General features: G+C 49.3%; 6 protein-coding genes and 1 long non-coding RNA gene across 19 annotated transcripts in view; 4 read left to right on the top strand and 3 right to left on the bottom strand.

The window, feature by feature from the left end:
• The window catches only part of Ttc4 (tetratricopeptide repeat domain 4), a 39,994-nt gene extending 12,074 nt beyond the window's left edge, over window positions 1–27,920 (top strand). For 2 of the 3 annotated variants that reach the window (XM_005398518.2, XM_005398519.2), the window contains exons 4-10: window positions 5,295–5,372; window positions 7,569–7,693; window positions 18,627–18,713; window positions 20,692–20,909; window positions 21,452–21,533; window positions 24,937–25,019; window positions 26,947–27,920. In XM_005398518.2, coding sequence (XP_005398575.1) covers window positions 5,295–5,372; window positions 7,569–7,693; window positions 18,627–18,713; window positions 20,692–20,909; window positions 21,452–21,533; window positions 24,937–25,019; window positions 26,947–27,049 — 776 coding nt within the window. In that variant the 3' untranslated portion in view covers window positions 27,050–27,920. Of the gene's footprint in view, window positions 1–5,294; window positions 5,373–7,568; window positions 7,694–18,626; window positions 18,714–20,691; window positions 20,910–21,451; window positions 21,534–23,298; window positions 23,365–24,936; window positions 25,022–26,946 lie in introns of those variants that run through there. The other variant, XR_001236700.1, reaches the window with a different exon arrangement.
• A 187-nt stretch (window positions 27,921–28,107) lies between these two features.
• Window positions 28,108–40,844, bottom strand: Pars2 (prolyl-tRNA synthetase 2, mitochondrial (putative)). Of its 7 annotated transcripts, XM_013521705.1 has the most exons (5): window positions 40,547–40,766; window positions 40,146–40,338; window positions 36,230–37,015; window positions 34,076–35,519; window positions 28,108–28,402 (listed from the first exon to the last, which is right to left on the bottom strand). In XM_013521705.1, exons 3-5 carry the CDS (start codon window positions 36,235–36,237, stop codon window positions 28,130–28,132), a joined length of 1,725 nt encoding a protein of 574 aa, XP_013377159.1. In that variant the 5' UTR covers window positions 36,238–37,015; window positions 40,146–40,338; window positions 40,547–40,766; the 3' UTR covers window positions 28,108–28,129. The 7 variants fall into 7 exon arrangements, with proteins under 7 accessions (XP_013377159.1, XP_013377160.1, XP_013377158.1 ...); XM_013521706.1 differs by lacking the exon at window positions 40,146–40,338; XM_013521704.1 differs by lacking the exon at window positions 40,547–40,766 and having other exon boundaries at window positions 36,230–36,266; window positions 40,146–40,513.
• A 6,988-nt stretch (window positions 40,845–47,832) lies between these two features.
• Window positions 47,833–64,314, bottom strand: Ttc22 (tetratricopeptide repeat domain 22). 2 transcript variants are annotated; one of them, XM_005398510.2, is made up of 7 exons: window positions 63,541–64,314; window positions 52,845–52,900; window positions 52,566–52,681; window positions 52,043–52,161; window positions 51,321–51,482; window positions 49,370–49,522; window positions 47,833–48,908 (listed from the first exon to the last, which is right to left on the bottom strand). In XM_005398510.2, exons 1-7 carry the CDS (start codon window positions 64,297–64,299, stop codon window positions 48,372–48,374), a joined length of 1,902 nt encoding a protein of 633 aa, XP_005398567.1. In that variant the 5' UTR covers window positions 64,300–64,314; the 3' UTR covers window positions 47,833–48,371. The 2 variants fall into 2 exon arrangements, with proteins under 2 accessions (XP_005398567.1, XP_013377120.1); XM_013521666.1 differs by lacking the exon at window positions 51,321–51,482.
• Window positions 56,582–61,785, top strand: LOC106150090. The gene is made up of 3 exons (XR_001236692.1): window positions 56,582–56,803; window positions 57,956–58,017; window positions 58,281–61,785. It is a non-coding gene; the product is annotated as an uncharacterized LOC106150090 (long non-coding RNA).
• Window positions 61,900–65,081, top strand: LOC106150089. 4 transcript variants are annotated; one of them, XM_013521669.1, is made up of 3 exons: window positions 61,900–63,171; window positions 64,498–64,624; window positions 64,734–64,967. In XM_013521669.1, the coding sequence occupies exons 1-3, from the start codon at window positions 62,995–62,997 to the stop codon at window positions 64,901–64,903; spliced, it is 474 nt and encodes a 157-aa protein (XP_013377123.1). In that variant the 5' UTR covers window positions 61,900–62,994; the 3' UTR covers window positions 64,904–64,967. The 4 variants fall into 4 exon arrangements, 3 of the variants coding, with proteins under 3 accessions (XP_013377123.1, XP_013377122.1, XP_013377124.1); XM_013521668.1 differs by having other exon boundaries at window positions 64,498–65,081; XM_013521670.1 differs by having other exon boundaries at window positions 61,904–63,171; window positions 64,311–64,967.
• A 2,020-nt stretch (window positions 65,082–67,101) lies between these two features.
• On the top strand, window positions 67,102–85,820 carry LOC102025445 (chromosome unknown open reading frame, human C1orf177). Its single transcript, XM_005398511.2, is given in 11 exon segments — window positions 67,102–67,280; window positions 68,008–68,095; window positions 68,320–68,484; window positions 68,609–68,731; window positions 71,505–71,642; window positions 71,764–71,907; window positions 73,792–73,953; window positions 74,681–74,806; window positions 77,313–77,364; window positions 77,367–77,445; window positions 85,079–85,820. Coding segments are annotated over 11 exon segments (1,206 nt in total). The 5' UTR covers window positions 67,102–67,224; the 3' UTR covers window positions 85,152–85,820.
• Window positions 85,821–99,087: 13,267 nt separating this feature from the next.
• Window positions 99,088–123,053, bottom strand: Dhcr24 (24-dehydrocholesterol reductase). Its single transcript, XM_005398508.2, has 9 exons — window positions 122,823–123,053; window positions 119,788–119,943; window positions 115,574–115,679; window positions 114,820–114,938; window positions 112,682–112,945; window positions 108,496–108,639; window positions 102,258–102,455; window positions 101,763–101,941; window positions 99,088–101,676 (listed from the first exon to the last, which is right to left on the bottom strand). The coding sequence occupies exons 1-9, from the start codon at window positions 123,051–123,053 to the stop codon at window positions 101,523–101,525; spliced, it is 1,551 nt and encodes a 516-aa protein (XP_005398565.1). The 3' UTR covers window positions 99,088–101,522.
• Between the last annotated feature and the right edge of the window lie 16,706 nt (window positions 123,054–139,759).

Raw genomic sequence — 139,759 nt, 5'->3', positions numbered from 1 at the left:
ACTACATTGTGAATAAGAGCTATGTAGTTCTTGTCTATGAGGAACTTAAAGGATGCAGTGTACAGGGCCAATAAGATCAAAAGCATCTTGGAAGAAAAAAAGTGTGCATAGTGCTAAAGGAGTAAGTACATAATACTAAGAACCATTTCTTAAATGATAAGCCACTGGTAAGCCTTACAAAGCACGTTCATGTTATCTCATGTGACCTCATAGCAGCCAATATAGGGTAGGTGAGGTTACCAGCTTTATCCTTACAGATGAAGAGATGGTAGTGAATGGACTGAGGATGTAGTTCAGTGATACAACATCTGCTTTGCATCCATTAGGCCCTGGGTTTGGTTCCTAGCACTGCAAAAAGCAAACAAACAAAATACCCAAACAACAAAAAACTAGTAAAAAGAAATAAGTGTGGCACAGAGCATTGTCTTAGGGTACTGGGGTTAGGGTGCGAAGTCAGGTTCGATGCCAAGTGCAGTAAGTAGAGAACAGTTACACTACAGAAAACACAATTTAGAACACACTCCTAGGGAGGCCCTGGAAGTACCAACTTAGACTTTGGAAGAACATGCTGCCTCAAATGCATAAGCAAGAGCAGGCATTAATAAAGTAGAAGCAGTTGGCAAGGGCATTCCAGGATCGAGAATTCAAGAGAAACACACAAGTGCAAGATGGGCTAAGGCGAAGGTCTGGAGAACCTGGGGCCAGGGCCCGGAGACTGGCTGTCATGCTGAGGGTTTTGAGCTTGTCCAGTTGTCAGTGAAGAGCACTGAAGGCTGAGGCAGGTCAGGGCTGCGCTTGCATTTCTGCAGCTCTGCAGGGGGCAAAGAGGAAGGGTTGGAAGGGAACACTTCAAGGAAGGCCATGGCAGTGAGGAGGAAGAACAGAACGTGGATTCAGGTGACACTGATTTGGTCAAAACAGTTTGACTTATGGACATAGGGAGCTCTTGGCTTCTGGGGAAGATATTAGTACACTTGAATTGGTTGTCTAAGGAAGAGGGAGCAGATGTTAAAAGTCAGGGGTGCTGATAAGGGATAATAAGTTCACTTGGGGCATCTCTCTTTGAAGCACACGTGAGACATTCAGGTAGAGAAATGTGGAAAGATCAGGATGAAACCTGGGGGAAAGGCTCGGGATGGAAATCTGTGCTCATGGTCATCAGCGTGAAGGTGAGGCAGGTTGTCTGCAGTGGACAGAGATCACCAGGGAGGGAGTACAGCAGAGCAAGTAGCTGGGAAGAGCCAGAGTCGGGTCTGGTCGATGAAGTGGCCTGGAAGAGGGAAGCTGACCCAGAGGAGAGCCCGGGAAAGGCTGTATCACGGATGGCTGAGGGATAAACTTCAAGGAAAAATGAGTAGAGCGGAATGGCTGAGTGAAAGAACAGTTTCCCAGCATCTTCCTGTTCCAGGTGGGGTCGCAGGCGTTTCTGTAAGCTGGCGGTGGCGTCTCCAGGCAGCGGGGCAGGACTGTGGCTTCACCAGGGGCAAATGTCTGCCTGTAGAATCTGTGATCATCACTAGCTGATGGACACATATGTGTGCTTGAGTAACTTTTATTATAAAACTAATTTATTTATTGTAACAGCTTTGAAAAATATAGGAAGGTTAAAAAAGAAAACTAACATTTTCCCATAGTCCTACAAGCAGTTTACTATTGTGAACATCTGGTATAGATATTTCTGGTCATGTTTCTTTATTTAAATTTAGGTTTTTTTGTGTGGGTGTTGGTGGTGGTGGTATTGGGGTTTGAAAGCAGGGGCATTCTGCCATGTGCTACATCTCTAGCCCTTTTTATTTTTAATTTAATTTAATTATTTCTTCTGGCTGTATGATACAGGGTGTTGTTATGTAGTTGAGGCTGGTCTTGAATTTACTATGTAGCCCACGCTGACCTCAAGCTCACAGTGATCCTCCTGCCTCAGCCTCTTGAATGCTAGGATTACAGGTGTGTGCCACCACACTCAGCCTTTTTTTTTTAAACTCTCAGCCTTTTTAAATTCTGAGATAGGGCTGGCCTCAAAATTGCAATCTTCCTGCTTCAGGCTCTTTGACTAGCTAGAATTATAGGGCTGCACCACGGTACTAGGCTTAAATTTACTCTTGACTTCCATCACAGTTCTGTCTACACATAATTTAAGTAGTCAAACAGTTCTGTAAGCCCTGTTTGAAAAGCATCAGTCCTGGCACTCCTACCATTTTCTGATTCTCAGTGGCAAATATTCACAACTATTTTAGCTATTTCTTTTCATATATATCTCATATTACTAAACTATTGTGCTGTTGCTTTAATTTTTCAATTTTGAGCATTGGCCATTGTTTCCCTCCCAAGGAAGTGAGTGCTATGCTCTCTCTTCCTGCTGCCACCAGAGCCACAGGTGTCCTGTCCTCCTGTCTGTACCTGTATGTGTTTGGGTTGTGTTGGTATTGAGTGTTTTCACGTATGGTCACATATGGCCACATATGGTCACACAGGGTCACGTAAAGGATGATCTCAGCTGAACCATGTTGAATATTCTAATCATTTCCCTTTTTCTAATAAAACTTAGTTTTCCCCCAATTCTTTAAGTAGTAACTGTCTTAATTACTGTGTTTGCTTATCACTATGTTTCACGGTACCTATGCCTTCATTGTGATTGGTGGTGTCTCTCTGGAGTCTCCTGACCTACTCCAGGGTGCCCTTCAGGCTGGGGGCATTTCTGTCATCCTGGAACACTCTTCACCGGCTGTCTTCTGGTGTTTGCCCCCAGTTCCCTTGGTCCCACAATTCTTTCTTTCTAGGTGTACTCCAGTGTTTTGGGAACACATTTTTCAGTTTCTCCCTGAGAAAAGAAGCATTAGAAGTAAAGTTCTTAAATCTTGGATGTCTGAAAGTACTTTTATTTTACTCTCACATTTAACTGATAATTTGGCTAAGTATAGAATTCTAGGTGGGGATCATTGTCCTTTAGAATTTACAGCATGTCTATATTTCTACCTTCCAGTATTACTCATGAGAAGTGTAGAACTGTTCTGATTCCTAATCCTACAAATGGCATTCTGGTGTTTTTGTTTTTTTTTTCTCTTTGGAAGCTTCTAGAATTTTGCTTTTCTCTTCAGTGTGCTGAAACATTGTGCCTTGGTATGCCGGTCCTGTGTGTTGGATATTCAGTGAATCTTTTTCAGTCTACGAACTCAACATTTCTTGTAAATTATTTCCTATTTTTCTTTCTTTATTTACTGTTTTCTCTTTTGGGAAATTCTGGTTGTTGATGCTTTGGGAGCCAAATAGGGGAATAGAGCTAATGACTCATATTTAGTATTCCCTCTGCTGAACTGTTGTGCAGAGGCCTTCTGTTTTATTCCTGCATAAGGTAAACCCCCAGTCTTCCACAGAATGTGGAAGGACTAGGTCCCAGCAGTAGCAGAGGTATAAGGAATACAGGAATCTGACTGCTTCTTGGGTTTTCAGCCTACCTTCACTCCCACTTCCAAGGTACATGGTACCATCAGTTCCTGAATTCTGAGTGTTTTGTCATTTCTGAATATAACTTGGTAGCCCTTGGGCTTTCCTTTGCTCATTTAGAATTAAGGTTTGTTTGTTTGTTCTTATTTTTTCTTGAGACAGTCTCACTGTGTAAGTCCAGGTTGGCCTTGAACTTACTATGTAGCGAAGGCTGACCTTGAACTCACAGTGATCCTCCCGTTTCAGCCTCCTGAGTGCTGAGATCACAGGTATGTGCCACCACACCTGGCTTAGAATTAAGTTTTTTCAAGGCTGAAGCATCAGTCCGTCCTTGTCTTTTTTCCACCTTTCAAAATGCGATCTGTGTTCTTCGCGTTATCTTTGTTTCTTGTGAATTTATGGCTTTGGGGAGGCAGGAGGGGTCCAGTTACACACGCACATGTTCAGTGTATTACCTTTAACCAGCGGTTCTTGGAATTCTTGTTTATGTAAGAGAGTGTAAAAGCACAAAGGAGCATGTGTGACAGACCACCTGGTACCTGGGAAACAAAGTGTATAATATTTGGCTATGTACAGAAAATTTTGGGGGGCTGGGGATTTAGCTCAGCGGCACAGCACCTGCCTGGTAAGCGCAAGGTCGTGAGTTCGATTCCTGGTACTGGGGAAAAAAAAAAAAAAAAGAGAAAATTTTTGCTGACCATTGAGAGAGTTTTAGAAGTGAAATTACTTATAGGTAAATACTAAGCCATTAAGTATTGTTTCAAATATATGCTGGAAGGTGTAAGTCGGCCTCACTTTCCTCCTTGTTTATATAACTGTCATGTGTAACTGCACTCCTTTTCTAGAATGCACTTGTAAAAACCCATGTGTGTGTATATATTTAGATACTTAGTTTGGTTTACCTTACAAAAATGGTATCTGCCATGATGAATGTAAATTATATATTGTAAACTGTATTAATAAAAATTTATTTATTTGGGTTTTTTTCTGGTACCAGGAATCGAACTCATGACATTGCACTTGCCAGGCAGGCGCTGTGCAGCTGAGCTAAATCCCCAGCCCCTTAATAAAAATTTAAAGACAAAAAAGTCTAAGAAAACTCCCAAAATGGTATCTGATCTGATTCTTCTTAATGACTGCTTAGTATTCAATAGCATTGATTCATTATAACTTATTTAATAAGATATTTGGGTTATCGTTAGTTTGGTACAATTAAAGTAGTGCTGTAGTTAATAGACTTTTACATTTATTCTTGCACATTTATACAAATTTTTTTTTATTTTCATCTTTTTGAGACAGGGTCTCACTATACAGTTCATGCTGGCCTTTTAGCTCACTTTGTAGCCTAGGCTGGTCTCGAACTCACAACGGATGCTCCTGCCTCAGCCTCAGAGTGCTGGGATTACAGGCAGGTGCCATCACGCCCAGCTATACAAATATTTTTGAAGATAATTTCCTAGAAGAAAATTGTTGGGTTAAAGTATATGCACAAAGTAACACTAATTTGCTCTTTAATTTATTTGGAAGTGCTTTTTTTCCCTGTATCTGTACCAGTAGTGGATGTTATCAGTTCTTAATTTTTGCCAACTTCATGGTGATTTTCATTTCCTAATCACAAGTGGATTTGAACATCTTTTCACATGCTTACTAGCTGTTGGAGTTCTTCTGTGGATTACCTGGTATTGTAAACATTTCCAAGGTTCAGGGAGCACAGCAATATTTTTACCAAAAACAGTTGCTATGGTTTACATTTCTCCAAGGTTGTACAAGAATGTATTTGTCAGTGCACACATGTGTTGGATAAATTTTGATTTCAAAACTTGTTCTTTCTTTTACTACATGGCTTTTGTTAGGCAATTTTCGTTCTGCTCTCAATGATGTGATGGCTGCCCGAAAGCTAAAGCCCCACCACCTCAAAGCCATAACGAGAGGTAAGGCTCGCAGTGCTGCGGTTGTGTAATTATCGCTGTGGAAAAGCTGGCACTCGCTGTACCAAAGACTGACATTTAAAGCTTTGAACTCACCTTATTTTTGTAATCTTGATATTAAGTTCCTGTTCCTTGTCAAGAGCAACATGCCATTTTAAAAGAATTCCTCCGAGAATAATCTAACCCTTTATCCTGTAAGAATCTATATAGAATTTGAGACTCATTTTAAATTAATAAGGAATAAAATTAATTAAAACAAAACAGTTCCAAAAGCCACATTCTGATTTTTTTCCAAGTTAGCTGATTGAAAGGCAAGATTTTCAAATGCCATGTTAATGTTAATTAAAAGATAAGTTACGGGACCTTTGCTGATAACGCTGATGCTGAGATGTTCCTGGATTTTTTTTCTCTTGTAGTCTGACCTTTCTGTGTAAGTGTAGTGCTTTTATTACATTTCTTCTTTACTTTTTCTCTGAGAAGCTCATAGGTGCTCTGCAAACTTTATTCATCTCATATTAATCTCCTCTGTATTCCCAAGGACCAGCTTAAAATACTTGACCACAGTTATGCCTCTTTAGATGTTCATGGCTAGAGGATGGTAAGCAGATCCATGTCCCTCCCCTAGCTGCAGAGAAAGGAGGTACTGAAGATTGGCATGTAGAGTTTAGTCCTAGGGAATTAGCCTCAGATGAGGTTTGTAATCCTTGATTCAGTTGTCAGCTTTACCTTTTATTTATTTATTTTTTTGAGACAGGGTCTCAAAATATGTAGATATGTACATATCTATCAAGATATGTAGTTCAGGTTGGCCTTAAACTCACTGTGTATCCCAGGCTAGTGTTGAACTCATGGTAATCCTCTTGCCTCAGCCTCCAGAGTGCTGGGGTTATAGGCATGAGCTACCACACCTGGTCAGTTTTACCTTTTAATGTGACCTTGGCATGAACCTACTCTGAGTGTTAGTTTGCTCATCTCTGGAAGATGGGATTAGATTCTTTTGACATCTGAACCTTTACAACTTTACAATTCTGATACTGACAATCTGTGGAAATCCTAAAGAGGCTAACTAGAGAAAAATGAATGTGGTTGAGTTAAAACTTTTTCCCCTTTGGTACTGGGGGTCAACCCAGGAGCACTTTTACCATAGATCTACATCCCCAGCCTTTTTTTTTTTCCCCAGTACTGGGAATCGAACTCCTGACCTCGTGCTTGCCAGGCAGGCGCTGTACCACTGAGCTAAATCCCCAGCCCCATCCCCAGCCTTTTTTATTTTTTATTTTTGAGACCAGGTCTTGCTAAGATCCCAATTAGCCTCAAGCTTACAATTCTGCTTTAGCCTTCTGAGTAGCTAGAACTACAGACATGCATCATTGCACCTTTTAAAACACTTTTTTTTGTCTTTTTGAGACGTTTTGATATGTAGTTCAGGCTTGCCTCAAACTTATTTTTAGCCTAGGCTGGTGTTGAACTCCCAGCAATCCTCCTGCCTCAGCCTCCCACAGGTGTGTGCCATCACACCTGGCAAAACATTTTTTTTTAATAGGAGAAGCAGTTTGAACTGCTAGCCTTGAACAATATTAGAAAAGGCAGAACATGTTTTTTGTTTTTATTTGTTTGTGTTTTTGGTTTTTTGAGACAGGGTTTTACCATATATTGCAGAGTGGCCTTGAACTCACTTTGTAGCCCAGGCTGGGCTGGAACTTGAAGTGATCTTCCTGCCTCAACATCCCAAGTACTGGGATTACAGGCATGCGTCACTACCCCTGACTAGGGACATAATATCTTTGGTCTTGCTGCTACCTTGATGAATGGCTGAGGCAAATTCTGTTTACTTTCTATGTTTTAAAAATCACCTGAGATAGACTTTATTTTTCCCATTTGTAGCTGAGGAACCAGAAGCTCTGAGTCTCAGTCTTATTTCCAGCCCATATCTCTCTGATTCCAAAGCCTTTGTTCTTTGCCACTCAGCCATATCCTTCCCTCCTTTTACAGTGCTTAATGCCAAGGAGACTTAGCAGAGTTTTGAGCTGAATGAGCACTGGGGATATTTCTGACTACAGTACAGAAAATGTTCTTGCTTGTCTGGGGACTGCAGTCCAGGGGCCCAGCCCCTGTCCTCCTTTCAGGAGATTGGCTGATAGATGGGGTGGGCTGGCCCATGTGTACCGTTCCTAGACCTAAGGGCTGTGGTTTCTCCAGGTGCCCTGTGCCATCTAGAACTGAAACACTTTGCCGAGGCTGTGAGCTGGTGTGACGAGGGGCTGCATATAGATGCCAAGGAGAAGAAGCTTCTGGAAGTGCGGGCTAAAGCAGACAAGCTGAAGGTTAGTGACAGTGGGCAGACGTGCTAATTAGCATTCACCAGATTGTCTCTCTCAGGTTATTGTAAAGTTTTTCTTCTTTAAAGACAAAACCTAGGCCCTAGGATTTGACTCAGTGATAGACCCTAGGTTGATCCCTTGCACTGGGGAAAAAAAAAGACCAACCCCAAACTAGTCCCTACTCTTGGAAACTCTGTGGAGGGCACAAACAAGTCAACAGAAGCAAGCAAAGAGTGGGAGGGTGAGTGGCAGTAGTTTACAGTAGTGGTGTCTAACCTTGTCCTGCCAGGCCCTGGTGCAGGTGGAGACAGTAGAGAAGTTTGGAGAGAGAAGGGGTGCCCACGCCTAATCTCAGAGATTGAGCAGAGGTTTCCTGAGCAGAGGTTTCCTGGGGGAGAAGAGCATTGCAGACAGGAGCCTCAGACAGTACTGAGCAGAACAGGCCTGCACACTGCTTCTGCCACTGATGAAATGTATAGTCTTGAAAAATTATGATGTTTCTGAAACTCAGCTCCATTTTTAAAAATTGGAACATTATATATACCTCAAAGACTTCGATAAGGACTAAGTGGGGGGAGTGTGTGTGTAATTTTCTTCTTAGTATATTTCCCAACATATAGTTAGGACTCTGTGAAAAGTGGCTATTAGGATTTGAATAAATAGGAACCAACAGAAGAGTACCCCTTCTGTTTAAAGCTGTTAAAGCTGTGCACTGTTTAAAGCTCTTAAAAGAGTGAAGGGGAGCCAGGTGTGGTTGTGCACACCTGTAATCCCAGCATTCGAGAGGCTGGGGCAGGAGGATTGCCAAAAGTTTGAGGACAGCCTGGGCTAGTGAGTTCAAGGCCAGCCTGAATTACAGTGTGAGACCTTGTCACAAAAAAAAATTTTAAAAAAGGTGAGAGAGAAAAGGGGAAAAGACAGCTAAACATTTAAACAAAACCTTCCATTTCTACAATGCTATGTACAACTCCCATCATTAGACACCTACAGAGTGCTGATGAAATGCCATATATCTGGCATATCTCAGCTAAAATGATAAAAAACAATAATCATGACTAAATAGCATTAATACCAAAAATCATACCCAACATTTAGAAAGTACTTACTCTGTATGTGTTCCAGGCACTCGTTTAACATTTTCATTTATGTTAAACCAATCTAAACCATAAATTAGCCCTTTAAAGTAGGAACTATTCTCATCCTCCTTTTATTAGTAAGGCAGCTAAAGTACAGGGAGGCTGGAAGCTGTTGTACTTATACAGCTGTGGTGAAGCAGGGCTTCAGGTTCAGGCCAGATACAGTCTTAGCATCTGTGCACCCTGCCTCTCGTGTCTGTTCAGTGCACAGCCAGAAGCACACTGCGCCTCCTAATGCCCAGTTTCCAGTTCTTCTCACTGCTGAGCCTATGGAATAGAAAGTTTCACTGCACCCCCTGGCTGCCTTCAGCTCGTCCTAAATAGGAAGTTAGAAGTCATTCTGGTCATACGAGATGGCAGAAAAGGTAGATTTCTATGGACCCTTGTGGCTTAGTAATAGAAACTGTAAGCCTAGGTAATTGAGTGTGAGTCAGAATTTTATAGGAGGAAAGTCAGGAGGGCTGCTGAGGAAGGCTGTGACCAAAACTTTCTATAGAAAAGCCCTCAATGGGCCTAAATGAAGGCTTCTTGGTCCTGTAACACAGGCACAATTAAAGGGCGATTTCAGGGCCCAAAAGCCTGGCAGTGCTTGTGAGTAGCAGGATTCTCCTATATCTAAGTACACACTGATGCTAGGCTCCTGTGTGCTTGGCATATGAAGCAGTAGACCTCATTTGGCTACAGTAATACCAAAGTAGACATGAAGGTGATGAACATTACCAGGGATAAAGTGAGTCATTTTTTAAATGATGAAGGAATCACTTTGTAAGACTATTTCATGATTCTTAATATACAGGCTTCTGGTAACAGCTTCAAAATAATGAAGAAAAATTGACAACTCAAGGAAGCACTAAGTCCACAAGTGGGTGGACATGACAGTATCTCTCCTGCAGAATGTGTCAAACAAGTAGATAAGAAACAGAAGGTGATATCAGTGAAAATGGTGTGCTCGACCTTGAAAACTCTCTTCTCCGTAAAACTCATGAGGAAACTTGCAAAAATTGTCAGTTAATTTTTCCAAAACTCAAGAAATGAACCAGAGACTTTCAGCAGTCTAGGGAATGTTTATTCAAGAAAAATGGCCAAGCTTCAGTAAGAACAGCAAGTTGGTGGCACTTTAATTTGACTTTCCCAGCTCCCCCTCCACAGTTCCACAGTACCCTGGAAAGACAGCAGCCCAGAGTGCTGGTGAAAACACAAGGTCTGGCGGCCCCTTAGAGGAAGCAAAATAGGGCTTGAAACCCCTTCAGAGCCCCATTGCCAGAGAACTGCCATTGACCCGTCCAGAGGATCCTGGAGGACCCATTTATGGGCTCTTTTACATGACCTGTCTGGGAGCTTGTTCAGTAAGGAAAGCCTTTTCACATAGAATATGGTGTGTGTGTAAAACGCCATTAGACGCAATTAAGATTCCAGCTACCTGAGGCAGTGGATAGCAGTGAGACAAACAATAGGCTTGTCATAAAGTTTATGTATTTATTTATTTTTGGTATTTTTGCGACAAGGTCTCTCCATGCAGTTCAGGCTGGCCTTGAGCTCACTTTGTAACCCAGGCTGGCCTTGAACTTGCAACGATCCTCCTGCCTCAGCTTCCCAAGTGCTGGGATTACAGGTGTGTGCCACCATGCCCGGCTTGTCATAAATTTTAAAAGGAAAAGCTGGGAATTTTCTCAGGAAAGAAGCAGACTGAGAGAACTGTGTAGTTACATGAATTGCACCAGCAAAGGTGTAGTGGGGTACCAGAAGTGGAGCAGAAAAGAGACAAAAGAATGATTTAAAGAGGCCAGGTGTGGTAGCACATGTCTGTAATCCCAGCATTTAGGAGACTGAGCCAGGAGAATCATTGGGAGTTCAAGGCCAGCCTGGGCTACATAGTGAACTCAAGGCCAGCCTGAACTAGAGACCCTGTTTCAAAAAGACAAAAAAAAAGAAAAACAAAAAAACTACAAGTAGGACTGGGTGTGGTAGCTGGGTGTGGTGTCCCAATCCTAACACTTGGGAAGCTGAGGCAGGAGGACTGCCATGGGTTCAAGCCCAGCCTGAACTACATAGCAAGAGCCTGTCTCAAAAAAAAGAAACCAAAAAGGAGAAAAAAGGATCTATCATCAGCATACAGAAATCAGTTGTATACTAGAGACTTAACAAACTCTCCAAAAATGAAGAAAATAATTTATAATAACATCAAACATAAAACCTCTAGGCATAAATTTAACAAAAGTAGTGTAAAAGCCAGACTGAAAATACAAAACATTGTTGAAAGAAAGACTGTTTTGGTTACTTTTCTTATTGCTGAAACAAAATACCTGACACTCAGAGTTAAAGGGGGAAAGGTTTATTTTGGCTCACAGTTTACAGAAGTTTCAGTCCATAGTTGGCTGGCTCCAAGGCAGGCTGTCATGGCAGAGGGGCATCACAGAGGAGAGCTAGTTCACAGCAGGCAGAAGATACTGAAGCAGCGAGCGACATGCAATGACAAGCCTCTTTCTGTCCCTTATGTCTTATGCAGGTTTAACTGCCCACAGTCTGGGTAGCATTCACACCCCTAATCCTAATATTGCACCACGAATTAATCCCAGTGTCACACGCTGTAGATCCCACCACCTCTGAAAAGCCCCACCTATGACTGCCTGAGGCTTTATGGGGGCAGCTAGACACAAGCCATAACAAAAACCTACACAGACGGGGAAGATACCACTTTCCTGGGTTGGATCTCGATATTGTTAAAATGGCAACACTTCCTAAATTGCTGTGCAAATTCAGTACAGTCAACAAAATTCTGACTGGATTCTTTGCAAAAACTGACGAGCTGATTAAAGTACTCATATAGAAATTCACAGGGCACAGGATAGCCAAAAGTCTTGCAAAACAAAGATGGAAGTTTTAAAACTTCACCTAGGTATGATGGTGCATACCTGTAGTCCCAGCTTTTAGGAGGCCAAGGCAAGAGGAGCACAGTGAGTTCAAAGCCAGCCTGGGCTACATAGTAAGTTCAAGACCAGCCTGAACTACACAGCGAGACAACACAAACAAAACAAAATGAAAACTTAACTACAAAGTTACAGTAACAAAGATATTGTGCCTGCTGTGCCAAAGACATTGGCATGATGCTGTATGCCTTCAATCTTAGCACTCTGGTAGACTGAGGCAGGAGGATTACAAATTGCTGGACCTGAGCAATTTGGTGAGAACCCATTTCAAAATAAAAAATAAAAAAGGTTTAGGGAGGTAGCTCAGTGTGAAGGCTCTGGCTTCAATCTCTAGTTCCACAAAACAATAGAGCAAAGCCCATTGTGGTATGGCCACCTGAATAGACATATAGATCCATGTAACAGAATCAAGAGCTCAGAACTAAGCACTCACATTTATAGAGAACTGGTTTTTGACAAGGGTGCCAAGATTATTTAATGAGGACAGAATATAACAGTCTTTTCAACAAATGATGCCTGGGACATCTGGATATCCACATGTAGAAGAATAAATTTGGACCTTCGCACTGTATAAAAAAGTTACTTCAAAATGGATCAAAACCTAATGTAAGAAAAAATACAGGCATTAGTCCTGTGACCTTAGATTGGACAGAGGCTTTTTAGATATGACCTAAAGCACAAGCAAGAGAAGAAGCAATTGATAAACTGTACTCCAGCAAAGCAAGGCTTTTTTGCTAGGGAACACCATTAGAAAGTGAAATGACAACCCACACAATGGGAGATTTTTGTGATTCATTCTCTGATGAGAACGTTTTTCTCGTGTGGTACTGGAGATTGAACCCAAGGGCTTTATAATGAACAATATTCTCGGCCTTTTAATTTTTTAACTTTTTTGGTAGGGTTTTACTTAAGTTACCCAGGTTATGCTCAAACTTGTAATACTCCTGCCTCAGCCTCCGAGATTGCTGGGATTACAAGCATGTGGTACCATACCTAGCAAGGGACTTTTGACATATAAATAATTCTTAACATCTCAATAATAATACAACTTGATTTATAAAATGACCAAAGGATCTAAATAAACATTTCCCCAAAGATGACACATAAATGGCCAACAAGCATGTAAAATGAGATTTAACATCATTAATATTTAGGAAATGCAAATAAAAATCACTGTGAGATACTATTTCAGTCAGCCATCAGGATGATTAATTTCTTTAAAAAGGATAATGACAAACCAGATGTGGTAGTGCATACTGTTACCGTTTGTGTCTGGATGTCCCCATGAAGCCTCATGCAGTCATGGGGGCAGGCATCTAGAGTTGGTGATTGATTCATTGTCCAGTGCTGGATGTGAGTACTATACCCACGCTAAGGAGGATAGCCTACATACAATATAAGGGACAGAAAGAGGCTTGCTTTCTTGTGCTCCTCCCTTTTTGCTCTTGTTGCTTTTGCTGTCTTCTGCCACCATGAATGGTTGCCCCTGTGCCATGTGCCACCCTGCCTTGGAGCCAACTGATTGTGGACTGAAACCTCCACAAACTGTGAGCTAAATAAACCTTTCCTTCCTTAATTTTGAGCACTGGGTATTTTGTCTCAGCAACAAGAGAAAGGTAACCAAGTCCCATACCCAGAATGTCAATATAGGAGGCTAAGGCAGGAGAATGGAAAGTTCAAGGCCAGTCTGGAAATGAGAAAGAAAAGGGCTAGGACTGTAGCTCAGTGGTAGGGTGCTTAGACCTAATCCCTAGCACCCCAAAAAGAAAGATAATAACACATGTTGGGAATGATGTTGAGAAATTGGGAACCTCTTAATTTACAGTGGAGCAACTGTTGTGGAAAATAATGTGGCAATCCTTCGAAAGCTTAAATATAAAACTACCGTATGATCTAGCCCTTCCATTCCTAGATATATGCCCTAAAGAAATGAAAAGAAAAAATGAAGACAAATGTTCAGATAAATACTTGTACATGAGTGTTCATAGCAAACACTAGTCATGGTGGCCAGAGTAGAACAGTCCAAGCACCCATCAGCTCATAAATGGATGAATAAATGTGGTCTGTCCATACAACAGACCATTATTCAGTCATAAAAAGGAAAGAAGGACTGATACATGCTGCCACATGGATGACCATGAAAAGCCAGGCACAAAAAAAGATCACATGCAGCTGTGTGTGGTGGTACTCACCTATATTTCCAGCTATGAGGGAGGCTGAGGCAGGAGGATTGCAAGTTCAGGGCCTGACGGGGCAATTTAGTAAGACCTTGTTTGTTTGGCACTGGCCAACAGTATTTTTTATGAGCCTTAGGCAGTCTCAGTCTTGGTTTACCAAGAAGAACAACTGATTAGAACAGTTACATCACCCTGACTAAAGTAGTAAATCAGCAATAACAGTAGCATCAAACACAGCCTAGAAAATGACAAAGTGTGCAAACTATTAATTTGCCACCTTTAACCATATGAACTAGATTTGTGGTCATGTAACAAAATCTAAAACAAACCAGAAAATTGTATGCAGTAAATAAGCCCTCAATATGGCAACTTTACCCTTAGGGGAGAAAATTTAGAAGGGAAAAAACAGAGAAATAGAAGAAGAAGAGATTAGAAGGAAGGCTGGAAGATAAAGGAAAACTTTACAGAAACTGGTGGAGAAGACAAGAAGGGAGAAGGAAGATACAAAAACAAGAACAGAATAACAATAAACTAGAGACCAAAACAGGAACAATTGGCTGGGCGTGGGGGCGCAGGCCTATAATCCCAGGCTAAGGAGGAGGATCTTGGTGAATTTGAGACCAGCCTGGACTGCATAGCAAGACCCTGTCTCAAAAAGATCAAAAAAAAAAGAAAAATCAAGAAAAATAAAACAAAAAACAAGAGAAAAAGAAAAAAAAGTAAAAAATGTCCACTTTAGGGTGTGTTTTTGCAGTCACTGGTAGACAGCGTGGGCAGACAGAGTCTAGATCCAAGTTGATTAATCCCAGTAAGCCAGCTGTGGATTTACGGTGGGGTAGCAGATAATCCCAACAAGCCTGCACCTTTAGTTCCACTTAAATTCAGGCTGGTTTCTGGCTGTGAGGCTGGAACTAGATTTGTTTAGCCCACAACAGTCCCTGTGCTGCCTGCTGGCTTGAGCTTGGCTCCCTGATTGGCCTGCAGTTGCTCTGAGTCCCGAGCTCAGTTGGCCCCTCTCCAAGATGGCTACTGGCTAATCGCCCTTTCCTAGGGGGGGCGTCCAAACCTGAATAACTCACCAGCCACTGCAGTCCGCTGTGTCCACTGCTCCGTCCCACTGGTGTGTTTCTCCATGGAGGCCTCAGGTCATTGCCAGGAGTCACCATGCATCTGCAGGTTTGAGCCTCCCCTCCCATATAGTGGGTCGGGGCTCAGGGAGGAAGCACCGTCTGCCACCTCCTTCTTTGTTGAAGTTTCTCTCTCGGCTCTCCCTGTGGGCTTCAGTTCTCACCTCCGATCATTCCTATTTCCCTGGGACCCACTTTCTTCCTTCTCTTCCTCATGTTGGTATATTCCAGTATCTGGACACCAAATCTCAGAGAGGCTCTTTCTCTGCTGATCACCATTCTGCCATCTTCCTGGAAATCTGGTTCACTTTAGAGAGACCTTGTCTCATTCATAAATAAATGAATAAATGAATAAATAAACAATTTTTTAAAAAGGGCTGGGGAGGTAGCTCAGCACACTCTATCTAGGTTCACTCCCTGATACAGCAAAAGATCATGTATAGTATGATTTTATTTTTCTGAAGCATCCAAAATAGTAAATCAGTTGAGCCAGAAAGCAGATAAGTGGTTGCCAGGGGTTGAAGGAAGAGTAGAGTGGAAAAGTGACTGTTTAATAAGTGTGGAATCACCTTTTAGAGTGTTGAAAATGTAGAACTAGATAGAGGTGTTACTGAGTGTCACTGGATTGTATATTTTAAAGTGATGTGGGTTTTTTTTTTTTATTTCTTGGGTTTTTTCTGGTCTTTTTGAGGCAAGGTCTCATTATGTAGTTCAGGCTGGCCTTGAACTCACTTTGTAGGTCAGGCTGGCCTCGAACTCATAGTGATCCTCTTGCCTCAGCCTCCCAAGTGCATGAACCACCACACCCAGCTTTTAAAATGATTTTTTAACATTATGTGAATTTCATCCCAGTTTTCTAAAATTAGAATACATACTAATCATAAAGAGATTACTAATAAGTGGGAACTTAATAAAATAATTCTGTTCTGCAAAAATTGTTACTAAGAAAACTAAAAGGTCAGTCATGGAATGGGAAAAATATTTATAATCCATTAACAAATTATTTATACCTAGACTACATAAAGGTATCAGCTAAAAAAAATAGAAGAAATGGGTTGGGTATGGTGGCACATGCCTCTAATCCAAGCACTCAGGAGGCTGAGGCAGGAGGATTGCCACAAGTTTGAGGCCAGTCTAAATTACAGAGTAAGATCCTGTGAAAGAAAGAAAGAGAGAGAGAAAGACCAAAAATTTAAACTGTGTAAAAGGGATAGATATTTCTCAAAAGATTTCCAATAAGCATATGAAAATCTGTGTAAAATAATTAATCACCAGGGAAATGCAAGTTAAACCTCAAGACGCAATTCATACCTACTGGAATGGTTAAACATTTTAAGAGACTGACTGTGCTGGTCAGCCTTGCATTGGTGGGACACACTGCCGGACGTGTGACTTGGAGGAGGAGATGCACACTTGGCTCATGGTCTCAGAGGTTTCAGTCCATGGTAAACTGGCTCCAGATCAGAAACATCATGGTAGAAGGGTGTGATGGAAGGAAGCTGCTCGCCTCGTGGTGGGGAAGTACAGCACAAGGGAAGACAGCCAAAGAAGGGGCCAGGCCCAGATACAGTCCCCAGAACTTTAGGGCTTTACTAATCAGGTTGACAAAATCAAGGTTAACCATCACATTGACAGTACCAGATAAAGATGTGGAACAGCTGGTCCTCTCACACACTGCCAGTGGGTTATAAGATGTACAGCCACTTTGGAGATTGGTGGGGAGTTCTGTATACCTATCCTGTGGCCCAGTAATTTAGGTGTTTACCTAAGAGAAGACATTTTATGGTCTATTGTTCATGGTCTGGAAACAGTTGTGTCCAACAGCTGGAAAGTGCATAAACAGATCGTATTCACAGAAAGAAGTACTACTAGGCAATAAAATGAAATACTTAGTAGTGACAGGATGGGAGGGCAGTTGACTGCAAAGAGGCAGAAGGAAGTTTCTGAGGATAGAAAAGTTCTCCAGTTGACTGGAGTGGTGGGCACTCAGGTGTATATATTTGACAAAATTCATTGAACCATGCCTTTAAAATAGATACAGGCTGGGCATGATGGAGCATGCCTGTAATTCCAGCACTCAGGAGGCTGAGGTAGGAGAATCACCATGAGTTTGAGGCCAGCCTGGGCAATATAGTGATTTCAAAGCCAGCCAGAACTGCATAGTGAAACCCTGTCTCAGAAAGGCAAACAAACAAACAAATAAATAAAAGGCAGTGTAAACCAGATGTGGTGGCATAGCCCTGTAGTCTCAGTGCTCAAGAAGCTAAGACAGGAAGATCATTTGAGCCAAGGAGTTTGAGACCAACCTGTGCAACAAAGTGAGACCCTGTTGAGAAGGAAGGAAGGAAGGCAGGAAGGAAGGAACGAAGGCAGGCAGGCAGGGAGGGGAGGGAGAGGGGGAGAGAAAGGAAAGAGGAAGAAATTACTAGCTTTTGTGGGGATGAGGGATGCTAAATGCTTTCTTGTAGAGTAGGAGTTAGCAAACTGCCACACAGGCCACACCCAGCTGGCTGTTTTTGTACATCCTGTGACCAAAGGATCTTTTTTTTTTTTTTGGTACTGGGAATTGAACACATGACCTCACGTTTGCCAGGCAGGCGCTGTGCCACTGAGCTATATCCCCAGCCCCAAAGGATCTTTTTCACATTCTTCAAAAAGTTATAATCAGGGCTGGGGATTTAGCTCAGTGGCACAGGGCCTGCCTGGCAAGCATGAGGTCGTGAGTTCGATTCTCGGTACTGGGAAAAAAACCCAAAACAAACAAACAAAAAAAAGTTATAATCTAACAAACAGAACCAGATAATATGCAACAGACAGCAGATGTGGTCTGCAAAGTCTAAAATATTTACTGTCTTGCCCTTTCCAGAAAATGTTTGCTCACTCCTGTTAACCCACAGTCCTGAGGGCAGAAGCAGGACAACCAGGGCTGGGTAGATTGGTAGGAAAAGGATGTTTGTTACATGTCCGGAGATCAAGTAGAAGGATGGTATTTTTTTCTTGTGGGTTATAATAGTGCAGTCTCTGATAACTTCCTTCTGAGCTTCTCCAGTGTATTTTCCTATGCTCCATCCACACCAGTGAAGTTGAAATTCTCCATGGTTACTTGTCTGCCCTGGCATAGTCCTTGTATGGAGAGCACCCATTCTCCTTTCCTAATGGCATCTCCCTTGTCTGTCTGAGCCAGTGGTATCGCAGCAGGCTGTTTGTATCTTTGATGGCTCTGAAAGGTTCACCATTGCTGGTCTAGGCGCACCTCCTCCATGGGCAGAATCCGCCCCTCCCTCTGTGTTCATAGCTCTATTCATGCTGCCAGAGTAACATAATGCGCCTGTTACACTTGGCTCTTCTCTTACCTGGGCCCCTGAGTGAGCTCGTCAGGTACAGGAAGTCGATTGTAAGCCTGCTGACCCTGGGCCTGACGCCTCAGTATGTGCTCTGTGCATGTTTAGTGACACAGGAGCGTGAACTGCGTGGAGAGCAGAGATTGTTGTTCAGAGAGGTTGAGAGAAGGTGAGGGCAGTAGAAGAGGCAGGTTCCCTGGAGCTCATCTGTCTGAATTTCATTTCTAGCGAACTGAACAGAGAGATGTGAGGAAAGCAAAGCTGAAAGAAAAGAAGGAGCAAAATCAGAACGAGGCTTTACTCCAGGCCATCAAGGTGAGTACTCCAACCCTGTGACATGCGCGAGTCTTGCGAGGCTGCTGGGAACCTTTCTTGGGGTGCCTTCCCTGAATTTTCTTTCTGCAGCAGCAGGGCGGTGTGTCCGCAGAGCCCGGGCTCCAGAGTCAGCCGTCCCACCGTCTGCGTGCTGTCTCAGGGACACATGCGCTGCTTCCTGGGCTCTGTTCTCATTCAGTCTTCACAGCACCATCAGAGATGGGCTTGCTGCTGTTTTCCTAGCTGACAAAGTCATCCCAGAGAGGTAAAGGAACCTCATTCCCTGGCTGTCAGAGCCAGGGCCTTGCTCTTCACACTGCGTCACGCTCATCTTAAGGGAATCAGAGCCTTTCAGGTGATGCTCCTCTTAACTAGCACAGCAGCAATGACAGAAGTCCTTCTTTCCCTTCCCTGTTTCTTGCATTCTGAAATAAGTACAGTCTGACCCAAATCTTGCTTTACTTTGAGCTTCTTCATCTTCACAGAATAGGTAATCCCCGCTGAGTGACTGTGGAGCAGGTTTTGGTTTCATTCTTTCTTCAGTTATGTTACGCACCAGTGAGGTCCTTGCTGACTTTGAGGACTTAGCACTACTAAAGTCCAACCTGCTTGCCATTCCAGCAAGCAGTATGTTACTAGGAATTAACAAATTGAATAGAATATTCCACATTTCCATTGAATCCTCAGTTACAGTGAGAGGTTTTCTTTTCTTAAATGCAGAATATTGGAGCCAGGCTTGGTGGTCCATGCCTGTAATCCCAGAACTTAGGGAGGCTGAGGCAGGAAGACTGTAAGGTTCAAGTCCTGCCTGGGCAATTTAGTCTCAAAAAAATAAATAAAAAGAGCTGGGGATGTAGCTCAGTGGTAGAGCTCTCCCCTGAATTCAATCCCCAGTATAAAAAAGAGAATATTGGAATGCCTAGACATTTGCTTGCAGACTTTTTATTGTTCTCTCCTTTAGTTCAATTCTGCATTTTGGGTTTCAGTTTTTGTAAGAAACTCAGCAGTACCCGAAGTCTATATATTTTTTTTTGAGACAGAGTCTCACTATGTGGTTTAGGCTGGCCTCCTCCTGCCTCAGCCTCCCAGGTGCTGGATTACAGGCATGCATAACCATGCTTGGCCTCGAAGCTCTATTTTACTGACGGTTTAAGGTAAAGGTCAGCAATTGCAGCCTTTAAAAGAGTCATCCTGTATGTATCTTATCTATGGCTGTTTTCACACTGAGCCCATCCAGGAAAACCTCACCTAGACCTTCTGAGGCGGTATCTTCATCCTCACCAGCAGCTTCGGATATGAGCCTGATACTCCTGACCTGGAGTTAATTAGTAAATAGGAGTTGATTAATTTCAACAGAGACTGTTTGGCTTACAGTATCTGATCCTTTAAGAAAAAGTTTGCCAGCTCCTATTAGGGGATGTTGTCTCCAGTAATCTTGATTGCCTGTGACTTCACTGGTGCTAACCTAGGAGCTTCAGCACATGGACATAAGATGTGACCCTCCTATTCATAGCCTTGACTGACTCTCATTTCTGTGAGATGGATCCTGTGTCTTGGCCAAACTGAAACATTTGTCGCTTGTATACAGGCTACACTCTTGATCTTTTCTGTGCCCTTGCCTGTGCTACCTTTCGAAGTCATTGTTCAAGGCCTACCATTTTCCAGTCGTTCTGCTCTCAGGCTGTATCGATCCTTGTGGACAGGTCCACAGCTCCATGTCGTACCTCCTGTGCTGTCTTCCTCTAGATCATAAACAGGCTTGAGGACAAGCCTAGCTAGCTCCTCTGGCACAGGAGACACCTAGCAAAGGCGAGTTAAACAGATGGTGCCTCCTCCACAGCACCCTCTGGTACTGAAGAGGAATCCTGTGGAGCTGGCCATCCGGGAGCTCACATCGTTAGGGTTTATTTCAGTGAAATGGGTTTGTAGCCCCCACACAGTAAAATTTTTGGTGTCTACATTTCTGTGTTTGACCCAGGTCAGGAACATCAGGCTCATATCCGAAGCTGCTGGTGAGGATGAAGATACCGCCTCAGAAGGTCTAGGCGAGATTTTCCTGGATGGGCTCAGCTCTGAGAACCCTTATGGTGCCAGGCTGAGTCTGGATGACCGGGGCAGGTTGAGCTGGCCTGTGCTGTTCCTGTACCCAGAATATGCCCAGTCGGACTTCATCTCTGCTTTTCATGAGGACTCCAGGTACTTCCTTGTCCAACAGCCTCTACTCTTCTTGTGTCTCTCCCTGCTGCCTTGACAATGGTGGGTAGGTAGATTTTGGTTGAAGAGGAAAGAGAATAGAGGGTTTCACACAGCCTGACCTCTCTGTGCTGTAGCTGATTGAACCTTTATTAACTAGATTTGCGATGACAGGTCCACGTTTCACCTTCATACCGCCTGGGCTAGTAGCAGTAGTGTGTCTACCAAAGAGTGGCCTACAGTACTGGTGAAGAATGAAATCATTTTAGGTAGTATACACATAGTCATTAAGTGTATATTAGAAAAAATGTAAATAGTACATTTAACGTATGGTTTCATAGAGTTAATGCTGAATGTAGCTAAATGTAAGAAATGCTTTTAACTCTGATAAAACTGTCTCAGAGGACAAATGATACACAGACACGTTTTGGGCGGTGCTGCCAAAATGGACTAAACCTTTCTATCTCTGGGTATGGGGTCCAGGGACTGGTGTAGGAAAGGAGATCATGAGTGACTGATGCCCATAGTACATGCTGTGTCCTTAGGTTTATTGATCATCTAATGGTGATGTTTGGTGAAACGCCCTCTTGGGACTCAGAGCAAAAATACTGCCCGGATAATCTGGAGGTAAGAGAAGTTCTATTTTGTTCAATTATGAAACTTTTTAAAGGGAGGGAACTGAGGCATAGACATCACATTTTTTAAAATTGTGGTAAAATACACCTAATTACAATTTCATGGTTTTGGAACCATCAGCGCCATACCTGTATAACTTTCCATCATGCCAACGTGAAGAGTAACTGCATGCCCCTCTCCTGTCAGTCCCTGGCAGCACGTTCTGTCTCTATGGATGTGGTTGCTGTAGGTACCATCTAGGAATGGAATCGTACAATATTTGTTCTTTTATGTCTGACTTATGTCACTTAGCATAGTGTCTCCAGGTTCGCCCGTGTTGTATATGTCACACTGTAGCATGTGTCAACCTTTATTATTCTTTTGTGGTACTGGGGGTTGATCCCAGTGCCTTTGCACTGAGCTACATGCTCAGCTCTTTTCTTACTTTTTTATTCTGAGACAAGTTCTTGCTAAGTCTCTTAAATTGCCCAGTCTGGGCTCACACATTCCATCTTCCTGCCTCAGCCTCCCAGAGTGCTAAGATTACAAGCAGGCACCAAACCCTCCTTTTTAAGGCTGAATAATATTTATTGGAGTATGGGGTTTTTTTCAAACATAATCACAGTGTACAGTATGAAGAATTTATCTTTAGCTGGGCATGTATTGCATGCCTGTAATCCTAACTACTTGAGAAGCTGAGGCAGCAGGATCATAAGTTTGATGCCAGCTTAGGGATACCCTGTCTTAAAATTTAAAAGAGATCAATCCTCAGTACTAAAAAAGAAAACAATCTTCTTCTAATCATTTGAGAGTAAGATGCCAACTGATGTCTCAGAAGCCTGAATACTTTAGTGTATGTTTCCTACAATGATATTTTTCTTCATAATCACAAAAGAGCCATCAAAATCAGGAAATTAACAATGGGACATTACTCTTCGGTAGTTCTCAAGTTTCATTCACGTTTTCCAGGTTGTGCTAGCAGTTTTTTTTTTTTTTTTTTTTAGGGAAGACAGGGTCTTGCTCTGCAGTCCAGGCTGTCCTTGAACTCGCAATCCTCCTGCTTTAGCCTCTTGAGTGCTGGGGTTGCAGATGTGCACTACCACACCTGGCTTTGTTTTTGTTTTGTCCCAGGAATGTTCTTCCCAGCCCTTGGCTCCTTTTCAGAAGCATATAGTGTGTTCAGTGATCACGTCCTGGAGCTTCCCCCAGCACAGCACAGTTCTGCACACTTTTTTCTGCCTGCTTGATCTTGATCTGTGGATTGCAGAACACAGAAGTGATGTAGTGTTCTGTGTCCCGTGGGTGCTGCCTGGTTCCCGTTCGGGCATTCGCTGAGATGTCCACTCCAATCACCTGAACGAGGCTGCTCCACTGGACAGTTACTCACTTGCCTTTATAATAATGAATATTTAGCTGGGCATGGTGGCGCACACCTGTAATCCTAGCACTCTGGAGGCTGAGGCAGGAGGATCGTTGGGAATTGGAGGCCAGCCTGGGCTCCAAAGTGAGCTCTAGGCCAGCCTGAACTGCATAATGAGATCCTGTCTCAAAAAGACAAAAAAAATATATATATATATTATATATATATATATGTATAAAATAATGAATATTTTATAGGGAGGTACTTTGAAATGATACAAACATTCCATTGTTCTTCAGACCTTCACCATTTTTGTTTTTATCAGAGGATTTATGATCTCCTCTTGTATTCAATGAGTTATAATCTGCTAGTAAGATTGTTCACTTTATGGGGTGGTTTTTTTTTTTTTTTTTGCAGTACTAGAGATGGTCCTTGTGGTGGGTTAACCACTGGTGGTCAACTTATAACCCCCAGCTGAACTGAGTAAGCGTGGTGCTGGGTGTGGGAGGCCCACCTGGGGATTGTTGCCAGCAACATAAGAGGTAGAACTGGAGAAGAAGTAGTAAGGCCATTGGGAACTGAGAAAGGCTGTTGGGAGCCTGTTGGAAGTAGAGAGAAGCTGTGAGGAGCTGTTGGTTTTCTTGGAGGAGCTTGTCATGCTGGCATTCCTGATGAACTTGGCTGTTTTCATCCTCCAAGGAGCTTGGGACCTTGTCACTAAGAATGGCTTTAGTTCACTCTGGGGGAGCTTTGGTCCTCACTCTGAGCATCGCTTCCTGGCTCTGGAGGGGAAGAAGGTGCACAGTTCAAGTCTCCTGAAGAAGCTTGTTGCATTAGCTTTCCTGATGGGAACTTAGCTTTCCTGATCATCAGAGGAGCTCGGGATCTCAGTGTTGCTGAGGATGGCTGTGGTACTTTAGGGGAGCTCTGGTTCTTACTTTGTGCGTTGCTTCCTGGCTCCAGTGCAGATCCCTCAGCCTGCTAGCACAGATCCTTCATCCTACTAGCACAGACTTACTAGATTCCACCACTGACCCTTGGGCCTTCCCTGTGTAGATCCATGAAACAGGCCTGCATGAGATATTATATGGGCTCTGGGCCTCCAGTTGGATTTGTGGGAGGCATTGTTATGAGCTCTAGGTCTTCAGCTGTACTCATGCAGGACATTATTGCAGGACCCAGGCTGGATTCCTGGTCTGTAGTGTGTGGACAGATTTCCTGTACTCTCTCGTATATCATTCTTTAGGTGACTATTATAAATAATCTTATAAAATATGTATCCTGTATTATGTTGTTTCCCCTTGCAAAAAACCCCAAACCAACACAGTCCCCATGGCCTTGCACATGCTAGGCAAGCATTCTACCATGAAGCTGTACCTCCAGTTCCCTATGATGGTTTATTCTGTGGTCAGATTATCCTGGAGTTGGCCAGTGGGAAACCCTTTAAATTTGTTTCTGTGTCCTTTTGATTTATCACCATTTTTAAAGCACTTGCTTTCTGGCACAAGATGTCCTAGGTTCAAGTTGTGCTTTCCTTGCCCTGATTCACCCATTTTTCCCCCAAGGAGCCCTTTCTAGTGGAGAATAGTATTGAGAAGCCAAGATCGCAGGGCAGTAGATGTGCTGTCAGTACTGGGTGAGGGCATCAGTGCTTTGGTCCTTCTCAGTGCCTCTAGTTAGGGAGTGTGTGTGTTACGTTACTCATCCTGTGCAGAATCTGCAACCTGTGCTGCTCAACCACCCATGTGAACATCCTCCTTGTCCTGCTCCTGCTCTAATCCCACACAACAGGGCATCTGTGGGTTATCTGTTTAGCTGTAATGCTGGCAAAAAAGTCCTTCTCTGCCCCTTGGTTCTGCCTCTGGAGAATGAGCTGACCATAACCTTTCCTGAAGTGTCATAGGGATGACTGAAGGCAAAGCACACAGCCCTCAGCTTTGTACAGCAGGTATTCGGCTAGTAGTAGGTGCCATCTCTTAACTCTTCTTCAATATGTTTGGTAAGCCATGAAGCACTTTATTTGCCTCTGACCTTTCCTTCTGATTAATCTTATAGGTCTACTTTGAGGATGAGGACAGGACAGAACTATACCAGGTGCCTCCCAAGAGCACCCTGCTGCAGGTGCTGCAGCATCCCAGGTGAGCAGTTCGTGGGGCTGAGCAGGCACCGTCCAGGAGTACAGCCAACTTCTCATTCCTCTGCCTGGTGCTTACCTGGCACTCCCCATCTGCACTGGGGCGGCGTGGGGTGTGTATGGGGTGGCAGCCGTAAGGGCTGGCACAGCCTGCTAGACAGGGCCAGTGGCCAGGTAGGTTTGTGAGGTGATGACAGCTTGTTGTGCTGCAGCCATGGCCCTCCCAGACACGCGGGGGTGACTGGGCTGGCCTCAGGAGGAAAGCGCTGTCTGGCTTTTGTACCTGAGATGGCCCTGCTTTTCCCAGCTGTACCTGTGTCCTGAGATACTATTAAGTGGAAAGGACACTGACTGTATTCACTGCTGTGTAGCTCTGAACATACTCTGCCTCTCTGAGGCTCTTCCTTCATCTCTAGCATGAGATAATGATGCCTGCCTACACACTTCTGAGCACTTGAGTATCAACGAATGCATAGCAGTTCGAGTGTCCTGTAAATTGTACCAAGCCGCCCCGCTGTAGGAGGGCATCAGCAGTCAACAGCACGTGAGATGTGGCAGTTGTCTCTCGCAGCAGCTGCTGTAAAAGCGTGCCCTCTATAGACAAACACATTGAGGCTGCTTTTCGGTGTACTGGAGGAAACGGTGGGTAGGTATGGGAGGAAAGGAGGCTGAAGAGCTAAGTTAGGACAGGGCATAAAGCATATACTTGAATGCCCTGCTGAGGAGCTTAAACGTTATCCTGGGGGTGGTATATGAGGTCACAGAGAACATTTATTAGGTCATATCTGAAGTGTCTGTTTGATGGCAAGCTGAAGTAGGAAGGGATAATTGGAGCGCCAGGATTAGACTGCATGGAGCTGGGGAAGTACTGACAGGCCTGGTGTCTCGCTGGTCGTGGGTGCTTCTGCTTTGGCTTGGGAGGCAGGTGGGGAAGGTTCTCCAGAACTGATTAGTACTTTTCTGAGTGGTATTTTTCTCTGGTCCCAAATCTCCCTTTTCCTAGTTTACGGACAGATTTTCCCCTTTTAATTTTCTCTGCTATCAGAAAATTACCAAGACTTCTTTAAAAGCCTGAGGTGTACCTACCCCATCTCCAAAAAATAAAGAACTCTAAACAGAAAACACATTGATCTTTGGAGAAAAACTAATTTTATACCCTCAGAAAATGTGAATACTACTGGCAGTGATTGCTTTCTAAATTACTACCATAGTAAGAGATGATCCAGGACTGGTTTTGGGCAACTCCATCTTGAGCCAAGCTACAGTTTCTGTCCAGAACCAGGCCACTGGGTGATGCCAGCACCCTAGACCTGGGAGACTAAGGCCCACCTTCAACCTGCCTCACTCCCTTTGCTTTTTGCCCTAGCAGCAGCCAGTGTTCTGGTTAGCTGCACCTCCTGGCTTTTGCTACCCGTCTGCCCCAAATTAAAGCCAAGTTCAGACATGGTATCTTCTAGGAAGTCTTCCCTGATTCTTCCTCAAGAGGGAACTGTGGCCCTTGGGCTAAAGCCACACTGCGCAGATGCTTCTACAGTTGTACCTCGCTGTCTCTGCTGGTTCCTTATCTCCTTCCTCAGCACTGAGCTTGAGAGCAAGATCATGATTCTGCATGTTTGCTTTTTAATCTCTGCAATTCCAGCACGAGACCTGGCTCACCCTGGCCACTCACTGACTCTCAAGTGGAAGCATGCTTCGTAGTTCCACGTCCTGTTAGTTACAGATGTGCGTGATGCTAGAGGACTGGCCTAAAGGTCCTGGCTAGGTTGGAAGGGGGAGAATGTCATGCTGATTTGCCACACAGTATGCTAGAGTTGCATTTTAATGTTCACCCATGTCCAGAGTTTCACCTTGAATGTTCTGGGGATAGTCTAGGGATGACTAAGACTATAATTCAGTTAACCCCATCTCTTTGTTTTTTGTGTCCACTGCAGGTACTTTGTAAAAGCCCTGACTCCAGCATTTCTGATCTGTGTAGGGGCCTCTCCTTTTTGCAAGAATTTTCTCCAAGGGAGAAAGGTGCACCGGGTAAAGTGACAGAGCCAGGCTATGCGAGCCAGGTCCCTGCCTCGTGTTCCTCACCATCTTGAACAGCTGGAGACACTCCTAGAACCCAGCACTTTTGTTCTGTCCCTGTGGGGACATTCTTTCCTAGCCTCAAGCAGGGGAAGGAGCTGCTGACTTCCCTACTCTGTGGCCTCTCTGGCCATTACTCTCTTCAGGGGAGGCACAGCTCTGTACCCGGCTGTGATGTCCCGGCAGTGTGTCTGTGAGGAAACCACCTGCCACGTTTACCACAGCAACTGACTGAGTGAGTTGCCAGCCTGTGGATACCACTCTGGACATTGTGACAGATGCCACAAGAAGCCTTCAAGAAGATGCCCCTCCAGCGCAGTAACCAACTCTGAGGAATTCTAAAGCCTGAAGGCTCAGCTGACCTGGTTCCCAGTTGTTTCACCACCATGGAAGGGAGCTGTGTGGGGAGCTGTATACTATGGGACAGCTGGAACCGTGGAAGGCCCTGCCTGTCTCTGTCTACTGCTCAGACGCTGCCAATTTCTTCATCTCTGCAGTATGAGAACTGTGAGGGACAGTGGCCTCCAACTTTCATTCCAGTTTTCACATGTGAGGATTGTGTGCCTGTTTGGGATGGGGCCTCACAATATTCCCCAGGCTGGTCTCAAACTCCTGGGCTCAAATGATTCTTCTGCCTCACCCTCCTAAGTGCTGCAACTGACTACAGGTGCACACCCCTGCACCTGGCTAGGATTTTAGGCCATTTAAACTAGAAAATCTTGCTGGGCGTGGAGGTGCACCTCTTTAATCCCAGCACTTGGGAGGGTGAAGCAGGAGAATCACTGAGTCAAGGCTGGCTTGCAACATATAGCAACACCCTGTCTCAAAAAAACAAAACACTGCTGGGCGTGGTGGCTCATACCTGTAATCCCAGCACTCTGGAGGCTGAGGCAGGAGGGTTGTCACTGTTTGAGACCAGCCTGGGCTACAAAGTGAGCTCAAGGCCAGTCTGAACTCCATAGCGAGACCCTGTCTCAAAAAGACCAAAAAAACAAAACAAAACACATTAAACTGGGAAATCTTTTTGCATGTCGGTCACTGTCATAGGATGTATTTGTGCCCCATTTCTGAGAGGATCTTGGATATTCTTACCTGTAGCTGTATGCCTTCCCTCTGTACCCACCCCATTTCCAGAAGAGCACATCCCTCCTGCGACCCGTGCAGAGAGACAGGAGCACTGCCACAAGTGTGAAGAGCGGTGCATCTTCTCCGTCGTGAGATCCCATCTTCCACGCAGGGCAGTCCCCTCAGCTTGGGTGCCAGTCTGGAGAACAGAGCCAAGCAGAGCTGGAGCCGCTGGCCTGCAGCTACACACTGTAACAGAATGGGAAATGGATGTTGTGGTGAGCACTGAGTTTTGGGAGTTGTGACTCAAGTGAAGCAGACCAGGACTCCATATGCTGAAACCTGCAGTGAGTGAGGCACTGCGCAGACCTGCAGTACTACATGCTCGTATCTAACCCTGACAGGTTAGGGGCTGTCTAACTCGGGGGGCTGTGATCCATTTTCTAAATTCAAATGGAGGCACACAGTCACAGCACTAGTGAGTGTCAGAGCTAGGCTCAGCCCTGCGCCCCACTCCAGACCCTGCCTTCGCCCTCCCTGCTTACCTGGTTTCCTCTGCAGGCATTTATCCTGTCCCTCGCCTGGCAGTCTGCCAGCAAGGTCGCGCTGCTGCCTGCATGTAATAAATCTGACCCCAGTGAAAAACACAGCCACAAGCAAGTCTGTCCTCATCCCTCCTCTGAGCGCTCAGTGGCTATCCTGGCCTCACTGGCATTCTTGGATACCCAGGCCACCTCTGCAGCTTCTTCTGCAGCCTCTGGAGCCCTGGACACAGTTCAGTCATGGGGCATGAGGTACAGCAGCTAAGGGTCTCAGCCCAGGAGCTGCACTGCCTACGTTCCAGTTCCAGCCCCACAGTACATTAGCTGCAAGTCATGGGCTCTTTGCTTAGGCTCCTTGTATCCTTATCTGCATCTGGAGCAAGACAGTAGTACCTGCTTACTGCAGGAACTGTGAGGGTTAAATGATTCATCTTTGTGAAGCACATGGACAGAGCTTGTCCCGTGGCAAATGCTTCATTTATGACTTCTCCAAGCTTGCCATGCATGCCTACCTTTGCGCCTCTGCCTGGGCCACTCTTTCTTCCACTTGCTCCCCTCCATCCACCCGTTTTCCTCCCACTACTAATGCCCAGCCTTCCACCATCCACCAGGTCCTGTTGTCTTCTCCAGGAAGCCTTTGACTCCTTACCTGTATGTCCCCAGGGACCTGCACCGCCCCAACTCTTACACACTGCACTCTCGCTGTTTACGTGATGGTTCCCCAGACTTCTTGTAAACTCAATCAAGGAACCTGAGCTATGTGTTCTTGTACCGTCAGGGCCTAGCATTGCCCCTCCTCAGCACCAGTGCAAATTGGTCTCTGGTCTTGCTAATGCAGTGACACAGAGATCTGTTTGTCACATGGCTGGAAGTGACCCTAACCGGAAAACATGGTAAATTCTTACAGGATACAAAGCCTAAAACAGGTTCAACAATAGCACAATGATGTGAACGTTTTTTCACTACTGGCTTGGTGCATAAACAACTCCTGAGTGAGGCCTAAAGAAAGGAGTGATTACTTCTGAACAGACTACCAGTGATGGCGAACCTTTCGGAGATGAGCGCCAAACTGCAACCCCAGACCCACTTATTTATCACAAAGTACCTGAGGTTTTAGTTTAGGAAAAACAGTTTAAACATGTACATCTTTTGTCTTAAAAGGAAAACACAGTAACACATATGCCATAGCTTTGCCACCATAGGACTAGAAAAAAAGGCCGCCCATCTCAGGCCATAAAATGGGAGGGTTGGGGGTGGGGTATGGTAGGAGGCCCCTGAAGGAAGTAGCCTTGGAAAGGCACCGTGCAGGGGCAGCACGGGCTGACCCAGCTCAGGAGCCACAGCGGCTGCCTCTGAGCAGCTTGCTAGGTTGGCTGCAGTGTAGGTGCTTTATGTGTTTGGGCTCACTTAGCCCTTCCACAGCTCTAGGAGGCAGGCAGTTGCATGGCCCCCTTTTACTGGTAGGAAAAGTAACAAGGAGAGGTTAAGCAACCAAGGTCAGCTAGCTAGTAAAAAGCAGAGCAGGACATGAGTTCAGGACTCAGTGCTTCAGGAGATAAGCAGATTACTAACTCGACGTTGCCTCCTGGGAGTTTGCAAAACACCCAGTTACCCTGCCTTGCTCACTTCAAACTTACCTTTGGGACTCACTGTGTCACGCAATGTCACCAACCTGCCTAGAAGAATCCACTGTAGGTAGAGATCCTGGCTAGATCCAGTAACCAAGTCCCCATACACCTGACATCAATAGGAGCTCATGAGCTTTCTGGGGGAGCCCCTGCCATTGCAGACTGCTGGTCCTCAGTTACTGTTACCCATAGCATGTCTCCTGCGCCCTGTCCTAGCCCTAAACAGTTTTAATTGGCCAAGGGCAATTAAGCACAACCATTAACAGCCCAGAGTGGCTGGCTTGACAGGAGTGGGTATGTCAGGATGCTGCCTGAACATGGCAGATGACATGCCAGCCCCTTGCGCAGGCCCACGGTGCACCACCCACCTGCCTACTACAAAATGCCAGTTAATAAAGGACAGCTGCCACTCACTAAATTCCTGCTGTGTGCCAGGCACCACTGTCCTGTTTATAGATCAGGAAGCTGAAGTCAGGGAGGAAGGGTCTGTCATAGTCATATAGATGTTACATGGCCCAGGCGGTCTGATTCTGACCTCAAGAATGGGGTCTTACGCTATAATGCACATGACTTTTACATTAAGGTAAGTATCTTGACTTTTTTTCAAATGTTAGTGAAGTTTGCAATAACATCAGAAAATTATTTTCCCATCCTTTTCCTAACTAAAATAAAACCTCTGATACTCTTGGATGCCTAACAACCCAAGGCATCTCAATACAGAAATGGATCTTGGGAACTCTTAAGTCGTGGCACTCAAGCAGTTAAAAGAGCTATTTCAACAGATTTCCACAAAGTTCCTTTACTGACTGCCCTGCATGTGTTTCTTCCATTAAAACAGAGTATTAATGGAGCCCTTGATTTACATTCTGAGCTTGGTTTACATGATGAGTTTAATCATGTAAAGTATTAATTTTGCTGTTTCCCAGTTGCCTAGATCTCCTCAGGGAATGAGCAGTGAAAATATAGCCTCTACCTGTTACTCTGCCAGCATCCCAGTTCATCAATTTATGGCAAGAGGTAAAAACCCGCAAGTTCAGAAATGAGAAAGTAAGGTACATTGAGTAATTCTCTTTCCTGTGAGATGAACCTAGTTCTTGTTTTCCCGGGAAGGCTATAAAGCATCCTATCAAGGAAACAAGATCCAGGTTTTGAGAAAAAGTTAACAGCAATGCCCAAGCTCCTGGGGAAGTGCAGGTGAAGGGTCAAGCATTTCACACAAGAGCTCTGTCAGACTGCCCTACAAGGCAGGCACCATTAGCACAAGCATTTACCAGGGAAGCATCTGAGATGAGCAAAGGGCAAGCAATCTGTCTCAGATCATGTCCCCAGTAAGTGGTGAATCTAGGATTACGCCTCTTCAAGGCTCTGTCGGAGCTTCCCACCAAATCATACTGCTCCAAGCTACTTGAAGAAACCCTGGCTTTGTGATCAGGATGCCTAGGTTTCATTCAGCTTGACCTCAGGTGAATCACTGTCCTGTGTTGTCTCATGTTACAAAATTAAGATGGACAGGTTCCAATTTCAGCAGCTTCTGAGGCACTGGCAGCTCAAAGGCTAAGCCAGGGTACATTCTCTTCTTGCAGCAGGACTGAGCAGAGGGGCCCCCTGGCCTTTGCTAATCAGATGGTGAGTGAGTGGCAGTGCCAGCCCTCTCCAGGCTGCCTCTCATCTGTGATCCAGGGCTGGAGACGCTGGCTTCAACTTCTCTGTTCTCAAGTTCCAGGACTCCAAGTCATCCTCAAATTAGCCCAGGGCATGCACATTTATGGAGTTTAAAATGAACCGGCTTTTTGTTTCTGGCATCTGGTTTTTAAAAGTGCCATTAGGCTAGCCTTCCATAAATAAGCAAGTTTATGGAGCACTCACTTGAAGTTTAAAAATGTTACATAAAGGAGCCATTTGCATGAATTCTAATTTCTTATGCATTTGAGGCTAATGATTTAGATAGACATAAATTCAGTTTTGCTTACTGAAATCACCTAGGCAGAGGCCAAGCCATGTAGTGGAAAGGGCAGGTTTGGCCCATGCCCAGATTCTAGCTGTTATCAGCAGCGTAACCTTCAGGCAGTTGCTTAAAAGAGCCTCAGGTTTCCTCATCTATAAAATAACAGCATCTGCCTTGCATGGTGTCAAGACCTGGAAATGGCACGGTGGCACATGGCAGGGCCCAACAACTGAACCATTAGGAGCAGAGAGCTGGCATGAATCTCTTAACACCCCACTGAAAGCAACCAAAAAATGCTCAACAAGGTGGCAGCTGTCACCCCAGGAACCCTCCCCACGGCCAGGCCATATTCCATGGGACCATCATCTGTGGAGAACGCAGGTGACTCCACCATGCAGTAAGGTCAAACCCCTCTCCCTGGTGATCTGCCCTTTCTGAGCTTGCTCTCAGAACCCTCTCCTGGCCTGAGAATCTGAAGGACTCAGTGGGATCCAGAGGTGCAAAGGGAGCCCGGGGAGTCCTGAGCTTGGTCGATCATGCGCTAAGAAACCAGGTGGGTGTGCTTGGGGGTGGGGTTACTTTAGCAGGATCAGCAGGGGCTGGAACAGCTGTCAGGCAGCTGTGTCACAAGTGGGGCAGTTGTCAGGACAGGCCTTGAGGTGCCCTAGAAATGTCACAATGATGGACAAGACCACCCAGACCCATACCTGCAGAAAAAGAAACTGATCTGGGCTGTGTGAGGTGGAGGGAAAAAAAATCAATTCCAGAAGCCACCAGGCAGGGTTTCAGGAGTGGCTTTAGCCTGGCCTGGACACTCTTGTTGGGTTTGGACATGTGGGGACCTGGTTATGTTCTTAATCTAGCAGGCAAAACTGAAGCAGCCAGCTTCAGTTGACGTGGTAGCTCAGGCCTGTTGCCAGCTTCCCACAGAATTCACATAGACAACTCTCAACAGTCACCCCCTGGTGTGGCTCTGGGATCCAATGCTGCACCCAGGACAAAGTTACTGTGGGGTTGAAGCCTGCTGCCCAACAGCTGTGAGAAGAAATGGTTTGAAACACCTTTCCAGCTGCCCGCTCCTTTTTTGACTGTGAACATAGCAGAAAAAGAATAAAAAGTAGTAAGTTATTGGATGCTGTTAAAATAGCCAATATTTCATGTTTCAAGTTAACATGAAAAGCTCATTCCAATGATTTTATTCAATCAACAGAACATGATCTCAGTGCTTCAGCCACCTCAGTAGGGCCAGGACTCTGGAGGCACTTTTTGGGCCACCAGGCCACTGTTAACTTTATGGGGAGCTGTAAGGACTTTACAGATCTGGTTACATTCTCTCATGTTACACATAGGGAAACTGAAACTGCAGCAGGCAGGGGATCTCCTGATTTTCAGCTTCTCAGTGGGGGAGGGCTGGCAGCCCTGCTCTCTGGGCTGAATGCAGTAAGAGGCCCGTAGTAGACTGGCGGGAGGGATGGAGTGTGGTGAGGGGACCTCTGCCCTTCAGCCATTCCTGTCCTACACATGAGAAAGTTGCTGAGAAGGGAAGGGACTTGCCTAAGGGCCAGGATGAGAACTTGGCCTTTCCTGCCTCTCAGACTCCTGCTTCCACAAAGGACTGGTACATGGTGCATAGCTAGCTTAATGAAAGTGATCAGGTTAAAGACTTCATATACAAATAATCTGAGCAAATGAGTAGATAAAACTGGTTCTCCTGCGATGGTATAACCCTCATGAGCTGCCCTGTTTCTGGACTAATGCCCAGGGAAGGGGTAGGAAACGCAGTGACAGCACGAGGCACTCAGACAACCTGCACTTGGGCCAGCAGCTCCATGACTCCTTCTTTAGTGAGGAAGACTGCCTCACCAGTGTTCTGGCACCAAACCTCAAAATGTGCAGGGTCCTCCAGGGCCCGCTTGCCAGCGACTATCACAAAGGGGTAGCCAAATTTGTTGGCATCTTTCAGTCTGTTTCCAATGGTCAGATGGGTCCGATCGTCCAGCAGGATCTCCCCTTGGAGCTGAGGCACACTTTCTATGATGTGGTCGTGCAGGTGCTCTACGAGCTCTGTGGCCGCTGTTTCCTTGCTGCCCTTCTTAGGAGGGATGAGGCAGACTTGGTAAGGGGCAAGAAGTCTGGGCCAGCGGATGCAGTCTTCTGTAGAGAGAACTTCAATGGCAGCGGCCAAGATCCGTGTCACACCGAGGCCATAGCACCCCATTTCAGCCAGGGATAGTTCGCCGTGGGAATTGACAAACTGGGCATTGAAAATGGAGGAGTACCTGGTACCCAGGTAGAATGTGTGCCCCACCTCAATGCCTTTGGTTTCAGTCAGAAGGCCCTGGCAGGCAGGGCAGTTTGTTTGCGACGAGTCTAGAGTCTCCTTGTTGGCCGAGAAACTGCAGCTGGGACAGATGACAAGCCGGTCCTCTCCAACATCCACTGGCAGCTGGAACTCATGAGACATGGTGCCCCCGATGCTGCCCACATCTGCCTGAGCCTTGATGAATCGCAGCCCTAACCTGTTAAAGAGGCTGCAGTAGGCATCGCATACCAGGCTGTAGGTCTGCCGGGCAGCCTCTGGGGAGGAGTCGAAGGTGTACATATCCTTCATGTAAAACTCGCGGCCACGGAGAAGACCAAAGCGGGGCCTGGGCTCATCCCGAAACTTCCTTGTCACCTGGTACAGCAGGAATGGAAGCTGCTTATAGGACAGATTCTTCTGGGAGGCGACCAGGGCCGTAACAGCTTCCTCGTGAGTTGGTCCTAAGCAGTATTCTTTGCCATGCCTGTCTCTAAGCCTCAGGAGCTCCTTGCCCATCAACTGCCAGCGGCTGGTGGCTTGCCAGAGCTCTGCTGGGCTGAGGTTGGGCATGTCGATTTTCTGGCCCCCAATGGCCTGCATCTCCTGGTCTATCACCCGTACCAGCTTCTCCATGGCGCGGACTGTGTAGGGCAGGAGGTGGTAACAGCCTGGGCTTGCCGGGAGGATCAGGCCTCCCAGCAACATCAACCGCTGGCTCTTACACGTCAGACTGCCAGGCCTGCCCTCCAGGGACAGCAACTGGTCTTCCCGCAGGTTCTGTGGCTGGAACATGCGGGACAATACCAGGCGCTGCCCTCTTGCCGGGGCACAGTGCTGACACCTATGGGGAAAGGACCTGGAGAGCTGGGGAGTACTGGTGGCCAGCCTGGACCCAACTCTGCATCTTGTCAGCAACCCTTCCATGGCACCCAGAACTGGATCACAGCACCTGGAGAGAAACGGGGCATGGGAGTGATGTTAACGGGGTCCTGATACCACAGCAGCCTCTTGGTCTGGCCTCCAGCAAACTTCCAAACAGCCATGGGAATGCTTCAGTTTCTAATATCCTAGCACATCAAAGCACTACTTCCCTTCCATTTTTTCAAAAAATTCATCAGCCCTCGGCCCTGTCATTCCTGCCCTTCACCAGCTCCATGGCCTGCAGCTTGGTACAGGCTGCCGTCACCTCCCCGCTGGGCTGCTGCAACAGCCTCCCCATGCACAGGCCTCAGGGCTGCATTCCTGCCCTCCCCAACCCATTCTCTACACCACAGCCACAGAGAGGCATCCAACACACTATGGGTAATAGCCTTTCTTGCTGGAAATAGCTTCCCGCTGCCCTGAGAATGAGGCGTAAGCTTCTGACCTTCTGGAGACACATGCATCCCCATCCTTTTTGTCAGCTGGGCCCCTCAGGCTCAGCTCCCTGCTTCAGCTACACTGTGCTCACTCTTAAACACAGCGCCTGTCCCTTCATTACTCATCTTCCAGGCCTTGGGACTGATACCCTTGTCCCATTGCCCAGATCTCAGAAGACTGGCCCCTGAGCAGCCCACTGGCCCCTGTCAAACACCAGCCACTGCCTGGAGCAGTGGCTCATCTGGCTGCCGGATTCTCTCCAGACACTGAGCCCTGCAAAGGAAGGACCAGTCCACTCACCATGACATCCTCAGCAGGTGGTAGGCTGTCCTAGATGCTGCTCAATGAATAAGAATGTTTCTTTGTGGTTTTACAAGACATTCACAAGTTTCTGATGCAAGTTCAACCTTCCACGAGGGACTACACAAAAAAATGATTCACCTACCACCTAGAGTGGTTGGCTTTATTATACATAAGCTACAATGGCTTTCTTCTCTTTTGTTATATATTTGGGATATACTTCAAGAATGGAATGAAGGAACTCAAAAGTATAAACGCTTTTAAGGCTGGTTTATATCACCAAAGTTAGCGAATACCTCTACTTTTCAGCACAGTCCAAGGAGCCAGACTCCCCAGCAGAATGCTGAAGTTACCGATGTTGCTCAGCTTCGAAGCTTTGAACACTAACATCTTCAGACCCACTAACTGCTCCTTTTCTACCACAGGCAGTCTCCTCATTTACCCCTGTGCACGGTACAAATATGAAAAGGCTGGGAGGCATGTGACTGAGTACAGTTCAGAGAACAGTGCAGTGAAGGAAGAAAGGATCCCCACTATAGTTTGTTCAGAATGGCATCAAAGCTTTTCATATTTTGAGACCAACATGTCTTTTCCCTACCGTTTCCCTAAAATGCTCCGAACTGTTCATCATTCCCAGAATAGGGCAACCTCCACCAACACCCAGTGACTCCAACTCACCCTTCAAGGTCCACTTACTCCTTCTCCAACACGTTCCAAAGAGGGCATTACTTCCTTCCCTGTGCTCCCTCTGCACACACCCCCTCAGAGAATACTGTACTGGAATCACTGCCAAGAAAACTTTTTTGAGACCAGCTCTTTGTAGTCCAGGCTGGCCTTGAACTTGCTATATAGCCCACACTGGCCTCACACTTCTGATCCTCCTCAATCTCCCAAATTGAGACACTGTATGTCAGGCACTGGGATTATATCCTGTTTCATGCTCTGTGAAACTGTGTTCATGAGGCTTCCTACTTCGTTAGATTTCAGGATCTTCTAGCACAATACCTATTATTTAGGTTATTCCTATTTCTTGGTCAAATTTATTATTAAATAAAGAGGAAAGAGACACAATGATATAACTACCTGGAAAACTTAGGTAAAAATTTTAAGACCCTCCCCCCACCAAATACACATAGGTCTCAGTTCAAACCCCTCTGCTTAAACAGAATGATTACTATTTTTGGTCTTTTGAGATAGGGTCTCACTATGTTGTTCAGGCTGGCCTCAAACTCAAGTGATACTCCTGCCTCAGCCTCCCCAGTGCTCTGATTACAGGCGTGTGCCACCATATGCAGCGATTAGTACACTGGACCCTCGAGTTATGACCAGTCCCACATGCAGACAACCTGGATTACAACCAGAATTTTAGGTTTCACTTATGACCAAAGACTTATGACCTGAATGCCAGCTGCCTGTATGGTTGCAAAGACTCACGATGCCAGAAAAGCATATGTAAGCATCAGTCTGAGCCCAGATGCATGTGTCTGTGGGTATGATTTCAGTCAGTGCTTTATATAACTGCTACAATTACTGGTATCAAAATGGCCCCAAAAAAAGCTAGAAAAGAAGCTAAGGAAGGAAGGAAAGGTAAAGAGAGCAATCAAAATTGGAAAGAAGGAAACTGTGGAGAAATATGAGTGGTATTTGAGTTACTGATATGTACAGCATGTTGAAATCCACCATCTCAACAATCTTACAGAGCAAAGACTTGTATAAAGAAGCCAGTGTTGCTAAAGGTGTTACTCAAATTAGTAAATCAGGATCAACAGTGTGAGACAAGGTAGAAAGTATGGATAAACAAAAGGCAGATGAAAACAAAACAAAACAAAAGGTAGATGGCAGGTTATAGACTACCTGAGTGTAATTTGTGAAAAAGCCAGGCATATTAATGCAGATCTTATAAAGGACAATCCATCAGTGAATGATGAGTGAAGCATTTTGTGCCAGTAAGGGATGGTTTCACAATTTTAAAGTGAGAACTGGAGTTCATAGCATAACTAGGCATGGTGAAGCAGCCAGTGCTGATAAAAAGGATGCTGAAAATTACATATACCACTTCAAAATGATGACAGACAAATGGCTTTTGCTCTCATCAGGTTTTCAACTCTGATGAAACTGGCCTTTTCTGGAAGAAAATGGCCCAGAGAACGTACATTACCCAGAAAGAAAAGAAAATGCAAGGCCACAAGCTTATGAAGGATAGGCTAACCTTACTGCTGTGCCAATAAGTGATAACCTTAAGATAAAACCACTCTTGGTTTATCACTCTAAGATCCCTAGAGTGTTCAGAAAACATAAACTCATGAAGAATACGCTGGGGGTTATGTGGAGAGCTAAAGCAAAAGTCTGGGTAACAGGAGTACCCTTTCTTGAGTGGCTCAGGGAGGCTTTCTGTCCTATGGTTAAGAAATATCTAGAGGACAAAGGTTTACCACTCAAGGCAATGGACAATGCTCCTGTTCACCCATGAGATTTGGAAGAACTAGCTGAAGAACTCCCATGGCTCCCAGTTGGGTTCCTCCCACCTAATACAACTCTTCTACTGCAGCCTGTGGACCAGTAGGTTATAGCTAACTCTAAGAAGCTATACACCAAGGAACCGTTTCTGAACTGTTTTCAGATGGTCACAGATACAGGTTTAACCCTTAAAGAGTTCTGGAAGGAACATTACAACATTTTTTCTTATGTGGGGTTAAATGATGACCATCTGGACCAATGTCTCTCTAAGGACACTAAGACCTGCCTGGAAGAAAGTGTGGACTAAAGTTATACAGGAGAGAGACTTTGAAGGCTGTGTAGAGGAGCCTGAGCCTTCATTTGACCCTGTGGTTGATGACACTCTCCCTATAGCAGAGTCCTTAGACTTGCAGGTAGACAGTGGTGATGCTGAGGAACTAGTGGAGGAACACTCAGAGGAATTGTCTACAAAGGAACTTCAATAACTTCTGGCTGAGCAATAGAGAAAGGCAGTTGAGGCGTTTTCTGAAGAGGACAGGGAGTATCAAGAATCAGTGCAGCAAAATTTTCTGAAATAAAGGAAATCCTGAAAAAATGGACAGAGCTACAAACATTTGTAGAGAAGACTCACCCAGAGAGAAAGCCAATCATTGCATTCACTTGCTTAATGACAATGTCATGTCATAATACAGAACAGAGTTAAAGAAAAGACAGAAACCAACAACTTTAGACCACTTTTTAGTTCTGAAAAGATTGAGACCTAGTGAGCCAGAAGCAGGTCCTACTGGGCTACAGACTCTCCTAACGAGAGAAAGGATACCAGAGAGCCAGATTCCTGATATTCTTATGGAAGGGGACTCTCCTTCCAAACAATAACCTCACTGCATTTATCTTCCCTTCCTGCAAATCAAATACATCAACTTAAATGGTGAGTACAGTATGAAATGGTTGTTTCTAGTAAAGTAGGCACATTTTATAACTTTTTGGTGAATACACTGGAAAAGTATTGGTGTATCTGGTAATTTTTTTTTTTTTTTTTTTTTGAGACTGGGTCTTGCTATGCAGTACAGGCTGGCCTGGAGCTCACTTTGTAGCCCAGGTTGGTCTCAAACTCCCAACAACCCCCCTGCTTCAGCCTCACCAGTGCTGGGATTACAGGCATGTGCCACCACGCCCAGCGTGTCTGATAAACTGTACACATTACACAACTCTTTTTATTATGAAAATGTTAGTTAAGGGGTGCTTTGGAAGGTTCAGAACCCATTATGGGTATTTCCATCATTTCTTATGGGAAAAATAGTCTTGACTTACAACCAGCCCTCGAGACAAATTGAATTCATTAAGTCAAAGGTCCACTGTATTATTCTTTAAGGTTATCCCGATACCACGAATATAATAACTAATGTGGTCCAGTGCTTCGGACTAGCAACAATCCTGAGTCATTAAAGTTTTCCAGTACCTGCTCTGTGTGGGGCAATCAGGCCCTCCAGCTCACGTCTTTTCTAAGCGTTTAGCCTCCCGACCATCCTCAGTCCAATCAGGAGAGCTGCACACATGCGTTTAGAGGGCCCGGCACACAGGGTTTGCTGCTGTTATAACTGGGCGCAACTTACAGAAAAGGGAGGTTCTGAGACGTGAAGTCACTACAGTGACTGAAATGGGCACAGGGTAACCTGGAGGGCAAGGAACCAGCTTCCAAACCCCGCAAAGCCTCCATCCTGACCGTGCTGCAGAGCAGCAAGGCAGCCCCACCTTAGGCTCCAGAGCGGCTCGGCCTCCACCTGGCTGACTGCTCCAGCCACCCCACCCCGACCCCGCCCTGCTTGCCCACCCTGGGAACCCCGCCCCTCTCACGGCTACCTAGTTGGAGGAGGTAGGAAGAGCTGCTCTCTTTACGGCAGAGGAGGCCTAGAGCAGGAGCGGAACGCTATCACGGTCTATGTGATTACAACCCAGCCGCCACTCCGAGTACAGACGCACGTGGGAACACGAACACCGCGTCCTGGGCCCCCGCGCCCACAACTAGGTTCTCCCTTCATTCCTCCTTCCTGTGGCCCACTCAGGACCCACCACCACCCACGCTCACCAACTACAGTCTCAGCGAGAGTGTCCGCCGCGCGGGGCCAGGGCGCCTGCGCCTGCCCACCCTAAGCCCCGCCTCCCACGCAACTAGCCAATCCCAGGCTGCGGGTACGGAAATAGAGTGGGACGCTCTGGCCCCACCTCTCTCTAGATGCCCTGGTTAGGTTTTACGGAAGTTGAGAGAGAAACCAGCTCTTTCCTAGTTCATAGATTGTCCTGGGTAGCAATGGATAGATTACCGTCCCGGAAGTGCCCTCTAGGATTTAGGGAGGCTTAACTCTATGGTTAAAGTCAACCGCCAAAGATTTGAGTCTGGTGTCATCGCCTACTGTCACTCCCCGTCCCCATTCTCCGTGTGGGAGGAAGGCTGGTGATCATGACAACCCCCAAGCGTCCTTTCTAGTTCCCTGTCTGACTTACCAGGCTTTTAATGTGAATAACTTTAAAACTGTGTAACAGTTTGAGCATGACACCTTTATTACAGTGTCCAAGACAGTTTTTGGTTGTTTTTTTTTGTTTTGTTTTGTTTTGTTTTTGTCTTTTTTTGAGACTGGGTCTTGCTATGCAGTTCAGGCTGGCCTTGAGCTCACTTTGTAGCCCAAGCTGGTCTCGAACTCACAAGGATCCTCCTGCCTCAGCCTCGTGAGAGCTAGGATTACAGACGTATGCCACCACGCCCGCCCCAAAACGATTTTTAAAAAAACAAAAATTCAAACTTTCACAAAATATTTTTTGAGCTGCTACCTTGTGCCAGCCACTTTGCAGACACTGAGCATAGTGAAACGAATGTAACAGACAAAATTCCCTGTATTCAGTTAAGTTTACATTCTTGAGAAAGGAAAGAGTCCATAAATGGGTATGGTGAAATTTACGCGGGCTGGTCAGGGATATAGCTCAGCTGTATGAGCGTTTGCTTGGCAAGCGCAAGGTCCTGAGTTCGATTCCCGCTGCCCGAAATTTATGCGGGCCAGGGAAGAGGGCAGAAAAGAATTTAGTGATTGAAAGACAAATAGAACTTTGAAAAAAAAAAGAACTTTGATACAATTAATTTTTAAGAGATCAAAATTGAAGCAAAAAAATCTATAATAAAAAAATACAAATTTTAGGTAAAGATCTGATCTTTAAACGTTAGAGGGCTAGAGATATAGCTCAGCAGCACAAGCACTTGCCTGGTAAGTGCAATGGTCCTGAGTTTGATTCCTGATACACCCCCCAAGAAAGGAAAAAAAAAAAGGACAAGTTGGAAGGAAGGAGAATGAAGTAGGGGCAGGTGGTGTGGCTGCAATTTAAAGGGGGATGATTACGGAGCGTCTCACTCACTTTTTATTTTATTTTTTCATTACTTGGTATTGAAATCAGGGTCACTCTACTGCTGAGCTGGATCTCCAGGCCATTTATTTATGTGTTTATTTACTTAACTTATTTATTGTTGAGACAGAGGCTCACTAAATTGCCCTGAGTGGCTTTGAATTTGTGATCTTTCTGCCTCAGCCCTCAGGGTAGCTGGGATTAAGGGCGGGAGCCATCTCGGCCAGCTGAGAAGGTGAGCAGGTCAGCAAAGACCTGAAGGAAGGGAGAGCCGCGGCTTGTAGGTATTGGGAGTGCCGCATCTTGGTTTGCATCTTACTTCCCACAGCTCCTAACAGCGCTTGGCCCACAGGCAGGAGCAGTGGCTCAGCCTCAGCTGCGCTGGAATGGGGGGGCGGGGTGCACAGCCCCGGCCCCACCCAGGGGTGACTGTCGATCTGGGATGGGCCTGGACATTAATATTTTATGGGCTCCGCCAGAGTGACTCTACCGTGCCTAGTGGGTTGGACTGGCCCGCCCACAGGAAAGGCGGTGAGGCGGCTCAAGAGCCGGCAGATGCGTGTTAGCGTCATGATCTTAAGGTGAGGGCAATGCTGCTCAGTCCCAGCCCAGGGCTAGTGTCTGCCCACATCCATGCGGCTGCGCAGAGCTGACTGGATCTGAGTTTTGACCCAAGAGCCCTGCTTTGCTTCCGTGGCCTAGCACTGTGGGTGGGGCTTTCCTCAGGGAACACAATCCCAGCCATTATTCCCACTCCTCCTCTTTGGGGGTGGGACCAAATCATTTTTGGACTATTTTGGAATCCAAAAATCCAAGGTAGATTTTATTTCTCTCAGCTCCCCATGCACATGGTTACATCCCTTCCAATCCCAGAACAGCCAGGCAGGCGTGCTCTGCATCCTGAGGGGTTAATTATTTCTCAATTAGCAGTTCCCAGGCTGTAGAGCATAGTGCTGTGGAGAGGCCTAATGACTTGCTGTGTACCGCATCCCCACATCTTTGGAGCACTTACCAGTGGTAACTAATTAATGCTCACGACCCCCCTGGGAGATGAGCCAAGAACGCTGCATTTTACCTGAGTTTGCAGGAGGCTGGAAGCCTGGAGCAGCGGAGCCTGGTCGGGACACCTATTGTCAGATTTGCTCCCCATGGAGACAGTCCAGGTGGTGGAGACCCCCCCCCCCCCGGGTAGGGGAGACCTAGCATCTGGCCCTGTCACTGCTAGCGACTTCCTGTGTGCCATTTCAGGCAATCAGTTCATCAGTAATATATTGGAAGCCTTGAGTCACAGAGTTCATTCCTGGGAGCCCTGTGTCAGCTAGCGGGTAGCTCAGTGGTAGAGTGCTTGCCTAGCATGCAGGAGGTCCTGAGTTTAGTGCCACCAAAAAAATAAAAATAAAGCCAGGCGTGGTGGTGCACGCCTGTAATCCCAGGAGGCTGAGGCAGGAGGATTGCCATGAAATCAAGGCCAGCCTGGGGTATATAGTGAGTTCAACGCCAGCCTGAACTGCATAGCGAGACTCTCTCAAACAACAACAAAATACCCAAGAACAAGTACTTTATGAAGAATAGAAATGTACATCTTACAGTTCTGGAGGCTGGGTAATTTGACATCAAAGATTTGGAACGTGATGTCTGCTGAGGCTGTGCTCTGCTTCCAAGATGGTACCTTCTTGTTGCCTCTTCCACAGCAGCAGGGGCCAGAAAGGGATGGGTCCTGTGCCCTCACGTGGCAGAAGAGGTGGCCATCAGGAAAGGCCAGGCAGCTCTCAGAAGCCTCAGGAGCCTCTGTCTAATATGTTTCTGAGGGCAGAGCCCTCATGACTTCATCACTTTTCAACACCCCCTCGTGTGGTCCTCCTTGAGGTTTAAGATCCAGCGTGAATTTTGGAGGGGCACATCCATTCAAACCATAGCAGGGTCCTGCCACACTGACACCTACAATGCACTATTGCTTGGTGTAAAGTTGCTTCCCTTGCTCCCACTGAGTCAAGGATTCCAGGGTGAGCCATTTGTTTGGCAGTCAATCCCAGGAGGCACTGGTAGGGAAGTGGGCAAGTGACCCGGGGAGAGGAGAGGGGTACGGGGTGTGATGGTGTGCAGGTGACTGCTGTGGGCCCCTGGGCCTCACTCTCCCTGGGGACCTCTGGAGACTGTGGACCGTGCCTCAGAATGACCCTACTGCTGGGATTCAGGAGGCTGAGGCATTTGTCCTCCAGTTTCCTTTCATTGTTGGCTCAAGACTGCCCCGTGGTATTGAGTATGCCATGTATGCTGCTGGCTGAGTGGTCTTCCAAGGAGGGTGGTGGGTGTGTGGACGAGGATCACTTGGGAACATGCCAGGTGGGTGAGGGTAAGATGTGGATAGGGCACCGAGGTTGATATAGGAAAAAATATAACTCCTGGCCCATTAGATGTCAGATGTGCACCCACTGTGAGGTCTCACAACATCGAGGAATGAAGTTGTGAGTGAGGGAGGAAGTTAAGAGAATTTCACTGGAAATAAGAAGATGAATAGCTCCTGGATTTCTGGGAGGGCGTCCTGAGTAGGAGGCCACTGAGGCCATTTGTCACGGGTATTTTATACTGCAAAGTCACAGCATGGGTACAACATGGTTGATCATAAGTAGAGCCACTTAGCTGATACTGATCTGATAGGGAAGAGAGGCGGTAGCAAGGGTACATGGTGGGCATCATTAACCTTAGCTTATCTGTAACTTCTGACATAGAAAGAACAAAGGCATTTTGGGGGAATGGGATGGGTCCAGATGTTCTAGTCTCCCAGCTGGATGTCTGATGCCTAACTAGACTTACTGGACCAGGTGGTGCAAATTACAATATGGTCTCAAATTGCTGTTTATCCTTCAGGGAGCCTCGAAAGCATTGCCATTGCGTCTCCATCCTGAAGCCTGGCTCCCTTCAGATACACCCTCAGCCATACTCCTGATGTCTTTATTTTTCTATGCTGACTTCCTTGTGGGCCCAGTCCCTCTCTGGCTGTATATGGATTTCTGTCTAATTTAGTTGTCTATTATAAGGTGATTCTTGAGCCGGCCTAATAGGATAAACTACTGTCTTGTTTAAGGTTTTACTTTTCAGGGTTGTTTTGTTTTGTTTTTTGAGACAAGGTCTTGCTATATAGTCCAGGCTGAGCCTTCAACTGACTTTGTAACCCAGACTGGCCTTGAACTTGAGGCAATCCTCCTGCCTCAGCCTTCCAAGTGCTGGGATTACAGGCCCCACTATCCTTTTCAGGTTTCTGATGCTCAAACTAAGCCCCATTCTGAGAAAGTCACTAATAGTTGTGCCGGCAAGGTAGCACAGAGCATTTTTCCTCTCTTTGGCCTGGTTGGAAAACTTTGGGAAGGTCTCTCATGGTTGAGCTTGGGTCATATGTTTGCTTTTGTTGACAGGGTTGGGGGTGTTATAATTGACAGCTTCCACCTCCACTCACAGTTAGGGGAGGAGCAGTTAGTGGCCCACCCAAAAGGTGGTGTGTTCTTCCCAGCAGGGAGGGGTCCCGGCTGAGAGACCTGAGCTTTGTTTCTTTTCTTTTTTTTGTCTTTTTGAGACAGGGTCTTGCTATGCAGTTCAGACTGGCCTTGAGCTCACTTTGTATCCCAGGCTGGCCTCAAACTCATTAAGAATCCTCCTACCTCAGCCTCCCGAGTGCTGGGATTACAGGCGTGCGCCACCATGCCCTGTTCCTGTTTCTTTTATTTTGTGGGTGACAAAACTCACAGAGGATCTGCAGTCTGATGAAAGTTTGTGTGCCAAAGCAGAACGAGCCCCACCACACAAGCCTGACTGGCTTGGAAACATAAACATGAAACGCCATCCAGACTTTATGTGTTCACTTTATAGAGCAACATATGTGATAGAGGAGAACATAATCCAAAGCCCAAATAGCTAAAAAGCCACTTATTAGTCCTGCTTGTGCAGGCAGTGTGACAGGGCCTCTGGACAGCTGCGTCAGTTTCCTCTCTGTGAGAAATGGGAGTGAGGCTGACACGACACAGGCTCTTGAGCACGGACTGCATAAGGTGTGTGAAACACGAGTATGGCGACCGGCAGTGGCATGTCTTCAGGAAACCCTTTTGGTGGCGATGCGGACACTGATCTCCTGTGACCTGTCGGTGGGGTTCCTCCCTGCTCGGTTAAATTGTCCTCCTGCGGCCACCGGGAGGCCAGCAGGGGCTGTGCAGAGCTCTGTGGGAGTCTGCTAGCCCCTCGCTTGCTAAGCACACCCCTCACCTCCTCCTCTCTAACACACAGAGAGGCTGTGTTCTGTCCAGGCCCGGGAGGGGCAGGTGCTGAGCTGGGTGGGACAGCAGGAGCGGGGACCAGGGCCAGCTGTCGAGCCGGGGCGCAGCCTGGAGGAGCAGGGGGAGCCACTGCATTGCCCCCACTGGCCAATGTGCTGGTGACTTTGGCCAGTGCAGCTGGGGTGCCTGCTCCCTGGAGCCATGCCCACAACGCTGGGGATCTGTGCCCATCTGCTTATTTTACTGCTGAGCGGTAAAGGGCTGAATGTCATTACCCTCCCATTCCTTAAACAAGAAAAAAGTTAACAGCCTGAGACAAGGAGGTATTTCACTTCATTTGGCATCCAGCCACCATCACCCAGGCAGGGTGCTCGCTTGGGGTTCGCTGAGGGCAGGGAGGGGAACTGCTGCCTTCTGCTTTCAGCTGCCAGCTCAGCTCCGCACAGGTGCAGGCCCGTGAACAACTCCAGCACTGGGACAGGCGCTGTAACAGAAAGAGCACCGAGGCTGGGCGGAGGCACCGCGTTCAGAGTCACTTTGTTTATTAGGATCTGTTCTGTGTGGCCCCAGAAGGCGAACTTAACTTGGGGACAGAAATGACAGAAAAGATTTCAACTCAGTTAAAAGCAGATTACAAAAACTTAGGCTGCTGGGGAAAGGAGCTGATCGCTTTATGAGGCAGTGGGCTGTTCACCTGCCAGAGATCTGCAACTCTTTCAGTCCTCCTTTCAGAACACTAGGTCGAGAGCAGAGTCCTGCTCTAGACCGGAGGCTGAGACAGGTCATGGCTAAGGTTCACACTCTCATCTGTGACCTTGTCCGGCGTCTCAGTGGCCTCACATGTGAAATGCGGGTTACGATGCCTACCCTGCAGGGCCATGGAAGGGATGCAGTAGGAGTGCATGCGTGACGTCCAGCGGATGGGGTTTCCTATTTCCCTTCAGCTGTGGCTACTGTGCAGACATTCCTCACAGAAGTTAGGATGGTAGTTTGTTGACTGCTTATATGCTCAGTGTGCATGAGATCACAGAGAGAAAGCTTCTTGGAAAGGTTATGACAGGAAGGGGGCTGTGGATAGAGAAATGCATGACTCTGGGGACAGGAAAGGCTAGGAAGGGAAATGGGGTAAGGACAAACTTCACCAGCTTCGGAGTCTGGCCAGCAAGCTGCCTTGAACTCAGTGGGCTTGTTTAGGGCAGCAGAAGGAGATGGGGTCCCACCCTAGGGAAGGTCGCTGTCACAGTCTTGGGAGAGAAGAGGGGTAAGTGGCTGGGGATATAGCTCAGCAGCACAAGCACCTGCCCGGTAAGGGCAAGGTCCTGAGTTCAATTTCCGGTACCAAAAAAAAAAAAAAAAAAAAAAAAAAAAGATTTTAGGACTGTGTTCCCAGCATATGAAATTCTAATATTTCCCTCATTCTCTTGTAGAAAGACCAAGGGCAGGTGGCTGGGACCCTTCAAGTCCCCCCAAGAATAGAATAGAGAAGTCAGGTAGAGGTTCTGTGCATGAGTTTTATTTCAAGGAGTTTGGGAGTCTTTTCAGGCCAAGCTGACAGGAATGAGGCCTGCTGGAAAATGGGTGCGCGAGGGCCGGGACACCCAGGCTTGAGTAAGGGCCCCTCCCCAGCCCGCTGTCCGGGGGCCCCGCCCTCTGTCCTAGCCCAGGCTCAGTTGAGCATGGCTCCTGAGACTCAAAGACAGGCACTTGAGCGCAGGGACTAGAAAACCGCCACAACTGAGGCAACACCCTTCTGTTTCTCTCAGCAGATTCGAAGTCAGCTTAATTCTGTCCCTCAGCGGGCTCAGTTTCCTAGCGGCCTCACACCGGTTTCCAGAGTCCTTTGCCATCTGAAATCAGGTCTTTCTGCCACAGCGGGAATTTGGAATGGCAGGGTTTCAACGTCCCCATTCACAATTCCTGAAAAGGAATCTGATTGGCTCCGCTTACAAGCCAATGGCAGGGCGGGCCCAATCACCTGGGGACGGGGCGAGGCCTCGCCCTTGCCCAGAGGCCCGGGCCTTTGCCGGGGCTCAGAGGGAGAAGGCCCGCCGGCCTCGCCGCTCCCCCGCACAGTCCCCAGCGCGCTCCATGGTCTCGAACAGCAGCCGCACCAGCCCCAGCCGCCCCTGGGCCACCAAGGCACGGGCCAGTCCCAGCACCTCATCCGTGTGGCCGCGCCACACGCGTTGCAGCTCCTGGCGCAGGCTGGCCTCCGGGTACTTGCCCTGGGCGTGGCGCAGCCAGGCGTCCACTTCGTGGCCCAGCTCGCCGTCGCTCAACTGCGCCTGGCTCCACTGCGCCAGCAGCGCCTCGAGCAGGCAGCCGAAGCCCTCGGGGCGGCTGGAGCCCGCGTCGTCCAGCTCCACGGCGCGCTTGAAGCAGGCCGCCGCGTTGGCGTCCTCGCCCTTGATGCGCAGGCACTTGCCGCGCAGCAGCTGCAGCTCCGGCAGCGCGGCGCCCAGCTCCGACTCTCCGGCCTTGGCCAGGAAGACCAGCGCCTGGTTGAGTGCCGCCTCATCCACCGCCAGCAGCTCCTGCACGGCGTCCACGCCCATGTAGTAGTAGACCTGGGGGCGGGGATGGGGGCTGGATGACGCTCCTTCCAGATTACCCTCCCCCCGCCATCAGTCCCCAGGCCTGCATTCATGCAGCCCCCATGTAATTGCACATCGTGTTTCTGGGCCCTGGAAAGAGACAGTGTTGGAATTTCAGGTATTCCAGGTCCAGCGCTTCCACTCCTAGCCATAGAAGCTCGGAGGGGTCCATTCCTGCCCCTGGGTGTCCCCATACTGCCATCTCTTGGTGACCACTGCCAACACAGGAGGCGCTTCTGGATGGAATGCAGCCCCATGCTTACCACGTGCTCCGGCACCAGGCCTCCTCTGCCTACTCCACTCCTTGCCGCACTGCCTTCCCCTCAGAGGCTGGGGGAGCTGGGAGAGCTGCGCCCCTATTGCTGTCAGAGCCCCACAGGCCGTCAGCAGGTTCTTGGTGAGCCCTCTGCCGACCAGGCCAAGCAGCTGCTCACCTGGCTGATGTCCAGGTAGGTCCTGAGGCCTGGGCACACGCTGACCACTTGTTCGAGGTCGGCCTTGGCCTGGGCCAGGTGGCTCCTGTCGGGCATGCCTCCGAGCCCTGCCTTGGCCCGCTCCAGGTCATGCAGGTAGGCTGTGGTGTGGATCTGCGACAGAAGGCCAGCTCAGAGAAGGTACTCGGACAAGGCCTGTGCCCCCGTCCTGCACCAACCCAAGCCAGTCTTCCTTAGCAGCAAGCGAACGCACGGACGGAGAGCAGCACGGCAGAAAGCCCCACCTCACGGGGCTTGTACTTTAGTAGGGCGAGGGACAGCATGTGGCAAATAAGCAAACAGGACGTCGGAGACTGACTGGCGGCCGGGAGAGCGAGGAAAGCAGGGAAGCACTGAAAGCACTGGCTCTGGCAGGGCGTTGCTGAAGTTGTCAATAAGATGGCCTTTAGAGGCTGCCATATTTCCTTTTTTGAGACAAAATCTCGCTTGCCTCAAACTTGTGATCCTCCTGCCTCCTGACAGCTGGGATTACAGGCGCGTGACACAAGGCCCGGGTCAGAAGCCGCCTGTGGGGTCAGGCCTGCATGAAGTTAGGGAGGCGGTGAATCAGAGACCTGAGAAAGGGATACTGTGAGCACAGGCCCAAGCCGGGGGTGCTAGGAGAGAGCAAGTGCGCCCCGGGCAGAGGCAGCGCCATCATCGCCAGGTCTGACCAAGGTGACCTCCCACACCGTGTGTGCACCCTCTCCTCCGGCCAGCTGGGTGAGGAGTGAGGGTGACCTGAGGAGCCACAGCGGACGGGAAGGCCAGGGTTCCCGCTAACTTGAGTGCAGGACCTTGCGTAAGTTTGCTACCTGCCTGTGCCTGGGAGCCTCCGCTACAGACCGGCACTGTCTGGCCGCTTTGGTGGGATTCTTGTGAGGGTTATAGCCGACCATGAGCAAGAGTAAAATGCAGGGTCACGTAAATGTTCTATGGTTCACTATATGACTAATATCTTTGTCATAATGATCACCACATCAGCTATAGTAAGGGAATTTGCTGCCTGTACTCACTGGCAAAATAATTAGACCATTGAGACCAAGAACAGGAGCAGATTTGCCACTAGTTGCGAAAGGTAGTGGAAAAGATAGGGAAACGTAGGACTTAAGTTTGGAGCACAGCAAGCGCAGAGCCTCAGGTCTCTGCCCCAGGCAGAGGGGCTTTGGCGGCTCGGGGCCCATGGGGAGGCTAGGAGGAAGGCAGGGGTCTCCTGAGTGTTAACTCGAAGTGCTGACTACAGTGGGCGGTGCATCAGCTGAAAATATACCCAGTGACAGCCATCAGTCCCATCCGGGTTCTTAGGATGTATGCGATGCTGAGTTTTACTCACACAATCCAGTAAGTCTCAGAACAACTCTGATCAAGGCAGGGACGGTCACCTCCAGTCCACAGATAAAGAAACAGAGGCTTTGACCCTGGGCGAGAGCACTAGGTGCCCAAACCTGAGTGGTGGCATGGGGTTTGGAGAGGGGCTGCCTGCGCCAGGCAACAGCTCAGTGTGTGATGTTAATCCACTGTGTCACACACCGCCCACCTCAGGTGCTGACTTCAGTGCGGCCTCATTCAGCCTCTGGCCCCCGTCTAAGGGAGGGGTGATGAGCTGCATCTTACAGATTGGGGGACTCAGGTTTGGAGGGGTCGGGGCTTATAACAGTCCTGCAGCAGTAGGTGGAGTGGCAGATCTCAGCTTTGGTCAGTCTGCTCCACCAGGGCTAATCCGGACTCTCCTGGCAGCTCTTGGCTGGTGCTGAGTTAAGGGTCCCTGCATTCTCGCCTCAGCAGCTGTGGGCCTTAGGAGTCCTTGGCTCCCTCCCGCCGTGAAGACTCCAGGGCCTCTGGGCTCTGGGCTCAGGATCTCGGCCCTGGTCCTTGGTCTCAGGATGGGGGCACGCGCCGCAGAGTGACCCACCTTGGCCCTGGTGCAGTATGCCTGCCAGTTGAGCTCTGGATCTCCCAGGACATCCAGGGCCATGTTACAGGTTCCAATGGCCATGTCCTGTTTTCCTAGGAAGTGGAAGATTTTGGCCAGGCGATTGAGGATGAGAGGTTGGTCCTTGGCAATCTCGATGGCCTAGGGAGGGAGGGGGTAGGGGCATACCACGGGTCTGCTCACTCACATGATGGAACCCAGTGCCTTGGGGCGAGCCCCGGGCACTCAGTTCCTGGTCACAGTCATGGTCACAGACACGGCCAGCAGACCTTTCTACACCTGCAGCCTCCCTCCAGTTCATGCCCCCGGCGGGGTAAGGGAAGCACCTCCTCTGTGCTTACGGGGTTTCTAGCAGGGCTGCAGTACTTCCTCCATATTGGCATCCACTGCTGCCCGTTCTAAGTGACCTGCCTCAGGGTCACTCGGCTGCGGGCAGAGCTGGCAATGAGGCCCCACCCACCTTCTGAGCACCCTGACTGGGGGTGGGGGGGGGAGGGCAGAGGCAGTGTGCACACAGGCCTCGGGAGGGCTGCTTAGCGTGCGGAGGGTCCTAGTGTTAGGCGGAGAGGAAGCACGCCAAGAAGAGCTTCTGGAGGAGGAGAAGGCGGAGAGAGAGGCTTAGAGTCAGGGTCCCTCCTGGGTGGGCCACACAGTGGAGGATGACAGCAGCCTTCCGAGCAGGGGTGGCTAGGGACACTCACCTTGCCAAAGCAGTCCAGCGGGTCGGTGCCCGAGTACCCGCAGTCGTGGACGCCCATCGGGGTGGTGGAGAAGGTGTCCTTCCTCTCCAGCAGCATCCCGAGGTAGCACCAGGCCAGAGCTGGGAGAGGAGCACAAGAGGTCCAGGGACGGATGGGGCCAGCGCCACCGGAAGCGTCAGCCCCCACGAAGACAAGAAGGGACGGCAGCACGAAACCCCGGACAACCCACGGATAGGCAGTGACAAAGGTGGGGCAGGCCATGCATGGAGAGAAGGAACACGTCGGGAGGCTCATTATTTACTAGGTCACTGGGGCCCTCCCTTCAGGAGAACAGCGCTCCTCACAGCACTAGCCCCTGTCTGGCCCTGGAGGAAATGGCTCCTCTCTAACAGAGCAAGCCTGGGGCTGAACAGCTGATGGAAGACTGGGAGAGAGAGAAAGAAACGGGGAACAGAAAAGGGAGACAGTGCCAGGGGCAGCAGGGCTAGTGACAGGGTCCACCAGCCCTGCCTGGGGCCCCTACCTCGCTGGCAGGTGTTGGAGGCCTTGAGGACTTGCCGGAGCAGAGCCAGCGTGCGGTTGAAGGCGGGCAGCCTCTTCTGCTCCTCACTGCCCAGCTCCAGGAAGATGCCGTCCAGCCTGGGTCGAGAGGGGGCTGTGGCCTCAGCCCCTCCTCGCCTCCCCAGCTTGCTGCCAGTCCTCCCCTCCCTGGGCGAGCCACCTACCCTTCTGTCCCACCCCCTGCCTGGTGCCAGGCTTAGCCTGCCGGCCGCACCTCTACCCCCACCATCCTGGGCCTGACCTGATGAGGAGTGTTGCCATGGTGAAGTACCAGCCCCTTTTCTCCTCCGTGGGGATCTAGAGAAGCAGAGAGCGGTGCTGCTGTTACTGGGGTGCTTTGGCCGTTGTTCATGAGTGCCCACACTTTCCCTGAACCCCGGGAGGCGGCAGGGCCAGCGGGAAAGGCTTTGTCTTGAATGCCCTGGTTCCAGGCCTGGCTCTGCCGCTGTGGGGCTGGCGGCTTTGGGCCGGTTGCTTAGCTTCTCCGACCACAGAGGATCTGATGAGATGAGCTGGGCACCTCGAAGCTTGGGTGGACCTTTCCCCGCCTCCCTGCACACAGGCCCTGCCCCAGCCTGGCCCGTGCTCCAGCGCCGCCACTCCCCTGTGCCCCTTGGCCCCCCATTCCCGAGCAGCCTCTCTGTGCATGCTGAGTGAGCCCAGCTCTGCCGAAGCCTGGGCCCCCTGCACTGTTTTCCCATTATTATTCTTGCCAACCTTGCTGTGCGTTTAGACCGACATGGGCACCAGATAAAATATTTATGCTGTTATTTATGGGAGTAGCTGCTCCTGCCTTGGGAAGGAATTTTAATGAAAACCAATAAAACCCCCAGTGCATATCATCAGCTCTGCCTCGGGCTCCAGCCCCTCCTTCCACCTTTCTCTCCTGGTGGATCTTCTGCCTGCCCCACGCCCCTGGGGACCCCCATATCACTCTACCCTCCCCAGAGCAAGCAGCTCAGCCAGCTTCCTGAGCCCCTCGTGCATGGCCCGGGTGGTGCCTGCGAACGAGGCTGTGAGAGGAGCTTGCCAGCGGGCTGGGCAACAGACCCAGGCATCGATCCCCCTTGATGGAGTGCTGGACACCCGTTGCCTTGATCACACAGCCAACGGAACACACCGAGGCCCAGAGAGCTAAAGCGACTTGCCCAAGGTCAACCAGCTTGAGTATAAGATTGGGAATTAAATACTGTTTGGCTCCAAAGCTCACGCACCCTTATTATGCCAGGCTGTCAAAAACTGTATTAGGAGGCAAAGTCTGATCGAGGTCCCCCGAGCGAAGCAGACCCAGGGTGAGCAGGACAGACAGGACAGGCCCAGCCAGAGGTGCGGGTTTCAGGTGGTCCTTGAGCAAGCCGCACTTGAGAGGCTGAGGGGGCAGCACATCCCAGACAGAAGGCTTGGTATGAACAGAGGCCTGGGGGCGTGGGGACGGCAGCCTGTGGGCACAGAGCGCAGTGCATGTGAAAGGGAGGGGCTGACCCTGGCCAGGGAGACCAGGGTGGACTGGAGGGAGAGGCCTGTGTGACAGATCCACCGAGCGCTGCGACTGCCCAGCAGGCCCAGCTGGTTGCATTTCTCAGCCTGTTACCCACAGAATCTCCTCTGGATGGCCCTGCCTGGGCCAGGAGGACAGGAGAGGAAAGGTGGGTCCCCTCTTGAGGGCCCTTGGTCTGGCAGGAAAAATAGACCTTAAGACCCACAGCGGGGGGCTGGAGATTTAACTCAGTGGCACAGCTCCTGCCTGGCAAGTGTGAGGTCATGAGTTTGATTCTCAGTACCAGAAATAACAACAACAATAACGACAAAAAAAAAAAAAAAAAAAAAAAACCCACAGAGGAACCATCTGGAAGTTCTTCGCGGCTTCCCAGTGGAGGTGGTGCTGGAGTAGAGTGCTCAAGGATGAGCAGGGACCCCCCAGGGGGACACAGGGGAAAAGGGGTCCAGGAGGACGAGCATGTGAACATGGTGTCAGATCCACATGCAGCCTGGGGCCTGAAGCCCAAGGCAAGGGGTGCGGAAGGGCTGGCAGGGGCACATCCAGAGGCCCCAGTGCCAGTCTCAGGATTCGAGCTCATCTGTGGGCAGTGGGGACCTGTGGAAGGAGTGCAAGCTGGGGAGCACCCAGATCCAGTGTGTGCTCCATTCCCACAACCTTGAAGGGGCTCCTGTTACACAGGTGGGAATGCATATGGACGCCCGCCCGAGGCTTAGCTGTGAACACTGCTGTCTGCAAGGGAAGGGCTTGGGGCATCTCCCAGGAGGGGGAGAATTTCCCTGAGCAAAAGGCAGAGATGGGGTACTGGTTAACCTTATGGGTCTCCTTCCAAGGGCAGGAAGCAGGGGACTCGGATCTACGGTGCCCCTTATGGGCCACACAGGCCAAAGACCTTGACATGGGCCGCCTGCCTTCAGTGTGACCCACGACTTCTGGCTGAAGCCTGCTTCGGGGCCAGCTACACAGTCGTGGCAGGGAGGAGGACCCCCGCGCCCCCGCTCCTGACCAGGGGGAGGCCTCAGTGAGAGCGGGTGGAGTGACAAGGTGGGCAGCCCTGGGGATGAGGTGCCACCTTGTTTACAGAGGAGGAGACGCCACCAGCTCTTGGGTGCTCCGAGTGTAAGGCCTGACCCTGAGGAACTTCTGGCCTGGGGGGAGCCAAGCGGGGTCAGGACGGTCCAGGCGGCTGCTCTGTCCACTGTGACCGGCTTCAGTGCCCAGGGACAATGAGGTCTCAGGCCCCAGAATCTCATCTCACCCCAAGCCCCAGCTCTCCAGGACTGCAGGCCGCCGTGGGGTCCCAGGTGCCCTTCTTTCCCCACAGGTCCCTGTGCTGGGGTGATGTGCCGTCCTCAGGGCTCCTGGTTCAGAACCACCTCCTTGTTTGGTATTCAGGCCAACAGAAGTTAAATTGTGTGCCCAAACCACACAGTTAGTACGTGACAGCTAGGACTTAAACTCCTGCAGCCATGGTTCCTGGCCCAAGTTTCCTTCTCTACAACATGCAGTTATCTCATCAGTCCCTGCATTAAGTGACTGAGTAACTGAGACCAGACAGGTGACTCACCCAAAGCTCATACTAGTTGGCATCAAGGCTTACCTTTGACCCAGTGGTCCGGATAGCCTTTTTTTTTTTTTTTTCTGTCTTTTTGAGACAGGGTCCTGCTATGCAGTTCAGGCTGGCCTTGAGCTCACTTTGTAGCCCAGGCTGGTCTCGAACTCACAACGATCCTCCTGCCTCGGCCTCCCAAGTGCTGGGACTACAGGCGTCTGCCATCATGTCCTGCCATCCAGAAATCCTTGAGCAACGCAGTTTGACCGCTTTTCATTGAGCAGGCGATACCGCCACCTGGTGGCAACATGTCTGAATTACAGGGGCAATTCCTAAGTAGGAGTTGACTCCTTTCTCTCAATTTAAGACTAAAACTGATTTTTTTAAAAAGCCAGATGTGGTAGTGCCTGTAATCTCAGCACTCTGGGAGGCTGAGGCAGGAGGATGGCAAGTTTGAGCCAGCCCAGGTAAGCTAGCAATTTAGTGAGATCTTGGGGATGCACCTCAGTGCAAAGGCCCTGGGTTCAATCCTCAGTGCTTGGTGGGGTTAGGGGGTGGGGAGGGTAGTGCCATTTGTGCGACAAGTTCCAAACGTCCCTCAGCAGCCCCTCAGAGAGCGATATCTGCAGCTGGGGCCAGTATGTGTGGGGCGGAGTTAATGGGTGAGCAGATGGGTGTGGAGGCCTCAGCGTGCTGGGTTTTAGTCTTCCATCCCTGCCAGGCGAAAAGCTGGTGGAGACTTTCGCTCTGGGGGCAACCCGGCCTGAGAAGGGGCTGTCTCTTTAAAATCTTCTGGTTGTCACAGAGGCAGCAGCTGAAGCTGTTACCAGGGGCAACCTGGCAAGCCACAGTGTGTTAAATTAAATTAAACAGGCCTCTGGCTGCCCCGCCCTCCCTCCCGTAGAATGAAGTTGTCATGAAACCTGAGCTGGCTGCGAGGACCTACATTCCCGTCTCTGCTGCTGCAACTCTGGGCAGGTCGCCCCACACTCTCCTCCTTGATACGGTCCCTGAGTGGGGTGTCTGCCTGTGGGAGGGGCTGGCCAGCCTGGCGCGTGATGGAGGTCTCCCAGCTGGCAGATCTGCAGGGCAGACCTGTCCAGGCCGCGCTGAGCTTCCATCAACACCTATCGCCCCGGGCCTAGCTCAGGTGAGCCTGAGGAGGAGCTCCAGGGAGGGCTCAGAGCAGCTCCCAGCTCTCTGAGGCCTTACCCTCCTCATCCTCATTTCACAGATGGGGAAATGGAGGAAGAAATACGCACAAACTTGCTCACTGGACCTGATATTTCAGGCCAGGTCTCTTTGGGTTCAGTCCTGTTCTTTGTGTAACGCGTAGGTGCAAAGAACTAGTGTGTGTTCAGTGTTGCCATTTACTTGGTCTTTCATGCCCCACAGAGTGTCATTATCCTTTTAATACAGATGGAGAAACTGAGGAACTTATCAAATACTCAAACCCGGGATGGTGCTCTTGTTGCTATGCTAATAACAGCAAGAAGGGTTTTTTGTTTGTTTCAGAGAGGGTCTTGCTGTGCACTTCAGGCTGCCCTGGAACTCACTGTGCCCTTGAACTAATCCCAGTGCTAGGATTTCAGGTGTGTGTCACCACGCCTGGCAATAAATAGCAAATTTTATTGAGCACTTACTATATACCAGGTCCATCATTTATAGATGTTGACCTACTACCCATGAGGTAGGGACTACTGTTACCCTGATTTTACAGATGAGGCAGGTCTGGCACATAGTGGTCAGGTGGTTTCCAGAGTGACACAGCTGGAAGGAATTAGACCTTGAGCCCAGCAGTCTGTCACCAGGGTCCCTCAGAGTAAGGGTTCTCAAAGCGTGGGCCCTACCAGAGCCTGTGCCTCACCTGGGAATTTGGCAGAAATGCGGATTCTTGAGGGCTGACTCACACCCTGGGAGCGGGGCTGAAGTTCACAGGCCACAGCCGGACTCACCAGGGAGGGCGGGGTAAGAAGGCGGCAGCAGGTGCCTCAGTTTGCAATGAGTCAGAGGGTCTGAAATTTCGGTCCTCAGGATCCGTGCCCTACAGCTGGGTGGGTAAGTGACAAAGGCCAGTGTCTCGCCGAAGTCTTGAGACTAGGATAAGCCCTTTGAGGGCAGGTGCAAGAACGGGTCAGGAGCACTGAAAGGCCGCCCCAAGAGAAGGGACTCGGGGGGCTGGGCCATTTAAGGGACTTCAATAGCAGACCTCGTACCATCCCAGGGGTTTGCAAACCTGTGCACCGCTGCCTGGGCGGCGGGGACACCGTGTCGGTTCTCAGGGAAAATATTTTCCTTGCAGGCTGAACTCTGCCCTTGCTGGCCGCACCCTGCATTCCGGAATGGGCTCCCGAGAGCTGACTGGTTCTCTCCCCACCCTGTGCTGGGGCCGGGCGAGTGACAGAGGAGGGAAGGGACCTTTCTCCAGGGTTACTGGGCCCTGTGCCACGTCAAGGCCCTGGCTTCTCACAGCACCTTGGGGGGGGGGTGTGGCCTCCTCTCCCTCACACAGAGGAGGGGACTGAGAAGAAAGTCACCAGCCCAGCCCCACAGCCCTGGGTGGAACCACCGGGACTCAAGTTCTGATCTGCCTCCTGCAACGCCTCTGCCCTTCCTGCCTCATTCAGGGGACCTGAGAAGCTGACGCTGTGGAAACAGAAGTCAGGGGACGCGTCCTTCCTGCACGACTGGGATGCGCACTGTGACACGAGGCGGCACACCGCTGACACCAGGAGGGTCAGGCGAGCCCATGCTCTCTGCCCCTGCCTCTCGCTCCCCAGGGATTCCCCAAGGCCACTGCTCCACTTTTGAGTCCACAAACGGGCCTGCCTGGTTAGAAGCTTGTGGGTGGGGGCGGAAGCGCACACAGGCGGGGTGCTCGCTCCTGACTCACCTGACTGCCGGAGCCACTTCTCCATTCCAGTTCCCAGTGAACAAGGGCCCCCCACCCCCCGCCAGCAGGCCTGGCTCCAAGCTGGCCCCATGCCAGCAGCAGCTGGCTTTGTCTGGAGAGGCCTGTGCCCTCCCGGGAATCCCAACACCCAGCGGCGGTGGCCTGCGGGATCGAATACAAATCCAGGTGTTACCAAAGGTGCCGTCCTCACTTGGAGCCTGGCGCACCGCTGCCACGTGGGAGGTCCTTCTCAGCACGTGGCATGGTGGAGAGTGTGCCTGCAGAACACGCACCAAGCGCCCAATATTTTGGTCAAAGGGGAGGAAAATCAAATAACTGAGTTGGCTGGGGACAGATTTGTTTTTTTTTTTTTTTTTTAAGAGAAATATAAGTTCTAGCTACCTTATTTTTAAAGTTAGGGACTTTAAGATCTAAAACTGAGCTATCCACATGATGGTAAAACAGACTCCTCCTGAGTAACAGAGAGGCCCAGATGAGGGGACAAAGCTCACGGGAGGCTGCTGATGGCCATGCGGCAGAGCCACAGCAGGTGCAGGGCAGGGCCAGCGCCGGCCGGGAGGACAGAGCACACCCCTCACGCCCTGACTGGCGGTGTCGGGTCTCCTCATCTCCACAGCAGCCTTGGAGGCCACGTTAGGGTCCCTCTGCAGAGGCAGAAACTGAGGCTCCGAGAAGTGACCTTCTGTAGCCACCTGGCAGGAAAGGCCTGTCGGCTGCAAAATCTGTGCTCTGCATGCTAACCCTGAGAGCTGTGCAGAACCCCGAGTGAGCCTCTGCTCGTGCACGTGTGTGCGTGTGTGTGTGTGTGTGTGTGTGTGTGTGTGTGTGCACATGTGCACAAGATGTAGCAGAGGCCATGACCTGACCTTTAGATTTTTGCCATTTAAGATCTGGAGGCAGGAATGAAGAGCAGACAGAGGAAGTCACGGACCTCGCCCCGCATGTCAGCACCGCTTGATTTGGGTGACGGGTGGATCCCTGACAGGACGAAGCTGCCCTCTCTAACTGGCTCAGCAGGGGAGCAGCTGCTGGCTCTTCCCTGTCAGCGGCTTCCAGCCTGTGGGGGTCTCCTCTGCTGCGCACAGGCTGGGCAGGCTGGGCAGGCGCTACTGCCTGCCCCACCGCACTCATGGTGACGACTGACCTAGCGACTGGGAGCCTCCCCTCCTTCCCACCCCGCCTCTGCTTCCGCTGCTGCCCTCGACCTCCCGACCTCCTGTCCCTCCTGTCCCTCCTGTCCCTCACGCCTGGCCTCAGGTGTGGGAAGGTCCCTCCCCCGCTTCTGTCCCTCCAGAAGAACGAAGTCAAGTGGCACATGATGGCCTCTTCTCTGACCAGCTCTGCCCTGGCGAGGGGCCGGGGTGTCTCAGGCCTGCAGCTGTGAACTGGGTCCCGGCCTGTGATGGGCAGTGTGTAAGGCCCGGTCTGGAAGGCACTGGCAAAGGGAGTCACCCACGCCACCGTGTGTGGCTCTGCCCGGAGGCTTTGGGAGGAGCTGGCTACCAGAGCTGAGTCCTGATGGGGGGGTGGAGGGCACAGGACTCCCGGGGAGGGGAGAACTGGCACTGTGTTTGGGGACTACAGGTGGATTAGAATTGCTGGGAAGTAGGAGCCGAGAAGTGTGCCCAAAGCAGAGGTAGGAGCTGGATTCCAGAGGGCATCTCGGCAGCTCTTTGGGGCTGCCACGTGCCCCTCCTCATATAGCTCTGGGCTACCATCCTCCCTCCCTGCAGTTCAGCTGTCCCCGGAAGCCCTTGTGCACTGCAGGCTCCTGCCCCAGGGCCTTTGCACATGCCATACCCCCCCCCCCGGACAGAAGCACCTGCACCTATTCCTGCCAGGACCTGCCGCCTTCCTCAGAAACCTTCCCCAGCCACTGCTCAGGACACACTCACTGCTCACATGACCTCGACTTTCCAGGTCACTGCTGCCGATGCCAGCATCTGGTTCACATGCCCCCAAAGTGCCCTTCCTTGTCAGCCTCTGGGGCCTTTAGTGGTCCAGGAGTCACGATGCCTGTGATGCAGGCCTGTGGGCTCTGTCAGCCACAGACACATCTCAGCTTTGTCCCTCTGACCCCTCGCCCAGGGAGCGACGAGCTACTGAAGGAACAGGTTTGCTTCTCCCTCCATCCATGTCTCAGTGGCAAGAACTTAAAGGCAGGGCTGGCATACAGTAGATGCTCAATAAAAGTCAGAACCTCAGCAAGTACTTCTCAGACACCCTCAGAGCCCCCCAGGGTATAGGCGTTTTCACTGCACTCTGCAGCTGGAAAATCACAGGAACCCTGAGGCAGAGATCACTGCTGATACCCAAGCAGCTGGAGATCAGAGGGGACAAGTAATTTGCCCAAAGCCACACAGCGAAATGACAACAGAGCTCAGACTCGAGCTTCCTGACTCTTCCTGCTGAAACCCTTGTCAACCCCGCCCTGACTGTGACTCTTTCCTGGGCCCCTGCTTGGTGCCAGGTACTGCACAAGCATGATCTGATCTGCTTCTCGATGGCAAACGGAAGGGGCCACTTCCCAAGCTCCCTCCTGGCCACAGCTGCTCTGTGCAGAGCTGGGGAGCAGCGGCTGGTGGGGCCCAAGGGCACAGTTCAGAGCGCGACAGTCAGGCGGCCTCAGCAGCCGCTCCTGTCTGGGGCACTTGGGGTCAGCCAGTGGCCTGTGCTGACTGCAGAGGGAGCGGCCGGCCTGTTTGCTGCAACCCCTACCCTCTGCCTCCCTGCTCACCTCCTCCAGGAAGCCCTCCCACACTGAGCGCCTGCTGAGAGCAGGAAGGGGTCTCAGAGGCCATCTGGGCCCCCTTCCCGCGCCCATTTCTCAGATGGAGGAACTACAGAGCAGAGCGAGGCCTCCGCTGTCGGCGGTGCCACGGCTGAGATAAGACTCAGGGCTCCAGGCCCCACTTCACCTCCACGGGCACCAGCGGCCACAGCCACACGACGGACACAGTGCTGGCCACCCCTCCCCTGCAGGGCTGCCTGGTGTTCAGGGTCCAGGATTTAAAACTGGAGGCGCAGATACCTGCAGGTCCCAGGGGAAGGTAATTACTGCACCCAGTGTGGGGAGAGAAGCTTCATAGTTGAGAAGATGGAGGGTCACCCTGATCCTGCCCATCCCTATGCCTGCTCTTCTAAGAGCTTTGCAAACAGTAATTATAGTTCTGGGCATGGTGACATATGCCTACAATCCTAGCACTCAGGAGGCTGAGACAGGAGGACCACCTTGAGTTCAAGGCCAGCCTGGACTTACATAAGTGAGTTCAGGGCTGGCCTGCACTACAGAGCAAGACCCTGTCTCAAAAAAAAAAAAAAAAAAACCCAACACAAAAAAGCAAAAAAATGAAAACCACATTAATTATAACATCAGCCAAACAAGGGGATCCCCACTTTACTAAGGAGGAAACCTAGGACACACGTGCAGTTATGGTCCCCATGTCGCAGAGAGGCACAGGCACTTTGAGACACTAAGTCCTGACTAGAGGTGAGATCACGGGGGACAGGGGTTCCGATGGGCATCTGGCTGGGGTCTCCTCGCTTGGCCTGTGCCCTGCACTGCCGTCCTTCATCAAGTCTGTAGCCTCTGGCTTGAGTCCCCCAGTTTGTGACTGCTACTGCTCCCCTCCCAGAAAAACCAGCTCTGCTGGAAAAGGTGCTGAGGGTGTGTGTAGGCTTTGTGAGCCCAAGCCAGGCTTCCAGGTGTTGAAGGCTTGTTGTTATTTAAACTTCACCCATGGAAAACACTATAAAACATTGCTGCTATCAGCTCAATTCTGCCGGCAGTGTCTTCCGGAAAGGTCACAGTGCCCCTGTGAGCCAGTGAGGAAAGGATCTTATATGCAGCCAGGAGAGCTAGCGGGGAAGTAGGTGGTGTCCCAATCACGCAGGCCTTCAGAGGAGCCTGCAGCCCAGCACTGCCGAGCCGGCACACCTTGGCTCCTGACCACTCACTCCGCGGTGCCACCGCAAGGGCTGATGGCCCAAGCTGCCGAGTGTGGGCGGATTCGGTCCTGCCTCGGGAGATAACTAGTTATCTAGCACCTGTCTGGGTAGCACTAGGCCCTGTGCCAAGCCAGCTGCTGGGTTTCTTGTGGTAGTGCATAGGCGCTGTTCCCCTGTCAAAGCCTCAGAGCTTGAGCTGGAGACACACTCGAAGGGGCACAGCGGGAGCCAGCGGAGGCTCTGAGCCTCCAGGAAGGGAGCTGAGGTGTCTGAGAGGAGCCCCAGGCCAAACAGGACCTCTGACAAAGATGGAGCAGCAGGCGGCCCAGGAGGAGGCTGAGAAGGGGCAAGGCGGGCTGTGAGATGTGGGCTGCAGAGAGGAGCGCCAGGGGGATGTGGCAATAAATAGCCTGGCTCACGAGGGGAACGCGCAGAGGACCTGCAGAGCTCTAACTGCGGAGGGCTCGGGTGCCCACCCCATGGCCCAGGATTCCCCGCGGCCAGAGGGAGTGGGCGGAGGGCACTGCCGGTGCGATGATACAGTGGCAGCACAGGCAGCAGGGATGATGGCAGCAGGGTCAGGACGCCGCAGGGCGGGAAGCCAGAGGAGCAGGCGGAACGTTATGGAGGCCGGGAGCAGCGGGCAGACCTCGGAGGTACAGGAGGTGGATGCAACCCGGAGGGAAGAGGGGTCAAGGCTGCGCAAGCCTCCCGTGCTGCCCCTCGGTACTCTTAGTAGGTGGAGGCGCTAGGGAACAGGGACGGGTACCTACTTGCTGGGAGGAACAGGGATGCGCGATGAATTGGCCGGGATGCGTTTGCGGCGTTGCCGAGACAGACCTAGGCTGGCAGCCCCACTAGGCTCCCATTAGGAGGGCAAAGCTCCAGCTAGTCTGGAACTGGAGGGGTGCGCTGGGGCAAGGTACTCCACAGGCCAGAGGGCCGGTGCAGCGCGGAGGGGACCTCGCAGACTAAAGGGTCTTGCCACAGCCCCTCCCCCGGGGTGGGGTGGCGGTGTTTCTCACCTGCTGCCCGTAGCCCAGCGCCTTGTCGTAGAGTGCGAGCCCTGCCACCAGCACGCGCGCGCGCTCCTCCGGGCTGGCGCAGCCCACGTCGAAGCCGTGCGCGTAGCCCTGCTCAGCCAGGCAGCGCGCGGCGCGGAGCGGGGCGGCCCCGCCGGCCTCGGGGTCCGCGTCCAGGCCCATGAGGCTGGCCAGCCGCGCGGCGCACGCCTCCTCCTCTTGCTCCTGTCCCAGCCGCCCATATACGTGTGCCAGGTTGGCCCAGGCGTTGAGGTTGCCCGGGTCCTCGCGGGCCACCTCGAGGAAGCGCTGGCGGGCCTCGTCCAGCTCCTCCAGGTAGAAGGCGAAGACGCCCAGGAGGTGCTGCGCCCCCGGCCGCTGCGGGGCAGCCGCCAGCTCTAGCTCCCGCCGCGCGCCCTCGCGCTGCAGCCGCAGGTCCCGGGCGCGCAGCGGGGCCGGCGAGCGCGGCTCGAAGTTCAGCTGCATCTCCAGGTGGAAGTGGCCCGGCAGGTAGTCCATGTCGTCGATGAGGGCGTCCAGGTCTTCAGCCGCGGCCTCGGCCTCCGCCATGCTGCGGGGCTGCTGCCCGGCCTCACCTGGCCCCGAGGCGGCCGAGCGGAGCGCGGGGACAGGGCGCCCAGCAGCCCCGCGCAGAGGCCCAGGGCGCGGCGCCTCCCCGTCCGGAGCCTCCCGTGGGTGGGTCTGAGCGCCCGCCCGGAGATGTTTCCGCTTTCGCTGCTCAGCGGCCCTTACACGCGGCATTGCACAACCAGGTGTGGCAGAAAAACAGGTGCATTGCTGACTGCGGGCGCGCCAGCCCGGGTGCGAGGCCAAAGGCGGATTTTGCCTCCCTGCTCGGTCTTGAAGGAGGAAAGGACCGGCCACGTTACAGAAATGGGGCGCGCTCCCAGAAGCCTGGAGCCCGGGTTTGCCCAAGGCCAGCCGCGCCCTCCTCCACAGGCGCTGCTCCCTGCGGTGGAGGGACCACCGCCTTCCTGCTGGTGCCCATCCTCCCCTCTGCCCCGCCTCCCACTCTCCTGCCAGCGACTTCAGGGTGACAGTCCCTCCCCGCGGGCAGGAGCCCTAGGTAAACCCCGCACGTGGCCACTTCACATTACAGTGTGGGCTCCGCCCTCGCCCTGGTGCCCATCCTGCCCCTCGAGCCACCTGTGGCCCAGTTTTCTTTTTCTGACCAGTCTTCTGGCCGGGACTTCGGAGCCCGGACCTGGATCCTGCCACTGGCGGCCCCTCCCAAGCCTGGTTCCGTGCAGCTCCGGAGTGCACCGCTCCTCCTTCCCCAGGCTGGGCTCTCCCCCTGCTGTCTGTTCTTCTTCAAAAGGAGACCAGCACTTTCCGAACAGGATAAGCAGCCGGGCAATGGACTCCGGGGAAATATTTGACTTCAGCAATAAAAGGAGAAACCAAAACAACATTTTGGTGCCATTTTTGCCTGTTAATTTTTAGACATAAAGTTTAATATATGTAATAGTTTTTACTAAAAAAATACATTGCCAGCCATTATAAAATTAAACTTATTCTCTCACCTGCTTGGAAGTATTGGTGATAGAGTCCCAGAGAGTTTGGCATTATTGTTATTACTGAGACAGGGTCTTGCTATGTAGATCTTGAACTCACAAAATAGCCCAGGATGACTTTGAACTCATGGTGATCCTCCTGCCTCAGCCTCCTGAGTGCTGGGATTACAGGAGTACACCATCAAGCCCGGTGGGTTTGGCTTTATTTTTTAAAAATTGTTGCAACGTATACTTTGCATAAAAGCTACCACTGTAACCATTTTTAGGTGTACAGTTCAGTGGCTTTAAGCACATTCCCATTGCTCTGCCACCACCCCATCCTCTGTCTCTATTTCCTCTTCCCAAATTGAACTCCATGTCCAAGTAAGTGAGAACTTCCCACTTCTTCCCCCAGCACCAGCTAACCACCATTCTACCTTCTGTGTCTATGCAGTTGACCACTGTAGTTCTTCATTGTAAGCAGAACCATACAGTATCTGTTCATGTCTGACTTATATTAGCCTAATGTCTGCAGGGTTATTCATGTTGTAGCACGGGTCACACTTTCCTTTTTAAAGGCTGAGTAATATTCCACTGCCGGTGAATTATCACAGTTTATTCATCCATCGTTGGTGTACATGTGGGTTGCTTCTACCTTGTGACTCTTGTGAACAATGCTGCTACGAACAGTAGATTGTGTTCTACATGAATTACAGATGCAGTGCATGGGAGGGGGATTGCTGGATCACATGGCAATCCTGTGTTTATTTCCTGGAGAAACTGCCATAATGTTTTTCCCAGCAGCTCCACAATTTTTCTTTTCCACCAGCAGTGCACAAGGGTTCCGTTTTCTCCACATCCTTGCGGATGTGTGCCACTTTCTGTTTTAATGATGAGTGTCCGTGGGTGGGCTTGGCTTTGGCTTTGGCTTCGAGGGTGAGGAGGAGGAGGAGTTGGGCGGGGAGGGCAGGGAGCAGCGGGTGTTCAGCGGCAGGAAGGAGCTCTCGGAGGAGTCCGTGTCCACCATGTGTCCCTGCGGTGGCCAGAACCTCGTGCCTGCGCCTTTGTCTAAGCCTGGGTTTCCTCTCCTGTGAGGGGCAGGCCAGGGTCCGGCCACTGCAGGGCCTGTGAGCGTGGCCAGCTGCCAGGTGAGGAAGGCGGTGCGCGGGAGGCCAGGCAGTCCGCGGCTGCCTTGCTGCGGTCTGACTCACCCAGGCCCGCCCTGGCCTGCGTGGCCCAGGACTCCTGGCCCAGTGGACCTTGGCTTCGGTCCTCCACTTGCTCCTCCATGAGCTCTGGGGCCCAGGGGCTCGTTGTGGAAGAGGAGGGCAGCCTCGGACTCGTGTGGTTGCAGCAACACCTGGACCGACCAGGCTGAGCCAGGGCCTCACAGCACCTAGTACTGGCATGGTGCCCCCGACATGCCCCAGACACCTCACCACGTCTCCTCCTCCGGGCAGCGCCAGTCACAGCCCTGTCCACCCTGGGCCACCAGCAGGGAAGCAGTGGGGCAGGATTCAAACCCACGTCTCTTGGAGGGTTTGTGGGTCCCTGGAAACGGGGCCTGCGTTTGTCTATTTGCTGTCACTCAGCAAATATTCACAGACACCGAGTGGCAGGAACGAGGAAGACCGTGCTGCCCGAGGGCGTCCAAGGGAAGAGGCACAGCCAACCGTGCTGTTGGGGGCACACACCTGAAACTCCTTCCCTCGCCAGGCAAGCCATACGTGCTTCGGAGTGCAGTTTAGAATTCTTCAGGAAGCCCTCCCGGACTCCCGCGATGGAGCCACAGCCCGATTGCCCCTCTGCAGTCCACCCTCTGCAGGTCCCCAGTTTCCTGAGGCCGAGATGAGCCTTGAGGCGCTTCCCCTCCCGGAGCCCAGGCTGCAGTCAGAAACAGGTCCCCAGAAAAACGATCGAGCTCGGCCGAAGGCTCCACATGAGCACCAGGGGGCGCCGTCGCGCCAGCTGGGGTCACGAAAGATCCCTGGCCCGGCGTGGAAAACCGAACAATGAGAAGCGGGTAGGCGGCGCCCCGGGTCACAGGGCCTGGTTGCCGTGGCAGCCGGGGGCGGGTGGCGGTAGCCAGCGGGGTGCAGACTGGAGAGGCCGCGGTGACAGGAGCGCCACCCTGGCTCCCGGGGGACCTCGCCGCTCAGAGGGTGCGAGCACCATGTCGGTCGCTACCAAGTGGTTCCGAGGGGCGCCCTTTGGGGTGCAGAGCCACAGGTGGGGCCCTCTGCACCCAGGCTGTCGCCCTGCTGCCACCCCCAGCTCCTCTCTGAGGCTGAAAGAGGCAGGATTCCCCTCCAGCTCACTCCGGCTGTACCCGCTTCCAGGCCCTTTTCCCCTCCTGCATTCTTTTTTCTTTTTCCAGTGATGCTGAGGATTGAGCCCAAGGCCTTCACCCTGAGCTACATTCCCAGCCCTTTATATATTTATTAAATTTTGGGACAGGGTCTTGTTAAATGGATAAATTGCCCAGCTTGGTCTCAGTCCTCCTGCCTCAGCCTCCCTGAGTGCTAGGATTATAGGCTCCTGCTGCCATGCCTAGTTTCTGCTTCCTTTAGTAAGTTCCGGAAGCCATTTCCTGAGCACCTACTATGTGCCAGATCCAAACAACAGAGGAGAAAGCCAAAACCCTGACCTCAGGGAACTGACATTCTTATGGGCGGAGGCATCGGATAATGATTGAATAGGTGGCTGTTACTTACGGCCTCCGCGTACATATAACAGGATCCGCTGGTAGTAATCAGGGATTTGGAGAAAAACCAAGCTGGAGCAGGTGCTGGTGGGTGGGACGGAGGCTTGTTGGGTCACAGCCACTGCAGCCCTGCTGTTTATCCTTCCGGGGCCAAAGTCTTCTCCCATGGGACACCCACTCTTCCACCCTGGGCTGCCCAAGCCCTGGCCAGGAGTCAGGCGCTGGGCTCCCATCGGGCCTCTGTCCTCCTAGGTTTGATGTCTCCGCCGTTTATCCCAACCAGAAGAAGTGCAGCACCTTCACGGAGGCCCCGTACTCCCGGAGTCATTCTGTGGAGGTGGTGGGTGTGCGAGCTTTCTGCCGTCTCTGCTCTGCTCTGAATGAGTGACTGTCCCTCCCCGAGCTGTGACGGGGCCAGTGAGGAGGAGCTCACGACTGCCTCTCGATCTCAGTGTGGGAGCATTGCCTGGCCCCCACCCCAGGGCCAGGGTAGCTCCGAGAGCACTTGCCCCGGGGTGGCCTGGCTGGAGTGGCTGGCCCGGCTCTGACTGTGCTCCCACTCAGTCCCACATAGGCCCTGGGACCTACAGCTGCAGGGAGACCTGCTTCAGCAAGAAGAAGCTGAAGAAGGAGGTGGGCACAGGCTGGGCCCGGGCCCAGGAAGCAGCCCGGCTCACCCAGCTGCCCCACTTCCGGTACGAGGCCCTCTTGAAAGAAAGACGGCTGCAGGTGAGGCCCTTGGTGTCCTCCCAGGTGCAGGGGGTCCCCGAAGGAGCACCATCACCCCAGCTCCCTCCTGCGTGGACATTCTTGCGTTTGCAGTTTGCATCTTTCGTTCCTTCTCCCTGGGCAGGCGCAGAAGCTGGGGCCTGGCTCCTACAACCTCAAAGACTTCCTGGAAGAGCTGCAGCAGAAGCCAAGCAGCACGCGGGGGCTGCTAAGCTCCGGGGAGACCCGCTTCTCAGGTCTCGTGGGGGTAGGTGGCAGAGTGGCCCCCGAGTGTGCCCCGAAGCCCCTCCATCCTTGGCTGCTGCGTGCTCCAGCAGGGATGGGTCTGATCCTCTCTGCGTCTCCAGCAGGAAGCCCAGCATGTATTAGGTGCTGGACAGGTTCCTCTACCTATCCCGCCACCTGGGAGGTAGTAACTGAATACCTATGAAGTGCCATGGACTGTCTAGGCGTGGGTGAGGTCCCTGCTCTTGCAGAGTGAATATCCTAGTGGTAGAGACAAAGGCACCAAGAAGGAAATGCATACATAATCAGAGCTTCGAGGACAGTGACACAGCGGAGGGACAGGGAGTGCCACGGGGCAGTCTGCAGCATGCAGTCCGGAAAGGCCTCTGGGGGAGCTGTGGCTCGAGCAAACCCTGCAGGTCCTGAGCGGCAGCTTTGAGCCACCGACTCTCAGTATCTGGGTTGCGGTGTCCAGGCTTGGGACCAGCAAGGCCAAGACCTGAGATGCTTTTCCAAGCAGGCTGGCAGGCAGGGGGCAGCGTTCATCCCCAGAGCCCCCTCCCCGTCTTACTGCCAGGAAACCTGTGAGGGCGGGAGGCTGCTCATCGCCGGCTTGGGGAGCAGGTGCATCTTCAGGTGCTGCAGCTGAAACCGCACCTGGGAAGAGGGACGCTCGGAGCATCCTTACTTCCTGGCTGAAGTGTTCATTGCTGGCACTCAGCAGAGCATGCCACACGCAGCGCTGCACCCTTACGACAGCCTCTGACGTAGGCACTGCCATTGTGTCCACTTTGCAGATGACACAGCTGGAGGTCAGAGGGTGAGTGACCTCAGGGTCGGGTCACAGGGCTACCAAGTGGCCGCAGCAGGATTGGAAACCGAGGCACCCAGTCCAGAGCCGCGGTGCATTCCCGAGAGGCTGAGCACGTTTAGCTCTTGTGTTTGTTCCTTAGTATAGAGGACAGGGTCTAATGTTAGAGCTCGGCCCAGCTGGTGGCAGAGAAGTTGGGGGGACAAGTTGACCACCGTCTCCCTCCTGTGTCCCCAGCCCCCAAGCACTGCGGCACCATCTTTGCTTTTTCTGCCGGGGGGACCTCTTCACCTACTCCTATAGCCATTTTTAGGGATCTGTCTCAGTCACCAAGGTTTAACTTTTAAAAAAAGCTTCCAAGTGACTGACCATTCCTTCATCCTCTCCCCCAAATCAGTCATTCCTCGCTGGGTCCCAGAAGCTCCACCATGGCTGAATTCTCTTAGAATTGTGAGCTTTCCCATGAGCCCAAGTTCAATGCTAAACCTCTGAACTTGAAAGTCTTTGAGGCAGAGTCCGCTATGTAGCCCAGGCTGGCCTTGAACTTAACTTATGTAGCCCAGGCTGGCCTTGGACTTGTGGCGATCCTCCTGCCTCAGCCTCCAGAGTGCTGGGATTACAAGCGTGTGCCACCACGTCCAGTTTGAACTTGAAAGTCTTAAGGCAGACATGAGATTGTGTCGACAACATGCCCAGTACTGATGGCCTCAGTGCCGTCCATAATTCCCAATGCAGGGGTCACTCCAGGACCCGAGGCGTTCTCCATCTGCCCACTCTGGCACCTGGCAAACTCCACAGGCTCAGAAGGAACGTGAGTTTTGGAGCTGGAAGCCTGTGTTGCTCTTTTCTGGAGGTGGGAGTGTGGTTTGGCTGTCTGAAACCCATGTGTTCATTATGAGTGGTGAGCTGGATGTGGTTGCCCACGCCTGTAATCCTAGCTCGTGGGAGGCTGAGGCAGGATGGGTGCGAGTCTGAGGCCAGTGAGGCGACTAGTGAGGTCAAGGCTGGCCTGAACTACATAATAAGATCCTGTTTCTCACACACATACACACACACACACACACACACACACACACATACACACATACACACACCAGATGGCGGTGACTTGGTCTCATCTGGTTGCCATCAGGACCAGGATAGAGCCAGTACATGATTTAGAGGCCCAGCTCCCTACTTTGGGGTTGCTCTAAAACCCACCAGGGCGCAGGGAGCCCTGCAGCAGGCAAGCCTTAGTCTGCTCCCCTGGGGACAAGTGAGCCTGATGTCCCTGCAGGCTGGCTTCCCCAGCAAGGTCCCTGGCTGGCTTGGCTTCCCCAGGACCCGGTTCCAGGTCAAGGTGGGCAGAGCTGAGCCATCTGTGGAGCAGCAGTGACCCCACGTGGCTGATTGGTGCACCTGAGACACCTCACAGTGGCTATCCTCCCTCCAGCTACAAAGACCGTATGCTGCCCTGGGGGTCAGGCCCAGCTCTTCCTTTCCTCCTGGCACCCCACTCACTCCTAGTTAGGGAGCCCCAGAGCCAGGATCAATACAAGGGTCTGGGTTCCTCTGTACCCTAGCACTGTCCACCCACAGAAGGCTGTGCATGGGGCCGCAGGGATAGAAGACGGAGCTACTATGGCCATGGGATGGAGACTCCCATGCTGCTGGGGAGGAAAGGTTTCGTTCCCAGGACAGGGGTGTTGGAGCTGGCTCTGCAGGGTTTGTGGAGCTTTCTACAGCAACAAGGGCGAGGGCCTTCCAGGTGGTGGGAACAGCACAGGCAGCTGCTGGGAGGTCGGGTGGAATGGCCCATGCCCTGGCAGTGGTATGGGGTGAAGGAAGCGAGCAGTGGGCCTGGTGAAGAAGCTGAGTTCGCGGGTGAAGGTGTGAGTGGCGGCGGAGGCTCCCAGGTGACAGTGTTGTGTGTTAGGGCTTCCTCAGATCAGCCAGCACAAAGGCTTGGACTGATGGCCTTCATGTCTCCACCTTCTGCCCACAGAACTACTATCCAGGCCCTGGGAATTATGGGGAGAAGGGCAACCCATACACACAGCTGGAGGAGAAGGCCTGGAACCGGTCCCACGCCGAGGGCCTCATGTGCAAGATGTCCAACAAGCCTCATCCCCAGTCTCATCAGGTATCCCTTGCCTGGCCAGGGTTTCTTACACCCTCCGGACGGAGACGCCCAGGAAGAGGGAACACTGAGGCCTCAGGAGGGTGGTGGACCTGCCTCAGCACTACCCTCTGCTGTGCTGTAGGGGAGCGGCCTGGGGCCCAACACCTACTCCATCAAAAGCAGCATCGACGAGTACCTGGCTCGCTCTGCGGGCACCCGAGGGCCCTATGACATTTTCTCCGGTGACAGAAGCAAGCCCCTGCCTTATGGACATTACTCTGAGCAGGTGTGCACCTGGGGGCTTCGGGGGCATCCCCAGCAAGATGGGAGATGACACTGATCAACCCCAGCAACACCACTCCATGTGCTAGGTGCTGCCATCAGCTCCTGCCAGGGTGACTATGGCTCCCGTATCAGATGAGGAAACTGAGACGCGCAGGATAGCAGAGGCAGAGCCCGAGGGCCTATGTCCAACTCCTTGGCCAGCTCCCTGGGCCAGCACATACTGGGCTAGGGGTGTGGATGGCCCATGATGGCAGAGCTGAGAGGACACTGGCCATGGGGCCTTCGGGGACCTTGAGGACACAGGCATGGGTGTCCTGCTGTCTGGGAGGCACCTCCAAGGCCAGGGGGGCTGCTTCGCGGCAGTGCTCTGTTAAACAAGGCAGAGGCCGGGAGGGGTGGGACGGGAAACGTAGTTTTAGCTCCCTGGCCTCCTTTCCTGCCTCCACTGAGTTCCTGTTGTGTGATTGCAGAGCTTGCTGCACTTTGCTTTCTTCCTGCTCACAGCTGGGACTCAGAATTTTCCTAATTACCCGTGTATTCTGTCCCCTCATGGACTCCTGTATGATCAGGTTCGCTAATAGTCCAAGGGGAGAGAGGACCGGCCCCACGGAACTCACATTCTAACAAATGAGAAACGGCCACCAATGAGTTCAAAAAATAACTCTGGAGTGTTAGCAGGTGACAGATGCGGCGGCAGAAGATGTCAGGAGAGCTGGGGGTGGGGTGGGGGCTAATGCAAAAAACACTTTGGGGCCACATGGTGGGAGTCATGGTAGGTACTTCCTTGTTGCTGGGACAAAAGATTTGATACACAGCTTAAATCAGGAGAGGTTTATTTGGGCTCAGAGTTTGCAGAGATTCCAGTTATAATCCCCTGGCACCAAGGCAGGGTGGTATGGCAGAGGAGAAACAGCTCATGGCAGGGCAGCAGGAAGGACAGAGATGAAGGGAGGAGGAGACAGACCCTTCCAGGCCACGCCTCTGGTGACCCTCCTCCTCCACCAGGCTTCACCTCCCAAATCACGTTTAGCTATAAACTCACCCACCACTGAGTCTAACACCGTCATAAACCAGTCATCTCCCCAAAGGCCCGCCTCTGAGTGCATGAGGGCTTGGGGGACGTTTAGGTACAAGCCTGTGCCTTGTGATCCGGCTGCTCCCCTGGGACCTCCTAGACCTCCCAGTGATCAGCCACAAAAATCACCATCCTGCTCAGTGCAGCAGGAGCCCCAAGGACCCTCCACAGGCAGCACCCCCTCCAAGTGAGCAGTCATTTTGTTTGTTGTAATAGAATATTTAGGGTAACTTTAGGTTCACAGTAACATTGAGAGGCAAGTACAGAGAGTTTCTATTACCTCTGCTTCCCCCACCACACAGGCACCCCCACTGTCTACATTCCCCACCAGAGGGGTGCATTTGTTCTGGCCACAGGACTCACAGTGACACTATACTGTCGCACCAAGTCTGTAATTTATAAGGGGGTTGACTCTTGGTGGTGTTTATTCTGTGGATTTCGACAGATGTGTGATTGTATCCCCCACTGTGTTATCTTACGGAATAGTTTCACTCTGTTAGGAATCCCCTGTGTTCTACCACTCACCCTGGCTTTTCCTTATTTGAACCTAGAACAGTGCCTGACTTGATAATGTCCAATGATCAAGGGGAAGATAGAAGGAATGGGTACAGCACTGACTGCCCCTCCCCTGCCCAACCTGCCGGTGGATGGGCGTTAGTGCCTTCACCTCCATCCAGCTGCCAGGGGACATTGCTCGGGCAGGGTCGTGGGTGAGACCTCCTTGTCCTTGTCACTCAGACTGCTGGGGAGCATTGAGAAAGGGGTCTCTTGAGTTCCCTGGCTGAACACCTCTTTCTTTCTGCTTTTCAGAAAAAAAAGCCCAGGGAACTGATGAATTTCCAGAGTTTTGTGGAGGAACTTAACTCACGTTACAAGAAGAAGCATGGGGTTTTTTCAAAGCTTCCCCGAAATCCGGACCCTTCCCCAGAGAGGATTAACTGGTCCCCTCTTAGCCAGTGTCCCCGGAAACTAGTCAGTATGCCTGTCAATCCACCATGCTCAGAAGGCAGCTGTCCTTTGGGCGGGGCGAGGAGGGTGCTATCAGGCCCCCCGGCTTTCCAGTCATGGTCTTGCACTTACCAGTCCCTCTGGGCAAGCCTCATCTGACCTCAGCATAGCAGGATCAGGGTGGGAATTAGATGGGGCTCCTATAGCATGGTGCCTGCATCCAAGGATGTTTTGCCAGTGCCCTCAGGAACTGGGAAGAGGGCAAGGGGAGACCCAGCCAGGACAGAGGGGGCTGGCGTTCTGAGGTCTGCCACCTGCTCGGGCCAGGGAGTGGTGGGCCAAGGCCGTGCCCTCCACAGGAGGGAGGGAGCAGCCATACTTTGACCAGGCCCTGGGCCTCTCTGGTCAGGTTCCCTGGGGCAAGAGAGGAAGGAACAGGGTACCAACCTTCCGGACGCCTGCTGGCCACTTTCCAACCCTTCCCCACAAGGAGAGATTCCAATTTCCAATTCACAAAAGGACATTGAGGCCTGGAGGGGGCACTGGGGAGGAATGTCACTCCCAGGCTGCTGTGTGGAGCGTGTCTCCCAACCCACCCAACCATGAGGGCCCTCGGGGACCTGAAAAGAGGCATCTCTCTGGCAGGGCATAGAGTGGTGGCATGGGTCACGAGGACACTTGCCTTAAGACCCAGCCCTGCTATGTTGGCCACTGCTGCTGGGGCCTTTCCACTTTCCTTCCTTCCCCTTAGGCTACTTCTGGTCCAGGTACCTGGCTTCCCCAGGAGACAGCATGCAAACATGTGAACCCGCCACCATTCCCCTTGGCCTCAGAGCGCTCAGGCGTAAAGGCATGCCAGACAGTTCCAGAGATCTGGGTGAGTGGGTCACGGTGTGGGATGGCAGGGAACTCTTCTTCCTCTACCGACAGCCTCCTCCCTTCTTGCCCCTGGGCACCAAAGCTTGGAGGGAGTCAGGCGCCACCTCGCTTTCTTCTTGGATGCTCTTGCTGGTGTAGTTCTCCAAGGCATCGATTTTCCAACTTGAGTAGGTGTCAGCATCACTGGAGGGTTGTTAACACACAGATCACTGGGTCGTGCCAGGAATTCTGACACAGTAGGCCTGGGAGAGGGCTGAGAATTTGCATTTCTTTTTTTTCTTTTTTTTTTTGAGACAAGGCCTCACTACACAGCCCCTGCTAACCTCAAACTTGCTACGTAGCTCAGGCCAGCTTCAAACTTAGCATCCTCCTGTCTCAGCCTCCCATGTGCTGGGATTGCAGGCATGGATGGGTCCCCATGCTCAGCTGGTGACGATGGTGACTGTGCTGTTCCAGGGACCACACTGTATGAAGCAGTTGGCCAAGTGATATATCACAGCCATTCTCTTATTGTCCCAAAGAAGTCCCTGCCCTCCTCCTTTTTGCCTTGTCTTGGGTCCTCTGGGACAGGCGGGGTACTGGCCATGTCTCACCCCTGGCTGAGCCAGTCCCTCTTCTGCCCCCTTCTTCCTCTGCCCTCTTCCCTGTCCCCTGTGTGTTATGTGACCTTCAGGCTGTTGGTGTTCTTAGCTCAGTTCTTGGGTTCTGTGTGTCTGCCTCCTCCATAGACGCAGCTGGCCGTGGGCTCAGACCTCATCCTCTTCCTTGCACCTGCCCCTTCAGTCTATTTTCTTTTTAAGTTTAGATCTTGCAGTACTGGGGATGGAACCCAGGGGCTCCCATATGCTGGGAAAGAGCTCTAGCATGAGGCTACATCCCCAGTCCTTTCTATAATTTCATTTTGAGACAGGGTCTTACTAAACTGTGTAGGCTGGGCTCAGACTTGCCATTCTGATTACAAGTGCGTGGCACTCTGCCCAGCCCTCCTCAGTTTTTAGGTGCACTTTGCAATGGAATCTAATAATCACACAGAAAGGTGTGGAAATCATAAACGAACAGCTCCATAAATGGACACAAAATGGCCCTCTCCTCGAGAGCATGGTGGGCACATTCCCAGCCCCCCAGGATCCCTGCAGGTGTCCCCGATAGGTAGCCCTGCCCCGACTCCAGGAGCACGTAGGAGTTTGGCCTGGTTTGAACAGCTTTCTATTTTCAAGGTCTCTCCTGGTTTCCCCAGGTACATCTCTCTTGTAATTTACCCAGTCTCTGCCTCCTGCCCCAATATGCACCCTAGGGGCCCCAAGTAACATGTTTAGATTAACCAGGTGTGGTGGCACACACCTGTGATCCCAGCTCCTCTGGAGGCTGAGGCAGAAGAATCACAAGTTTGAGGCCAGCCTGGGCAACTTAGTGAAGCCCTGTTTCAGAATAAAAAGGGCTGGGGGTATAGTTCAGTGGAGGAGCACAGCTGGGTTCAGTTCTGCATACTGAAGGGAAAAAGAAAATAAGGTTTTTGGACTAGGACCAGGGTCCACATTGCACCACAAGGCTGGCCACCTGCAATAGGAAGAGCCAAGGTAAGGGCTGGGTTTCAGTGGCGGGATGCCCCCAGTAGGGGGCGCCCCCAGACAGAAGGTGGTCAGCGGGATGCTGGCCTACACTCTAGGCCCTCACTCCCGCATCGCTTGTCCTGGACGGCCAGTTCCTGTCCTGCACGGCCAGTTCCTGTCCTGCTGTGACTCTGCCCTCCCTGTGTCACCTTACACATCTCCTCTGTGAGCAGATGTCTGGTGTGTTTCCTAGGCTGCCTTATGTGGGGCCAGGCACTTGGTGGCTTAAAACCACAGAAAAGAACCTTCCCACAGCTCCAGAAGCTGGAAGGCTAAAATCCAAGCTTCCCTCTGAAACCTGTAGGGAGAATTCCTCCTTCTTCCTTGCCGTGTGAAAGCATCATGCCAATCTCTGCCTCTGTGTGTGGCTGATTTCCCTGAGTACTTCTCCCTCCACCCGCCTCCCTCCCCCTCCCTTTCTTTGAGACAGGGTCTTGCTATATAGTTCAGGCTGGCTTGAATTCACCATGTAGCTCAGGCTGGCCTTGAATTTGTGGTGATACTTCTGCCTCAGCCTCCTGAGTACTGAGACTACAGGCATGCACCACCTCACCTGGAATGGGTTTCTCATAAGGATGCAAGTCACAACTTTTGGTGTAGCTCATTGCTAGAGCACTGGCTTATTATTCGTGAGGCCCTGGGTTCTGCTCTATTCCAGTATGACCTTATCCTGTTAACTACATCTGCAGTGACCCTCTTCCCGCGTAATTGCCACTCTAAGGGCCTGGGGTCAGGACTCCAGCAAATCTTCTAGGGAGACACAGTTCAACTCCTAAGAGCTGGGGGAGGCAGGAGCCCAGGGAGAGGCAGGAGCCCGGGGAGGGGCGGGGGCCTGAGATTCAGTCTGTGAACCAGGCTTGCTGATGCCCTGCTGTCCCCCTGCCCCCTGTGCAGAACCCAGTAGGGGTGGGCCGCTACCTCAACATCATGAGGATGGAGACCAAGGACACAGGCAGTGGTACCGGTCCCTGTACCTGGGTGGATCTAAGCACTACCCTGCAGACCCAGCTTGGGACAGGGTCCTGCAGTGAGTGTGGCCAGAGTGTCAGGAGAAGGGCAAGGACAGGAGACCTGGCCTGGGCTGGGCTGGGGTCCCTCCTGGCTGCTGCCCCTCATGCCAGCCAAATGGCCGAGGCGGTGGAGAGAACAATTCAGATTCTGCCTGTGCCACCCATGGGCTGTGTGAGGTGGGGTATATTCTTTAACTGCTCTGGTCCTCATTCCCTTCAGCTGTCAAATGAGCAGATGGCTGAGGGGATGCAAATGAGGCGGTCTATCTAAAGCTCTTGGTAAGGCAAAGTCCTCATTCTAACTCAGTCCTCCACCCACAGCCCACATAGGCCGGGCTCAGCCGGGCTGGCTTTGCCACATGCAGTCTGTTCCCTGGTGCTCATGACTCATCTCAGGAGGTTATTTTAAACCTAAAAAATAAGAGGTGTTACAAGAGTTTTAGGGCAAAAGTCCTGGATCTGGCTCGGGAGGGCCCAACGACTAGACTCCACCACTTACCCCAAAACACCAGTCTAGGAGTCGAGCATGGTGCAGGGCAGGAGAGGAGCTGTCATCACTGTGGCCTGGCGGGAAGGACAGAGAAAGAGGCTCAAGATCTGTCCTCCAGGGGCCGACCGGACAGGAGCATTGGGCTGTATAGAGAAGCGGAACAGGGCGAGGGCTGGGAGTTCGTGTAGCTGCAGGGTAGGGAATCCCAGTCAGGTCGTGGTCTGGTTGATTGGTGTCTCAGGGCTGGTTCTGGGGATCCTGAGAGAGTCACCTGCATGAGGGGACAGCTCAATTCCCATGGACAGATGGCCACTCCTGCTCCGGGGAAGCCTCGGTTCCCATGTGGGGGCGACCTCGTTCTAGGGTGGCAGTGAGGCTGTGTTGTTCCTGGAATCTGAGGTGTCTACGAGTTTAGGACATTGACTCGAGACTTCCAGGGGGTCTGGACGGGAAGGAGTGAAAGCTGGCAACTGGATGTCTCTGAAAGTTAAGAGAAAAAACAATAATGATAGAATTTCAAAACAAGATAATAGGAGACTAACAATGGTTAATATATTGCATATTATTATCTTCAAAGTAGGTTCTCAGATTACAAGATGTAGGCATGAAAGATTCTGTCTTTTTTTGGACAGGGTCTTTTTATGTAGTTCTGGCTGGCCTTGAACTCACAGCGAACCTCTTGCCTCAGTCTCCGGAGTGCTGGGATTACAGGCTTGTGCCACCACACCCAGCTATTTACTCTTATTTCAGGGTCCTCAGTCTTGAAAGAGGATGAGATGGCCTAGGTCAAGTTAAGACCAGTAAACCTTGTAATGTTCCTTATGTGACAAACACGCTTGGCCAGGTTTTGTCTGATTGATTGGTGTCTCAGGGCTGGCTCCTGATATAGAGAGCTGATCGGAGATCTGGCCAAGTTTCAAGGCCCAGTTACCCATTAGGCAGCTATAGGCCTGTGCTCTGAGTCCCTATTACAGAAGTGCCTGAAACACCATGACATACTATATAAAGAACATGCAAATATTAGCTGCTGCTATATTTTATTGGTATATGAAGCCAACTGTTGGCTCAATTTCAGAACTTTTGAAGTGTGAATAAACATGCACTTTAAAATTGAGCATTTTGGTTTTGGGGAATTACAGTGAGAATATCAGAACCAGATTCTGGGGGGCAGATTACTCTGGGAGAGGCAGCTTTTGAATACAATTTTAAAAACTGTTTCTTTTTTTTTTTTTTTTTTTTTGGTTTTCTTCCGGTACCAGGAATTGAACTCACGACCTTGTGCTTGCCAGGCAGGTGCTTTGCCACTGAGCTAAATCCCCAGCCCCTTAAAAACTGTTTCATCAAGATAGTTGTGTCTTCTTCCTCCTTGACTTCCTCCCTTGTTTTGGTGGATTCATGAGAAAGGGCAGTGGGAGGAAAGATTTTGATTGATTGCATGCCTGAAAATGTTTTGCACTTTTCTCACTTGCACAGCTGGTTCATGGTTTGGCTGGAAATAAAATTCTAGGGTGGGAATAATTTTCCCTTGGAATTTTTTTTAATGGTGAGGATTAAATCCAGGGCCTTTGCACTGAGCTACATCTCCAGCCTTTCTAAATGTTTTAAAAGTTTGAGGCGGGATCTAAGTTGCTAAATTTTCCAGGCCAGGGCTAGAACTTGCTATCCTCCTACCTCAGCCTCCCAACGTGCTGGCATTAATAATACACACCACTGTATCCGGGCTCCTTTGGAATTCTGCAGACTTTGCTCCTTGCTTTCTAGCCTCCAGAGTGGTTGTGGAGAAGTCTAGTGACATTTTGACTCTGTTGTTTGTATGTCACCTGCACTTTCCTTTCTGAATGCTTCGGGGGCTTTTCTCTGTCCGCTATGCTCTGATCTCATGGTGATGGGAGTTGGCTTCTTCCTCTCTAGTGCTGAGCACTTGGTGGGCTCCTTCCATCTGGCTACTCAGCACCTTCTATGATGGAAATTTTACTTTGAGTTTTTGTCTTTGTGGATTTTCTCTCTTCTGTTTTCTCTTCATTGTAGATGAGCACTAGATGTTCTGGTTTGACATTCTCATACACATTCATTCATTTTCTTATCCTCCACCTCTGCCTTTTCTGTTCTATTTCTTTCTGGCAAATGTCCTTGCCCTTGTTTTCCATCACAACTATTTCCTGTTACACTTTTGTCTATCATACTTTTTAATTTCCAAGAGCTCTTTTGTGTTATGGATTGTTCTTTTTTCGGCACCACGTCCTGTGTCATGTATTAACTGTGTTTTTTATCCAGGGTGTGGATTACAGTTTTCCTTATGTTCCTGGCTCCCTGCGTTGTCTCCAGTTCTTCCAAGTTCCTTTTCTTCACTTGCTTGTTCACATGAAGAGGAAAGCACTGACAATGCCGTGCATGTGTGTGTGAACGGGGTCTGTCTGATAGTAGCTGGGGATCATTCATTCCATTATGGATGGCAGGACCTTCTGACCCAGAGACTGCAGAGACAAGACGGGGCCAGCTATTGCAGGCACACTCCCTATCACACAGGCAAAGCTTTATGGAGTCAGGGTGGAGTCACCTGAGTTGCAGCTTTGGCTGAAGGAAGTCAGCACTGGTCAAGAGAGTGATTAGGTTGCCCTAGAACAAAAGGAGCAGCACATTTTTAAAATCTGCTGGGCCGGGTGCAGTTCTATAATATGTTCCTTCTCGGGGTGGATGCGGGCCACTAGGTGGTCATGACCACCTTGTCCTCAGCTCTTGCATTTTTTGTAGTTGACACCCTTCACCTTTGCAGACATCCCAGCCATATGGGTCTGCACCCTAGGATAGGGTGGAAGGACACAAAGTCCTTGTAAGATAGAGAAGCATCTGACTCTCCCGGTTTCCAATGACGGCTCAGGGGTAGGAGGGCGAGGAGTTTTGTTATTGGTTTTTAGAGTCCTGTACAGATTCTTTCAGGGTTCTTGTTGTCCTGGACAAAGAATTGAGCAAGACATGTGAGAAAAGTAGCAAGGATTTACATTTATTGAGGGTGGAAAAGAAATATGCTCTGCAGAGTGAGAACGGACCACTGAGAAAGTTTACAGTGGCCATGAAGTTAATAGCAGAGGGTTTTGTATCTTCTATTCCTCAGTCTGAAGTCAGACCTCAGCTGCCCTAGCAAAATACCACTTGATTTTGTGCCAGTTATAAATGAAGAATTGAAGACAGTATTTTCTGATTGATCTGAGGTGCAGGGTTTGGAAACTCTGTTCAGCACATGTGTTTTGGGTCTCTGTGATTGACAGGTCATGCCCACTTTCTCAGCCAGTTTCTCCCACCCTAATCTCCCTATCTCATTTCCCCCTGAGAGGCACATCCCCCATGCTTCTTTATGAGATGCTGAGGGAATGGAGGTCTCTATCTTCATATAGCTGCTTCCTGCTGAAAGGCTGTAAGCCCTATGTACTGGAGATTATGTGCTCTCCAACTACCTTGGAATGCTGCGCTCACCAGCTGGGCTGGAAAAATACCTGTCCATAGATAAGGAGAAAAGGATATCTATATGTCAAGAACTCTTGAGCTCCCTATTCAGTGGGAGAAAGCTTGATGAATTTTTCAGGAGAATTATGGACTATAGTGGACATCACCTGAAGCCTTGAATGGATAAACTTCACTATTACCTGGAGGAGGCAGAGCTTGAATATGAAAAGGAGGAGATCAGAATATTTCCTGGTCTGACTTAAAAGGTGGATTATTACAGATCTAGCAATTGGAGACATTATTTTTCTGTGCTATTATTTAGTAGAAGTTTTCTAGGGAGTTTAATTTCCATGCTTCCTGTGGAAAAGACAGCACGGTGAAGAGGGCTATTAAATAAACTACCAAGAACCTGAGAGCTATAGCCCTAGCAAGATTACCTATATTACTGATCCAGTTAAATGAAGGAATCCCTATACAGGTGCGCATTTAAGCCATGGTGGCTCAGGGGTCATTAGTGACTATTTGTCTGCATCTAGAGCAGTACTGGAGCCTGGCTTTATGGAAAGGAGCCTCAGATCTTGCACAGGTACACAGGAGGAGCTTTCTTCTTTTGGGTGGTCCTTTCCCTCAGGCAGTTCAGGCAGGGGGTGGCTTTATTGTAGAAAGGTGAATCCAATTATCTATCTCTGCCACTTTTGCTGCAGTGGGTGTGGCAAGGATCACTGAGAAAAGCGCCTTTCCACTTTGGTTTTAATTGGTCTGCAGGAGTCCCTTTCCAGGTTTTAATGAGCTCTTGGTCTCCAGGGCAGACCCTAGGTGGTTCTCCTGGGCCAGGAGCTGGCAGGACTTTGTTCCCAAATAGTTGGGTAGCTTGCTGTAGTTAGCTCAGATTAATAAGATACTGTAAGAGTCTTGTGGCCTCTGGGTCCGCTACCATATCAAAAGATAGCAAAGGCCTCCCATATAGCATCTCAAATGGACTCATATTTAGCCCAATTTTGGGGTGTTCTGAATCCTCACGAAGGCTGTTGGCAATAATCAGAGGCAAGACTCAGAAGTCTCTTGGCAGAGTTTTGCTGGAGTTTGCTTTAGGGTCTGGTTGGCTTTTTCAACTTTCCAGAGGGCTGAGGTCTCCATGTAGAATGAGATGGTAATTTATTCCTAAAGGCTTGGTCACTGAGTTACTTGAGAGGTAAAAGAAGACCCATTGTCACTCTGAAGGGACTGGAGTAGTCCAAGCCAGGGGATGATTTTTTGGAGAAGTACTCTTGACTACCTGCATATCCTTCTCTGAATGGGTACAGACGCCCTCACTCTAACCTGTAAAGGCATCAGGATCTATTTACATCCTCTGCATGGTGTGTAGGTAAAGTCTAATTGCCAGTCCTCCCCAGGGTAGGTTCCTCTCCTTTGAGTTCTGGCAAAGGAGGTGGTCTGGGCATCAGAGTTATTGTAGGCACAGATCGGGCAAGCTTTGTAGTCCTGTTGGGTGGCTGCTTCTATAAGTCCTAGTCTTGTGAAAATTTGAATGACCATTTCCAATGTAGCATCTCTTCCTATATGGAAAGAATTATTCCATTGTGTCCCTTGAGGAAGTTTGTTTTCCAAATACCACTAAAGTCCCTTTTTAATTCCTTCTTGTCCTAAGTTCTATTTATCTTCCTAGTGGGTATAGACTGATTTTAATAGTTCCTCAGGAACTGGGAACAAGGTCAGGGTCTTGAGAAGCTGTAAGGCTGCCTTTCATGCCTATCAGCCTTTTGATTTCCCAAGGAGACTAGACACGTCTCTTTGGTGTCCTTTGCAGTGAATAACAGCAACCTTCTTGGGAAGATAGATTGCCTCTAGGAGTTGTAGAATTTCTTTCTTGTGCTTTATAAGTGATTATTAATTAGGAAGCCCCTTTTGTTCCAGATTGCTGCATGGGGATGTAGGGTATGTAAGGTATGGAGTCTGTGTAAATATTTAGCCCCTTGCCTTTTCCTAATATCAATGCCTGAGTAAGGGCTATGAGCTCTGCATTTTGAGAAGAGGTCTCCAGGGGAAAGGGAAGGAGTCTGGCTCCAAAGACCTATTGTGAACTGACAACTGCATAACCTGCCTTTCAATGTCTTTTTGGGCAAATCTACTTCTATCAGTGAACCAGCACTCCTTAGGGTCATAGAGGGACAGGTCACTGATGTCTTGCCTGTTTGCATAGGTCTTGGGTGTCACCTGTTCACAAGAGTGGCTACCCTTTGAGCCTGTAGGCATCAGTGAGGCAGGATTAAGCATAGTGCAAGTCTTTATGGGTAACCTCAGGGGTGTCTGGAAGCATGACCTGGTATGTACTTATTTAGCCATTCCCCTGTCAATCACAAGTAACCCTTTGTCTCAAGAATAGCTCTGGCATGATGGGGAGTCAAGACTTCTAGTTTTTGCCCCAAAGTTAGCTTTGTAGCTTCTTTTGTTAACATAGCTGCAGTTACTATTGCCCTCAGGCGGGGTGGCTATCCAGCAGCCATTCTGTCTAATATTTTTGAAAAGTCTGCCATTGGCAGGGGTTCTTGTCTCAACCTTTGGATCAGGACATCTAAACCAGTTCCTCTTTTTTTCCTGATATGTAGCAGAAGAAGGGTTTTGTCTCCTGGGACATTGTGCTTCCTCATATCTCTTCTTTGTTGAAATGTATCCAAATGTTCTGTACCTTAAAAAAAATGGGTTTCTTGTTTTGAGAGTTCTTTAGATACTCTAGGCATAAGTCCTTTTACCCAGAAGTGTGTTTGCAAATCTGTTTTTCTGCTCAGAAAGATTTTAATGGGAAGTAGCTCTCGTGTTTTTAAAAACTTACTCTGTGTCATTATTGGGTGGGAGAATGGAGTTAGGAGGGATAGAGACAAAGAAGTCACCTATAAGGTCCAAGTGAGAGATGAGGCTCAGGCCAAGCCAAGGGCAGAGGAGACCGTGGGGAGAAGGGAAGAGGTGAAAGCCATGGAGACCCGGTGGATGGCAGGAAAGACCCCTTTTACCCTATGGGCCCTCTTTTGCATCTTCTTACCTTTCTTCCTTTGACAAATATTTGTGGATCACCTGCTGAGCACCAGGTCATGAGCTAGGCATGGGGCAGATACCAAGGAAGAGCCCAAATGCTGCTGTCATGGTGGAGAAGACAGGCAGCAAATGACGGCATAAAGTGTATACTGTAATGGCTGCTGAATTGATGCACACAGCCAGCGCTTCCTGTGGGAATGCTGCCTTTCAATGGCTCAGGGGACCAGGGACCACAGTCCTCAGAGTTCTATTCCTAAGACAGAATCCAAGCAGTGAGAGAAAAGTGGGATTGAGGTCAGGAGCTCTGGGCCTGAATTCTGGCCCTGATGCTGGTCTCCAGGGTGACCTCAGGCACACTCCTGCCTCTCTCTGGCCCTTGGTTGCCTTCCCAAGATCAGGCTGCATGATCTTTCAAACATTATGATTTTTAATTGAAGTTCTTAAAAACCAATCTGAGAGCTTTGATGAACTGAAACAGGCACAAAGAAACAAGATCTCCTCCTTAGAATCAGGTCCTTTGTTGGAAAAGGTCTGGAGTCACCAATTTGGGCTCTCATCCAATGTAAGACCCTGGGAAGTGCAACCAGTAGGTGCCTATTCATCTTGTGTGGGTGCCCCCACCCTGGGATGGGGAGCCCGCTCCCTTCCAAGGGATCACATCCATGTTTTCTTTTTCTGTCTTTTTAAAGGGAAAGGATTACACCTGTTACGAAGGGCAAGTGCCGTCCAGCTGTGGATTATAACTCAGATCCCACTCCTTAGAGCCTCATGGAAAGAACAACCTGTAACCCAAGGCCCAAAGACAAATCTGGTGGTGGGAGGATGGGAATGGGATTCTTGGGGGAAAGATACTTGATGCGTGGGAGGGGGAGAGATGTGGAGGGGTCACCCTGGTGAAGCCATAGACCAGCTGTTGGGACAGCTGGGGATGGATACATTCTGTTACAAGAGATCAGTTGTCCTGGGAATTCCAACCAGCCAGTGACACGAATGTGGGAGCCCAGACAGCAGATGAACCTACAGACTGGAGTGTGGGTGACCCCCATAACCCTCCTACTGTAAGACCAGAGTGCTGGCTCCCTCTCATTAAAGTCCAAAAGGAAGGGGCAGAGTGTAGCCTATGTCACATGTAGCCCTAGGCCACTGCAAGAATACCCCACCCCTTCTCAGGATCTCTGGATGCTCAAGGGGCCTCTTGCCTGTGTCTAGTCATTGGGCACAGCTGGTAGCTCTACCCCCAGTGTGGCTCAAAGGCAGGCCTGGGGGTAGAGGCCTGGGGGGACGGTTGGTGAGCACATCCAGTTTCTTCATCAGTGTTTCTCATCAGTAAGCGACTGGCTGGGATGGGTAGTGGGCCATCCCTAGAGAAGATCCTGGGACCCCACAGCTTCAGCCACAAAATCTGCAGAACAATAAAAATACTTCACTTTCTTCTGAGTGTGTCTTACTTTCTCTCTTATGTCAAATCAATTGTTTTAGACAAAAGTAAAACCATCAACAACAAATCATCTACTTAAAAAAAAAAATTAAGCCAGGCATGGTGGTACACATCTGTAATATCAGCACTCAGGAGGCTGAGTAGGAGGATCACCAAATTTAGCAAGGTTACAGGAAGTAAATCCAAGATACCAAAACCAACTCTTTCTGTATAGCAGCAACACACAATCAAAAATTGGAAATATAAAATGTCATTTATGATAGCATCAAAACTATGAAATACTGCCAGGCATGGTGGTGCATGCCTGCAATCCTGGCACTTAGGAAGCTGAGGCAGGAGGATCACTGTGAGTTTGATGCCAGCCTAGGCTACATAGTGAGTTCAGGGCCATCCCAAACTGCGTAGTGAGATCCTGTCTCCAAAAATCCAGAACCAGAACGAAACATAAACATCTATGAAATTCTTAGGTATGAATTTGACAAAAGGTGTGTAATAGCTGTACACCAAAAGTGACAAAACATTTCTGAGACATTGAAGAAGATGTAGAGGGGAGTAGATGTAGTATGTTCCTGAGTCAAAAGACTATGTCAGGCTGTCAGTTTCCCCAAAACTGATCTCTAGATTCAATCGAAGTCCAATAAAAACCTCTGTGATTTTTTTTACGCTGTGACCTTGTGAAAAAGTTAACAGAGTGGGCCTAGAGATGTCATAGCCTATAAGGTGGTAGAGCACTTATCTCACATATGCAAGACCCTGGGTGTTTTACATTTTTAAGAAATCTTTGGTCTTTATCTTACTTCATGGCACATAGCTCCTGAGACACTTGGAATTTCCGGAGAGATGTCTTCTGTATGCTAAGTAGATCGTCTGGTGGCTGGAGGTCCCTAGGTAGCTTTAGGATGAGGATCAGTCACCAGAAAGACCTAAGCCCTACTGCACAGTTGGCGCTTCCAGACCTACCACCTCAGGAGCTGGGGAAAGAGGCTGAAGGTTGAGTCGGTCACCGATGGTCAGTTACATCATGTCATGCTCAGGACTGACACCTCCTTAAAAACCAAAGTGGACAGGACTGGGAGTTCTCAGATGCGAGCATGTGGAGGTGCTTGGAGGGTGGCACTTGGGAAAGGCATCGAGTGCTTCTTCTTTACCAATGCCTGCCCCAGGCAGGTCACGACTAAACCAACCCAACTGTACGGTCAAGGATGTGCCTTTTCTTCTGTGCTAGTTGTACCTCAGCAAACAGCTGTAGTTTGGGAGAAAATAATAGCTAAGTGCAAAGTAGGATGCTGGATAGGATTCTGGAATAGGAAAGGAGCTATGGTGTTAAAACTGGTGGGATTCAGATGAGGTCTGTTGGTTAACGTGACACCAAGGTGGATTTGTTGACTTTGATCATCTTGCTGTGATCATGTAGATGTGGGTATGGTTGGGCGAGGGGAATACGGGAATTCTCTGTGCTATCATTGCAACTGTCTTGTGACTCTAAAAATAAAAAGTTAAAAATATATGCAGTACAATTTTTAAAAAGACTGCTTTAAAAAAGACTGCTTAGTGAATGATTGCTGTAACAGACGGCAGAAGGGATAGAGGCCAGCTGAAACCACCAGGCTTGTGTAAAGGCAACATGGCATGGAATTTATTGTGCCTGGGTTCAGGCAGACAGAGGGCAAAAAGGTCATCTGTGGGGAATAAAGAAGCATGCCCCTTTTATAGGGATGAAGAGAAGGCAGGGGACATTAGGCAGGAAGATTTTAATAAACATCTGTGGTCCAAGTTCTCTGGCAGTCTTGTACCTCAGTGGGGAAAGTCCTTGAAGTGTCCTGTGTAAATTTTCAGGTATCTCCAGATGTCCCAGGGCCTGCAAAATTCCTTGTCCTATCTTATCTCCTTTATGACATCCTGTGCTTGCAATCACAGCCTCAGTGCTGAGCTGAGTTCCCCACAGAAAGCGGTGCTTCTACTGGCAAGCAGGCTGGGGCTGGGAGAGTCAGGTCCAGTTGGAACCTTACAGTTACATTTTTACAAATGTATCTGTCAGTTCTCCTTTACTGATGTTAACAGAAAAGATCAACAGATTTGCAGTGTTTGTCTCTGTATAGGAAAAACCTAAGTAGCAACTTTACCTTGGGTGGTTCTTCTAAGAATCTTTCCTGGAGGTAACCAACGGAACTGTTGTGAAGGCTTGTGTGTGGAAACACTAGGCTGTCAGGAACTGGGGCTGGCTTTACTACCCATGGAGGCCTGGAAGTGCCAAAGAGGCCACACCCCTCACTCCTTGGTAGTTGACATATAAAATACCCAGCCCCCTTGGCCCTTATGGGGACTAACTGCAGTGTGGTTTACCCTGGCTTCCAAAGTTTCCCCAGGGCAGTTAAACTCCAGTCATCCATGGCAGGAAAGAGTAACCCATTATCGGCTGTCACCCTTCTCTGCTCCCCTTCTGGTGTTTTCTTCACCTGCTTGGGGCTGATCAGACCCCTAGATACCTGAGGGGGGCTGACAGGGAATAAAGAAAAGACAAAAGACAATATTTGGGATAAGGGGGGGCTGGAAGGAGTTTGTCTCTAGTGGTCTGACTGTCTGATCTCTCAGTGTTGCACATTTTTATTGGCAAGAAGCGTGTGTGTGTGTGTGTGTGTGTGTGTGTGTGTGTGTGTGTGTGTGTAGTGAGCTTTTCCTGGACCAGTAAGGACTTTTAGGAACCGGGTAATAAAATGGGGATCAAGTTTAGCATTTCAAAGAGAACAAGATAAAATGCTTTTCCTGGATGTCTGTATTTCGTACACACAGGTATTATCTTTTCTTAAGAGGCTGTGAGTATGAGCTTTCCCAACACAGCTGAGAGCTCTCAGCTATTTACAAACCCTCTTGGCCCTTGAAGCAAGCTGCACTGGCCTCAGACCACAGGACAACAGTCACCTAGCCTGGTCCCTAACATAATGAAATACTATTTTATATCCCCTGACCCCCAACATTCACCTCCAAAATAGACTGCTTTCACCTAAATCCTTACCTCGGAGTTCACTTCTAGGGAACCCAAACTCAGATAAACACTACTATATTTGTCTGTATCCCAGTAGATCCCCTTGTCACACCCCAATTTGGGGACCTGATTTTGGGGACCATTGCTCTGCTCCCCAACAAGAATTCCACCTTTCTGTCCAGCCTGGTCTCACATACCCTCAAGGCAGCTGCTTCCATTGTGTAGGGCAGTTATGATTACAAAAGTGTCCTTTGGATGGTGAGCTAAAATCTGGCTCCTTGTGACCTTTGACCCACACAAGGTCAAAAAAGGACATGGAAATCTGAGGTGTTTTGACTGTTGTCAGGGTAAACCCTGACGTAACTGAGGCCACTAGAACAGGCAGGGTTGAAGCAAATGGCAACATCTTTATTTCAGACCAGCGGTGGCTGGGACAACAGTGAAAAGATCGTTGGCTCTAAACAAAGGAAGAGGATATCCTTTATAGGGGAGTTTAAGCAGGGGAGGGGGATCTCGCTGAGGGAAATGGAAAATTTTAAGTTTGTCAGGGGTTGTTGGTGGGTCTGGTGCCCCTGGCAGGAAGCACCTGGTGAGAAGTGAAGGATGACAGTGGTGTTTTGCTCACTTACAGAGCAGCATTCTGCAGACTTACAGGGCTTCCTGTAAGCCTGAGAACTGATCCGATAAACAGTTATTTTGGTCTCTCAGGCTGGGTGAGGGGGCTTCCTATTTGAACAGACTGGCCTGTCAGGGCTTTTTCTCTTCAAGTTGGGCAGGTTCCAATGTGGGGACCTAACAGCTGGACCCTGCTGAGACCTCCACGGCCCCCTGGGAAGGGAGGGCACAGATACTGGCCATGAGGGTTGGACTCAGGCTCTGCCTTGCTGGAGTCAAGCAGCGCCGTGTAGGTTATGTAGGAGGCTTTTTCAGTTCATAGCTGGCTGCTCCAAGGCAGGGTGGCATGGCAGAAAAGCATCACAGATCAGGCAGGCAGAAGGCTTATTATGGACAGCTAAGTTATTTAGAAATATTATAAGGCTAGGGATATAGCTCAGTGGCACGGTGCCTGCCGGGCAAGCAAGTGCAAGATCTTGAGTTCAGTTCCTGGTACAAAAAAGGAAGAACTATTATAGGCAGCCAGATAGGGCTAGGCCCTCAGGGAAGTCAGAGCAGAAGATGGGGGTACATTGCAACTGTGGGGGAGGTGCATAGGTTGAGGGTCAGACCTCAAGACAAAAGATGAAATGAAAGCACCCACATACTTTCTCTAAGGATAAACAGCAGTGATTGATAGTCTAAATAGGTATCAGCACCTTGGAGAAGCCAGGAAGAACTGCTGACCCACTCCCTCCAGGAAAATCCCCTGTTCTGTTTCATGCCCACTTGATACATGACTTGCTTCCCCCATTTGATCCCCATTTAATCATATTACCTGAGCAAGCATACCTGTAATCTTATTGGAAGACCATAGTTTTGTCCCACCTCATGCCCACCTTGTGGTTTCCCATTAGATCAATGTTACCTAAGTGATTTTTGTTTGTTTTTTTCCGGTACCGAGAATTGAACTCACGACCTCGTGCTTGCCAGGCAGGCGCTGTGCCACTGAGCTAAATCTCCAGCCCCAACCTAAGTGATTATACTTCTCATCTTATTAGTTGACAATAGTTTTTCCTACCTTGGACCCACCTCTTGGTTTTGTTCTATAAAATTCCCAAGAAAAGTAAGGTCCTTGACAACCCACTTAGACCCCATCTGTCTCTCTTAGACAGAAGCTTTCTTTCCCCAATAAATAGATTCTGCTCTTAACCTCTATTGTTTCTAGACTTCATTCTTTGATTTTAGAGAACACCACTGGTACCAGATTTCTAGCAGGTTGGGAGCTTAATTCCCCTATAACAGCATCAAGTAGCATGTGACAAGTGACAAGCAACAGGAAAGCCTCTTTCTGTCCCTTGTGTGCTGTTCATGCTACTCACCCTTGGGGAGAGTAGCACTCACACCCAGAGTGGGGCAGCCTTAATCCTAGCATCACACCAGGAGTCAATCCCCGCATCACATCTGATCCTAGCATCACACACCCCAGATCCAGCCACCTCCAAAAAGCCCCACCTATGACCACATGAGGCTTTGAGGGGACATCTGCAGAACCATAACAGTCCCTGGTGTAGGGAAAGAAGGCCAGTTATAGGTCAGCATTAGGGGAGGGGCTTGCCACTGTGCATCTTCCTGTCTAGGCAAATGGTAAGGTCATGCACATTCTGTTACCACAGAAGAAGCAGCACAAGCCAGTTCTTTTTAAGGTGACAGAAATGGTTTTTCTTTGGATCTAGACATAATGATGTGGTGATTGGCTGAAGGGAGTATGCCAGAGTCCCTGAGTTAGGTCAGGTCCCTGGGAACCAATCATCAAGACAAATGGGTATCATTTGTGGAGTGGTTATATGTTGTCTGGCAGGCCAAATTATGAGAAACAAGGGTAAATAAGGAAAATCTATGTGGCCTGAGGAGATGATCACAGTCCCGGCCTTAAAGAAAGATATCCTCAGATGGACTATGTCGAACCTGAGGTAGTATTTAGATCCAGAAATCCCTCGGTCCAATTGTTTGTGTTACTACATCAAAAAAAAAGTCTGAAAAAAAAGTCTTGTATGGTGAGGTTAGTATATTCATAGTAATCATGGTTATCTTTTGGTTCTCATTGGGGTCCCCCCTCATCATTATAATGCCATACATATTGGAATGACTGATTGTATAGAAAGAGACAGAAATCCCATTACAGACCTAGTGCCATCAAAATGTGAGAAGCAAAAAAAAAAAAAAAACCATGAGAATCAGAGAGCTGCCTTTAGGAGTAGCGAAAGGACTCTTCCCAAGCGCTTGTAGATATTGCCTGATGGAGAACGCTGCCAGTTAGGATATTTAGGTGGAAGTTATTCTCCCATTCCATTGTGGAGAGTTTAATTGTACAGTGTGAATGAATTCCCACTGAAGAGCCCATTAGGTTTGCCCAATCCTCTGCTTTTCGTGGATGTGCCTGCGAGGTTAACTCAATTCTGTGGAGTACCAGCGGTAGCTGTTGTTAGTGGGGCTAATTTTCCAGGGCTGGGATGACAGGATGGGAAGGGGTTGCCTGAAGGCCTTTCAGAAGACAAAAGAACAGAAACAAGTAAAGCATTGTTATACAAATCCAGTACTTGTTGGCTAAACACGTTGGGGAGGTTCTGTGTGGCTTTTAGAGAAAAAATCCTTTACGGCTTCTGTTGAAAACAAAAGATGGTCCCCAGTTTAATAAGAAATCTTTTCCCAACAGGGAGATAGCACATCATAAGACAATCAAAAGTTCATGACTAAATATTTGGCCTTCAAATTGATATATCAGGGCTGGGGATATAGCTGAGGGGTACAGTGCCTGCCTGGCAGGCATCAGGTACTGAGTTTGATTCCCAGCATCAAAAAGAAAAAAACAAAAACAAAAAAATTGACATATCAAAGTGGCATAAATAAACTCTCACTGGGGTTCCCTTCTACCCTGATTGTGGCTATAGATCTGGAGAGAGTGATCAGAGGAGGTTAAAACTCAGCAAGGCACTCTGGTATCTAAGGAAACGGATTTGCTTACCCATATGTCCAAGGCTCTCCAGGGGTACTTGGATGGTGCTGGAGATATTTTCTGATGGGGGCGTTGGGAATTGCCTCGGGCTCCTTCAGTCTTCATCCACTGGGCTGGCATTTCAAGTTTTGACTGGCTGCGTCTCTGGGGAGTCAGTCTTCCAAAGCCACGGGTTGAGATCAGCACTTGAAACACCTGGTGGGGCCCAGGTGGTGATGTGAACATTCTCGAGCCCTGTGACCAGTCAGTGTCTTTGCACTTAACGCAAGAACTTTTTCTCTTTTCTCCAGGTTTTTCCTTGGAAAATCTGGGCTTTTGAGTTTTCCACTTGTGGTGCCCATTATTTTTGCCTGTCTTTGATCTTAGTTCCTTTTCCTTTTGCCCTCTTTCTGATCCCAGTTGTTGAACATGTGAAGGCCATGTCAGCAATTGAGCAAAAGTTGTTCAAGGTCCCATCTGAAGTCGTTGCAGTTTCTGCTGGATAGCTGGGGTGGACTGCCTAATAAAACGTCCCATGACAGCCCTTCCCTCCTAGAAGGGTGTGTGAAGATTAGTGTACTTTTGGAAGACTTCCTCTAGCTGGCTATGAAAGACAGCTGGATTTTCTTCCTTTTCTTTGGTAATCTCTGTCTTTTTGTAGTTTACAGGTTTTCTGCTACCATTTCAGCTTTCATCTGTAGTCCTCCAATAGTGTTTTAATTCCAATTTGGATCAGTATGTGCTACAGTAACATTTCCTGGGTGATTTCTCTTTCTATTATAAACTGATTATCTGTATATCACCTTGCTTACTCTAGGAGACTTTTTGTTTTTCTTCTGGTCTGCAACAGGTAGCTAGAATAAATTGCGTATCTCACCAAGAAAGGTCAAAATCTAGGGATAAAGTCTGGAGGTCATCTGCAAACCTAGAAGGAGCCTCAGAAAATCAACCCAAGTGCTTGTTGATGTCTGTGACTGAAAAGGGACTTGGACCCAGACAATCCCTTCTGCCCCAGTAATCTTGAGAAGCAGGAGAGCTTTTGACCTGGAAGAGAAAGATGTTCCATTCCACATATGTCCTGCAGGACTTAGTGTGGCCTTGGGGTCGCTGGGAAGAGTTTGTGGTGCCTTAGGCCTCTCTGAAGAGCTGGCCACAGATGGGGTTCTGAGTCACTGGGGGAGGACAGTGCGTGTACACTGGCTTGAGGATAAGGAGGAGGTTGAGGGGGTTCTGCTTGGTTCCCCGGAGAGACTGTGGTAATCTGAAGAGGGGTCACCAGTAATATCAATTTCTGGTTCAAAAGCCTTTTTAAGGGTGGTATCTCTTGGATGTTTGCAGAGGGGTAGCTTTTGATAGAGGGTCATAAAAGCTTGGACATGAGAAATTTTTGGCCATTTTCTTTGCCTTTTGAAAGAGATTTAATTAGAGAATAGTTATATAATTTAGACTGCCATTTTTTGGCCACTGTCCTCCATCCCCCAGTTCATACTGGGTCCAAACTTTATTACAAATGGTGTCTCATTATTAAGGATACAGCCTCATGGTGAGGTGGAGGATTAGCAGTATACTGTCCTGCTGCTTGGTAGAGAGAGAAGACTAGATCTGGGATCCTCCTGAGGGCACCCCACAGAAGGATGGAGACCTGTTGAGCTCTGGGACATCCCCATAAGAATTCAAATTTCCTACCAGACATCTCTTGTGGAGCAGGTGGCCCCTGTGCCTTTTTGTTCATTGTTGTCTCTCTCTCCATAATTTATGACCTCAGGTCAGGCCTTAGGGCTTAAGTGGACGCTCTGACCATGGGCCTTGAACTAATTCCATATGCATCCCTCATCCTTGTGCCCAGCACAGGAGGCCATAAAGAAGGCCCATTGCTGTGGGGCAGACTAGAGCCAGTGTTGGGCCCTGGCGCAGAGTGATTTTCTCAGTGACTTTTTCAAGTATCATGCATGCCTTACCTAACCACATGACTCCCAAAAACTGTACTGTAGTTCTAGGCCCTTTGCCTGTGGGGATTTGATGGAGGCCACTACAAAGCAGACCTGAACAGGACTTAAATTAATCAACTGGCTTTTCATGTTCCCTTGTGAATCTGCCCAAGGCCTAGGCTCCCTATCTGGAAATGGCAGACTCATAGTAAGTGAACCTCTGTAAGTCACTAATCCCTACTAAAACATGTAGTGGTGGATGAAGCTGGACAGCCTCAAAGGACAAGACAAGATCACAGCCAAGGACACCTGGATCTGATGGCAACTAGATAAAGACTATAGCCGCAGGCATCTCTTGAGTGGATTAACCTAATATCTTACTTAGAGAAGTCCTTGAGTGATTCTGCCTTTCTTGAGTACTCCCCTCCCTTCTTCTGATAACCAAATAAATACAGGCCACTCAGAGAAGGTCTTGGTCTTAGCCCTAAGAGAATCTCGAATTTTGTGAGAGGGCTTTGATCCTCTTGGAGCCCTGAAATCATTCCATTTGCCACTTTTTATTTAGCCTCCACCATACACTTGTTTGGGACATTGCAGACCTGATCAACCTGCAATAACTAAGGGATATTATTAACCCAATAGGGGTTGGTATTCCACCCCTGCTCCTTTAGGTGTCCTTCAGCTGTCTTCTAAATCTGTAAGACACTCAGAGGTTAGCATGATTTCATCTATGTGATAAAACATTTTTATGGTGGGTGGGCAGGGTAGTAAGTGAATGTCCCAGGTCACAATCCCCCAATGGGGGAGCTGTGCAGGTTTCCCTAGGGGAGCACTTGAAAGGCCTGTTTCAGTCTATTCCAGGTGAGCTTAAACTTGTCCCAGGATTCAGCAGCTAAGGAAATACTAAAGAAAATGTTAGCAAAATCCAAAAGATCATGAGAGGAGGCCATAGTTTGCTGCTGTTTTTCAGTCAGAAGACTGATGGTGGGTGCAGGAGCCTGGGTTAAGGCACCACCTCAGTTACCTCTGTAATCTACAATCATTCTCTGGGAGCTGCCCAGCTTCTTTTGTCAACTCTCTTGCTCTGTCAGCTGCACATCGCTGGCTTCACAGTCTACTAATGAAGAAATCTGACTGTGCAGTGCAGGGTGTGCCTCAACAGCGTGTTCACCACGGTAGAACCTTGGTCTTTTTTTTTAACATCTCCAAATATGGACTTTCCAATGACAAGTCTGTTAGATTATGTTTAAACTGACTCAGGACAACCTTATGATTTTAGCAGAGTCCCTTGTGATAATTATCATCAGGTACTGATGCATAACAAGTTTTGTTTTTCATCTTCCCAACTCCAACCTTTCCTTTTCAATCAAAAGGTAGGGCTGACTCGAGTGACTCCCTTGTGGTATTCATAATTCCCATGCTTGCCATACAGCCCCCTTGTCCTTATGAGAGATTATTTGAAGACATCACTAATCAGTCATTGCCAGAAAGTTGTTTGGGTTGTTAGTCTTGTCTGGTTCCATGTGTGTGTGGGAGATTGGCAATTGAAAGTCAGTGTTACAGCCTCTTTAGCCACATTCTAAAGGAGATTTAGAAGGAACAGATCTTGGGCCTAACAAAACCAGTAAGGGCAAAAACAGAACAACAAAGCACACAAATTTCCTTTCATAACACCCCTCATCCTCCACGAACTTTCTCTGTATACTGGGACCTCCTAGTTTTGCCTCTATCTTTTCTTTTTCCATACTGGTAGGGGAAAACAATCTTATCACCAAAAATATATTCGTGTACCTATAACTTTCTTTACATCTTCTTTATCCTACTTAGTGTTTCCTTCTGTAAAAGCCTAGTGGCCTCTTGGATTGTCAAATGCCCTAATACTTTTCCCCGCTTTGGTTTCAGAGTTGACAGATGTTTACATTCCAATCAGGACTGGTTGAACAACTTAGTTTCCTGTAATCTTGAATAGCAGTATCATCTTAGCACAAGCAGGAAGCAAAGCATGTTAACCCTATATTTGCAGTGTAAAAACTGTCCTGATGCAGAAGAAATGGTCTAAGTATGCCAATTGGACAAAAACAGCTATTCAAATTGGAACCCAAAAGCCCTTTTTAACTCCTTACAGGTTACCAGGAAGGTTGGTTTCCTCTTCTGATACTCCTAGAGAGGACCTAACCCCAACTTTGTTTCCCATTAGGACACAGTGTGGGCAGCACACTGTTGCACAAACATAAACCTGGCAGATGTGTGAGAGTTGCCTTGAGCCCAGTGGTGCCAACAGTGTTGTTTCATGATCAAGTTACCCTGTGACAGGAGTCTTCAAGCAGCAGATAGCCTATTGGCATGTAGCTGTTTGCATATGTTGACAACTAAGACAATGAGACAAGAATCTCCTTCCTCCTGGCTGGCTTGCCACCAGCCCTGGGGTACCTGCTTGCTTCATCTCTGGCTTCCTTACACAGGTCCTAATGCTAGGTCCCTGGCTGCAGGCTCAGAAGCTCCACTTACCAGGAGGCTCTGACTTGGGACTCTCAGACAGCAGCCCAGGTAGTAAGTGACCTGCCTACTTCTGTGGTACTGGAGATTGAGCCAGGAGCACTGCACCACTGACTATACCCTCACACCATTTTACTTCTTGAGACAAGGTCTCAAAAAGGACATGCAGGATAAAACCTGTGGGTCATCTCAGCACTGGTATATAACTAAAAAGTGCACTTTTGAAAAATATTCTGTGTAATTGGTATACCATGTGTATATGATTTTTCTTATATGTGGTTTTGGAAAAACCACTTCTTACAAGTCTAGCATGCATACTGGCACCTGTATACTGCCTACAGGCCTCAGGGTCTGCCTGGACAGAAGGAACTGCTTTTGGTCAAAGCAGAGCACTCCCTGCTGGGGCAAGTTCTACACAGTGAGCTGACCCCTGGCACATGGGACTTGATCCCAGTGTCTCTCACTGTTCTTCGTCTGCAGCCCTCACCTTGGCTGGCCTGGGCTCCTTAGGTAAGGCTCAATGATTTTGTATCCTTGTCTGACTCATTGACAGGTTCAGTGTGGTTTTTGGACCACTCATTTGACCCTTTTGAGCCTTTCTTCATCTGTAAAATGGGGAAACTGCCCCCTCTACCTCCCTGTCAGCACTGAGAATTGAACCCAAGGTCTTTGTACTAAGCTATAACCCCAGCCATCCCTCTTTTTATACCAGGACTCAAACTCAGGACCTTGCACTTGCCAGGCAGGTGCTTATGCCATTGAGCTATGTCTCCCAGCCCTTCTTTAAACATTTAAATATTGAGACAGGGTTGCACCAAGTCACTAAACTGCGACTGTGATCCTCCTGCCTCAGCCTCCCAAAGTGCTGGTATTACAAGTGTGTGTCACCATGCCTGGCGGAAGCGGACCCTTTTTTGCTATAAGATGTGAGGATTCAGTAAGATACTGCATGCTGTGTGCTGTTTAAGCATAAGGGAATATTCAGAGCTTAAACTGCAAAGGTGGTTTTAAGGGATGCCCTGGTTTAGATCTGGTACATTCCCCAAAGGCCCCTCCGTCCAAGGCTTGGTGCCCGGGGAACCTTTAGGGTCTGGTGAGACTTACGCAGGTCCTTGGGAATGTGACCTTGCGGGGATGGCAGCACCCGGCCTGTCCCTGCTCTTCTCTTTGCCCCCAGGCTTGTGAAGTGAGAGCTTTGCTCTACCACTTCCTCGCCAAAGCAGCAGGGCCATGGCCACTGACACCTCTGAAAGTGTGAGCCAAAAGAACCCTTCCCCTTTACAAGGGGATTCTGCTCAGGCATTTTGTTACAGTGATGGAAAGGACAACGTAACATGTTAAAAATACCACAAAATTCAATTGCAGAACTGAACTGGGAAGGGAATTTCCTGGAGGTCCCTGCAAGTAACTTTAGGAGACACACATTGCACAGATTTTGGAAAACGTGCATCATGTATATCTTTTCATTTGCATAAAACCTTACTGCAGTAAACTCAACCTTTATGTAGTTGTTCAACCCCAGTTCACTAAACTAGTCCCAGATATGTAGTGGCTTAACAATGTACATGTACTTCCTGTTCCTGTAACAATCCATTGCAGGGTTTGGGTGGTGGGCAACCAGCTCTCCTGAGATGGGGACCCAGGCTCCTTCCAAGTAAGGACTACGCACTACCTGTGCCTGGTTGTTATTTGCATCCAGCCACTGTCAGAGAGGAGCCCAGTGAACACGTATGGTTTTTACACTTCTGTTCACAATGCCCTGGAGAAAAGTTAATGCAAGGCTCTGACTGCAAGGAAGGCTGGGAAATGCAGTCTAGCTGCGTGCACAGAGGGAGAAATGCATCTGGGTAGTTGGCAGTTGACAGATGAGGAAAATACTCTAAACACGACTAACCAGCTTGCCATAATTAGTTGGTCACAACGGAGTGACAAAGCCAGGACTGTAGCCAGATTTGATAACCATGTCTGGGCACTTGACATCAGCCCCCATCTTACCTGGACACTCGCCTGCTGCCCGCCTCACTCTGTAACCTGGCCTCTCCCTCGCAGATAGAGGGATCTCAGTACACCTACTCTGGATCACCAGGGACGATGACGGAAAGGGACCTCTCAGCCTGCCTCCCCCTCCTCCAATCTTCTTTTAGCCCTTATCCATGGGCATGTGGGTCTGGAGGGCAACCGAGCTGTAGAGTGACACAGCTGCACCTGAGCCCCAGTCTGACTCCACACTGTTGTCCCCAGAGTAAGAAAGGACAAAGGCCAGCTTCAGGCCAGACTTTTATTTTTACAGAAGCAGTGGCCCCACAGCACAGGAACACGAGTCCGAGAGGCACAGCCCCTGCAGCTGCAAGCCTGACAGGGGACACTCATGCCTTTCTCCTTGGTCCCCACGACCAAAGGAAGAAATAATCACACACCATACACTACCACAGCCATTCCCACCCCTCTTCCCTTTCACTAACAGCCAATAATCCATCCTTTCAGGCAAGAGAAACAGCTATAACTCTGAGCTCACAGAAACCCTTCATGCAGCCAAGAAACTAGAACTCTGGAGGGGAGAGGCACATTGCTCTTTACACTCACTGCCCACTGGTACTAAGTTCAACTCCACTGGAAGCCTGCTGCAAAGATGGGACAGACAGGCTGTAAGGGAAAGCTGGAACTCAGCTCACCATGCTTGGAAGACTCCTCTTGCTGGGGTCTTGTTTACCTGAGGCTGGTGTGATTCCAAAATACTGTTCCTTCTAGGCCCCAGGTAAGGTCTGTGGAAGGCTGGATTTTGGTCAGAGGACTAAGGGTGACAGCGTCTGTGGCTACAGCCGGGGGCTCCGGGATGGCAGCTCTGATGGCGCAACGACAGCACTTCAGCTGCTGGATTCATCTAGCTCGGGTAACCTTTCATCTACACCAAGTAGAGTCATCAGTTCAGCACCGAGCAAGAGGTCACACGTGCTGGGACTCGTGTGCTTCTCAGACTACAGAGCAAGGGCCAAGTGGGGCCCCTTGACTTTGTGAAGGCCTCAAAGGCACCCAGTGCCTGCAAGACCACGCTAGGACACTGCAGTGAGCCCAGCCCTGTGGGGAAGGGAAAGTGTCCTTCAGTCAGGGGGTGGCCTCACAGATTCCGGCATGCGGATGGGTAAGATGGACACTTCCTGGACAGCCCCAGATGAACTCTGCTGAAAATGAGATGGGACTGAAGGACCTTAAGTAACAGATAATCCCTAAGTGTCACCTGCATCATTTACTTTTCTTCTTTCAACATAAACAGGGGTTGGACCCCTGGGTTTTGCAACAGTGGTGTCTAAGATTTTAGTTGGAAGACCTCTGGGGAAGTCTCATCTGGACCACTGTAACAGGTGAGGAAATTGTAGCTTGGAGAGACGAACACTTGCCTGGGGACGCACAGCTTGCAGACAGGCGCAGGGACTGAGCGCCAAGCCCAGAGTCCAGTGTCACCAATCACTGCGGCGATTGGCTCAGCTCTCTATGTCCCTTACGGACCCCAGTGCCTTCTTCCAGGACACAACTCTGGGTCTGCAGCTGCAGCTGGCAGTTCTTAGGATGGAGTTGCATAAACAACCACTCTTGGATAGCAAGGCAGAGGGAACTGCAGAAGTTCCCTTTCCTCTGAAGGAAACAGAAGCTAACTTTCTCTGAGCGTAGGATTTGTAAGGCACTGAAATTAACTAAGCTGGAGGTGGGATAAAGAAAAGGGAAGATGAGGGGTGGGAGAAATCCAGCTGATGCTTTTTTCTTTCAGCCTTATAGCGAGACTCCTCACAGAAACACAACGATGGGGACGTCATGTCCCCCGTGCTGCAGGGCAGCAAGGATACATCCACCGTGACTAAGTTGGTCCTGGAACGTGACAGGGTCTAGGAGGTGGGAAGCCAAGAATGAGTCCAGGTGCTTGGGATCCAGCTCAGAACTCAGACCCCTCTCCAGTGGCATCCTGGACATGGCTCTTTGTGGGCTCAGTGATGGCTAGGGCAGGCCTGTAGGCCTGAACGAACAGGATATGGGGCAGGACGTCGCCAAGGACAGCAGAGAGAACTTTGGGATTGGACCTGGCTTTGGCACAGCACATCTTGGACTTGCCTGCCCCACTGTTGCCCCCTGGGGTCCTGGGTGGGGAGGAGCCTTCCTTTTCCCCGTGTGGGGGAGGGGGAGGGGCCTCTTCTGGCCAACTCAGGCAATGGCGGTGCAACTCCAGGGCGTCCCCTTCATCATTCCAGCCAAACCTGTGCAAGGGTGACCTAGCAGGGAGGCTTTCTGGATTCAACTGCTGAACCCACAGCACTTTAGTCAGATAGGATACTGAGTGGTAAGTAATAACAGCTACTGTGAACAAAGCACCTCCCATGTGACAGATGCTGACTTAGATGGCGGCCTGCAGGTACAATCACCCGCTTCATCAGATGGAGGACTGGAGCACAGGGGTTCAAGCGGCACACCCAGAGGCACACACTAATTAGTGGCAGCCCTGGGACCCGGACTCAGGGTGGTCTGACTCCAAGTCCCATGTACTTTGCACTTGACCGGGCCGCCCCACACATGACGGGGATGCTGGCGGGGCCGTCTGGGTGGAATTTCTGCAGGGGTTTCTTTCTGAAAATGGGTTTGGGAAAGCAGCCAAGCTCGGTGAAGGGAAGGCACAGGTCCACCCGCCTGCGTCTGTCTCTTCCGGAGGCTGGGCTCAGTGTCTTGCGGCCTTGCAGATCTTGTCGTACACCTCGGGGAAGGCGTCCTGGCAGCCCAGCTGCTTGCGCAGCTTATGGTACAAGGAGCCATCAAACATCTCCCAGAACTCCTCCCGGTCCATGTAGCAGTCGGCATACAGCATCTGAAACCTGAAAAGGGAGAGGAGAGGTGAGGGCTTGGGAGGTGTTGCCAGGAGGCGCAGGGGGGTGACAGGTGCGTGAGATGAGCCACTCACCCATGTACACTCCGCACAAACTTCTCCAGCTGCCGCATGCAGGACCTGGCCTCAAAGTGCTTCACACGAGGCTCTCCATAAGCGCCGATGTCCACATAGAGCTCAGTCTCGTCTCCCTTGGGGTGCACCAGGCCCGGCTGGCTGGGCAGGATGAACGGACACAGCCAGATGGGGTAGACCTGGGGAGGCCGGCGAGGTGGGCACGGGTGCCTCTTCTCTAGCAGGTGACACTCCCACCCTCCCACAGGGGCCCTGTCTGCTGCCCACAGCATCGGATCCTGCCAGCCCTGACGCTACCACACAGGAGCCGTTCACAGAAGTGCTCGCCACCAGGGCCACTGCCAAGTGATGAGGCCTCTGCAGGTTTAGGGACAGGGCCTGATTTTATAGGTGGCAAAACCGAGGCTGAGAGGCAGGCATGCCTGCCCAGGTAGGTGGGCTGTGGGCTCAGGGGAGAGGCTATGAAGTTCCGGGGCCACGCCGGCAGCCACTCACATGGATGTCGTTGTGGAAAGTGTGCAGGGCCTGCTGCAGGCACTTCATGGGCACCAGCATGTCCTGTACCACGTGGTGCTGCTCGTATAGCTTGCGCAGGGTCTCACCCTGGGTCAGCTTCAGCAGTGAGATCTTGGGGGGCACCATCCAGCCAAAGAGGTAGCGGAAGACAGGGTTGTTGCCAAAAGGGATGATATCCTGAAAGACCAATGTTGGGATAGTGGGAGGGAGAAGGAACCCTGGATGAGGGTGTCCTGGGGCCAGGACCCAATTCTATCCTTGATGTTGCACGATCTGGGTTCAAGCCACAGTTTGGAGAACGTGAGCTACTAGGACTTCACCAGGAAGGTTTACCAGCTGTGACCACCTTGGGCTGGCTCCTTAATTTCTCAGCATTCCATCTCCCCATCTGGGCAGAGGGACTTGTGAGGCTAATGACAAATCCAACAGAAGACACTCACCCAGTGTCTGAAACAGACTGGTGAGGCGGCTGTCATTCCATAAACAGAGACGAAGCCAGTGAGAAGAGTAATGCCCAGAGAGCTTAACCAACTTCCCTAAGGCCACACGGCAGAGACAGCTTCCACAGGGTGGGTGAAGTCCACCCAGGCTCCACAGGAGTGCACGGGCTTCTGGCATCCTGCCCACTCACCTGCTCCCTGACTCAGTGTCCCCGAAACCGCGCTGAGCAGACGCTGTCCTTCCTTTCCGTGCCTTGGGCCACCTTACTCAGCACAGTGGCTCCCCCAACGTGCTCTGACCATGTCAGTGTCACTGTGACTGAGGAGACTTTGGCCCCTAGCTCACAATCTCCCTCCCAGCTGAGAGCACCCAGTGTGCCGCTGGCACCCCATCCCCACAGCTCCCAGGGCCCTCAAAGCCAAGGACAGTCCTTTGTTCATTAGTCATAGGTACTTCTGGAGCTGGGTGCTGGCCTGTGTCCTTAAGGTGCCCACTCTCAGGTGTGCAGGAGGGACAGGCACTGGACCTCTGGGTGGAGAAGGTGACCGGGGTCCATCAGACTAGAGACCAAAGAAGCCACAGGTAGCAAGCAGCAAAGGCTGAGCGACTTTCCCGCATGATGGTGGAATCACCACCCCTAGGGCAGGGCCCACGTGATTTCCTCTGCTTTTGAGGTTACCCAGGGCTAGGACACCGCAGCAGCTCAGCAAACCCCATGGCTTTTCTCACTCAGTTGCTTCTGGAAAAGCTGCCCGTGCCCATGGTGGAAATCACAGAGCACAAAGGTGATGCTCCCTGCACCTGCCTGATCCTGCTCCATGCCAGCCCAAGCTCTCTTTTCCCTAAGAGCAGCCATGGGCATAAATGACTGCCTGCCTTTCTGGAGATGCGTGGTGCACAAATTAGCAGAGACCGAGAAACACCCAGGCACCAACCCACAGACTGCGGCTTCTCGGTGCGCCCTGCTCCTCGCTGGGCCTGCGTGTCAGAGCGACGCTGCTGCATTCTGTCCAGGATGCCTGACACTGGCCTGCAGGGCTGCCAGTCTTTGCCCATAGCTGGGTTACACCTATTCGTTCACGTGGTGGCTTTGGCTGCTGTAAGGCAACAGGGCACAGAAGTGACCAGAGAGACTGGGTGATCCACAGAATCAGAACCAGTGACTCTCGGGCCCTTTCCACAGATGGTGCCAACCTGCTCTGCTCCATGGATCCCCTGCAAATTAAACAGGTGACGGGCACTCGGACTACTCTCAAATCCCTCCAGTGAGTACCCTTTGCACATGTCTTTGTCCGTTTATATGCCCATTTACCGGCGAAATAAATTCCTAGAAATGGAACATTCTAGATTAAATAGCAAGGACAACTTTAATATAGCCTATTTCAAGAGCCTCACTGTTTAATACTTTCCCAAACAACAGGGGACACCGCTCCCACACCAGCATTTTCAGACCTCAGCCACGTCACTCGCTGTGAGGGAGCCTGGGGCACCTTTCTCAGGTCAGCCTGGGCTGTCAGCTGAAACTGCCCCTCTTTTCCTGATTTCAACAGCTCACACGCCCTTCTCCTTTCCCACCTCACCTGCCCCATGACTCATGCTTCCGTCTCTCAGTGGCCTTGTGTCCTGTGTCCCTGGTCTACTCCTGTTCCATGTTTACCCACTCTGCACTCAGAACTGACTGATGGCCCCTCCCAGGAAACCACCAAGTGTGACCCTGCCGTGCCTTCACCGTTTCTCAGTCATCCCAGTCCCTCCTGCACTCTGACCCGTTGCAGCAAAGCAGAATCAGCACGGCAGTATCAGGCTGAGCCAACTGGCCACAGTCCCTTGGCCGCCCCGGGCTCAGAGCAGGCCCTGGCTGTCCCCAGACCCTGATGCGGGCTTCCCATGAGCCTCTTGCCTCTGGGCTTGACGGAGCCTTAGATTCTCCTGGTCCCTCACTGCGGCTCCCATACCTGTTCCTCCTGCTTCCCAAGAACCACCCTCAGCAACACTGAAGCACGCTGCTCTCCCCCGGAGTCCTCGTACCTCCCTCCCGCATGGCTGCTGGATCCTGGGCCACTGTCAGCCTCTCCCAAAGCAGTTTCTGGTGACCTCAGAATCCAGGGATACTCCCACCTATGCTCTGGTCTCTGGGTTCCCTGGGGTCCTCTTACCTTCCAGGGGTCTTATCCTCTACTGACCCCAGCCAGGACTTGCCTGCTACATTCCAAAGTGGGAGACAACACTACAGCCCCTACGGACCCAGGTTAGCACTGACACCAGCTTGCTGGCCACACCTGGCCCCTGGCTGCTCCAGCAGCAGTTTTCTGGGGGGTAGCTCCACCACCCTGACTCCCTTCCACCTAAGCCTGCTTCCTATGCAGAGCTGAGCAGCTGACAGCTACTGGGCCCTTCGGGAGAGTTTGCTGCTCCCCTAGGCCATCACAGCATCTCCATCTTCGTCTCCATGGCTGCCGCCCAAAGCACTGGCCCTCTGCCACCACCATCATTCCTTCTGGCTCAGTGTCCTGACTTCAACTCTGCCTGGGCACCAGTGCATCGCAGTCCCTTCTGTCACTGAGGCCTCACAGCCTCCCTGCCTGGCTGGCTTGGAATGTCCCAAAGTCACTCATGCCCCCTGCGTGGCCTCCCCCATACTAGGTTCTCACTGTCCACCTCTGCTGCCCCACCCCGCAGCCACACCCCTACCTGGGAATTTGCCATCACACAGCCCAGGAAGCCCAAGGTGGCCTCACAGTCCTGGCACTTCCCCAGCAAATGAATTTCCCTCCCCAGGGCCAAGTCACGGGTCCTCTCAAGCCTTCAGCAACCATCCACCTCCACTGAAACTTTCGCCTGTCAGTTTCACTGCAAAATTAGAAGCAATCCCCCATCACCCTCCTGTCCTGTCCCCAGCTAGCACTCCCATGTATTCTGCTCCTCTCTTACCTGCGCTCCCACTACAAGGCCACCTCTGAACACACCCTCACCTGCACCATCCTTCCCCTTTCCAGCAGGCCACTCCCCGACACAGAGCCATGCTGTCTTCTCTCCCACCCGAATCACACCACCACACCACCACAAGCCCTGTTGCGGGACCACAGCCTGCCAGCCAACTGCCACCGCTTCCATGCAGACGCGGCTGGTCAGACTGGTCCTCGCTATCTCCCTTCCTGTCTCCCATTCTCTCCGACTCAGCAGTTGTGGTTTCACCCCCACTGCTCAAGGTCACCGATGGCCTCTGCAGACTCAGGTGGCAGGATCGAACAGTGCTGTCTGTCCCTCTCCCTTCCTCTATCCTCGTGTATTTTCTTCTGTGCTGGGGTGACCCTAGATCTCACGCATGCCAAGCAAGTGCTCTACCGCTGAGCTACGCCTCAGCTCGTCTCACTTGGTCAGAGTCCCCACTCAGCTCTGAGGTGCCCTGTCCTCCCGGTCCACCCCCAAACCTGCTGGCACTTTCCCCCGCTAGTCTCCCTCCCTGAACCTGTAGGGCTGGGCTCTTGCACCTTTCTCTCACCTGCTTCCATGGCTTTAGGTAACATCTGTCCACTTCAGATGCTCACATTTACGTGTGTGGCTCCACCCCTGCTAAACCCAGGAGTGCTGCCACACGAGCACTTAGTGTCCTACCTGGGTGTCACAGGCATCTCAGACCAATGTGTGTCAGACCAAACTTTCACTTTCCCCTCCGGACACCACAGCTTTCCGCGGCAGTCAAGGGCACCCTGTGCACCCTATTTTTGGGCTCCCAACCTTGGAGGTGCTCACACCACAGCCAATCTGTCTGGAAGTCCTGCAGCTGGCTCACCCCTCACACTCTCTTAAGGTCTGACGCTTCCTTCCTCCTCCACTGCTGTTACCCAGACAACAGTAGTCTTCCTTCTCCTCCTCCACTCCTACCCTACACCCCAGGCACTCTCCCTTCAATGCCAGAGATCTTTAAAATAAAAATCAGGCCATGTTGCTTTCCTGCTCAAAGCTGCCCTGATTTCCTATCACAGGTAGAGGAAAACAAAGTCCCTCCTTGACCTACAAGGAGCCGTGAGATCCAGCCTCTGGCTGCTGTCTGACCTCTTGCCACTTTGGCTGGAGGTCAGCAGCCTTCTTGCTGGTTTCTAACACAGGCAGCCCCGCTGGGAGGACGGCTGAGCATGTACTAAAGAGTGCTGCCAGCCGATGAGCACAGCATCACACATGCAACGAACAAAATGAAAGAGCCAAACCTTAGCGCTCTCAGAGGAAAGCAGGTAGATCTTCCTGACTGTACATTTGGCAACAGTCTGTTTTTTTCCTTCTTTTTGAGATAAGGTTTCACTATGCAGTTCAGGCTGCCCTGAACTCACTTTGTAGCCCAGGCTGGCCTGGAACTTGTGCCGATCTTCCTGTCTTAGCCTGCTGAGTGCTGGGATTGCTGGCGTGTGCCACCATGCCTGGCCTAGCAATAGAGTTTTAAATACCACAGTACGAGCATGAGCAACCAATGGGACTGGACTTAAGCTACATTGAAAGGGCTTTACCAAGAAAGTGAACAGAAACATACAGAAGTCATCTGCACATGGTGTATCTGATAATACTGACACCCAGAACAGTAAAGAACACTGCCAGCTCCACAGCAAAGACAAACACAGCCCCGTTAAAAATGGACAAAGATCTGAACAGAGTTCACCAAAGACACATGAATGGTCAACAAGCACATGAAGTGATGCTCAAAGCCATGAATCCAGAAGGAAATGCAAATCAAGCCATAAGGAAATGCAATTTCACACCCACTAGAATGGCTATGTAACAACAAGCACTCAAACACCAGGAAATAAGCGTGGTGGAAATGCCAAAAACCTGCAGCACTCATTCACTGCGGGGCGGTGGGGGAACAGCCAGGTGGCTCTGCAATACGTAACACAGAATTGCCATGCAATCTGGCAACCGTCTCCAGGTGTATTTATACCCAAAGGAGCAGACAACTGGAACTCAAACAAATACTTGTGGATGAATATTCACAGTGGCGCTGCTCACTATGGCCAGAAGGCTGAAACAGCCCAAATACCCAACAACAGACGTGTGGAAAAGCCAAGTGTGGTAACGGAGTACTACTCAGCCAGAGAAAGAAACAGAAACATGACTGGAAACATACACAGAAGCACTATGCAAAAATGAAAGATGCCAGTCACACTGGGCACATCCTGCACGATTCTTGCTTATAGAAAGTGTCCGGAACAGCAAATCCTTAGAGGCAGTCAGTTAAAAGTTGCCACAGGGTGGGGGGAGGGATGGACAGCGACTTTGTAACAGGTGTGAGGTTTCCTTTTGGGATGAAGCAAAGGTTTTGGAAGTGGACAGAGGTGGTGGGTACACTGCACTGTGCAGGAATTAAGTTCTGTGAGCTGTCTACGTGACAGCTGTTAATTCTGCTAGCCCGTGGTGGCTGTCCCTCTGCCTGGGCTCTCTGCTGTCCCTGTGTTCAGGTCCCTGCTCACAAACATCTCTGGGGGGCCTTTCCTGATGTCACCCCCACCCCTCCCACACACTAGCAAATTCTTGCCTACTTTTCCAAGGCACCCCAATGGGCCTTCCCATTGGGGGCAGAGCTGGCCACTTCCTCCTCCTGCTCTTGGCTCTGCACAGAGCAGAACCCATCTGCTCAGAAGGCTGACACTTCCTGAAGGAAGCAGAGGTCTGTGTTCCCTGAAATGCGGGCCAGGAGCCCACTCCCAGAACCGGTTGGTGACAGCATACTTAGGTCACTGTTCTGCTCAGGTCCCTTGGGACAAAGCTGGGGAAAAAACAGCCTCACCTGGAGCTCCCAGAAGATGCTGCGAGTGTGGCGGTGGTAGTACTGTCTCAGGGGAATGTACTCCAGGCCCTCCCGGTTTGTCTTCAGGTAGTTCTCCACGTGCTTGAAGAACCAGGGCTTGTAGTAACTGCCGATGCTATTCAGCTGAAACGACAGAGGCCACAGTGATCAGCACAGAGCTGAGTGTCAGCCACCACCTGGGAGTAGCAGCAATACAGGCTGCTTGCTAGCAGCATGGCTGGCCTTTCTAGAGCTGTCAGGTCATCACCACCTTCAGAGTCTCAACTGCCAGGCAGGCTTGGGTACAGCGGTGCTCTCTGCAGACACTGAAGCTGTAGGTGGTGCACTCAGGGCTACATCACTAGCTCCAGATCGTCTACCACGATGCAGGGCTCTATGCAGGCAGCTCCCTCCTCCTGCCTCACCAGGCCAGAGGTCACCCCTCACTGCAGTGCACCGCTCAGCTCTAAGGGACCCTGGCACTTCCCTGCTGGCCCCGGACCCAGCTCTACAGTCCTCGGCACAGCACTCCCCCAAGGAGCTCCTCCTCCTTGGGCACAAGGTGGAAGTGCGCCGGAAGGAACTCGCCCGCTCTTGGGCACTGGCCCCCATCCACTGACTTTCTTCAGCCCCAAATGGCTCATTTGCTGTGGGCCCTGAGATGACTTAGCCTCTCCGGGCCTCTGCTCCCTCAGCCGTGAAATGAACTGTGGTGGATGCTCTCGGGCAGTTGCACAGGCTGGGTACCCTGGGAAGCACACAAGCTCTGGCCTGGGTAGCTGGGGCCAGATCCTGTCCCATCACTCCCTAGCTGTGTGGCCTGGAATCTATAAACCTGTTTCTTCACACATAAAATGACAACTATATATATTATACATAGGAACGCAAGTTTGAGCCCAACCCAGACAACTTACTGGGGGCTTGACTCAAAAAAAAAAGACGCTCAGTGCAAAGGCCCTGGATTCAATCTCTAGTACCATAAAAAAACAAGAATATGTGTGTGTAGTTTATTTGTACCTTTTAGATTTACTATGTGCACAGTTCTTCATAAAACTAGAACCATCCTGTGCATACTGTGGCTATTTGCTCTTTCCACTTACAGTCCCTGGCTGACCCTGGGCAGGCTGCTTGGCCTCTCAAGAGCCCCCCTTACTCAACAGATGCTCCCCCCTCCCCACGGTGGTAAAGTAAGAGACAACGTGGAATGTGCCAAGCACAGTGCCCGCATACAGGGCTTACAGTATTAGCTCCTTGCCCCTTGCTGGCCAACCTACTGCATGGGAGCCAGGCAGCCCCTTGCCCTCCTCCCGGCAGTCAGCACGTGCAGCTCCATCTGGGGGTCACGCTCTCGTGCACCCTGCTCTGCAAAGAGGAGACTGGGGTATTGTCACGGTGCGCCAGGCAATGGGCCCAGCAGCCTGTGTGCCCCAGCAGGTGCTGGTGTGGATGAACACGGCCTCTGTCTCGTAAGGACAGGAGGCTGAAACCCAACAGGAACCACAGCAACCTGAGCCGAGCCAGGTGAGACCTGGCAGCACACCTGGCAGTGGCATCTGCTGCATAATGAGGTCGAGACTCAGAGTAGCTGGATACAGATGTTCCTGGTGCCCAGACTCATCAGGAACTTTGGGCCTGAGAAGCTCAGGAAATGATGAAGACACCAGATCCGGCTTCTCTTGGGGGTTCTGAGGAGGATGGGCACCATGGGCTCCAGCTCTGGCCACAGCAGCTCCACAGCAAGCCACTCTCTGCCTCTGGGTCTCTGCAGACTGTAAAATGGGCTGCCACATCCCCTCAGGGATCTTCTCAGGGTCCCAACGTCCTTACCCTGAACAGTCTGCGAGCCCCAGCAGCGCTACACACCGCCGAGTCTGCAAGGAATACTCCATGACGAGACGCCCACCTGTCTAATTTCATCTACCCCTCTCCCGCCCAAGTCTTGCCTGGCGCACCTTGAAGATCAAGGCCTGTACTGGGACACTTGGTAATGCCGCCTCAGAGCCTCTTTGGCACAGAGTTCGGGAGAGCTTTTGGGAAAGCCCTGGATTCCTGCTTGGAAAATAAGGGAACTGGGTCAGGTGTTCAAACCTTTTAAAAGGGAAGAAACACCAGAGCTGCTCTGGTGCAGCGGGGCAATGGTCCCAGCCCTTTCTCAGCACTGCAGTATAGACTGCTTCTAGGTGGGCGTCTCAGCAGAGCTGGGAAACCTCTGCTCTGGACATCCCTGCCAGGTCACTACAGGAGGTTCTACAGGAGGTCCTGGTCAGCGACATGCTAACCCACTTCGCCCAGTGCTGTCACAGCCGCTCCTGGAGCCTCCTCCAGACTCCGACAATGACTGCTGGGTCAGTGCTTCGGACACTGCACTACTCCACGAGCTGATCCATGGGTGAGCCGCCACTGGGTCAGGGGCCAGAGACAGGGTTCAGATCTATACTATGCTCCCCGGGAGTCCTCAGGAGCGCCCCTTCTGGACCTGTTTCCTTGTTTGGAGAGGAGATCACTCTAGGCGATTTTCGGGTCCTTTCTGGCTTTCAAATGCTTCAATTACATTGGTACAGATCAAAAGTCTTCAGCAGCACCTTCGTCCCACTAATTCTACATTAAGATAGCCTCCAAATTATAGACAAAAGACGTCTGTGGCTTCATTAATTAATAATGGAAAGCCTGGAAACAACCTAACTTTCTAACTCTGGGGTAGGGGCTTAGTGAGCGCCAGGGCGCCCGCTCCAATGTGTGCACAGCTGTGCAGAAGCTAGCAGTGCGGTGGGGAAGGCCGTGCACCCCAGGGCTGTGGATATCACTCCCAGACAAGTCTGGAAGGGTGACCCACACCATAACAAATTAACTCACTGGAAAACTCCGCAAAGAAACACCTCGCCTTGGAAGTAACTAAAGAACTGGACGATTAAGACATACTATTTTTAACCTTACCAGGCTGGCAAAAAATCAGAGAGTGATGCTACCACGAGCGTGTTGGCAGGAACAGAGGGGAAAGGCCACGCCCGCCACTCGCTCCAGACGGCGGTGCGCTCTCAGTTACCAGTGTCCTGTGCTCAGTGCCCGAGCCAGTTAGTGCCCGTGGTGGCAGGGGCACGGACAGATGTCAGAGAAGCTCACATCTTCAATGCTGTTATGTTTAAGAGCAGAGCAAGTGAAGCAATGTTAAGTGCTCATCAGGAAGCAGTGAGTTTGGCCAAGGATCGGCATCTAACAGTGGGCTGTTACGAAGTGCAGTCGGCGTGCGCATAGGCATGGATGAGAAAGACCTGAAAAATGCACCCCAGACTGTTATAACTGGTTGGCCCAGGGTGGGTGGGTGTGAAGAAACACACAGTAACGTTTATATATTTCAACACTGTTACACAGCAGCCACTGTTGGCAGATGTGCCTGAGAGTCACATTTGTAGGTGGAGCCTTTCCTTTCCTTTTAGTTGTCTATACCCTTGAACTCTCTTACAAAAAAAAAACACAAATCTTTTCTCCTCCCTCCGTCTTTTTTGGGGGGCACTGATGGAGGAGGGCTGAGGCCAAATGCATGCTGGGGAAGTATGCTACCACTGAGCCACACCCCAACCACACAAATCCGTTCTTTTCTTTTTGTCTTTTTGAGACAGGTCTTACTATGCAGTTCACGCTGGCCTTGGACTCGCAGCAATCCTCCTGCCTCACCCTCTACAAATCCTTTCTGAATGGAAAAGAATTTGCTATTAAAAATTACATGGTGCGGGATTGGTGACACATGCCTATAATCCCAGCACTCAGGAAGCTGAGGCAGGAGGATTGCAGGGAGTTCAGACCAGCCTAGATTATATAAGCAAGTTCAAGGTTAGCCTATACTATATACCAAGATTCTGTGTCAAAAAACAAACAAAAAAATTACATGGTATGAGTTGAAGGAGTGTTGATCTGAATTCTGAAGCATCAGATCAACTGATACCTTGGCTTTGTCATCCTATGGAAATTCATATTACCTATTCTAGCCTCAGATTCCATATGTATACAATGGGGCTGCAGTAAGAACCAGGGATAACATATTCCGGAAGAGGATGGAGCAGAGGAAATGGAGACTCTCATCACTGAAGGAGACATCCTGGAAGGCAGAGCCTGCTGCCTGAACCCCAAGCAGGCCCCCAGGCCTCCTCTCTCCTGACCTCGGTCCCCAGCAGCGGGATCCCTGGCTTACCTTGCTGGGCTCTGCTTCATCAGTCATGACACCGGTCATGATGACGGCCTCATCCAGGGAGTAGAGCAGCCCCTCCACGAAGTGATTCTCCAGCCGCTGGGACTCACGGGTGAATTTGTCACAAATGGCCTCCAGGCCTCGCACTGGCTCCAACCGCAGCTTGACGTACTTCTTGGCAGGGATGATTCGGATCTCAGCAGCCACCAGGAATCCCAGGGTCCCACAGGACCAGGGTACAGCATAAAATAGGTCTGAGTTTTCGGACTGTGGCACAGAACGGACACTTGCTGAGAGCGTGCACCATGGCTGAGGGGCATTCCTGCTCTTACTGCTGCGTACAAATCCGATCGGGACCCTTACCAACTGCTCTCAGCCTCTCGCTGACAGGTAAGGGAAGTGCGTGTCCAGGAGGTGACATGCCTCTCCCCTCCCCCGGGGGACTTTGCAGGAAGTCCCTGGGCACTGCTGGGCTCACAAGGTTACCAATTCCAGCCCAGGCGGGTGTTCCTCCCACAGCACCTCCTCTGGGGCCATAAAGTTAGTTGTCTCTAACTTCCTTCTCCTCCCATTCTCAGAGACAAGCCACTGACCTTTCTTCTACCATTCTAATTCCAATTCTTGATTCTCAAAAAGTTCCTTTCAAAAAAGTCCAGTCTGTCTTGGCTTGCCAGTGTATCAACCCTGTGAACTCTGCCAAACCTGAATGCTCTTAGTGGTAGGTATGGAGGTGTCATGATTTGTATCTCGATGTCCCCTAAAACCTCATGCAGTCATAGGTACAGCTTTTTCAGAGGCAGCTGGATCCAGAGTGTGTGATTTGTGGAGGGATGCTGGCATTAAGGGTGGGTGATTACTAATCAGTCCACTGATTGGTTTGGCACCGTCCTAATCCTGGTAACCTGGATACAACACAAGGGACACAGGCTTGTTTTCTCCCTTGCTTGCTTGCTTTTGCTGTCTTCTGCTTGCCACAAACTAGTTCTCCTCTGCAATCCCCCTCTGCCAAGCCACCGTGCCTTGGACCCAGCCAATGACAGTCTAAAACCTCTACAAACCATGAGTTACATAAACCCTTCTTCCCTGAACTCCTGGGTGTTGGGTATTTGGTCTCAGGAATGAGAGACATGACTAAGGCAGAGGAGATGGTGTGGGGCGGGAGAGGGGCATGAAGCTCTGTAGCAGGCCAGGAGCAGCCTCCGAAGCAGCACCCCTGGGCCAACTGATCTCCCATGTGGGCCACAAGGTAACTGTCCCATCCAGATCACTGTAGCTGATCAGAATTAGAACCCAGCGAGGGCTCGGCTCTGTGTGCAGCACCTCCTTGTCCTCCTGACCATGTGCTCAGCAGAGGAGGAGCTGGGCCTCGGAGAGGGGAGGTCACCATGAATGTGTCTCCTGGCCCTGCTGGTGGTAAACGGGTTTGAAGGCAGGGTGTTCAGGAAACCATGCTGCGCTGATGAGAAGCCCGACTGAGGTAGACCTCTCCAAGGCCACTGCTCCCAACAGGACTCCTTTCCTGGGACTCACACCCTCCATGCAGCCAGCAGCCTGGGGGGTGGGGGTCCCTGAGGTATCCACTTCCAAAGCAAAGGATGCCCCTCCCACCCCAGGGCCCCTTACATATACTAGAGCAGACCTTAATTATAGTTCTAATTCTGCCCCACTCCTTAGGTAAAATGACTCAAATATTTGTGTCCTACTTTGCGTGGCAGAATTATCTTTTTCCAGAGCAGCCTAGTTGATTTTGGTTACCCCTCACAATGTATGACATAGGGGTTTGATGCTGAGGGCTGACCCACTCTGGAGGGGCAGCCTGGGGTAATAAATGGCTGAGGACAGGGATCCCTGGGCACCTGGTTGAGTCCCTTTATTATCTGTGTGACCTAGGCCAAGAATACAAACCTCTCTGTGCTCTTTAGTTTCCTACTAGTAAAGTGGGGATAATAATAGCACTTACTCATACGTTACTGAAGGAATAAATGCCTTGATATAAAGAATTCACAACAGCAACTAAGCACTCAGGAGGGGCCACACAAACTTCTGTTAGCATTACGGGTATGGAGGAACAGGTACTTCTGAAACAGTCCCTCGGGGAACCCGGAGCAGGCAGGCGTGGGTGTCCCTACCCCGGAACTCACCGGTGTGCAGCGCACGAAGCTGCCATCAGCCAGGACCAGCTCATAGGCGGTGCAGATGTGCTGGAACAGGCCGTACTTGTGGGATGACGACTCGATGCCTGTGCCCATGATCAGGCCCCCTGCAGGGACACATGTGTCAGCCTGGCAGAGCCATGACGTGCAGGGCAGAGGGGCAGGAATGGGGCTGCTAACTTCGCACAGATCCCCACTGCGGTCGATTTGGTAAGCAGAAGTGAGAAGGCTGGACTCACACAAGAGCCAAGGGCCTTGAGGGCAGGGGCTGGGTGGGCAGAGCCCGCAAGGGTACTAACACCCCCACCTCTGGCCAGCTCTGAGAAACCCTGTGCATTCGTCTTAAGGGGACTTCAGTGGTGTAAGGGCTGGGAGCGTGACCCACAGGACTGGGTGACAGAGGAGATGGTGCTTCCCTATACAAGAAAAGGCTTCCCATGAGCCCCGTGGGAAAGAAAGTAGGACTAGACTTATTCTCGTGTTCCACAGGTCGGAAGGGAATATGGACATACGTCCCTGGGAAGGAGAGCTGAACTGGAATTTAAAAAGTGCCTGTGATAACTTGAGCCACTCAGAATGGTGGACAGTGAAGCTTTGTCACCGGTGCTAGCTAAGTACGACAGGGTGACTTCTGTCCTAGACGGGAGGGGCCATTTCTGGACCAGATGGAAGGTGGGCCAGTCCCCTCTGTTCTGATTTTGTGACCATCTGACTCTTCTTGCCCGTGGACATGAGTCCTCACCCACTGTGAGGTCGTCGAGCTCTGGCAGCACGGGCAGTGTCCAGCCAATGGAAGTGAGCAGGGCAGTCACCTGACCCATGGACACCAAGGGCTCCACTCGGACAATCTGCAGACACAAGAATAAAGACCCAGGTTTCAAGGAGGTGGCCAGGCCTGGTGAGCATTCCTGCACACAGGTGTCATTCCAAACCCTCCTGAGCACCCACATAGGTGTTCCCACAGCCTTTATCAGCCCCGTCTAGGACACTATGCTGCCTTTAGTTACTCTGTGCTGTGTTAGTGAAGGTTGAGTCAAATCCTTTAAAATACCTTATAATGACTGCTTTATTTCTTTCTAGATTACAGGAGAAATACTCATTTGAAAGATTCAGCAAAAATAACAAAAAAAAATAAAAATCTACCCTATCTCTTCAGAATTACTGATGTTAATAATGGAGTAGATTCATTTTAATGTTTTCCATTACATGCCTATATATCTCCATTTCTGATTTATACTACAAACTCACACGTATGTATAGTGTTGTCCTCCCTTTAAAAAAAAACAGTACTATGACCATCATCCCTTATCATTCACTTTCTTATAAAATGTTTTTCTTTGAGACAGGGTCTGGCTATGTAACCCAGGCTGGACTTGAACTTGCAGTGATCCTCCTACATTAGCCACCCCAGTGCTGGGATTACAGGTGTGCAACACCATGCCTGGCCTTAAAATGTGCAGTAATGGACACAATATGCTGTCAGGGAGACTTCCACTTCCTGCTGAGATGAAGCAACAGGCACCAGATTTACCCTACTGTCTCAAAACACACACACACACACACACACACACACACACACACACACTCACTCTCTCTCTCAAAAACCAACCACAAAAACTCAGACCAAAAAATAAGAAACAAGAGTTTTCAACATAGTGGACATAGGACTTGAAGGTTAGAGACCCTGAGAGGCAGAAACATGAGCTCTGCGAAGACCCTCTCAGGCAGGGCCGAAGGGGAACTCCCTGGAGCCCTGGGCACCAACTTGCAGAGATGGAGATGAAAGCCCAAGAAGACCACAGAGAAGGGCGTTTGCAGACGGCATACCAGAGGACAGCACTGCAGAGAGGAAGCTGACGGACTGTGAAGGGTGCTGCGGGTGTACTCAACTGAGTACCAACTGGCGTCTACACAGGTGGGTATTACCTGAGGCCAAGGCCAGGGAAGGCGCCACCAGGGAAGGGAACAGGGAAAGGCAGCAGGGCTCACAGAGGACGGACTCTGCTCTCATAGCAGCAGGGAAAACCTCACTGTTCACGGGGCCTTTGGTGGAGTTCTCTGAACGGTCTTGGCTCCACAGTGGGGATTGACTTACCCTAAATTAAATGCTGTTCCAGTGCCACCTAAGAAAATCAGGACCCCAAAGGATCGAACTGTCTCCAATTCTTTTGGTTGTCTCCTGAGACAAAGCTCAAGGCCTTCAGAAGTATGACAATACCCAGCACCCAGTAAGGCACCATGTCAGAATCTAATCAAAATTCACCAGGCATGCAAAGAGGCAGGACAATTTGACACATGACAAGGAAAAAAAAAAATCAATCAAGCAGAACACACCCAGAACTGACACAGATATTAGAATTAGCAAATAGGAATTTAAAAGTTATTATAACTGCATTCTGTATGTTCAGATACTTACACAGACATTACAAGGATATTAGAAAGACACAGCCAAACTTCTAGACATGAAAACCACAATGTCTTAAATGAAAGAGACACTAAACTGAACAATAAATTAGATACTGCAGAAAAAAGATCAGTGGACTTAAAAATATAGCAACAGAAACCATCCAAAATGAAGTAGAGAAAAAAGAACTTTAAAAAAAGAATAGCATATCAGTGAACTGAACTATGGATATAAATATCTTAAACCTAAAAACAGAACTTCAAAATACATGAAGCAAAAGCTAATGGAAATGTAAGAGAAATAAACAAATGCACAGTTATCGGCAGAAATTTCAGTATCCCTGTCTCCATAATCAATAAAATAAGAAAAAATGGTAAGGAGACAGGACATTTGATCATGACTATTGAGTAATGTGACCTTTTTGACATTTATAGAACATATCACCCCAAAGTGGCAAGATATACATATAAAATACATAGGTATAAGGAATATGTACCCAGGCAGAACTTATTTGCGGCTATAAAGTTAAGTCTCAGTAAGATGAAAAGGCTTTCTAATCTAAATTATATTTTCTAGCCAGGCATGGTGGTGCATACCTGTAATCCTAGCACTTGGGAGGCTGAGGCAGGAGGATCAATACGAGTTTGAGGCCTACCTGGACTACATAGTGAGTTCAAGGTCAGCCTGAGCTACATAGTAAGACCTTGTCTCAAAAAATAAAAATAAAAAATATGTATGTTTTCTGACAACAATTGGAATCAAATCAGAAAGCAGTATTAAAAAGCTCTCTGGAAAACCCCCAAATATCTGGAAACTAAACAACAAATTTCTAAATAACCCAGTCATCAAGGAAGCCATCAAAAAAGAAATAGAAAGCATTTCAAACTGAATAAAAATGAAAACAATGAGTCGGGTGCGGTGGCCCAGGCCTGTAATCCCAGCACTAAGGAGGCTGAGGCAGGAGAATCACTGCGAGTTCGAGACCAGCCTGGGCTACAAAGTGAGCTCAAGGCCAGCCTCAACTGCATAGCAAGACCCTGGACCCTGTCTTAAAAAAAAAAAAGAACAATGAAATTTGTGGGCTGTCTCTACAACAGTGCTTAGTAAAACTTCTAGCACTAAACATCATCTACATTTAGAAAAAGGAAAAGTTAAACTGATGACCTAAACTTTAAAACGCTACAGAAGGAGTCAGGTGTGGGGGTGCATACCTGTAATGCCAGCAGTCTGAGGGGTTGAGGGAGGAAGATTTCAAGTTAAGAGCTCATCCTGGGCAACTTAGTGGGACCCTACCTCAAAAACAAGTTAAATTTTAAAAATTTAAAAATTTTAAAAATAAAAAGGCTATAGAAAGGGGCTGGCAATGTGGCTTAGGGATAGAGAAAGTGCTCTGTGTATATAGCTCTGGGTTTGATCCCCATCACTGCAAGAGTAACACTAAGCCAGAAGTAAAAGAAAAGAAATAATGAAGATCAAAGTAAAATCAATGAAATCAAAAGCTAGTTCTTTGAGAAGATCAATAAAATTGATTTGTCTTTAGCCAAACTGATCAGAAAGAAAAGAAAGCAGATACAAATTACCAATATGAAGAATGAATGTCAAAGCAGAGCTACAGATTCCACAGACGTTAAGGACAATGCAGAGATGTTACGAACGCTGTCAATAAATTATACAAGTTAGTGAAATGAACAAAAGCCTTTAAGACACAAACTACCAAAGCTCACCCAAAAAAAAACAAATGGAAAAGCCCTTATCTACTAAATAAATTGAACCTGTAGTTAAAAATTTGCTCACAAAGAAAACTCCAGGCCCAAACAGCTTCACTTTATGGTTTCTATAAAACTGCAGGAAAACATAGGCGACCTTTGTGACAGATTAGGCAAAGCGACAGGATTACTCCTTGCCTCAGGAAGTGGGGGAAAAGGATTAAGGAACATGAGAAAACCTGGGTATTAAGGAACTTGCACACCTGTTTACATCAGAAATGCTGTTGTGAGCCCCATTATTGGACATTGTGGTGTCTGACTAGAAACACAGATGTGATACAATCTGTGGGCTGGACATCTTTACATTTAAGCCTATCTCCTTTTTCCTTAAGCAAGCTTTTAAGCTGTTAAATTAGTAGGCAGACCAAAGAGTACAAAAGTACACTTCTGGGGTGTTAAACAAGTGAATCTCTAGGAAGCCTGTAAGAGGCTGCCTCCTCCCAGCTACCTCTGTAGTCTGCTTTTTACCAACACACTTCCTTCCCAGGAAGGGACAAGTAGATCCCCTTCTGTCCCTCATTTCTGCCCATGGTTTCCCTGACTCCTGCAGAACTGAAAGGATCCTCCTGAGAGCTCAGTTTGCCCGTCTGTGGGATGGGGCTGGTCTCACTCCTGTCTTGTGAGGCTTGGGAGCACAGCACTGGTGGGCAGAGCCTTTCCTGATGACCATGGGCCATAGTTCTTGTCCACTCTGGGGTGTCCTTGGCTAACATCATCTCCCTACAGGCCCCCACACCAGGCACAGTGCTCCAACCCTCTCAGGGCCAGGAACTGGGGCGCTCTCACCTGCTTCTTCGTGTCCACCTCCAGGATGTCCATCAGGTTGATCATGATGTTTTTATGTGTCTTCTTGTATTTCCCAACCCGCAGCGAGACAGTGAGCCAGCCAGGGCGCCCCGTGCACATGAAAGTCTTGCTGCCCTGCTCCTTCCATTCTCGTACCTGCAACCAGGGACAGAGGCTGAGCTGGCTCCAACAGACACCCTCAGCAGCTCATAACCTTGCTTTCAGGGAGAAGGAACTTGGAAGGGTGCCTCCACCTAGACACTGGGAGGAACACGATGATGAAATGGACTTGAACTCTTGGCCCCAGCCTCTGGCAGCTCCCTAACTGGGAGGCCAAAAGCAAAGCCTTGTTACTATACTACCAGGTAGGAGGGAGAAAGAAATAGTACACAGGATCAGAGTGTTTCAAAAACATCAACTGGGAAGTTCAGGGAAGGTTTTGCAATGGTAACAAGAGTGATTATATAAATGACTGCCATTTATTGGGTGCCCCCACCATGCCAGGCAACTACTGTACAATGTCTTGTTTTTATTTTTAATTTTTTGGTCTTTTTGAGACAGGGTCTAGCTATGCAGTTCAGGCTGGCCTTGAGCTCACTTTATAGCCCAGGCTGGCCTTGAACTCGCAATGGTCCTCTGTCTCAGCCTCCTGAGTGCTGGGATTACAGGCGTGCACCACCACACCCAGCCAGTACAATGTCTTGTTCACCTGTATAACAACCCCAGGAGGTAGGGATGACCTCTTTGCAGCTGAGGAAACTCAGAGGTAATGTAACTTGCCCAAGACCACACCAGTGATTAGCAGAGCCTGATGCACAGCCAGGAGTAACTGCAAGCCCAGCACAGCTCAGCTGGGCTGTAGTAACAGTCTACAATACACCTAACACTTACTGATGCGTATTCTGTGATGAACCCTGTCCTAAGCAGTAGCACGCATACACTCACAGACTCCTACTAGGGACAGAGGGGAAGGACCAGGAAGCCAACGGAAAGAAAGGCTCTGGCAAACTTTTAATGTAAGCAAGCAGAGCACAAAATGGAGAAGTGTCCCAGGGGATGACAAGCCATCAGGAACACGGATGTTCCATTCCTAATGAGATGGACACCTTTCAGGGACAAAGGTGTTTGTCGTCTTAACCTGCAATCATCTGTTTCTTTTTCACCCACTTCTAATAACCCCATCTTCCTTGATCCAGGTGTGATTTATTCTACTCCAGGAGGGAGGCATATGACAGAGGTCTGGTTCTATCTTCCTGGTCAAATACAGGGTCAGACTGTTTCTAGAGAAGGTCCTGTCTCTTTATTGGATGGATCTAAACCAGACATTGTTGAGGCCTCCACAGGGCCAGCCTACCTGAGAATAAAGTCAGTCAGGGGTAAGGGAGCCAGTGAAGCTCCTTGCCCAAGTCACTTTAAACTGAGTTTCTATCACATGCAACCAGGAGCCTGTCAAATCTTGGTTACATTTTCTGGTGGAGGCAGCAGTAGAGCTTGTTCAGCAAAGAGCTCAACAATGGGAAGGGCTTTCTTGCATTCAGAGACTGGGGTCACCACATGAAGTGGAGGTGTTCAAGCTCGGGGATGGGGGCACTACTGAGGGATTCCCATGAGTTGGGGGTGAAATGATAAGAGATGGGAATTCCACAACCAATCAGGCCTGGCCTTGCCCAACTTTGCAGTCCAAAACTGAACCCAAGACCACGAGTGAGTGGGAGTGGATTACAGGTGCTGCACTGAGCCTGGAGGTGGAGGCTAAAACTCTGAAAATACTGGCTGGATTGGATTCTGACGGGAGTTGACCAAGATTCTGGGCGAGGAGGCAGTGCCTAGAAAAACGACTTTTTGCTCTAGGCACATACCTAAGAGAAGTGAGGAGCACAAAAAAGTACTACTGGTCAGGCAGCTGGCAAAACAAGGCAGGTGCTGGGCAGCAGAACCAGACTTACAGATTGCAAAGGATGGGAACAAAAAAACGTCAAGTGCTCAGGCTGCGGCCTCAAGCTAACCAGGGTCGCAGCCCCATTTACTAGTTCCATCGTCCTGCAACATGACTCAGAGTTTTAACTTCAATTTTTTTCCCCACTAGTAAAACAGGTGCAACACCCATCAGCACTGTTGCGACGATTATAAATAATGGACGGCAATGGCTGGGTTGTGGCACATGGCAGGGCAAGGGCAGGTGCTGGTCCTCTGGGTCTTCTGTGTTCTGTCTACAGAGAGCCTTCTGTTTATTGTGGGTTAATGAGTACTCACTAAGCTGCTTCCAGCCAGGCCCCACGGGCCAGGGGGTCAGATAACAGTCCTGCTTTCTAGGAGCTCACAGTTTGACCAAGGAGTCCAGCAGGTAAATCGAGAATCTGAGCTCCAGGAAGAACTGGGAGAAAGGTGCAGCTGGGGAGAGGGCAGGCAGAGCTCCGGGGCTGGACGTGCGCAGCAGTGAAGAGCACTTCCAGACGCTCCCCTCTGCCCCAGGCCCACGGTCTCGTCCCTCACGGGGAGCCCCCGAGCATCATCTTCAGCCTTGGCCAGCGGGAAGCCACCGCAACAGGGGCAGCAGGAAACAGAAGCTCTCGGCAACCTGATGCCAGAGGAACATACGCAGGCGCCGAAGGAGCCAAGACACTGCCCGGGCCGGAACCCCACGCCAGCCCGGCCCGGGAGCCGCAGCAGGGTCCCGGCAGCTCCGCGGAGGGCGGCACACGGCACGATGTCCAGTTCCGGAGCCTTTCTCGGAGCCGGCCCTCCCCCGCAAGGCCCGCCCGGGCTGGGACTGACTGGGTTCTTTCTCTACTCGCTTTACTTCTTTATTCTAAAAAGCGCCCAAAGCACCTTGCGGCCACAAAATAAACCTCTAACCCGGCCTCGCAGGCCGTAAGCTCCCTCCCTCCGGGCGGCGCCTGCACTTTCCTCCCTCCCGGCCTGGCTCGCGCGAGTTCCCCACCCGCCTCGCGTCCCCGACCGCTCCCGCGCCCCTTTCCACCTCCCGGGAGGGAGCCGTTCCCGCCGCGCGCCCCGGTCCGGCCCAGCCCGCCCACCTGCTTCTGGATGTCCCGCACGCGCTGCTCGTGCAGGCGCGGCGCGCTGCTGAGCCGGAACACCACCCAGGCGCGCAGGTAGTAGTAGATGTCGAAGATGAGCGACAGCGGCAGCAGGAAGAGGCACACGAACACCCAGCGCTGGTGGATGAGCACGAACTCCAGCCCCTTCACGCGCACCCACAGCAGGAAGAGCAGGGCGCACACCGCCAGAGACACGGCGGGCTCCATTGTACCTGGCGCCGCGCGGGGTCCGCCCGGGCTTGCGTCCCCTGCCGCCGAGGTTGTCCGACCCCGCTCTGCTCCGAGCCCGCCGCCTGGGGAGCCGCGGGGTCGCCCGCTGCCTCGCGATTGGCTTGGGTCGCCGAGGTTCGGTGGGCCGAGACCCGGGCGGCGACCAATGGCGAGGCGCGCCAGGGATCGGACCAGGAACCTTCCACTCTCATTGGCTACGGGGGCCAGGCCGCTCCACCCTCTTCTCGCAGACACGCGAGGAGGGGGCCGAGCCCGCCGGCCGGGGGCGCAGTGGGCTCGGGGGCGCAGGTGGGGTTGAGGGCGCCGGGTCCGGTTTTCAGCGCTGAGGCTGCGCGGCGTCCCCTTCTCCTTGGTGGCTCCTGTTGGAGCCGTGCGCCTAGCGGTCACTGGCCGGCTCACCCGGCGAGGGTGGGAGGCACCCCGAGGCCCAGAGTGACCCCGCGCCGCTGCAGTCTCTAGGCCGGGCCGCCGCGGGCCGCGTCGCTCGGTGCGCGCAGGGCCGAGAGGGGCACCCTTCCCTTTCCCCAGGCTTTCCCGTAATTCCTTTGCGCCGCGCAGCCGTGCTGGACGGTGGGGAGCAGGAAGCCCCCTTTTCTCCCGGAAGAAGCACCCAGAATGATGGGGACCCTCCTGGAGCCGCGAAGCGCTTGCAAGGCGTGAGGTTGCGGCCCGCACCTTCCCGCTCCTCCCAGGCTAGGCTGCCGCGGAGGCTGGATGTGGAGGAATCTGGCGTCCAAACTCGCGGCCGGCCCCGGGCTAGGGTAGTGAACAGCAGATGGCCCTGCCGGGTTCGCTCCTCCCGCCGGTCTCCGCCACCCTATCATAGCTGGAGCTTAAGTCCAGGGCTGTTTGCTTTTCATTTGAAATCGAAGCCAGTTTTCCGGATGTTTTGTCTTGGAAGCCAAACTCTTGTCTGTGTGGCGGAGCCTGCGTCCACTCCCTCTCTTCTGCGCCGACGCGCACTCTTGGGAGACCCCTAGGCCTAAACCCCACCATCCCTCATTTCAGCCTTTTGGTCAAGCTGAACTCGGAAAACCCTTTCCCGAGCCGTCACCGCGCTTACGTTACGCCCTGGACCCGCAGTTGGAGCCCTCTGTAAAACTCCGTTGATGGTGCCTGCCTCCTCTTCCAGGTGCTCATGCCTTAGTGTGCGTGGAGGCTGTGGTTCTTTCACGGTTCTTTATGACTGTCTCAGTGTCTCTCACCTCGGCAGACCGAGCTTCAGGACAAACAGGTCTTGTTCACGCTTCTCTTTCCAGCTTGTAGCACAGCGCAGGATGCTGAATGAGGAGCCTGGGCAGAGGCTCGCATACTCAGCAGTGATCAGAGTGAGAGGCTACTTACACTGGGTTCCAAAAGGGACTCAAGTTGCCGCCGTGTGCTGTCTTCACCCCAGCTGTTACTGCAGGTACATGCAGCCCAAAGTGAGGTGTCCTTTAAGTATAAAATATGCCGGATTTCAAAGACTTAGCGCAAAAAAGAGAGTGCAAAATAGCATTAATAGCACTCATATTAACTGCACATTGAGAAGGTAATATTTTGATATATTGGGTTAAGTGAAATATGATATTAAAATTATTTTCACCAGGGCTGGTGATGAGGTCCAGTGGTAGAGTGTCTAGCATGTGGGGAAGTCCTGGGTTCAATCCCAGTACCATACACAAAAAAGCACAAACAAAACATATATTTGCTTTTTAAGGCAGCTCCTAGAAAATCACAAATCACAGATTTGTCTTCAATTATGCCTCTGAAGCTGCAAGAAAGAAGGGCCTGAGCTAATGTGGAGAATCTTTTTCCCTGGGGCATGTCTGAGGTCAGTTCTGAAACCAGTGTTTTACTCTGGCAGTTAAGTGTTCTGAGTAAAACTAGTTGAGGCAATCTGGAAATTAAAGGTCAGGTGAACTGATAGTGAAGGTTTTGTAGCAATTACTGGCTGACTGGGATAGTTTTGAGAGAATTAGAAACCACCAAGGGGCCAAAGGGCAGGTGTACTCCTGGGCCTTCCCTGAGGATCTCTTTCCTATTGCAAGTGTGGTGTGTGTCCTTCCTCCCATCATCCTGACAGGCAGTCTTAGGGACTTCAGTAACCAGGTGTGTCCTTGAAACCAGTGTCTCCCAGAATAAACTAGATGGGAAAATACACTGTTGGGGATGAACACAGAGGGCAGAGGAAAACTTCTGGGCCTGTACCTGTGTAAAACAATTTGTAGTCCCTTTTAAGGCAGACAGAGACTTAGAAACTGCTTTGGGCCTCTTCACTTGGGCCTGTAAATGCCCAAGGGGTAACAAAAAACAGGACAAAGTGTGGCATCTCTGCTTTCTTTTTTTTAATCTTTTTTTTTTTTTGTAACGTTAAAACTGTAAGTGGTGCTCCTGCTCAGCCCTGCGTATAGGCATGGTAATCATTTAAGGAGCGGCTGTTTAAAAACTGGTAACACAGTTTATCAGCCTTAAGTTGACGTACCTGTCACATCCCCATTTAAGACTGAGCACTCTGTGTCCTAAGAGGTTTACAGGGACATTCAGCTGCCAGTGTTCACAGTGTTCCACTTGGAAACGAGTACCTAAATTTCTCATCCTTGCCCTAACTTGTAGTCACCTTGGGTTCCAGCAGAACCTCTGCAAAATTGAGACTGCCCGAACAAAAACTATATTTCTGCCAGGAAAGGCAGAAACCAAAACTGAGATCATGACCAGCCTAATCCTAGCCACGCTGCAGCCCTATAAAAGCTGGCCTTTGCCCTTTTTTTTTTGTTCTTTTGTTTTTTTGAGACAGGGTCTCCCTATGCAGTTCAAGCTGGTTTTGGGCTCACTTTGTAGCCCAGGCTGGTCTCAAACTTGCAATGATCCTCCTGCCTCAGCCTCCTGAATGCTGGGATTACAAGCGTGCGCCACCACGCTTGGCTTCCCTTTTTTTTTTAACAGATCAGTCTGATCTCCTTTGTCTGAGTTATGCCCCCTTTGGCTCTTCTTCTCAAGCTGAAGCCCCTTCCCATTTTCTCCTCCTTCTCAGTTAAAGCTTTTGTCTATGAATTCGTGCAGTAGCCTCGATTTTAATTCCCTTTATTGCTGAAAGAAGGACCTGCCAGCATGTGTTATTGTTTGATTTCTAGATGATAGTCTTTCTTTGTGGAGTGAGATGGGATCTCAATGTTGTTTTAATTTGATTGGGTCCTTAAATTTAGGGAGTATAATTTTTTTGAGTTCTTTATATATTCTAGATACTAGTCCTTTTTCTGAGGAATAGCTGGCAAAAATCCTCCCCCCACCCCATTCTATAGGTTGCCTCTTCACTCTGTTGGTGGTTTCCTTTCCTGTGCAGATGCTTTTTAATTTGATGTGATCCCAGTTTTTGATTATTGGTGGTGTTTCTTGTGCAACTGTGATTCTGCTCAGAAAGTCTTTGATTACATTTATGTCTTCAAGAGTTTTACCTACTTTTGTCTTCCAACAGATTGTGTTTCTGTTTTAATATTTAAACCTTTGATCCATTTTAATTTGTCTCTGGCATCGTGAGAGATAGGGGTCTAGGTCACTTGTGGCGAACCTCTGGCATGTGTGTTATTTGATTTTCTTTTAAGACAAAAAAATGTATGAGTTATTTTTTCTAAACTAAAACCTCAGTGTTCAAGCATAATGGCAGTGTTGGCACTTTGCAATAAATTTTCGGATTACTCATCCATCCCTGTCCAGGGTGAACAGGTCCCCAGAATGAGCTGCCCGTGGATGTATTAATCCCCTCATCAAATGAACAACTCCAGAGCCGAATATCTGGACTCAGGGGGCTAGCCGCCTTCTAAATTTAAGCCCTGACCGCCATCCCCCATAACCTTTTATTCAGCGAGAACAAAAGAGGCAGCCCCGGAGTTCGGGCATCTCAACCGTTTTTTTGGAAGGCCAATACAACTCCATTATCATAGCAATGAGACTTGACCAGTAAACAATCATGTTATCTTCTTTAGAGCATATCTCAGAAAAGCATCTAGTGTTGTCCCCAGGGCCAACAATGCTTTTGCTAGACTTCCTCCAGAACCCAACAACCGGGGCTGGATTTAGCTCAGCAGCACAGCACCTGTCTGGCAAGTGCGAGGTCCTGAGTTAGTTTGCTGGTACCAGAAAAAAAAAAAAAAATTAAAAAAACAAACAGAACCCAACAACCATGGCTCGATCAGGCCTGAGGCAATACATCTAGAGGATGTCCTTCTCCACAATAAATAAGTGGGTTTCAGGGTGCAGTTTGGGCACTAATCTCTGAAAGGTTCCTCGCCAATGCTCTAGGTCCAACCTTCAGCATATGGATAGCCAGTTTTCCCAGCACCATTTGTTAAAGAGGCTATCTTTCCTCCAGTAAAAATATTTGGCCACTTTGTCAAAAACAAGATAGCTGAGTGTGCCTGGAGTTGTTTTTACAGCCTCTATTCTGTTCCATTGATCTACAAGTCTGGGTTTGTTTGTTTTTTGTTTTGGCAATACCATGCTGTTTTTATCAGTGTAGCTTTGTAATGTAATTTAAGTACAGATTGTGGTGCCCCCTGCTGTGCTTTTGTTGTGCAGAATTGCTTCTGCTATTGTAGGTTTCTGTGGTTCCATATGAAGTTTAGGATTGCTTTCTCTACTTCTGTATGGAATGCTATTGCTATTTTTGTTGGAATTGTATTAAATCTGTATAACAGTTTTGGAAATACAGTGATCCCACACCTGTCTCAGGAGTTACATTCCAGAGACACCCCCCCATGATAGGTAAAAATCTGCAAAGTAGTGGCATTATATTTATTTTATTATTTATATATATTTTAAGGTTTTATAAATCCTTCCCACGCTCCTATAAACCTTTCCCACACGCTTATAAACATATCATGTGCTCTTAAACACTTTCTACACTCTTAAACCTACGTAATTTTAACAACATGTAAAATTCTATATGGGTACTCACTAGTGAAGCATACTACAACTTGAATGGTGAAGATCACGAATTATGAAGCTATGCAGTACTGTGGTTGGTCACCTTCCATTCCAAAAACCAATAGTGTGCCATGTACAATCTCACACTGGCAAACTTGCGCAAGCGGCAGTGGTGTACTGTATTTCCATTGTGTACGGTACGGTATTCATCTGCTGATGAAATACATACTGTATTTTATTTTGATTTAATATTCTTTTAATATGTTTGAATTAACATTTTTATATTGTTTAAAATTTTTAAGACAAAAATAATTAAAATCATAGATATTGTATAAATACCTATATACCACAAAATCCTGCGATACAGCGAAACTCCATGATACAGAATTAGATATATTTTTTTAAAACACCTGTGATACAGTGAAGCTACACTAAGTGAACTGCAATATAGTGAGGGATGACTGTATGGCCATTTTGACCGTACTGGTTCTGCCTATCCAGGAACAGGAGATATCTTTCCACTGCCTAATGATATCTTCTTCCATCTCCTTTATCAGAGTACTGTAGATTTCACTGTAGAGGTCTTTTACTATCTTAGGTTAATTCCTAAGCATTTCATTTCTCTTGATGCTATTGTGAAAGATATTATTTCCTTAATTTCTCTCATGATGAATTTATTATTGGTGTAGAGGAGCACTATTGATTTTTTGCATGTTGACTTTGTATCCTGCTATACTACTAAATTTGTTGCTTAATTCTAGGAGCCTATTAGTGGAACTTTTGGGCTCTTCTATATAGGGGCTCATGCTTTAATTTTTTCCTTCCATATCCATGTCCCTTTTATTTCTTTCTCTTGTACATTTGCTCTGGCTAATATTTTAAGAACTATATTGAATGGGAATACTGATAGCAGACATCCTTGTCTTGTTCCTGATTTTAAAAGGTAAGGCTTCAGTCTTTCTATATTCAGTAGATGTTGGCCATTGGTTTATAATAGATGGCTTTTATCAGATTTAGATAAAGAGCTTGTATAACTATTTTCTTTAGGATTTTTATCATGAATCAGTGTTGGATTTTGTCAAATGCTTTTTCTGTGTCTATTGAGATGCTGATGTGATTTTTGCCCTTGGTTCTGTTTATGTGGTTTTACATTTATTAATTTGCATATGCTGAACCATCTCTGCATGGAATCCTACTTGGTTATAATGTATAATCTTTTTTATGATTTTCTGTATGCCATTTGCTAGTATTTTATTGAAGAGTTTTGCATCTATGTTCATTAAAGAGATTGGTCGGTGGTTTTCTTTGTTGGTTGTGTTCTTTTCTAGTTTTGGACTCAGGTTAATGCTTGCTTCTAGGAATGACTTTGGGAGTATTGCTTCTCTTATGATTTAGTTAAAGAATTTGAACAGTGTTGGCTTTAGGTCTTCTCTAAAATTCTTGTAGAATTAATCAGTGAATCCATTGGGACCTGGCTTTTTTTAGTTAGTAGGGTGTTTTGAATTTACTTCTTCAGTTTCACTGAATGATAGTGGATTATTCAAGGTTTTTGTGTCTTCTTGGTTCAGCTTTGATAATTCTTTTTTTTTTTTTTTTTTTTTTTTTTTTTTTTTTTTTTGGTTTTTCTCTGGTACTAGGAACCGAACTCACGACCTTGCGCTTGCCAGGTAGGCGCTTTTGCCGCTGAGCTAAATCCCCAGCCCCAGCTTTGATAATTCTTATTTATCTAGGAATCTATTCATTTTCTGATTGAGACCTTCTTATGGATTCTAAATCTTTGCTAAAGTGGTCATTCATGTTTTGAATCATTTTGTTTAGCTTATCTAGCTTTTTATTAGTATCTTCTGAAAGCTTCTGGATCATTTTGGTTATTAGTTCCATTATTTGTGTAGTTATAGCTTCTATGATCCTGCTGAGTACTTTATGATCTATTTTCTAACCTCTTCCATTATACTTTTGAATAATTTGTGTGTGTGGCTTATGTTCTTCTCCCTGATCCCTCCTGGGGAAGCTGGGAGTTTTGGGAAGCATTTTGTTGTCTTGTTGTCTCATGTTTCTATTGTTTTTTTGTTTTGGTATGTGTGTGTGTGTGTGTGTGTGTGTGTGTGTGTGTGTGTGTGTGTGTTTTGAGATGGGATCTTGCTATGTAGTTCAGGCTGGCTTGGAACTTACTATGTAGCGCATGCTGGCCTCAAACTTGTGGTGATCTTCCTGCCTCAACATTCTGAGTGCTGGGATTATAGGTATGCACCACCACGCCCAGCTTCATGTTTCTATTGTTTTTTGTTTGTTTTATTTTGTGTTGAGGTTTGGGGAATCTTATGCTCTACTTACAGCTCACAGCACCCACCAGTCTGTTCCACCACCAGGTTTTTCCCTGAAGCCCTCTGGGGTCCCTGGGTCATACTTTGTCTCTGTAGAGTCCATTTCCCTTTCCTGTGAGCTGCAAGACAGTAGTTGGGGAGACAGTGCAGACTGTCCCTTCCCCTCTCCATGTTGTGTTCAGGCTGGCTCTGAACTCTCTATGTAGTCCAGACGGGCCTCAAACTCACAGCAGTCTTCCTGCCTCAGCTTCCTGAGTGCTGGGATTACAGGAATGCGCCACCATGCCCAGTGAGCTCTACTTTCTGAACTGCATACTTATTAACCAGAACTCCGATGAGTGTTCTTGAAAGTGATGGTCTCTAAAGCTTAAGAGTCATGATTTTATATGTATTCTATGCATTCAGCTTTTATATATTTTCTACGTATTTACCTTCAACAACGTACAACAAAATGAACTAAATTGTAAAGTTAGAAACTCATTTGCCTGTAAGCCAGCCATGGACCAACAGGGTGAAATGAAAACAGTTAACTATTAAAAAAAACCCAACTAACTATAAAGGAGGACCGTAGGGGAGTACTGTGAAGCTTGGGACAAATACAGCCTTTACTAAAAAAATGCTGTATCTATCTCTTTTTTGTTTTCCTGAGGAAACCTGATACAAGCAAGTTTTAAATACCTTATATTTAAATATAATACAATCAAATAAAATATAACTACAAAATAGAATGTTCTAAATACTTTGTGAGTATTACAATACCATCTGAATACTTAAAAGGGAGGGAAATTTTTTTGACTCCATAATAATAAATACTGAGTGCTTGTTTACTAGATTTGACACATCTACTATCTCAATATATCCCTCAAAACAAATCTACAAAGTGAGCAAGCTGCTATAGTTTGGATGGTGAATATCCCCCAAATGCCTCTGTATTCAAAGCTTGGTTTCCAGGGTGAAGTGGACGACAAAGGCTTAAGTAAATGCAGAAAATGGCAATGATTTTAGGGCTTCAGGAGGGACTTGCTCTCTTACAGCTTCAGTATTCTCTGAGTTAGCCCAAGAAGTCTCTGGGCCTCCTGTATTTATTTGGTTTACAAAGGAGGAGGATACTCAAGAAACTGTGGGAATCTGGGCAGGACTTTTCCAAGTGCTACATTATGTTAATTTAGGAGAACTATGTTATCTCCAGGAAGGCCTTCATAGCAGGAATGAGATGCTTACAGCTACAGTCTTCTTTAAATTAATTGGGGTTGGAGCCAGACATCCTCAGCTGTGGCCTTCAGACAACTCACAAGTAAACACGGAAAGCCAGTTGGTTAATATTAAATCCTGCTCGTAGCCACTTTGTAATGGTCTACAACATTATAGTGGCAGAAAGTTAACTATCATAAAACTGGTGCCAGGAAGTAAGGTTGTTGCTCTGTCTGATTATGTGGAGGAATCTTTGGAATTGGTTTACGTACTGTATTAGTCAGCTTTCCTATTGCTGGAAACAATACCCAATACACAGGGCAAAGGATAAGAAGTTTAGTTAGCTCATGGTTTTGGGGAATTCAGCCCGTGGTTACCTGGCTTTAAGGCGAAAGATGCCAGAAGGGTATAGTAGAACAAAATTGCTTAGTTCATGGCAGCTGGGGAGCAGAGAAGGGGGAAAGCACCAGAGCATGTTTTACTAACCTGCTAGGTGTTTCTTTTTTTTTTTTTTTTTTGGTTTTTCTCCGGTACCAGGAACTGAACTCACGACCTTGCGCTTGCCAGGCAGGTGCTTTTGCCGCTGAGCTAAATCCCCAGCCCCTGCTAGGTGTTTCTTAATCCAATAAATACAGACATAGTAGGAGTAATGGTCACAGTCTACCCCTTGTCCACTTCACATTCAAGCATATCTCTTTGCTGGGCATGGTGGCTCATGCATGAAATCCCAGCATTCCAGAGGCTAAGGTAGGAGGATTGGTGCAACTTCAAGTCCAGCCTGAACTATATAGTGAGACCCTGTCTCAAGAAAAAAAGTATATCTCCTTAAACCATATTTTATCTTCAAATAAGGACAACAGTAATTTCACAATTCCATGTGACTATCTTGTGTACTACTGGAAATGCAATAATCCATTCCCCAAAGTATCAGCAGTCCAAGCTTTTTAAATAGTCCAAGTTCAAGTATATTCTGAGACTCAAGGCAAACTCTTAGCTGTGAACCTCTGTAAAAGAAAAAACAAGTTACATAAACCCAATGTACAATGACACAGGGTAAGCATTCCCATTCCAAAAGGGGCTAGAAAAGAATCAGACAAAATCCAGACCAAAACTCAGGTTTTGCATGGTAGTCTGTGCCTATAATCCCAGCACTTGGGAGGCTGAGGCAAGAGGATTGCTGTGAGTTTGAGGCCAGTCTGAATTACATAGTGAGACCCTGTCTCAAGCCGCCACACACCCCCACCCCAAAGAAAAACCCTGAAACTCAGCAGGGGAAACATTAAGTCTTGTAGTTCTATTTCTGGCATCTGAGGCAGATGGTGATGAGATGTGAATTCCAGAGGATTTGGGCAGACTCAGCTCTATGGCCTTGATGGTTGTAGGCCATAATGCTTCTCTCTTGGGCTGACTTCACTTTCAGGCTGCATTTATCCTCAGCAAACATTCCAGGTTCCTGGCATTTTTAACTTCCTAGGGTCTCCACAGCAACACTGAATTTATTCTCAGAGCTTCATGCACTGCCTCTTAGGAGCTCCTTGCCTGGATTTCCAGGCCTTCCTTTGAAGTCTGGGTGGAAGTCTTCCTCATCCCACAGATCTTACACTGTGCATGCCGGTAAAATGAACATCATGTGGATGATGCCAGTGTTGGACGCCAGTTCAAGCAGTAGCTGGGACCTCTTGAACCATGGCTGCAGCAGCTCCTGCATGCCTGCATAGCTGATCACCATAAATGAATCTCAGAGAACAAATGCCTTAGCAGACCCTTCTAGAGCAAGCATCCCAGGGACTTGTTCTCAAATGAAAGTTTTGCATTTTACACCTTTAAGCCTGTGATGGGTGGCATCTTGTTAATTCCTAAGATGCCCTCAAGTCATCTTTCTTCTTTTTTCTGTACAAAGTACTTGATTTCTTTTTAATGGTGCTAATCTCTTTATAGCCAAACCTCTTTGGTCCCAACTTTATGTATGATCTCTTCTGGGCCAAAATTTAAGTTACTCAAATTTTTCTGATCTGCTTTTTGCCTCTGGTTCTCATTATAAATAATAAATATAGCCAGCATAATAAAAATAGCCAGTAGTACCCATACCACAGCCTAAGCCTTGGACTGTCTTGAAATGTCCCTTGCCAGATTAATTACTATACTGGTCTTAATCTCAGTCTCCTGCAAAGTCTCATAACATGGGAAAAATGTAGGTAATATTTTTGCCAAAGTGTAACACATGTAGCCTCTAGTCCAGATGGGAGTGGAGCCTTTGTTCCCAACTGAAATCTCCTGAGCCTGGCTTTTACTGTCCACATTCCCATCAGCATTCAAGTCTTCTGGGCTTTAGGCTCTGAGCAGAATCATTCATCAGGTTCTGTGTACTGAATTCTGGGTTGTTTCTTTGTTAGTTTTGGGTTTTTTGGAGACAGAGTCTTGCTATGTAGTTCAGCCTGATCTTGAACTCACTGTGTCACCCATGTTGGCTTTGAATTTATGGCAATCCTACCCCAGCCTCCTGAGTGCTGCCATTGTGGGCATGTACCACCACACTTGGTCTGCTCACTGAATTCTAAGGCTTCTCTAGGCTACATCTCCAGATCTTTCCAAACTGGTTTAGCAAACCAGTTCCAAAGGCTTCTACACCACATGGTTGGGTACAATCACAACACTGACTGCACTTCTCCAGTAACAATTTTCTGTGTTAGATGTCCCTCACTGGACACAATGCCTAACACTGACAGCTTAAAAGAGGAGTGTGTTAATTAGATTGATAGTTTTGGGGAATTCAGTCCGTGGTCATTGATTGGCTCCAAGGCAGAGGCATGGCAAAAGGGTACAGTGGAACACAGATGCTCAGTTCATGATTGCCAGGAATCAGAACAGGGGGACAATACTCAGGAGGAGTGGACAAGGGACCATATAAAGCAGCAATCTCCAACGTTTTTGACACCAGGGTCTTATTTCATGGAAGACAATTTTCCATGGATGAGAAGGGGGGCAGGATCATTCACGTTCATTATATTTCTTGTGCAATTTATTTGTCACATTTGCATTGCAATATATAATGTAATAATTGTACAACTCACTATCATGTAGAATCAGTGGGAGCCCTGAGCTTATTTTCCTGCAACCAGACAATCTCACTTGGGCATAATGGGTGACAGTGACGCCCAAAATGTATTGCTTAAGTCCAGTCTATTCTGTAGCCTCAATTTAGTTGCTATCGCTACAAAAAAAAAAAAAAAAAAAAAAAAAAAAAAATAAAAAGAAACTAAGTGGAATACAAACCCTACTCAGAGTAGCATGAGCAGCAGAACCAAAGCGCCTGCCTGGCAAGCACAAGGTCGTGAGTTCGGTTCCCAGTACCGGAGAAAAACGCTACAAAAAAAAAAAAAAAAAAAAAGATAAAACCTGTTTCACAGACATAAGATGTTAGAAATGGAAGCAGGCTTTTCAATGCTATTGTGGCAATTTCAGGGTATTCTAACTCTAATCCAGAACATATGGAAATTCGAAGCTGTCTCGAATATACATACTTTCAAGGCCACCTTCACTTGCAATCTCGAGCAGTTCATTCACCTGGCTAATTCACAAATGGGTGGCATATCCATTCCTTCCCAATCCAGGGTCTTTTGTGGTTGGGAAGTAATACTCAAACTCTTTTGAAAGCTGAGAGGTGAGCATGTACTAGGTAGAAGAAAGAGCCCTGGCTCAGAGCTTTCAAAATCTCTGTAATGTTTGTCTTAGTTATTTTTATCATTGCTGAGATGAAATACCTGACACCCAAAGTTAAAGGAAGAAAGGTTTATTTTAGCTCATAGTTTGTAGAGATTTCAGTTCATAGTTGTCTGGCTTCAAGGCCGCATGGCAGAGGTGCATTGCAGAGGAGAAACATTCCAGGCAAGAAGGAAGGCAGCAAAAATCCAATGCAACGAGCAACAGTAGCAGCTCCACCACCACCACTAAGCCTGCTTTCTATCTGTCCCCTTATATTCCATCCAGGCTACAAGCCTGTTGATTGGTGCCACCTATACCCAGGATGGGGCTTCCATTATCCATGCCCTTAATCCCAACATCACGCAATTCACACACCCTAAATCCAGCTACCTCCAGAAAGCCTCACCTCTGACTGCATGAGGCTTTTGGGGGACATAACAATGCTTAACCTATGAAAAATCCCAATGTTTACTTGTCCAGTTTGGCTTTGAAAGCAACCAGTTTATCTGTTGACTTGAACATAATTATCGTTCTCCCCTGAAATGATTGGTTGGGTTTATTGAGCAGCTTAAATATATTACACAAGTAAGCACATTTTGCTACTCACTCTGTGTCACTGGAATGTGCTGCTAGTGGTGAGTGTTTTTCTAAAAGAAATTTCTGGAGTAGCTCTCAGAACTCACAAGTTCTGACCACTGATCTACCTTTAGAAAGCCACTTCACTTCTGTGTAGAAGAGAAGACGGATGTGCTGTGCATCTATCTCCTCACAGAGCTGTGTGAACAGAGGTGAGTTAAGCATGTGCACTTAAATATGGTTGACAGTTTAAATCACATCCTCCAAAATGTTATCAAGTTTCAAGTGATATTTTCAGCTAGCCAGCATATCTCTGAGAATGACACAGTGCAAGATTCACATTCAGAAGTGAATTCTTTGACCCAAGTAGTGAAATAAAAAAGCTGTCCACTTATGGCACCTGCTCTGTCCATGCATATACCAACCCTAAAAGAGCAACTCTGTTTCTAGTGCTATGTAATCATTCATAGATTCAAGATTTTAGTAGTTCTGCAGCTGTGGTGTTGGTTGGCACATAATGTATCCTCATGTACATCCTCTGGAAGCACACATTGCGTAAAAACAAGCATTGTTGCCTTGGTGTCAACATCAGTAGATTCATCAACCTGGATTGCATACCAGAGCGGCAGAGTCCTCTCTAATAATGATGCCTCAGTATTCTCTGCTAGTTTACCTGTTCTAACTATGGTGCTAGCAGAAAGAGAAACACATGCCTCCTGCTGACCTGCAGGCAGTCCTAAAAGCTCACAGCAAATCTACTGAGCAGCAAGAAAGATCAACTCTTCACCAACTGTAAAGTGCTCCTTAGCATTAGCCATGTGGTTAATGATAAGAATGATGTTCTCAGTGCAGACACATTTTTTTTCAGAAATCTTTTAAAATATCTTTTTATTTTAAAGAGAAAAGAACAAAAACAAAATAACAAAGACAAAAGCAAAACAACAGGAAAACTATAAAAATGATACAAAATTTCAAAACAAGATAATAGGAAATCAACAAGAGTTGTTTTATTACTTATTGTTATCTTCAAAGTAGTTGCTCAGATTACCAGATAGAGGTATGCAAGATTGATCAAACAATTAAACATTAACTTCATTTCAATAAGCCAATAGAAATTAGTAGTACAATTATCTTAGCTATTTTGTGTGTGTATATATATGTGTGTGTGTATATATATAGATATTTACCTTCCTTCCTTCTTTCTTTTCTCCTTTCTCTCATCCCAGTTGTTCTTTCCTATTGAGCAGTTTCTTTTCCTTTCATAATATCTATTGTACTTTTTCAGTTTTATTTACTTGTTACAGTTTGTGTCTGGGTGTCCCCCCAAAGCCTCATGTGGCCATGGGGCAGGCTTTTAGAGTTTGATTATGGGTGTGAGAGCTGCACCCGCCCTGGGGTGGATAGTTTGCATATGTAAGGGAGAGGAAAAGAGTGCTTGAGGCCATTCCTCCCCGATTCCGCCCTGGTGTGGGCTTGTTGCTTAGCTGTGTTCTGCCGCCCTGAGCTGTAGCCCTCTGCCATGTGCCAGTCTGCCTTGTAATCTGCCAAATATGGACTGAAACCTCCACAAACTGTAAGCGAAATAAACCTTTCCTTCCTTAAATTTGGGCATCAGATATTTTGTCCCAGCAAGGAGAGAAAAGTAACCAAGACATTACTCTTTCAGGTTCTTACACTAGGGAGACAATACAATGTTTACACATGCAGGTCTGATTTATTTCACTTATGAGTATGTTCCCTAGTTGGATCCACTTATCTATAAAAGCCTTGAGTTTATCTTTCTTTACAGCTGAGTAATATTCCATTGTATAAAAATACCACATTTTTCTTATCCACTCCTCATTTATCAATGCAGACACATTTGATGATGTTTTGACCTTCAAGGATTATTTCTGTTCTTCGTGTTCATAGTTTTTTTCCTTTGTAAAACTCCCCACACTTGTTTTTTATTTTTATTTATTTATTTATCTTTTTGGTACCAGGAATCGAACTCAGGACCTTGTGCTTGACAGGAGCTTGTGCCTCTGAGCTCTATCCCCGGCCCGACGCTTGTTTTTTAATGCAGGATGCTTGGTCTTCTTGTAGCAAAGCAGTTTTGAAGGTTTCATGGCTTCATGGGATGGCTGGTCACTACATGTTGTATAAATCAGGCTTGGAGAATGTGAACCACCTGTTGCAACGAACCCATAATTTAAATTTCATTCTTCATGTTTTCTTTTAAATGCATTTTTTTCTTGCTTTCTTCATTTGTATTAGTGCATGTTTGGAGCACATAATGTTTACATTCCCTGTGGGGAGCTGGTACGTGCACACAACACGTCTTAATTCCTTGTTCACCCCCTTTCCCTCCCCAGCACCTCCCTCCATTGCTCGATCCCCTTCCCACTTGAGAAAGATCTATCTCCTACTTCCTGTTGTCTGTCTTTCATTTTGCTCTTTATTTATATTTTGGGTTTCTCATATAAGAGAAGTCATGTGATATTTAAGCTTGCATAATTGATTTATTTCAACATTATGGTCTCAAGGTGCATCCATTTTCCTACAGATGACCCAAGTTGATCTTTTTTAATGGCAGCGTAGAACTTCCTTGTGTGTGAATACCATGTTGTCTTTATGCATTCATCCATTGGTGGACACATAGGCCACTTCCAGTATTTAGTTACTATGAATTGTGCTGCTATGAACATGGGCATGCATGTATCACTATAATATGATGTCTTTAACACATTTGGGAAGGTACCCACAGGAGGAATAACTGGGTCAAATGGAATTTCTAGTTTTAGTTTTTTGAGGAAACTCCATAATGATTTCCATAGTGTTGCACTAGTTTACATGCCAACCAACAATGTAGAAGGATCCCTTTTCCTCTGCAGCCTCATCAGCATTTGTTATTTGATTTCTTGATGATGGCCATTCTTTCTGGGGTAAGATGAGATCTGCTGGTTGTTTTAATTTGTATTTCTCTCCCCCCCAAGAATTTGCATCCCCCCCCCACCCCCCGTACCGAGAATTGAACTTACGACCTTGTGCTTGCCAGGCAGGTGCTGTGCCGCTGAGCTAAATCTCCAGCCCTTATTTTGCATTTCTCTAATGACCAGTAATTTGTTTTTGTTTTTGTTTTTCCAGTACCAGGAATCGAACTCACAACCTTGTGCTTGCCAGGCAGGTGCTGTGCCACTGAGCTAAATCCCCAGCTCCTGCCCAGTAATGTTGAACACTTTTGCATGTATTTACTGGGTGTTTATATTTCTTCTATGGAGTGTCTATTCATTTCACTTACCCAATTTTGGCTGGGTCTTTTATTTTTGGGTGGGCCTGATTTTTTTGGGTTCTTTATATAGTCTAGATATTAGTCCTCTGAGGAATAGCTGGCAAAACTTCTTCCCATTCTGTAGGTTGTCTTTTCACTGTTGATTGTTTCTTTTGCAGAGGATTTTTAATTTGATATGGTCCCATTTATTGTTTCTTGCTTCTATTTCCTGTGCAACCAGCATTCTGTTCAGAAAGTCCTGCCTCTGACTGACTTCAAGACTTTTACCTGTTTTATCTTTCAGCAGATTAAGTGTTTCTGTTTTAACATTTAGACCTTCAATCCATTTTCATTTTAGCTTAGTACTTGGTGAGATGTATGGATCTAGATTCAGTCTTCTGCTTGTGGGTAGCCAGTTTCCCCAGCATCAGCTAGATGGATATGCATTGCTTAAAGCCAGTTAAAGGGATAAGGAAAAGTCCTCGCCAGCTCTGCACATATCAATACATGGAAATAGGGTCAGACTCAGCCAAAATGGAGGCAATTGCTCCTGTTTCAAGGAGAGTCACCTAAGTGGTCCTCCTCAATCTGCCTCCGAGGCAAGGTATCATAGAGGATCATAACAGAGGAGAAACAGTTCATGGTGTGGCAAGCAGAAGGCAGCAAGCCGCAAGCCAGAGCAGTGAGTGTGCCTTTTTCTTTTATCCCATCTAGGCTACAAGCATCTTAGTAGCCAT

This window comes from Chinchilla lanigera, unplaced genomic scaffold (assembly GCF_000276665.1).
Source record: "Chinchilla lanigera isolate Chin_1 unplaced genomic scaffold, ChiLan1.0 scaffold00063, whole genome shotgun sequence".
Lineage (NCBI taxonomy): Eukaryota > Metazoa > Chordata > Mammalia > Rodentia > Chinchillidae > Chinchilla > Chinchilla lanigera.
The sequence above is the reverse complement of the archived record's forward strand: the minus strand, read 5'-3'. Positions and strand labels throughout refer to the sequence as shown.

Bases quoted from the DNA above. Each gene is read 5' to 3' on its own strand.
- Ttc22 (XM_005398510.2), bottom strand. From the start codon at position 64,299: ATGCCGCGTGTAAGGGCCGCTGAGCAGCGAAAGCGGAAACATCTCCGG. The intron at 52,162-52,565 runs GTAGGGGCCCCA...CTCCTCTCCCAG, and splicing joins CTCCAACACCTGCCAGCGAG to CTCTGGCCTGGTGCTACCTC. The intron at 48,909-49,369 runs GTGAGCAGCTGC...CCCCGCCCCCAG, and splicing joins CCTACCTGGACATCAGCCAG to GTCTACTACTACATGGGCGT.
- Dhcr24 (XM_005398508.2), bottom strand. From the start codon at position 123,053: ATGGAGCCCGCCGTGTCTCTGGCGGTGTGCGCCCTGCTCTTCCTGCTG. The intron at 119,944-122,822 runs GTGGGCGGGCTG...CCCTGGTTGCAG, and splicing joins TGCGGGACATCCAGAAGCAG to GTACGAGAATGGAAGGAGCA. The intron at 102,456-108,495 runs GTGAGGCTGTTT...TTGGTCTTTCAG, and splicing joins GCATCTTCTGGGAGCTCCAG to GATATCATCCCTTTTGGCAA.
- LOC106150089 (XM_013521668.1), top strand. From the start codon at position 62,995: ATGGCCCAGGATTCCCCGCGGCCAGAGGGAGTGGGCGGAGGGCACTGC. The intron at 63,172-64,497 runs GTACAGGAGGTG...CCTCCTCCACAG, and splicing joins GCAGCGGGCAGACCTCGGAG to GCGCTGCTCCCTGCGGTGGA.
- Pars2 (XM_013521705.1), bottom strand. The intron at 28,403-34,075 runs GTTGTCTGAGTG...ATTCTGTTACAG, and splicing joins AGCTGCTGGCCCAAGTGCAG to TGTGTAGCTGCAGGCCAGCG.